The following is a 144,179-nucleotide window of genomic DNA, read 5'->3' as shown; positions in this document are numbered from 1 at the left end:
CAGCACCGCAGGGTTAAATCCCAAGAAGCTTTATTCACAAGTTATCCAGGCATAACAGGCGCTACATTTCGATTCACAATGAATCTTTATCAAGCATAAAACATGGGATTGCCAACACATATATATATACAAAAGTGCATAGTGACATCATTTTCCCTCATGACATAATTTGGTAGTTACATTCAATATTATTTATAAAAACATGTTTAGAAAAAAATACAAAATCCTCTGATAGATAAATACAGATATAAAGCTTATTTGTATAACAGTATTTTGTAAACGGTGATTGTAGTAAACATAACACCCGCTTTATGTGTTCCATATTAGTAAAACACGCCCAGGTCCTCCTACACTCTGAATCTATCTCACATGCGCATGCGTAGTTGTTGTGGTAATCATAGTAACCTGGTTAGTCACATGATCTTTGCGGACTCCACGATTTCCTACTCTGTTCCGATCATGCGATGTTTTTCGTCCCGGAGAGTATATAGCAGCGGTATGTCAAAAGTATTCAGTAAGTAAGACAAACAGCATTACTGGCATAGACATATTTATGTTGGTCAGAAAAACCATAGTTAGTGCAAAAGATTATGCAGCGCATGGGTATTGTTTAAAAAAACACACAGGGATCTCAGGCAAAAATACAACCAAGAATATCTAGATGGATGCCCTACATCAAGAAAGAAAAACATCTGTTAAAGAATAAATTATATTCAGAGGTACATACAACCATCTGGAGCATGCAAAGATGGACAAACCGTGTCAAAAGAATGACGGTGTCACATCCAGCACGACTCCCCATTTGTATGGGCTAGTAGGACAGAAGTTTTACGGCATACCTCGTAGCCAATGCCAGTATATCCAGAGTTCCCATACAAACCGGTAATATACCAACATATATGTCCAAGTGTCACCAGTGTTTATAGTGACCGGAGAGAAGAATAATGTCCAATGGTGCATTGATTAATGATAACTCATGTGTACTCATGCATACACCCCCAAGCTACAGAAAAAAGTCCTTCAATAAAGGTGGACATCTAAGTAGATATAATATAGTCATATCTGCCAATCTGAGTCATCCCGGTGATAGGAAGGAAGATATTCATCTGCAAGGAGAACAAGGGAATGTTCATGTTAAGTAAGGTGATGAATTTAGGCATAAATGAAACAATCTGTGAAAAAAGGATAGAGTGTGATTATACAAAAGAAAAACCAAGCACCGTATATTCCGGCGTAGAAGACAACTTTTGAAGACAGAAAAATCTTCTGTCTAGTCTGGGGTCGTCTTATACGCCGGTAATCGCGCCCGCCCGCCGTGTATTCATGGCGGCGGTCGGGTCACGCTGCATGGAGAGGGCTCACTGGCTGAGCCCTCTCCATAGCCGGTAAGTCTTTGCTGCATATTGCAGCAAAGGCTTACCGGTAACACCCGCGATCGGGTGTTCTCACAGCGATGGCTGCCGGCAAAGCTGCCGGCAGCCTCATAAAGATAGCGGCGCATGGGCGTGGCCATCTTACCTGGGATCGCCGCTCCCCGTGACGTCATCGGGGGCGGAGATCCGTCTCCATGGTAGCCTCGGGTCTTCGTTTTAACCCCTTCATTACAATGTGCTGATAGCACATTGTAATGAATGAGGAGGAAAATCCCCATATACTGCCATACTGTAGTATGGCAGTATATGATAGGATCGATCAGACAACCTAGGGTTAAAGTACCCTAGGGAGTCTGAAAAATAGTAAAAATAATAAAAAAATAAGTTAAAAAAAAAAATTATAATAAAAAACCCTAAAATTTTAAATCACCCCCTTTCCCTAGAACTGACATAAATATAAATAAACAGTAAAAATCATAAGCACATCAGGTATCGTCACGTCCGAAAATGCCCGATCTATCAAAATATGATAACGGTTTTTCAATGCGTTTAACCCCGTAACGGAAAATAGCGCCCAAAGTCGAAAACTATAAAAAAATCTATAAAAAGTGATCAAAAGGTCGTACAGTCCTAAAAATGATATCATTGAAAATATTATCAAATTTCGCAAAAAATGACACCACCCACAGTGCCGTACACCAAAGTATAAAAAAGTTATTAGCGCCAGAATTTGGCAAAATTAAAAAAATAATTTTTGTACAGGAGGTTTTCATTTTTGTATGAAAACATTATAAAACCTATACAAATTTGGTATCCCCTTAATCGTACCGACCCAAAGAATAAAGTAGACATGTCATTTGGGGCGCTCAGTGAAAGACGTAATATCCAAGCCCACAAGAAAATGGCGCAAATGCGTTTGTTCACCATTTTCATTACATTTGGAATTTTTTTCCCGCTTCTGAGTACATGGCATGGAATATTTAATAAAATAAAATTTAAGGTACAGTATGGTAACATTTACAGTAAAATGGACGATGGTAATGTTGTTGTTGTATGCCTTATGTTTATAAGAGACAGTTTTCCTGCTAAATACCTGCATGTCATAAAAATTTAAATTAAAAAAAGGACCATGTTAAAATCAAAAGGGGTAGTCTTATACGGCAAATATATCTTAAACTCTATATTTTAACAGGAAAGTAGGGGGGTCGTCTTATACACCAGGTCGTCTTATACGCCGGAATATACGGTATATTTATCTCTACAGAGGAGAGCACAGTAAACTAAGGTTACTGGGTACATAAACTTAAAGAGGTCATCACAATTCATATTATTACAGACAACAAGAGCAGGTATAGTGGCCAGACACCTAGATGACACCTCCCATTTTGAATTCCCTAACCCATTCGGTTCAAGAGTATTTAGTTTGTAGATCCATTTGAGTTCAAGGAGTTTTAATGCTTTTTCCCTATCACCTCCTCTGCAATGTTTTTGCACCCCATCTATGATGCGGAATTGTAGTTGTGAGACATGATGGTGATTTTTTATCAAGTGGTCTGGAAGGGGTAAATCCATTTTCTGTGTTCTGATCGTGGACTTGTGCTGATTTATACGTAGGAGACACTCTTGTGTAGTCTCTACCATGTACAAATAGCCACATGGACATTGAATTAAATAGATAACAAAAGTGGAGGTACATGTATAATGTTACCTAATGTGGTATTTTGTCCTATGGTGTATTATGGCTGAAGAAAGAATATTCATGAGTACCTTGTCAGCAAGTAATGTGTACTAAAGTCCTAGAGTAGCAGTCCTACAAAGATATTGAGGTAAACTTCAAAGATATTGAGGTAAACCATATTTTAGTTTTATGCTCCCTTCTACATTTTATGTTCTCTATGTTGGCATGTGACCAGCTTTTAGACTTTCCAAGACTGTTTTTATGGATAGTAATTCAATTTAATCCTATAAGACCTGATCTCTAATGGACGGTTATTGTCAGAGGGTAAATCTACAGGCTACAGACAGATAAGGTCTTGATCCATGGGGGGTTATGGAGACATATAGCAGAGCTATGTGTATGTTATGGCTGTTATAGCAGAGCTAAGAATGTCATGTGTAATATGCATCTATCTCATGGAGCTCATCATCTCTCATCTCTGATCTGTCTCATCTCTCTTTCTATGTGTCAGATACTTGTGAATGTTTAGAGGCTAAATTAAAGTGTATATAAACCTATACTCTGATAATCTTACCATGTTATCAGCTTACATGGATCATATTGTATATGCTTAGAGAGTCCCCATCCACACTCTGGAATTTTACACTGATCATCACTGAGCTAAAACAGCTCAAAAATGAGTAAAATTCTAAAGTTAGGGGTTAAAAATGCTTTTATTGTTTAAACCTCACTAGGGGAATGAAATTGGAGAATTTTCTTTAATGTCAAACCTCTCTAAATGTAAAAAAAAGTAAAGGAAAAAAAAAAAAAATCTATATCCATGCCCCGGTTCTGACGTCACTGGCTGGATCGTAATTCCCCAACCTAGAGAAGGAGGAGGCTTGCACGGGGATGTGAATAAATTAAAATTCGGGCAGGGCGAGAGGCTGTTTTGCATATTTAATATTTCATAAATAAAGTTTGCCCAAACTACAGCCAGAACCCACATATTTACTGCAAAGTGCCAGCACTGCAATTTAAGTAGTAATTTATTGCTACCTGTCCTACGAGAACTTTCAATCATATCGGCCTCATGAGGACAACAAAACAGTTCAAAGAAGGACAAATTTGGACGATTGTTGTAGCATCTCGCCATGGTCCTCCTGTACAGGAAGAAACATGGGGCCTAGAGGAGCTGTAAGGACAATCTGAAATGAAGAGGAGTGCAGGGGAACCAGCACAGCAGGACTCCACAAATCCAGTTAAAACTTCATACAAAATATATTCTTCGTTTAAAAAACACGCATATCCAAAAAGAAATACATGGACAACAAAAGATAGAAAATATGAGACAAAAGACAGCAGCGTTAACGCGTTTCGGACTTCTACATATCAGTCCTTAGTCATACCTGTCGGTGCTGTGACTCGCATGGGAATATGTAGTATGTTGAGCCTGACTCGGGCTGCGAGTTTCCGGTGTACAACGGCAACGCCTACTGAAAGTGTTTGTGGTGTTGTAGGAATTGATTATGTCCGGTGGGGACATGTCAAATATATAAAAAGAAACAAATTTATGTTAAGGCACAAGCAATATATACCTATTAGATAGAACGTGACTTTATGTTTAGTAGAAATACATTAAATCTTGTTTGTAATTCAAGCCTTTTGGGTATTGGTTCTCCAAGTTTAAGATCCTGTATGCCTCTCTGGAAAGCAAAGCTTTCTTCCAATCCCCTCCTCTGTTGGGACGTCTGACCTGTTAAATTGCGATAACTGTCATACCATTCATGGACCCACCGTGTTTATCCCTATAGTGTTTGGAAATGCCGGATAAATTCTGGGTGCTGGTGATAGTGGCAGGATTGGCTCCTGTGATATGCTCACTTATACGATCCTTTAGTTTGCGGACTGTACAGCCCACATATTGTAAGTGACACTTTGAACAATGTGCCAAATATACTATGTGCGAAGACTCACAATTCATATAAGATTTGATATGATAAACGATATTTGAATGAGTGGAAGTAAAGGAAGTGCTTTTCAACATGAACTTGCAAATGTTGCAACGGGCACCACCACAGAAGTAGCTGCCCTTAGTTCGTAGCCACGTGTTTTTAGGATTACTATCCGAAAATGTATTGGGAGATAGTATGTCTCCTAGTGTTCTGGCTTTTGTGGAAATAAAAGAAACCCCGTCAGTAAGCAATTTCCTCAGAATTGGATCGTGTTGCAGTACAGGTAAGTGTTTTTTGATGATATGAGTAATGGCATAGAACTGTGTGCTATATTGGGTACTAAAAGTTAGATTGGATTCCTGACTGCAGATGTTGCGAGTTTTTGGCTGTAGGTATGTAGAGCGTGGTTTCTCGTTTACTATGCCTATCGCCCTTTTGCATGACTTTATGCTATAACCTCTATCTTGGAGACGACGTGTGATGGTGATACATTCCTGTTCATAACTATTGTCCAATGTGCATGCTCTTCTAGCTCGTATATACTCGCCAATGGGAAGGTCTTTGACTGTGTGAGGGGCATGACAGCTGGAGGCGTGCAGTACTGTATTTCCAGATGTGCTTTTACAATAGAGTGAAGTGTGCACACTGTTAGTTAAAGGTCTCTATCAAAAAGAAATCGAGAACATGCTCCATGACACAGATGTATATCAAAAAGATTTATTGTATTTCTACTAGACATAAAGTCACGTTCTATCTAATAGGTATATATTGCTTGTGCCTTAACATAAATTTGTTTCTTTTTATATATTTGACATGTCCACACCGGACATAATCAATTCCTACAACACCACAAACACTTTCAGTAGGCGTTGCTGTTGTACACCGGAAACTCGCAGCCCGAGTCAGGCTCAACACACTACATATTCCCATGCGAGTCACAGCACCGACAGGTATGACTAAGGACTGATATGTAGAAGTCCGAAACGCGTTACCGCTGCTGTCTTTTGTCTCATATTTTCTATCTTTTTGTGTCCATGTATTTCTTTTTGGATATGCGTGTTTTTTAAATGAAGAATAAATTTTGTATGAAGTTTTAACTGGATTTGTGGAGTCCTGCTGTGCTGGTTCCCCTGCCCTCCTCTTCGCTTGACTTGCCCTGGATTACCGGACCAGCGCTCAAGGGGTTACCGTGCAACCGGTCCTGAAGGACGATTATACCTAATCTTCACTACTGTCTGTGGGTGAGCTGTTGCTGACCTTTTTCTTTTTTGTTACTGTAAGGACAATCTGCCCCTTTTCACATCTTCTATCTCTTCCTGCAGTCCCAAACAATCAAGAATGTGTTGCTTTAAAATAGCACTGAGAGCAGCATTTCTTGAGTTGCCTGGGAGTGCAGGGTGATTCTTTGAGTCCTGTCTGGCAAACTCTGAGTATATTGATGGCTTGGATGACCACAAAGAAGGCTGTGAGTGCTACCTCTGGCATCTGTGATATAGATTCGCCACCACTGCCCTAGACTGAATGAGCAGTCTAATTACCATATATACTCGAGTATAAGCCAAGTTTTTCAGCACAATTTTTGTGCTGAAAATTCCCTATTCGGCTTATACTCGGGTATAAAAAAAAAACAACAAAAAAACCCCTCTGTACTCACCATTCCGACGGCCTGAGTAGCGGCAGCTCCGCCTGCAATGCCTCTTCTTACTTCATGCCGGCGCCAGGTCCGCGAAGGCTCCCTGCACGCGACCCGACCGGCACACAATTATGCAGTGCCTCTTCTTACTTCATGCAGGTGCCAGGTCCGAGTCGGCTCCCTGCACGCGACTCGACCGGCACACAACTATGATGTCAGCAGCGGCTATAAACTGGGGCTGTGACCAATGCATTTCCCACCCACGGCTTATACTCAAGTCAATAGGTTTTTCCAGTTTTTTGTGTTAAAATTAGGGGTCTCGGCTTATACTCGGGTCGGCTTAAACTCGGGTCGGCTTATACTCAAGTATATACGGTATGACACTCTACCACCAATGGTAGTAGATGTCCTTTAACGTAAGTCTTGCTGATCATGAATGAACAAGGACCTTATAAGAGATTTCTCTATTACAAAATGTAAAGCAATGAAAAGAATGGTTCACAGACTGGTAAGGCAAAACTAGGTGTGGGTTCAATATATATATATATATATATATATATATATATATATATATATATATATATATATATATATATATATATATATCCCTGATGCTTTCTTCTTTTTACACTTCTGATCTTGTCCTACAAATTCTGCTGCAAAGTACTAAGACTGAGGATTATAATATTTGGAACAGGCCATTAAAGGCCTTAGTAGTTTTAGGAATGTGCATATTTCAGAATTGCTATGTGAAATAATTTATTCTTCTACTGTTCCATTCTTCTATTGTGTACTGTGCATATTGTTATACAAGTTAAATATTGTACTCAAAACTAAAGCTGATTGCTAAAGAAAATTCTCTTGGCTTCTATTTTTAAGATGTGAAATAGAGAAGTTAGGATACTCATCACTATAGTATATTCTGTATAGTATTAATACTTGCCTCTAACTTTGTATGGCAGGGGAAGAAGCATTTGTTTGGCAGGTGAAGAAACCAAGAACAACCTGCTGTACTGTATGTAACCAGATTTAGATTTAATAAGACCTAGAAGACTACTGACTTTTCTGCATAAGTGATCAAATGGTACATTGGTGGCATCTCAAGCCTGGGTAAAATTAGAAGCCACTTTTACAATTATCTTAATCTGAAGTTGCACACAATCTCCTATATGTAGAATCTACAGATACTTATATCTGTTCAGGCATCAGATGTCCTGTTGAAGAGAATCCTGGTCACCACCAACAATGGTTCCCTCTTCCCCTGCAATGACTCTCCTTAGGACCTCCACCCAAACCATCTTCAGATGGAACAGACAAGGAATTCTATCCTTACAAGATCACAAAGACCCCAATGTTTCTATTGCTCTATAACACCTGTCTAATAAATACAACACAACAAACTCTGACTACATTTTGCAGACTTCAGCTTTTCTCAAGAAACTTCTTATTACATCCCTTTCTATTAACTCCTTTGTGCTCTCTCCTACCAAACATAGAACATATATTCTACAATATCTGGACACAAATGCAGTTTACAACTGAAGCAAGTTCTTATCTTTATTGAGCTAATTATCCTCCCAGAAAACAATTGTAGCCAACCTACTCATGTCCACTTATATGTGATGTATCTGTGATGTGTATATGCTGTATTTGTATGTGTTGTATGGTGTGTATATACTGTATGTGTGTATGTATGCTGTATTTTTGCATATGGCACTGTACAGTATGTGTGTATATGCTATATATGTGCACGCATGTGTAAAGGGTCACACAGACTACAGAACTAAAAGTCTCTTTGGGAAAAGTCCGGAGGGAGGAGTCTGTGGACCAGTGGACCCTCTGGACCAATGCAGGAGATGGTATGAGGCCTGCGGTGGCAGCCAAGGTACAGGGAAGTGCAGGAAACAGTCCAAGCCTGGGATGACAGCAGCAACACTGGTAACGCTGGCACGGACTGCAGACACCACTGGACTGGATCCCTGGAAGGCACAGCAGGAAGCGTATGGGAACGCTGGAGACAGGAAACATGGAGGCGCCTGGAAATGCTGGAAGACAGGACACACCAGGAGCAAATGGGAACGCTGGAGACACACAGGAACACAGGAAAGCATCTGGAAATGCTAATGGACTTTCTCTTCCACAGGAACGGCTTAGGGAAGCCTGGCATGGAAACCACAGGAGATCCTAGGAGGGAAGATCCGGCAGGGAGAGAAGGGAGATGCCGGATTATAAGGACGAGCCGGATATAGCAGGAGCCAATCAGGAGGACGCTGGCCCTTTAAGGCTTGAGAAGCCCCCGCGTGCGCCCTCTAGTGGTGAGAGCGTGCGACTGCAGGCCTGTGGCCTACACACCAGGAGCTGAAGCACAGACAGGAGCCAGGAGAAGTAAGTGAGGGCAGGGGGACGGGGACCGGCAGGCAGCGGAGCACGGGTGTACCCGCGATCCGTGACATGGATCGTGGGAGCACCCGTGACAGTACCCTCCCTTTAGGGCCCCTCTTCTCTTCTTCTTCAGCCTCTTCTTTCGCCTTCTCCAATTCATCTTGGTGACGGAACACCTAAGGAGAAAAGCAGAAACAGGACAAACTTGCATAGACTCCTCTGCAAACAGTACAACCGGGGGCTAAAGTGGCTCTTGGGAAGCCGGAGCATCACTGGGAAGTTGCGGAGGCAGGAATGGCTCTTGGAAAGCTGAAACAGCTTTAGCAAGCTGCAGATGCTGGAGCGGCTCTTGGAAGCCGGAGGTCGGAGTGGCTTCTATGAAAGCCGGAGACTCTGGAGCGACCTCTCGGAAATCCCGTGTAGACCCTGGAGCGACCTCTGGGAAGGCCGGTGGAGACACTGGAGCGACCTCTGGGAAGGCCGGTGGAGACACTGGAGCGACCTCTGGGAAGGCCGGTGGAGACACTGGAGCGACCTCTGGGAAGGCCGGTGGAGATACTGGAGCGACCTCTGGGAAGGCCGGTGGAGACACTGGAGCGACCTCTGGGAGGAGTCTGTGGACCAGTGGACCCTCTGGACCACCGCAGGAGATGCTATGAGGCCTGCGGTGGCAGCCAAGGTACAGGGAAGTGCAGGAAACAGTCCAAGCCTGGGATGACAGCAGCAACACAGAGGAACACTGGTAACACTGGCACAGGCTGCAGACACTGCTGGACTGGAACCCTGGAAGGCACAGCAGGAAGCGTATGGGAACGCTGGAGACAGGAACCACGGAGGCGTCTGGAAACGCTGGAAAACAGGACACACCAGGAGTGTATGGGAACGCTGGAGACACACAGGAACACAGGAAAGCGTCTGGAAACAGTAATGGGATTTCTCTTCCACAGGAACGGCTTAGGGAAGCCTGGCATGGAAACCATAGGACAGTGATTTTCAACCTTTTTTGAGCCGCGGCACACTTTTTATACTTAGAAAATCCTGGGGCACACCAACAACCAAAATAGCACAAAATGACACTAAAACAGTCATATTATACATATAGTTAATAATATAGATTCTAAATTTATTTTACTCACTCAGTGTGAAACCTGGGCCTGTTTCGATAAACACAAAAGGGATATCCTGGCAGGAATGGTGGAAAGACACACACAAAGCACTTCCCCAACAGTTCTCAGTTTCTCCCTGTTTTTAGTATAAGGTGCTGATTATTATGTGGCTCATATACTGCAAAATAAAGGAGTACAATGAGAAGTACTATGGCCATGAGGCCAGAGTACAAGTGCCAGCTCATATACTCAGCATATGAGCTGGTACTTGTAGTACTCCAGCCTCATGACTATAGTATTTCTCATTTTACATTTCTCATTGTTATATGAAGTATACTGCTGGAGTACTACAAGTACCAGCTCATATGCGCCGGCCTCGGATGACGTCATTTTGTCGTGCGAGGTTCAAAGCTTGCGCATGTGTTATTGTACACGTTTTCTACATTGTAAGAAGCCGTGACTGCACATTGCTGCACATTGCCAGGAAACAAAACACCGGGGGCACCATAGTTTAGGGAACTTTCCCCGTGGCACACCCGACCATGTGTTGCGGCACACTAGTGTGCCACGGCACACTGGTTGAAAATCACTGCCATAGGAGATCCTAGGAGGGAAGATCCGTCAGGGAGTGAAGGAAGAACCGGATTATAAGGGCGAGTCGGATTAGCAGGAGCCAATCAGGAGGATGCTGGCCCTTTAAGGCTTAGTGGTGAGAGCGTGCAACTGCAGGCAAGAATGCCTGTGGCCTACACACCGGGAGCTGAAGCACAGACAGGAGCCAGGAGAGGTAAGTGAGGGCAGGGGGACGGGGACCGGCAGGCAGCGGAGCACCGGTGTACCTGCGGTCCGCGACATGGATCGCGGGAGAACCCGTGACAGCATGAGTGGATAAATGTGTGATTGCAACTTGCATGAATAGTACCAATATGTTTATTTTTTAAGTGGGGCCCTGCCTCTTCTAGTTATACCTCTGCTTTAATTGATTACATAAAATCTAATATCATGAGTTAAACAGTTTACACCCTGACACATTTTAATTGGTAAAAAGGGTAATTATGGTTCCATATGAATAACTTTAATTAAAGTGCACCTGTCACCAGGAATGTTATTTGGTTGAACTTGATGGACATGGTGTGGAGGAGAGGAAGAATGCAAGAGGAGACACAGAGACACATAACTTGCAGCTGCCCCCCACCGCTGAGTCTCACAACATTCTACTGGCAGGGAGCCAGGCAATGTAAATTAACCCCTTAATGCTCTGCGCCGTAGTTCTACGGCGCAGAGGTATAAGGAGTGTATGAAGAGGGCTCATGGGCTGAGTCCTCTTCATACAAAGGTGGGGTTTTTTGCATTTTGAAGAAAACCCCCACCGCTAGCGCGGGCGCCACCATCTTTTTTACAGTCGCCCCGCCCCCGAACGTCATTGGGGGGTGGTGATCGGTTGCCATGGTAGCCTTGGGTCTTCTTTTGACACAAGGCTACATGGCTTCTGCAGATTTGTTACAATGAGCCAGTGGCTCATTGTAATGAATGACCTGCAAAAATGCCATATATTGCAATACAGAAGTATTGCAGTATATGTTAGGAGCGATCTGACCATCTAGGGTTAATGTACCCTAGATGGTCTAAGAAATAGTGGGGAAAAAAAATAAAAAAAAAGTTTAAAAAATAAAAAAAATTAATAAAATATTAAAAATTCTAATCACCCCCCTTTCCCTAGAACTGATATAAAACATAATAAACAGTAAAAATCACAAACATATTAGGTATCGCCGCATCCCAAAATGCTGGATCTATCAAAATATAAAAACGGTTACGGCCGGCGGTGACATCTGAGGCGGAAATGGCGCCCAAATGTCCGAAATGCGACTTTTACACCTTTTTATATCACATAAAAAATTACATTAAAAATGATCAAAATGTCGCACAGACCTCAAAATGGTAGCAATGAAAACGTCGCCTCATTTCGCAAAAAATGGACACCTCACACAGCTCCGTGTACCAAAGTATGAAAAAGTTATTAGCGTCAGAAGATGGCAAATTTTTTTTTTCTTTTTTGTACACATTCGTTTAATTTTTGAAAATGTATTTAAACACAATAAAACCTATATAAATTTGATATCACTGCGATCGCACCAAACCAAAGAATAAAGCTGAGGTGTTTTTTTGAGTGCACAGTCAAAGTCGGAAAAACTGAGCTCACAAGAACGTGATGCACGTGCGTTTTTTTTTCAATTTTTCCACATTTGGAATTTTTTTTCAGCTTCGCAGTACACGGCATGTTAAAATAAATAACATTACGGGAAAGTAAAATTTGTTACGCACAAAATAAGCCCTCACACAGGTCTGTACACATAAAATTGAAAAAGTTATGGATTTTTGAAGTTGGAGAGCGAGAAATGAGCCGAAAAACCCTGCGTCCTTAAGGGGTTAAACTTATATAAACTATAAACTGTCAGAATGCTGACAAAGGCATTTTTAAAAACAGCATGACATAGGATATTGAAACCTGTCACCAGCTAAAAATGACATTCCTGGTGACAGGTTCGCTTTACGGGAAAAAAAAAACATCTGCAGCAGTGTACTGCCATTGAAGCTAGTGTACTAGGACCTAGGTAACTTCGATATCTGATGAATCCTACACTACACTGCACAATTTGAAAGAGTTGAAAGAGGACTGCTTCTTGTATTAAGTGCAGTCTGCTAATGACACAAATACACTTAAACACAGCACATTCTGTTCTTTGACAGCAAATAAGCAAGGACTATTTAATCCGAAAATGAGATATGTGAGACGTGTTCCACGGTGATAAAGTACCTGTTGTATAATTTAATTGTATTTTATCAACCGTACCAGAGATTTCACAATATTTGATTCTATGTATAATCCTTTTGTTCTGGAATTCAATAAAGATGACATAAGCTGGGGTTAAAGGGAATGATTCAACTGTGCCATTTTTCTAATAGCTTTCTATTTTCTAATTGGCAATTGTGTAGAGGTCGTGGTTACAGATCACATCCTCTCATTCCTTGCTCCATCACCAATGGGGTTATAACATATATGACCCATCAAAAGCTTTAAAGCATCTCAATTTTCCAGTTTTATTGATATTTACACATTTTAATCCCTCAAATATACTTTGAAATAATGGATCAGCTCAAGCACTTCCTGCAAATAATTGATATTGTTTGTATTATAAAAAATGCCTAGATTTTTGTGAAGAAGAAGGAGATACCTTCCACCGAGGACAGCTTGTATTTGCAAAGTAGAAAAACATAGAACACGGACTCTGCAATTTAGATATATATGGATGCAGTAAACACAGTAACAGCAATTTAGTTATATACAGATGTAGTGGACACAGATTCTGACATTTAGGTATATACTCTTGCATTAAGAGTGCGGCTATTTCTCTAATTAATGATGATGATGCAGTAAGGTATCTCACTGTCATGCTTAAGGCATGGAGCACAATAGAGTAACTTTGCATTTAATGTACTGCTGGCAGGGTGAATGGTTGCTTTATTATCTGAACTTCTCAGCATCTACATCACGTCTTTCTATGGTGAAGAAGCTCTTTATTAACCACACACTGGAAACTCTCTTCCATGCATTTCAGGCATTTAACATAGTGGGGCAAATTTACTTACCCGGCCCATTCGCGATCCAGCGGCGCGTTCTCTGCTCTGGATTCGGGTCCGGCCGGGATTCATGAAGGTAGTTCCTCCGCCGTCCACCAGGTGGCGCTGCTGCGCTGAAAATCATCTCCACGCGCCGGAATGCACCACCTCGGACCAGGTGAAGGTAAGCGGTCACCAAGCGACACTTTTTCGGGTTTTAAATGCGGCGGTTTTTCCGAATACGTCGGGTTTTCGTTCGGCCACGCCCCCCGATTTCCGTCGCGCGCATGCCGGCGCCGATGCGCCACAATCCGATCGCGTGCGACACAATCCCGGGGCAATTCAGGTACAATCGGCGCAAATCGGAAATATTCGGGTAACACGTCGGGAAAACGCGATTCGGGCCCTTAGTAAATGACCCCCAGTGTGTTATTTTTAATAAATAGCATTTGTATCGTGCACATTTTCTTGTGATTAAGTCCTAAAGAGAGGCCTACTGATACATACGGTACTCTGAAATCTGTGTTTTGCATTATTGTTCTTTTGGCGTAAAACAAATTTAATCACACAATGATGTGGTATGAAAAGGCTTTAATGACTAGGGCATTTTATCAAATTTGCATAGGTAAAGAATTGACCCCATAACGATGCACATCATAATAGTACGGCGCACAACGGGTGCGGGTGCATGGAGAGGGCTCCATACTCCTATAAAAAAAAGACTGACAGCTTGTAAAAAGATGTGACACTCCTGGTGCAGGCTCCTCTATGTGCTTCCTGGTGCGGGCGCCCCCTGCAGCCTGTGTATGTATAAGATACTCCTATACACATGACTGACAGCCTGTATAATGATGTGACACTCCTGGTGCTGACTCCTCTATGTACTTCCTGGTGTTGGTGGCCACGTCCACTGCAGCCTGTGTGTGTATGAGATGCTCATATACACATGACTGACAGCCTGTATAATGATGTTTCAGGCCTGTTGATGGCTCCTCTATGTACTTTCTGCTGCTGGCGGCCACTTCCCCTGCAGCCTTTATGCACAAGATTCTCCTATACACATAACTGATAGCCTGTATAATGATGTAACACCCCTGGTGCTGGAACCCCATGCAGCTAGTGTGTATGAGCTACTCCTATACACATTGCTTAAAGCCTGTATAATGATGTGACTCTCCTGTTGTTGGCTTATCTATGTGCTTTCTGTTGCTGGAAACCCTGCAGCCTGTGTGTGTATGAGATATTCCTTAACACATCACTGACAACCTGTTTAATGATGTGACACCCCTGGTGCTGGCTCCTCTATGTGCTTCCTATTGCTAGTGGCCACCTCCCTGCAGCCTGTGTGGGTATAAGATACTCTTATACACATGACTGACAGGCTTTATAATGATGTGACACTCCTGGTGCTGGCTCCTCTATGTGCTTCCTGGTTCTGGTGCCCATGCCCCCTGCAGCCTGTGTGTGTATGGGATACTCCATACACATGACTGACGGCCTGTATAATGATGTGACACTCCTGGTGCTGGCTCCTCTATGTATTTCCTGGTGTTGGCGCCCCCTGCAGCATGTGTGTATAAGATACTCCTATACAGATGACTGACAGCCTGTATAATGATGTGACACTCCTGGTGCTGGCTCCGCTATGTGCTTCTTTGTGCTGGCGGGCATGCCCCCAGCAGCCTGTGTATATGAGATACTCCGATACACATGACTAACAGCCTGTATAATGTTGTGACACTCCTGGTGCTGGCTCCTCTATGTGCTTTCTGGTGCTGGCGCCCCCTGAAGCTTGTGTGTGTATGAGATACTCCTATACACATGACTGCATTCTGTATAATATAATCCTGTAATGAACACCAGAAAAGATGGATGCATACTGGACCAATGTACAAATATAGTTTTTATTAAGTAATAATCAAAACAAGACAAGACATGAATACAATAAAAACACTAAAAAGGTACAGCAAATATATGTACCTAACTCTCACGGGTCAAGGAGCGACCCAAACCCCCACTGGTTCAAACTGCCCACCAATATGATATACTGAAATGCCAGAAACTTGCAAAGTAGGGCAGACAAGTGCACAATAATCTGTACTAGAAAAGTATGTATGTAGGTGTGAAAAAACCTGCCCTATTGATACAATACCCTGCTAAATCAACCTCATGGGAACTAATGCACAGGGTAATGGAGGTGGACAGAGAGCCAGGAGGGTGGAGAACCCCACTTGTTTCGTCACTGCAGGGTGATTTCCTCAGGGGTAAGTGACTGTGTGGTGCACAGTCCTGTCTATAAAAAGGTGAGGTCCCCCCCACCCCAATTGGTGCCCAACCAATTACAATTCTGAAATCAGCCAGGTCTACAATTAAATAACTAGAGCAACTACAACAAGCACGTAACTACAACAAGCATGTAACCCTCAAATGGCTATATCTTCTAAATCGTTCACCAAGGACATCTACCACCAGGATTGTGAACCAAGCACACTGACCTACTGGTGTGGATCCCCCTCTGGCAGGATCTGGCACACCCCCTCTGGCACACCCCCTCTGGCAGGATCTGTTTGGCTTCTTTTGACCTGTTTTTTTCAAAAGAAGCCTTGTAAAAGTATGCAAATGAGCATGAGGGGCTCAATGCTCTTTAGGTAATAATGGAGCTTAGAGCCCCTTAGGCTCATTTGAATAATTTTTTTGAATTTTTTTTTTCTTAAAAACAAGGATATAGCTTAAAAAAGAGTGAATCCTGCCAGATAAAGCACACATCACTATGTCAGTGTGCTTGGTTTACAATCCTTCATCCTGGTGGTAGATGTCCTTTAAACAGGAGAATCTCCCCTTTAATATAATATCAGGATTGTGTTTCTATGTTATATAGAACCGGAGATGTAAATGTCAAACCAAAATACAGGAGTAGCTGCATCTATATTTTAACCTGGGAAAGGGCTAGGTACATACTTTCAACATATTTTGGTAAAGATTTATTCAGTTTTACAAATTATTAAAAATCTTCAATGGGAATAATGACAAAAAGTAAGTTGTAGTCATTTATGTAATTCTATTTAAAAAAACATGTAATTAATAAATCTTATCATGTCCCTAATGAAAAAATGAAGTAAAAATTGTTATGATATTAAAAACTGTTCAAATAATGTCATCATTTAGATGAGCAGAAAAGAACTGCAAAAATGACCTGTACATTCAGGCACCAATGGCCCTCGGTCACATTGAGTCTCATATGACTAGAAATGACTCGTGTTTTCTTAGTTATAAGTACGGTTGTCATTTGAGGAACAGAAAAAACAAACAAAAACAAGTGCAGTTACAATAAAAGAACACAAACATGCTGTATCAGTAAATAAGTAAATTCAATAGAAATATACTCAAATAATAACACTGAAATATTGACAGAACCTTTATGATTTACTATTTGTAAACAATATGAAGCATAAAGCATAAAGTAACTAAAGAAGGGCCTGTAATACCTTGGATGGTATGACACCTCTTATATATACATATATACACGTGGACATGTGTTGCACCTAGAAAGTACATTGGTTCTATGAAAATCTAATTTATTGCATGTCTAAAATAAGTCTGTTTCAAAAATTATCTAGTTCTTAAAAAGATTTGTATACATTTGCTAGTTGAATAATCGTTTATTGCTTGAATGGACAACGAAGCCAGATGTGTATTGACTGAATTGTTTCTGTGTATTATTCCATTCTACACATTCCAACTTATTATTCCATTCCAACTACAGTGTTCATCAAAGGAAATGTACAACAGTTACAGGTTCGACTGTCTTAAAGGTGAATCCCCATTGTGGCCCCTTGAGGTAGATGAGCCCTCATCCCCTAGATACACCATATAATACGCTCCATTTAATTCATACAGATATTTGGCACACAGCATTTCTACCAGCCTATGAATTAATTTGATGAAATTGATAGATTATTTAAAACACCCTCCAGTTTAGTCTTCTATACTGCAGAAGAGAGGTACCAGAACTATAGCACAGGTGCCTCTGTTGGCTCTTCTCTCTTCTCAGTGCTCTATACGAGAGCTGGAGAAGAAAGAAGCAGTAATTATCACAGGTTCCCTGCAGCTGCCTGCAAAAGGGGGCTCCACATTCAGTTGCCCGATTCTTTGGGGAGCTGCCTGAAGTCCATGCTGTAAATACACTTTAGGCGGAGGATCCGGAGGGGCCGAGGTAAAAGGAAGGAAGAGGAAAACGATTCAGCCAGAAGCGAAAGCAAGTCTCCTGGCGATAAGGGCCCGAGAGGCGACAGATGATGATTCCTCTGGTAACCTTACTGGACAGTCCCTGGCCATCCCCACTCCACCTTTACCCCTCCTTCCCCCCTCCCCTTCTCATTTCCGACCAGCCCCTGACTTTCCTCCCCTGTCTGCCCCTCCCCGAGTCACCCCACTAACCCCATGCCCGGACACTAACCGCATCCATACCAATTTGGAAGATGTAAAAACTAACCTTACCCGCACTAGTACGGACAAGAATATGACTGTCATCAATCTCACAGATGAGGCACTATCTGATGCTTGCATGTCCCTGCTTTCTAAAGGATTAAACTATGCATTAGTAGAAAGGTTTGAGGTAGATATGTATAAGGCTGTACGCAAACTCAGCCTTAGGAAGTTCTTCCAAGGCGATCGCGGGACACATATCCAGCAGGAACTAGGTGAGGTCCCGGTTACTGTGGGACCTTTAGGCTTTATTCCTCTCACCGCTTCTGGACCGGTTAGCGAGGCAGAGATCAATCTCCTGCTAGACATTGGGGAGGTTACCATAGACGTGGAACCACAGGTCACAACCACCTTGGAGGTGGCGCCATTCAGAGGAGGTGTACCCTCCACTTTTTGTACCCCACCCTTGCCGGCAGGCTCACCTATTGAGGTCTTTAAGGATCGTGTCCTGGAGGAGGTGCATGCGCTGATATATCCCGCAGCACCCAAAAACCTCACAGAAGAAGAGCTCCGGGCACTCCATGATCTCAGTGCACGTACCGACCTTGTGGTGAAGCCTACCAACAAGGGGGGAAATGTGGTACTAATGACCAGGACAGCCTACGAAAAAGAGGCCCTGTTAGATAAGGAGACGTATGTAAGATTACGCCCACCTGCGGTCATGTGTATTTTAGCGATGACACGGAGGGGCGTGGCCATCGGCTTGAGAAAGCGGCCCCATTGCCGGAACCTGTCTGTTTACCCCCCTGCATGCTTCCCCACCAATAAAGGACACTTTTCATGCTTTTGGAACCGGTGAGTGCCGTCATCTCTTTTTATGTTTATGTATGGACACTTTGGGTAGAAGTTTCTGTTACATATGTGCACATAGTTCTTTTTCATGTGATTCACACACAATTTTATTTGCTTGTCAAACTCAGATAACCTGATGGTAGATGTTTCTACTCACCTCCCCGTCCCATCCCGAATGGCAGTAAGCTTCCTTTGTCATATTTTAGAAAGCCTGAGTTTCATAGAAAAATAGAGCTTTATAACATATGCAATGAGTCTGAGGTGCTCAACTGATCACTTCATGGCTCCGCCGATAATTGGTTTATGCACGACCCCCCCCCCCACTGGCTGATTGACATGCCAACACTATGCAAAAGAGAGCCGATGATGTCCCTCTGCTATTCTCCCACTATGCAGAATATAGCAGAATATGTACATATCCATTTCAGTATGATTAACAAATAGAGGTGAGTGGATCTGAACTTTATGTTCGTTAAGATGCGCCCCGCGTGACCGGATTGGTGGATGTGCAGCCAAATTGATGCCTCTAGCTACTAGCTATTGTTGTGATTGGTCAGAGGGACACCCCTGGCTAAGCGCAGCCATCGCAGGTAGCTAGGGGCGTCAGTTTGCCAGATAGGCTACATGGCCACCATAGCAATATGTTCAGGTCATTCTGGATGCATCAGAACCCCAAGGCCGAAATTAAAGTTCGGATCTGCTCATCTCTATTCACAAATAATTTAAGTCTCAGAAAATAACTAGACTTGATGTATTTATAAATCTGCATCAAATGTAATTTATTCCATTCACAACAAGGAAATACTTGGGATAAAGGATGGTAAACACCCTACAGTAGATCTGGTGCATTGTGTACCAGAACATTGGGGGGAACATGCAAAATGCCAGTCTTAATAAATTCCCCACAGTGTCTTCATACATTGGTGGAGCTGTATTAATCCATTGTGCCAGATTTATCCCTGCGATAATTAATTCTGCAGTAAAAGACTGAGTTCTACTTTAGACCTACTTTTAACTGATCAAAACTGTGTCTACTTCTTCTTAAAAAATTTTTGCCGTATAGACCATTTTCTGCCTGGCCATCCTCCCTAAGTCAGACAAGTTGGAAAAGTGTCAAAAAACTATTTAGCAGCCTTGATAAATGTGGCGGAAGGCATTTTATTTTTTTTATCACAAATTTGCCAGAAGCCTAATGCAATTGGAATAATAATTCCCCCCCCCCCCCCATTGTGTAACAAAGGGAAGTGTGCATTTTTTTTCTTTGATTTTTGTGCAAATGTGACATTTTAGAGGAAAAAAGAACATGTTTTACTTATACAAAACAATATACTGACAATTTCTTAATCTGTGGGCCAGCATGGAGAGCACCTGTCCGGCACCTCATCACTGCCTATATCTTGTGTCTGTTCAAGCGCAGGGTATTGCCAGGTCAGACCTGGCATAGAAGTTTCCCAATGCAGGCGGCAGCATAGTGCAGCATTCTGGTGCACTACTTACTAGTGTTTATCGCAAGGCTTGCGTCTCCTGATCTTGTGAGTGCCGAGTATAATAAATGTGCCCCAGAGTAAAAAAAGCCAAGTCAAATATAAAATACAAATGTTCCAGGGAGTCTTTATAAATGTAATAATCAGTAATCCAGACAGGTAACTTATCAAATAGGCCCCAAAATGTTTGGTCGACAGAGAATAAAATATTAAGATTAAATTAATGGCAGGACGTCACAAGATGTGACAAGAAAAATAGAAGAATAATGGGAGCAAAGAAAATATGATGTGTGTGATGTGTACACACAAAAATGCATGACAAAATACAAACAATATATGTATACATATATAGATGTGGCAAAGGGTAATGAGCATGTAAACCAGCATACTGAAAGATATTGGAATGTACATGAGTGTGAGAAAATATGAAACATGAGAAAGAGACAAAGAGACTTGAAAAAAGTGATTTGTTTTCAGTTTTGTTTTGAGAGACGGTAATTCTGGGGTAGTTTTGATATGTGACAAAGATGCCTTTAGAAAACAGTGATACCAAACCACGTAATACAACTTTTGTCCATATTACTATGCTTACTTTTTTCTCCATCTAATACCCTTTCTTATCATTCTCTCACATTCATGTGCCATAAATGAAAAGATCTTTTTAGAACCTGAGTTTCATGCTCATTATCATCACTGATGTGAAAACATATTTGCTTCCTTCCTGATTTCTTAATTTTTGGATGTTTGTCATATAACATAACACAAGTAAACACAAAATGCTGTTATTTTAGAATGACAGTCCATCTGCCCTCAAGCAGAAGATTGTACAGCAGGATAACGATCTAAAACAGAAGTACCCAACACCCGGAACACCCGGACCCAGTGAAAAGGCCAAAGACAAGGGGACATTATAGTTGTTTGTGGAGTGATATAGAAAAAGGGTATTATAATGTTCCCTTTCCTGTAGCTTCTTTCTTATCCAGACATTAAAAGGGGGATACAGAAAACAAAACGGCTACAGAAAAAGGGGCACTATAAAGGGGAATACAGGAAATGGAGCAGCTGCAGGAAAGGGGACATGTTAGACGAGGGGCTGCAAGAACTGGGATATTATATTGTTTGGGTTAGATATGGAGTATTTTCTGGGCACACCATTTTTTTTTTATCAGGTACCATGGTAAGGGGGTAACACGGCTTGGTTCCTTTGAAAACATTTTGGGTGAGGCCAGTTCCTGGATACAAAAACATTGCGGATTACTGATTTAAAAGACAACAGCAACTCCACTTTGAGTGGTTTAAGAAAAACAAAATCAAGATTTTGGAGTGGCCTATTCAAAGTCCTGACCTTAAAGGAAACCTACCACCACGGATCTACCTATCAAGGTAAATCCGCTGGCAGGTTCCTCCGATGTATAGATGTAGAACCCTTTTTAGGGCTAATTCTTGCATGGCCGATAACTTTAATAAACTTTAATTCGTCCAATATTCAAATTATCTAACGAGGCTACCGGGGTGTGAAGTAGCCGGAGCTGAGGCTACACGGTGCGTCTACTCCACTCCCCAGTAGCCTCTTGTGTCCCGCCTACCCCAAAATCTTCAGCACTCGTCTGCGAACTTGGGTTCTGCGCATGCGCAGAAGCTCTGAATTCAGAGCCGAGACTGAGCAGCCTGCATGGTAGGTAGGTTTCAAACTCGAGACTGTGCAGCCGGTCTGGTGGTAGGTTTCCTTCAATTCAATTTAGATGCTGCGGCATGACCTTAAAAAGTGGTTTATGCTTGGAAACCCTGCAAGGTTATTTACAACAATTCTGCGTGATGAGTGGCCAGAATTCCTCCAGAGCATTGTAAAATCAAATTGCAAACACTTGATTGCAGTTGTTGCTGCTAAGGGTGCCCAACCAGTTATTGGGTTTAGGGGACAATAATTATTTAACACGCATGTATGTAGATTTTGATAACTTTTTTCCTTAAAAAGAAATGTTTTTTCAAAATCATGCATGAATAAACCAGGGACACTTACTCATTGATCCAGGCACTGTGACTGTGATTATCTTCTTACATGTGTTATCTATGGCCTCCTTCTTCTAAAATAAACTTTTAAAACTATGTTTATAAATTATAGCTAGAAGTGTCAGGTGGCTTTTTACCAGAGCCCCTCTGTGCTGCAGATTCACAGACTATTACACTGCCCTCTGCTTTCTCAGCACTTGTTCATGTGCACCTTTGTACCTCTTGGCCTTATCATTGCCTTGTTGTTCTTTATTCTTGCCTGGTGAGGACAAGTTTTGTTCTATTATACTGGTTTGATTAACAATGTTAATTACACTTTCTGTAACTCATACACTTCTTTGGTGATATGGGGCATTTATAAGTGACAAACATCCAAAAGATTAAGAAATCATTAGAGGGAGAATACTTTTTCACTCCATTGTATATACAATATATAGATGTGTATATACTGTTAACTACATTTTGACATGCATTTTTATGTGTTTCATCTTGTTTTTCTTGTTGTTTCATGTTTTACTCTTTGGCTTGGTATATCTTACCATTATTTTATTATTTTTTTTCTACATATATGCTGATCTATTGACCGGAAAAATGGGGTCCTATTTGATTTGTGATTTAGTTAACTATCTATTATTAATTTACTTCCTAGAGATTGTCTCTTAAATAAAGACTCTTGCCTTAAATGGAGTGCAGTGAGATCTTCTAAACAAATTGTAGTAAAATGCTCACTATTCACCTTCCAAATTGGCCTCATTGGTTTTCATTCTAATACTTCAGGGGTTCTGAAAAAATGTATATTTAATAATTGTAGCTCCATGCAAAAAATTTTTCTGGCCCAGTGACAAAAGGATTTTCAATTTTTTTTTCTGCTGTCATGGGAACAAGGATTATCAATAAGACATCTTTACAGACAACTTATAGCTGATCATTGCAGCTTGGGACTAAAGGAAAGCATCCAAGGAGCTTTACCAGAGGTCACAGGTGGGGAGAGTGGTCTGTCTGTAACTAGCGTTCGTCTGTAAGTCGGGTGCCCTTAAGAATTTGCCACTTACCCATTACACTAGTTTAGTCCTCTAAATCTTCCATGCATAGGGATGCAAAACATATGTACAGTTTCTGACATATGGCTTTTCTAAGATATACATACACAAGATTTTCCTTTTTTATTAAGTGTTACATAAGTACAGTCCTGTTGATAGTGTGGTGCAGGATGAAAATCAGTGTCAGAGAACCGAGTACCAAAAGTTTATTAAAGCTTACCAAAAAAGCTTATTGATCAAAGCTTATAAAATGGTGAGTTTCCCATTAGCTCATGTGGGCTAAGCAGAAAGAGGATTACATAACTTCACAATATGACTGTATTATATTAAGATTAATATCACTGATCATGTGAAATAGCTTTAAGACATTGTGTCCTTGCAGCACTAAATTTGTCTTTTTAAAAAAAAATTTCACTGGATGCTTGTGTCTTACTACAAAAAAAATGATGAAGCAAGTCATTTTTACCAATGTCATAACCTAATGTACAGCCCTGTTCTTAGAGAGCACATGTTCTACCCAAAATAAACTTGCTTTAGGGGTCAGCTCACTAAAGAATGGTGTTTACTTATATGAGAAAATGATTTCTTTTGGCTTGGCCTAAAAAACAGTAGTTGTAACATGTCAGTATCTGTCTTATGCTTTTCATGTGATGCAAAGTAAAGTTCACTTTGTAAGTTCGAGTCTGAAGTTCTGTTATTGACAAATACACATTCTATCCACAGAAAGAACAAAAAAAAATCACAAATAATAAGTACTGTATATACTTGAGTATAAGCCGAGTTTTTCAGCATAAAAGATGTGCTGAAAAACCCTAACTTATACTCGAGTCAAGAAAAAAAACAAAAAGTGTCCCCCCGGCAGGTCCCTCCGGACGTTCTAATGTGTGCGCCGACCATATACAGGACCTGCAAACTATATACTGGGGGGAAGGGGCTGCAGACTATATACTATATGGGCTGGCAGGCTATATACTACAGGGGCTGGAAGGCTATATACTGCAGGGGGCTGGCAGGCTATATATTACAGGGGCTGGCAGGCTATGTACTACAGTGGATGGCTATATACTACATGGGGCTGGCTGACTATATACTACACGACCTGGCTGGCTATATACTACAGGGACTGGCTATATACTACAGGGTCTCGCAGGCTACATGCTACAAGGGGCTGGCAAGCTATATACTACAAGGGCTGGAAGGCTATTTACTACAGGGGCTGTCTGGCTATATACTACAGGGACTGGCTGGCCATATACTATAGCTGGCTGGCTGTATACTACAGGGGTATGGCTTGCTGTATACTCCTGGGGGCTGTCTGGCTGTATACTTCTGGGGGCTGGATGGCTGTATACTATAGGCGGATGGCTGGCTATATACTGGTGGGCTGTGACCAATGCATTTCCCACCCTTGGGAAAGAAAAGGACCAAGATAATGTACATTTACGCACATTTACTAAGCTCACAACTAAATACAATGGGTAAGATTTACTTAAAGGGGGATATTTATCAGGACCTCTGCGCACCGCCAGTGGCGCAGAGGCCCTGAAATAATTGCAAATGCTAGCTAATTTGTGTTGCATGGTGCCTAGTGTAGGTGCGCCACAAAACAGTTGTGTGCGACACATTTGTTGTGTTGTGGACACTTCTTAAATACCTGTGTAAGCAGTTTGCTCTAGAAAGAACGTGCAAAGTCCGTCATAAAACTGGCGCAAAGCTCTTTGTAAATGTGCACCATAGTCTTACTCTGCATAAGTGGCTAATGTAAAATGATAATTCTGGCGTAGTTTAAGAGTTTGAGAGTATACTCTCATACTTTGCACCTCCTATTAGTTGGCCAGAAAAATGTAATAACAGTGACAAGTTTACATCATTTTGCCTTTGCCTGTTTCTTTGTAAGCTAAACCCATTTTTGTCATGCGAGTCACCAACTGTGTTGAAACATATTAAGGCCCCTTCCACACTTGCGTTGCAGATCACGTCAGAGTTTGCTCAGGGTGCGATCAGTGTTTGGTCAGTGAAAAACTGACATTTTGCATCAGAGTTCAATCAGTTTTCAGTCAGAGTTTGTTCAGTGTCTCAGTTTTTCACACACGTTTTCAATGCATTTTCAATGCAATTTCACGCATAGATAATGCGCTTGAAAAGGTACTTGCATTGCACTTGCATGTGTCTCAGAGTGCAATGCGTTTTTGATGCTTCTCCATAGACTTGTATGGTGCGTTTTTTCAAAAACGCAAGTGTGAAAGGGACCTTAGACAGAATTCTTAAACAGATAAAAAAAAAACCCAAATAAACGGCCCGATATACAGCTGGTCGAAAATTAAACACACTCTATTTTTGCATCTATTTTATTGTCTCTTGTTCCATATGACTGTTTTGTAAAGCGCTACAAAATATAATAGCGCTATATGAATAATTATAAATGATTATTATTATTATTATTAAATTTGATGGAAAATATGTTTAAGCCACAATCCTTTCTGCTACACATATTGTCCCACCCCTTTTCCTTCTAAACTGTTAATTGAGCCCAAAGCCCTTCAGATGAATTTACATAATTTCTAAAGCCTTTTTTTTTGTAAAAGCAAGAGCATAAGAAGCTATAATATAAGTGAACCCATAGCATGGAACACAACTGCATGTAATTGTTCTTGGTTTGCAATCCTGCACCCTGGTAGTAGGTTTCCTTTAAGGTGCACTGGAGTGTAAGAAATCTTAAATGAACACAGAACAGACTATTGGTGTAGTACTCATACAGAAGCCTGGTACTGCAGTGTCTCATAGAAGGGGATATAACCACTCTCTTACTGCTCCCAAACTATCATCTGCTTGCTACAGATTGGTATCGATTGAGTGTCCTGCCTGTCTATTTTATGCGGTTGCACATTCTTTATAGCGAACCTTTTATAGACCGAGGGGCACATTTACTTACGTGTCCCATTGACGCAGCCGATCCGGAATGTCCGACAAGGATTCGGAGCTGCTGCAATTCACTAAGATTGTGCATCCAATTTCCTGCATGTGTCGCTTCCCGCGCTGAGGTCCGCCGAAGTTCATCTTCTTCTTCCCGGTGTATGTGAGTGCTGATCTTGCGACACAATTTTATTTTTAATTTCAGTCCGACGGCCACGCCCCCCCGATTTGTGTCGCATGAAAGCTGGCACAATCCGATTGCATGCGCCGAAAATCCGGGGCAATTCAGCACAAAACTGAAAAATTCGGGAAACCCGATGGAAATGTGTTTGACGGAGCCTTAGTAAACGTGCCCCTGAGTGCCCAAACTATAAGCAAACGCTACTTATTTATCGCAAAGTGCCAATATGGTAATTTAAACAGTAACTTCTTTCCCCTTCTCTGTCATAGCTTTCAATCAGTATCCTGAGAACTCCAATACAGTATAAAGAAGGAGTGACAAAATCAGATTCCCTGAATAGGAAAAATTTTCTGGCCTAGAGCAGGAGCTACAATAATAATGCAAATCTGACGACCCCTTCCCATTCCTTCTGTAGTCTCAGATAGCACTAAGCACAGCAATTCATGGGCTATCTGGGAATCCATGAAGATAACTTGTGTCCTCTTTGGTGATGGTCTGGGTGCCCACAGAGAGGGCTCTGGCACCTGTGCTATAGGTTCGCCAACACTGGTTTATACTATATTCATGACCTGATCGGGTTCACTTTGGTAAAACAACCATTTGTATGTGTGTACTTCTCAGTAGCTCAAACTTTTGGTCCTGTTTGCCTTGTTTATTATATTGAATATGATAAAGTTCGGCTATATCATACATTGAGATTTGTGTACATGTTCTTATCCTTTAGTTCAGATTGTTTAGGGGTTTATGGAGCAGTACAGTATAGCAACCTCACAGAGTCCAACAGAGTGCTGGAATGTCCAGCTACAATCTTGGAATAAAAACATTTTTCACAGTTCTGTGGCTATAAACAGACAGAAACTTATGGTTACATCACTCTTCGGGGTTGATACTTAACACTGTCTGCAGCTTTATATGGTTATAACCGATGACCTGTTCCCTTTAAAGATACACTTCAAGGGTACATAATTACTGTTGTGGTGCTGTCAACTGCAAGTCATGTAGAAATATATGAAAGTGCTGAGTTTCACAAGTTATTACACATTAACAAAAATGTACAGTGAGGGTCAATACCATCTTATAGTAATTTATGGGTGGATCAATATTTGTGTAGTTTGTATTGGCAATTGTTTTTACAGCACTTACATTATTCTGCAGTTGTCTAAACGGAATATATTAGGTCATATTGTTTCCTGACTTCAAAAGCATTTTCATCTATCTATCTATCTCTCGTGAAAGAGCACATTATTTGCAGTGATGTATCTAAACGGTGATACACAGTCTATTCTTAGATGTACTGATTTGCTTTAATACAACATAAACCTTCTATGTAGCAACAAGGTCCAATAAGGGTCCTTAGGCTAATGAAGGGGCTGATCTCAGAGGATAAAAAGTATGTGAGTGACTAGTCTGCAGGGCAGTGGGGATTAAGTCTTGCCACATATTCTCCCTGAGCTGCACACTGTGGCCCTGGCACATGCAGGGATGGCAGAAAATCAGACTGTTCTTAACCAAGGAGAGGAGAATGAAATGGTGAGTGCTCATGGGGGAAACACAAGCAGAAAACTGCACAAATGGTTAGTTAATGTAGTAACTCACTGTATATGTTGTGTGAAATGATTTTGCTGTTATGTACCAGGAGAAGCAAACACTTAACAGCTTGTATGGCTATTGTTTACCTTTCTACTCATCTGAATTTAATACACCTTATGATTGATCTTGGCTGCTCTACATATTGATCCAAATAGTAACAAAAAGTTATCTATTACGTTTAACATATTTTAACCATACATTCATCTACAGGAGGTTATTACCTTTAAAGGGGTTCTTTTGTTGTACAAAATCAAAGTCTAGAATTTCAATACCACGCACTTTACAAAGTGTAAGTATTAATGGGCTCGATACATATACAAAGTAAAAAATGTAATATTTTAATGTTCGCATTTTCTCTCTCCTTCCCTTACTACTCTAGTGATAGGATTGCCATGGAAGCATCAAAATTCTCTGTTTGCAGGATAGCATACTCAGACAGATGTAAACTGCATACATATGTAAGCTTGAGAATTTCTGTACTGTATGCCAAAATCATTTTTTCTCAGGTTTTTCAGTATATGCTTTCATGAATTTCAAAAGTGACAGAAAATAATGCATGTTGATAATGTAACAAAGTAATACATCCAGCATACAGGTAAAGTTAAAAGTATACTTATACAATGAAGAGGATTTTAGAATATTAGTTTTTTTTATGTAAAGCCATTCTTTTAATGCTATTAATTAACTATAAAGTAAAGAGAAAACTCTTTCAAGTGCTTTCAACGTACCTGTCCTGCCTGTCCCCTAATTTCTAAGGACACTCTGGATCCCATACAAGATGGAAAACATTACATTGTAGCCATGTACTATACTACTACTGTACTATATTAGGCTGCCTTCACACAAACATATGATTTCTCCAGTCCTATATTTCCGTGCAGTATGAGACCGTATATACGTGATGTTATTCATTTGTGTGTAGCACGTATGTAACCTGTATTTATACCTCCCCATAGACTTCTGAGGGCATACGGTACCGAAATACGGGAGACAATAGGACATGCTCTATATTTTTATATGACTACCGTATATTCCGGCGTATAAGACGACCTGGTGTATAAGACGACCCCCCTACTTTCCTGTTTAAAATATAGAGTTTAAGATATATTCGCCGTATAAGACTACCCCTTTTCCAACGCATACAGTAGTATACAGCATAGCCCCCAGTAGTATACAGCACAGCCCCCAGTAGTATACAGCACAGCCCCCAGTAGTATACAGCACTGCCCCCAGTAGTATACAGCACTGCCCCCAGTAGTATACAGCACAGCCCCCAGTAGTATACAGCACAGCCCCCAGTAGTATACAGCACTGCCCCCAGTAGTATACAGCACTGCCCCAGTAGTATACAGCCCAGCCCAGCATTAAAAAAAAAAAAAAAAACTTATATACTCACCCCGATGTCCGCGCCGTCTTCTTTCTTCTGCCGGGCGCCGCCATTGATCTTCCCCGGCAGGTGCTTAGTATGACGCGCCGCTGCTGACGTCATACTAGGCGCCGACCCGGGGAAAGACATGGCGGCGCCCAGCAGAAGAAAGAAGACGGCGCGGAAGACTGAAGACAGCACAGCGCGGACATCGGGGCCAACGGAGGGTGAGTATTTTCCCCCCGATGCCTTTTTGAGGCTGCCGGCAGCTTTTTGAGGCTGCCGGCAGCCATCGCTGTGCAAACACCCGCGATCGGTGCTAGCACCGATCGCGGGTGTTACCGGTAAGCCTTTGCTGCAATATGCAGCAAAGACTTACCTGCTATGGAGAGGGCTCAGCCCGTGAGCCCTCTCCATGCACCGGTACCTGCCGTATAAGACGATTACCGGCGTATAAGACGACCCCAGAGAAGACAGAAGATTTTTCTGTCTTCAAAAGTCGTCTTATACGCCGGTATATACGGTAGTACATGGTACGGCAAGGAGTTAACAGTGGCAATATAAATGGCTGGACTTATTCTCCATTGAAATGAATGCGGACATATGTAACTTGGAAAAAAATGGTACAGTACAGGTAGCATATGGCCATTTTCATACTGTTGTGTGAATGCAGCCTTATACTATAAAAGGTAGTTTGTCAAATGCTGATGTGTTTGAAATATACGTACTGTTGTGTATGATTTTTCTATAATTTCCAAAATATAGTTGGACCTCTTTTAGATGGGTTAATTCCACTAAATACTAATAACAAAAGCGTTGTGAGGATATAACCTTTATTTAAGAAATTAAAATATTTTTCACGGAGAACGCTAATACAACAAGTCAGTGAGATTTAACATTTTTCAGGTATTGGGAATTAGCAATTAGAAATATATATTTGTGATATGCCCTGTAATGGCTATTTCTTTTGTCACGGTGAGACATTTTTCTTATCCCCTCATTATGATAACTTCTCAAATAAAGGGAAAGGAAGGGGCTGGGGTTGAGGGGTGGGGGTGGGGTTGAGGGAGTCAGTATAACAGTCAGTGGAGCATTCCCTGATTCGCACTATCTATATAGGTATCATAGTCCCTTACATAGTAGTTGAGAGATACTGTTATCTATTGTTTTTCCTCAGGCTAATCGGCTTGCAGTGTATCTCTTTACACCTATCTCATTGGAGGCTTGAATAGCCACTTGCTGACTACCCCCGTTTTTCCCCTCATGTATTACACCCCATACACAGACAACAGGTCACTGACTAACTTAGCCCCATTGATATTCTGCTGACTGACTAATATTGCCCCCCCCCCCCCCCGGCATGATTTGCCACCGCCACCTCCTTTAAAGCCTCTGTTGTGACGTCACAATATGGTTGTGTCTTTCCTCCAATAGAGTTCGCCAAACAGGTCACTGCCCTGAATCTTGTTTGATACTGATGCGTCCAATCTTTGTGTGCACCATGTGTGTGCGCCACATTCTTACCTTGCTCTATCTACGGCACACACGCTGACACTAAGAGTTATTGCTGATATGTCGCTCTGTCTATAGCAATATAGATTTTTGTCTCAAAATAACAGAAGACCTAATAGAAATGTGAAATAGCAATAACAGACATTGTTGAATTTGGTTCTGACCTATTCGATAGAACTCCTATGGTCATGGATGGGATGTGACAAGATCTCCTGCTGACAGTTGTTAACCCTTTTAACCCCTTCGTGTCTATGCCATTTTAGACCTTTAGGACCAGGCCTGATTTTTAAAATTTGCCCTGTGTCATTATAGGAGGTTATAACTTTTTGACACTTTAACATATCCAGGGGATTTTGAGATTGTTTTACCGTCACACATTGTACTTCAAAGTAATATTCAAATTTTGATGATATCTTTTGTGTTAAGTTATGAAAAAAACTTAAATTTGGCAAAAATTTCTAAAAATTCTTCATTTTCATAGTTCAAAATGTTCTGCTTTTCAGGCAGATAGTCATAGCACCCAAGTAACTTTATAACTAACATTTCCCGAATGTCTGCTTTATATCGGCATAGGGTTTTATGCATCTTCTCTCTTTTCTAGGTTGTTAGGAGGTTCAGAATTTTGGGAGCAATTTTTCTCATTTTTATGAAAAACGCCAAAACCCTTATTTAGAGGCACCTCCTCAGCTTTAACTGACTCTGAGAGACCTAAACAGCAGTAAACCCCCATAAATCATGCCATTTTAGAAACTACACCCCTCAATGTGTAAAAAAACAACTTTAAGAAGTATGTTACCCCTTTAGATGCTTCACAGTGGTTAAAACAAAATGGAGGTGTAATTTGCAAGCTGTCATTTTTTTTAGACAATATATTAATTTTGGCCAAAAATTAAACCGTCACAATGTATTAAATTACAAAAAACTCCACAAAGTTTGATACCCAACGTCTCCCGAGTCAGAGGATGCCCCATATGTGGTGGTGACTGCTGTATGGGCGCACGGCCGGGCATAGAACGGAAGGAGGCGCCATTCAGAGCAGATCTGCAACGTCACATCTTACAGGCTATAAAATGTTTATTTTTTTGTAATTTGGACATATGGGGGATTATTTTTTTGTGGATGAGATCCACTTTTCAGGTACATCATTTACAGGGGGGCTCAATAGCCAATAATCAGATTTTATTAACTCTTTCTTGGTGATGGTTAAAAAAATCATTAATTCTTGTTTATGGTTTTTAGCATTTTTTTCCTCGGACATTCACCGTACCATAAAAATAATGTGTTATCTTTATTCTATGGGTCATCACGATTACGGCGATACCCCATTTACATGGCTTTTTTATGGTGAACTTGTTTTGCAGAATATAGAACTCATTTTGTGAGACATTTACTTGTTTTTGTATCGCCATGTAACAATGGGCAGAACATTTATATTTTTTTGTTTACAGCGCTGGTTTAGAGCTTATTTTTTGCGGGACAAGCTGTACTTATTCTTGGTATCATGTTGGGGTACATTTTACTTTTTGATCACTTTTTATGCACTTTTTATGCGGTCAGATGTGAAAATTTAATAATTTTTGTGAGGTTTTTTTGTGTTTTTTTTTACGGCGTTCACCGTACGGGTTCAGTGACCATTTTATTTTATTTGACGGGTTGTTACGGACATTGTGATACCCAATATGTTGTGGTTTTTTTGGTGATTTTCTATTTTTTTATGTTTTATATGATTACTGCATGGGACGGGACTTAAGGGGACTTTTATTCTTTTTAAATAATTTTTTTTTAGTTGCACCTTTTTTTAAAACTTTTTTTTTACTGTTTTATTTTGTCCCAGGGTGGGACATGAACAAGTGATCATTTGATCACTTGTTCATTGTAATATGCTGCAATACTAATGTATTGCAGCATATGACATAGTCAGCCTATGCATTCTGATTGGGCTGACAGCTGCACTGTTAGATCGTGCACAGTGCACGATCCTAGCAGGCAGCTGCCATAGGCAGCCCAGGGGACCTGATCGTGCCTCTAGGTTGCCATGGCAACGATCGGCACCTCCGTGCCCTGCACGGAGGGTGCCGATCGTCGCGCCAATACACCATAGATGCCGCGGTCACTATGACCGCGGCGTCTATAGGGTTAAACAGTCGGGATCGCGATATCCCAGCGGGATCCCAGCTACCGCGTACCGCTGGGATCCCGCGGCGATCGCAAGGGCTCAGCTTCTGAGCTCGGGCGATCGCCATGACGTGATTCTACGTCAAGGTGCGGGAACTACCCGCATCCTATGACGTAGAATCACGTCAGGGTGCGGGAAGGGGTTAATACTTCTTTGTAAAAAGCTATGTAAGGTGTCATTTTTTTCTTGGAAACTACCAAATACACACACATATATAAATTCCCTTTCCCTTCCCCATCCCCCCAGGTTTTTTTAACCCCATGGAATCTGATTGTTTCTTGTCTACTGCAATACTTTTGTGTTATAGAAGATTTTGAATATATTGCCCCCCTATTACATACAAAGTAGAAATTTGCCACCATTGTGATTCAATAGGAGGGAGGCTGCTCTTATTTTTCTCTGATATCAAAACAGTTAACTCAAATAGAAGGGGATAAACAAAGTATAACCGAAAAGACACACACCATAAATAAACACAAGATGTGGAGTACAAATATTTTATTGAACAATTGAAACAAATACTACAGTAATTAAAAATACTTCGATACTTAAAAAGATTAAAACAAACAAATGACACAATGTTATGAGAAAGCCATTACTTATGGCAATACGAGTAAGGACACATCAGCACCCAGGGCCACCAATGTATGTTTGCTATGTTAGCCCTTTCTGCTGTTTAGTATGTATTTTCACATTTACATCTCTCTTTAACAGGATTAACTTTGGCTTTGCATGCATGTTATAGTTCTATTTATTGAACATGTGTATGCTATGCATGCTATTATTCAACCTGTGCTAATGTTTAGTATAGACTTTCTTATAGTTACATTGAATGGACTTTGATATAGTTATAAGAGGATAATGTAGGAGTATTTGCATGCATTGATCTCTATTTCAATTGATCATAACATTTACCTTGCTATCATATATACGTATGACCATTTATTTGGCTTTTTGGCCTAGGTGAGATACAAACCCCAATATTTCCAGTGGGTAGGGTGGTTGATGGGCTGTGGCCTTAGAGGCTTGCCTCATTTTGTCATTTGCTTGTTTTAAGATTTGCTTATATTTGTATTTTTCAATGAAGCATTTGTAGTATACATCTTGTGTTGATTCCTGGTGTGTGCCATATAAGTTATACTTTTCTTTCCAATCTCCTTTTTTGTAACTTTAGTGTTATACATAGAGGAGTGAAAACATTCAAAATGGGTGAGTATATAAGTTTATTATTTTTTTTTAATTCTGGGCAGGCTGTATACTACTGGGGGCAAGCTGTATACTACTGGGGACTGGCTGTATACTACTGGGGGCAAGCTGTATACTACTGTGGGCAAGCTGTATACTACTGGGGACTGGCTGTATACTACTGGGGACTGGCTGTATACTACTGGGGGCAAGCTGTATACTACTGTGGACTGGCTGTATACTACTGGGGGCAAGCTGTATACTACTGGGGGCAAGCTGTATACTACTGGGGGCAGGCTGTATACTACTGGGGGCAAGCTGTATATTACTGGGGGCAAGCTGTATACTACTGGGGGCAAGCTGTATGCTACTGGGGGCAAGCTGTATACTACTGGAGGCAAGCTGTATACTACTGGGGGAAAGCTGGGCTGGCTGTATACTACTGGGGGCAGGCTATATACTACTGGGGGCAAGCTGGGCTGGCTGTATACTGCAGGGGGCAAGCTGTATACTACAGGGGGCAGGCTGTATATTATAGGGGGCTGGCTGGCTATATACTGGGGGGGGGGGGGTCTGTGACCAATGCATTTCCCACCCTCGGCTTATACTCAAGTCAATAGGTTTTCCCAGTTTTTGGTGGTAAAATTAGGGGTCTTGGCTTATACTCGGGTCGGCTTATACTCGGGTATATACGGTAGATGAATAGACACATGAATAGATGAAAGGGAAAATCCTTAATACTGTACATTAGTGTGTGTAAGACTCAAAAGGATAATTATTTCAAATATTGAGCAGGGCAGGGATTTGCTTCTGAGATAAATATGTAGATTTCATAAGGCACCATAAATGACAGTAGGTACATGATTAGGAAACAAGTTGGGAGTGAAAGACAATTTAGAGTTATTATAATATGCTTTTAGACGATGTCCTGAAATGTAAAGAGGCAGAGGAGAGCTCTGTGGGGACTTACCAGGGATGCAGAGATCTGTGGATATTTTGCAGAGGACACTCTGATTACAAAGTGTAGCATGTCTCCACATGTCATTTATGGACAAAGCTGCCGATAAAGAGGAAGTATTAGATGGAACGCAATTGAGGGATAATTGTACAAAAATGATATGGCAGAGACGGTTGAAGTAGAGTAAATGGGAAGTTATATATTTCATTAGAATTCAACTAAAGTAAATATATATGAGTGACAGAAACATAACCAAATAAAGTTATTCATTAAATAACTAAATGGATACATAAATATGAATTAAATTTGTGATTTCGATGAATTGGAAATATGATGCATCCTTATAGCTTAATTTAATGTTTTCTCTAGACAATTTATGAATTAATTGATATAGAATCCATTAAATTAAGTAGGATGATAGGGATAGTATGTTTGTGGAAAATATGTGTAATGATAATGAGGAAAAAGAGTATAATTGAAATAATGATAATTAATTAATTGTCTATAGTACCTCGTTCAAACTACTGGGATTGAAAGAAATCCCACTTATTAAACCTGACAGGGCACACCTGCAATGTGAAAACCTTTTCTGGTGACTAACTCTAGATGCTCATCAAGAGAACGCCAGGAGTGTACAAAGCAGTAACATCAATATATTTTCAGTTGTATTCCACTTTTTGTCAAGTATATAATTCCACATGTGTTAATTAATAGTTTTTAAACTGTATGTTTTATAATTGTAGATCCAGACAATTTTTTTGCCCCAGTTACAATTGGAGTTTTAACATTTTTTGCTGTGATTGGACTGAGGGTTATCTCAATAAAGCTTTATAACAGACACCTTACAGCTGATCATTGTAGCCACACAGCATGTGTGCAAATGTGATGTATATATACTGTATGTGTATATGATGTGTATATATTGTATGTGTGTATAAATGAGTACATACTTTGTGTGAAGGGGCATAACTAGAGCCGTAGCAGCTGTTAGAGTAATGCTCAACAGGTAGATTAAATTAAGACAACAATTAAGACGACAATAAAGACACAGGCATCATTTGTTGCATCTTAAGGAAGATCTTAAAAGACCATATGGTGGGAGTTTCCAAGATGGACACAAAATGGAGTTATGAGTTTTAATGGGTGGTAAAACGTATAAAATGATACGTGGCATAATTACGTCTGATAGCTTATTGGCAATATCTTGTGGTTTGGACATCTGGAATTGTTCAGTTCTCAAGTTAGACCTAAAAATGAGAAATCTGGTGCCTCAATAACATAATGGAATGTCCTTGACCTTCTACATATATTCTGAGGCTAGGATAATTGTACAACTGACTGGGGTAAGATGATAACATACCTCTTAGCTTAGCTGTGTTCGTGCATATGCATCCTAATCATGTATATATATGAGTATATAATATACAATATTAAAAATCTCTAGTCAGAACTAATATAAAATATTAGTTCTGACTAGAGATGAGCGAACACACTCGTCCGAGCTTGATGATCGTTCGAGCATTAGCGTACTCTAAACTGCTCGTTGCTCGGACGAGTATTTCGCCAGCTCGAGAAAATGGCATCTCCCGCCGTTGTGATTTTTGGCGGCCAGAAACAGAGCCAATCACAAGCCAGGAGACTCTGCACTCCACCCAGCATGACGTGGTACCCTTACACGTCGATAGCAGTGGTTGGCTGGCCTGATCAGGTGACCCTGGAATAGACTAGCCCCTGCCTGCGCTGCTCGGATCATTCTCTGTCTGGATGCCGTTAGGGAGAGAGCTGCTGCTGGTCAGGGAAAGCGTTAGGATGTTCTATTAGAATAGTGTTAGGCAGGAGTGATTCTACAAGAACCCAACAACCCTTCTTAGGGCTACAATAACGTTATATATTTTTTTTTTATTTGCTTGTGGCTGGGCTTGCTGGCACTAGTAGTGCAGCTAGTACCATATTGTGAGGAATTTGCAGGGAGACTTGCGACCGTTGTGTTTAGCTCTTAGTGACACATATATCCACCTCAAACACCGAAGTGGGACAATTTATTAGGGGTTTGATTTGAATTAGGCACAGTCTGCTGATTTTTTTTTTTTTACGTTTATTTACTTTTATAACTCAAAGTCATCAGGCACAGCACAAAATCCAGTTGTGTGCTGTCAGTGTAGGTTAGAAACTAGCCATAGCAATAGGATAGCATTGTTTTGTTTAAAAAAAAAAAAAAACACACAAAAACAAAACAAAAAAAAAATTTACAGTTTACACTTTAATTTTGAAAATGTTTAACCTGAGGGCTAGGGGTAGAGGACGAGGGCATGGACGTGGGCGTCCAACTACTGCAGGGGTCAGAGGCCGTGGTCCTGGGCGGGGTGAGACACCATCTGCTGATGAGGGAGCAGGGGAATGCCACAGAACTACACTCCCTAGGTTCATCATGTCTCAAGTTACTGGAACTCATGGTAGAGCACTGTTGAGGCCAGAACAGTGCGAAGAGGTGATGTTGTGGATTGCGGACAATGCTTTTAGCCATTTGTCCACCAGTCAGTCTTCCACGCAGTCCACCCATGTCACCGAAATCAGCACTCCTCCAGCTCCTCCACCTCAGCCTCCTTCCCCCCAGTCTGCCCCCTCCCAGGAAAATTTGGCATTTGAACCGGCATACTCTGAGGAACTGTTTTCTGGACCCTTCCCAGAGTCGCAAACCACTTGTCCGGCTGCTGCTGAGCTATTTTCCGATGCCCAGGTTTTCCACCGGTCGCAGTCTGTGGGTGATGATGACATTGTTGACGTAGTGGAAGAAGTGTGTAAAGAGGTGTCGGACGATGAGGAGACACGGTTGTCATACAGTGGTGAAGTAGTTGTCAGGGCAGGAAGTGCGAGGGGGGAGCAGACTGAGGGATCGGAGGATGATGAGGTGACAGACCCAAGCAGGGTTGATAGGCCGGGTGAACACAGTGCTTCTGAGACGGAGGAGAGTCCTATTCCAGAACAGGTTGGAAGAGGCAGTGGTGGGGCCAGACGGAGAGGAAGGGCCAGAGCTGGTGCATCAGCGCCAAATGTTTCACGTAGTCAAGCTCCCGTGGCGAGGGCTAGATTTTCAAAAGTCTGGAGGTTCTGTCACAAGAGACGGGGGAAGAAGATTCCCTTGTTGATAGCCAAAGCACCCTCAGGTCTGTTTCTCAGCGCATATCGGAGGAGGTGGAGGAGGATGAGGAGGAAGAGGAGGAGAATGTTGGCGAGACAGAAGAGGGGAGCATTGTTCAGTCCTTCACTGTTCAGCGTGTATGGGCAGAAGAAGAGGAGTTGGAGGAGGAGGAAATGGAGAGTCAGGCCAGTGAGGGGAGTGAATTATTGCGCGTTGGTACTCTGGCGCATATGGCAGATTTCATGCTAGGCTGCCTATTCAGTGACCCTCGCGTTCAAAGAATTTATTCCAGCACCAATTACTGGGTATTCACTCCCCTGGACCCACGGTACAAGCAAAATCTTTCCACTCTCATCCCTGGAGAGGAAAGGAGTGTGAGAATGCATGAATACCAGCAGGCCCTGGTGCACAAGCTGAAACAGTATTTCCCTTCTGACAGCGCTTGCGGCAGAGGGTGTACTTCTGCGCGACAAGTAGCGAGGAAGAGTAGGCGAGCAGGCAGCTTGTCCAGCACTGGCAGGGGTACGCTTTACAAGGCCTTTGCCAGTTTTATGTCACCCCAGCAAGACACTGTCACCTGTCCCCAGTCTCGGCAGAGTAGGGCTGATCTTTACAGAAAGATGGTGAGGGAGTACGTAGCTGACCATACCATCGTCCTAAATGATCACACAGCTCCCTACAACTACTGGGTTTCAAAGCTGGACATGTGGCACGAACTGACGCTGTACGCCTTGGAGGTTCTAGCCTGCCCTGCCGCTAGCGTGTTGTCTGAGCGGGTTTTCAGTGCAGCTGGTGGCATCATCACCGATAAGCGTACACGCCTGTCGACTGACAGCGCTGACAGGCTGACGCTTATCAAGATGAATAAAGCCTGGATTTCTCAGGATTTCCATTCTCCACCAGGTGAAGGAAGCTCAACCTGAATAATTTATGCACTCCTCCTCATTTTCCTCCTTCTCCTCCTCTTTGTACACTAAAGCAGAGGAAACTGGCTATTTTTTGCCAGGGCCAACTGGCTCTAGCTATAGTACTCTATGTATTTAATTTTTCTGGAGGGCCACCTACCCGGTCCTCTGTTTTAAACAATTTTTGGGAGTGCCACATACAGGCACTCAATCTATGTAATTTTTCTGGAGGACCACCTACCTGCTCCTCTGGTTTGAAAACTTTTTTGGACTGCCACATACAGGCACTATCCAAATTAAATTGTCTCCATAGCAGCCTCCACACGTAGTCTTTTAAGCTGCCTCCACACGTTGTCTCCATTGCTACCTCCACACGTCATCACCATAGCTGCCTCCAAAAGTCGTCCATATAGCTGCCTCCATACATCATCCCCTTAGCAAACGAGCTGTGTCATGCAGAATTTTGGGTTGTTTGCATGGCTTCCACATCAAACTTGTTAACTTTGTCTCCACCCTGCTGTGTTATCCACAAAATATACTGGCAAACTGTTATCATTTACCGATATTATTTCAGCGCTTCTTGCGCATCTGTTTACATTCCCCTCACCCGCCATAACCCAAACTTATGAGAACACTACTACACTTGATCTTATACAAAAGGTTCTTAGAAGTGCTGTTTGGGGAGGAGCCGAGAGACAGGGGCTTGGATAGGCGAAAGCTCGCCTGGCAGCGGATCGCCAGCTCCATCCCAAGATCCAACTAACATAGTTTTAACTGCAGCACCTTTAATCTACTACTAGTTCACTGCCTCCATACATCGTCCCCTTATCAAACGAACTGTGTCAGGCAAAATTTTGGGTTGTTTTCATGGCTTCCACATCAAACTTGTTAACTTTGTCGCCACCCTGCTGTGTAATCCACAAAATATACTGGCAAACTTTTATCATTTACCAATATTATTTCAGCGCTTCTTGCGCATCTGTTTACATTCCCCTCACCCACCATAACCCAAACTTATAAGAACACTACTACACTTGATCTTATACAAAAGGTTCTTAGAAGTGCTGTTTGGGGAGTAGCCTAGAGACAGGGGCTTGGATTGGTGAAAGCTCGCCTGGCAGCGGAGCACCAGCTCCATCCCAAGATCCAACTAACATAGTTTTAACTGCAGCACCTTTAATCTACTACTAGTTCACTGCCTCCATACATCGTCCCCTTATCAAACGAGCTGTGTCAGGCAGAATTTTGGGATGTTTTCATGGCTTCCACATCAAACTTGTTAACTTTGTTGCCACCCTGCTGTGTAATCCACAAAATATACTGGCAAACTTTTATCATTTACTGATATTATTTCAGCGCTTCTTGCGCATGTGTTTACATTCCCCTCACCCGCCATAACCTAAACTTATAAGAACGCTACTACACTTGATCTTTTACAAAAGGTTCTTAGAAGTGCTGTTTGGGGAGTAGCCTAGAGACAGGGGCTTGGATTGGTGAAAGCTCGCCTGGCAGCGGAGCGCCAGCTCCATCCCAAGATCCAACTAACATAGTTTTAACTGCAGCACCTTTAATCTACTACTAGTTCACTGCCTCCATACATCGTCCCCTTATCAAACGAGCTGTGTCAGGCAGAATTTTGGGTTGTTTTCATGGCTTCCACATCAAACTTGTTAACTTTGTCGCCACCCTGCTGTGTAATCCACAAAATATACTGGCAAACTTTTATCATTTACCAATATTATTTCAGCGCTTCTTGCGCATCTGTTTACATTCCCCTCACCCACCATAACCCAAACTTATAAGAACACTACTACACTTGATCTTATACAAAAGGTTCTTAGAAGTGCTGTTTGGGGAGTAGCCTAGAGACAGGGGCTTGGATTGGTGAAAGCTCGCCTGGCAGCCGAGCACCAGCTCCATCCCAAGATCCAACTAACATAGTTTTAACTGCAGCACCTTTAATCTACTACTAGTTCACTGCCTCCATACATCGTCCCCTTATCAAACGAGCTGTGTCAGGCAGAATTTTGGGTTGTTTTCATGGCTTCCACATCAAACTTGTTAACTTTGTCGCCACCCTGCTGTGTAATCCACAAAATATACTGGCAAACTTTTATCATTTACCAATATTATTTCAGCGCTTCTTGCGCATCTGTTTACATTCCCCTCACCCACCATAACCCAAACTTATAAGAACACTACTACACTTGATCTTATACAAAAGGTTCTTAGAAGTGCTGTTTGGGGAGTAGCCTAGAGACAGGGGCTTGGATTGGTGAAAGCTCGCCTGGCAGCGGAGCACCAGCTCCATCCCAAGATCCAACTAACATAGTTTTAACTGCAGCACCTTTAATCTACTACTAGTTCGCTGCCTCCATACATCGTCCCCTTATCAAACGAGCTGTGTCAGGCAGAATTTTGGGTTGTTTTCATGGCTTCCACATCAAACTTGTTAACTTTGTCGCCACCCTGCTGTGTAATCCACAAAATATACTGGCAAACTTTTATCATTTACCAATATTATTTCAGCGCTTCTTGCGCATCTGTTTACATTCCCCTCACCCACCATAACCCAAACTTATAAGAACACTACTACACTTGATCTTATACAAAAGGTTCTTAGAAGTGCTGTTTGGGGAGTAGCCTAGAGACAGGGGCTTGGATTGGTGAAAGCTCGCCTGGCAGCGGAGCACCAGCTCCATCCCAAGATCCAACTAACATAGTTTTAACTGCAGCACCTTTAATCTACTACTAGTTCACTGCCTCCATACATCGTCCCCTTATCAAACGAGCTGTGTCAGGCAGAATTTTGGGTTGTTTTCATGGCTTCCACATCAAACTTGTTAACTTTGTCGCCACCCTGCTGTGTAATCCTCAAAATATACTGGCAAACTTTTATCATTTACCGATATTATTTCAGCGCTTCTTGCACATCTGTTTACATTCCCCTCACCCGCCATAACCTAAACTTATAAGAACGCTACTACACTTGATCTTATACAAAAGGTTCTTAGAAGTGCTGTTTGGGGAGTAGCCTAGAGACAGGGGCTTGGATTGGTGAAAGCTCGCCTGGCAGCGGAGCGCCAGCTCCATCCCAAGATCCAACTAACATAGTTTTAACTGCAGCACCTTTAATCTACTACTAGTTCACTGCCTCCATACATGGTCCCCTTATCAAACGAGCTGTGTCAGGCAGAATTTTGGGTTGTTTTCATGGCTTCCACATCAAACTTGTTAACTTTGTCGCCACCCTGCTGTGTAATCCACAAAATATACTGGCAAACTTTTATCATTTACTGATATTATTTCAGCGCTTCTTGCGCAGCTGTTTACATTCCCCTCACCCGCCATAACCTAAACTTATAAGAACGCTACTACACTTGATCTTATACAAAAGGTTCTTAGAAGTGCTGTTTGGGGAGTAGCCTAGAGACAGGGGCTTGGATAGGCGAAAGCTCGCCTGGCAGCGGAGCGCCAGCTCCATCCCAAGATCCAACGAACATAGTTTTAACTGCAGCACCTTTAATCAACTACTACTTTACTGCCTCCATACATCGTCCCCTTATCAAACGAGCTGTGTCAGGCAGAATTTTTGGGTGTTTCACCAGATACATAATGGAACTCGGCCCATCTGTCACCGCCATGCTGGAGACCTGAAGTTGCAATCATAGCAGCGCAATATGGATGCCCCATACTGTCGCTCTTAATCATGGAACCATTTCCGACAAAACATTTAAAAATAGAACCGCTATCCTATTCCATTATTCCTAGTTGAAATATTCAAACGACCCCGTCTGCTTTGAAAATTATAATTTTTTCAAAGTAAACGCTTCTGGCCCCCAGGCCCATTTTGGGTGGGGAGGAGCCGAGAGACAGGGGCGTTGACAGGCGAAAGCTCGCCTGGCAGCGGACCGCCAGCTCCATCCCAAGATGAGGCAGCCTCAGAGGCATCCATGCATACTGCCCCTGCTGTTTCCTGTCCATTTTGCCTCCACAGCGTCCACCAATTTCTCCATGCGCAACTTTCAACTCTCTATACCCCAGACGCTGGAGCACGAGAGGATATGCAGCACATCATCCCCTTATCAAACGAGCTGTGTCAGGCAGAATTTTCAGGTGTTTCACCAGATACATAGTGGAACTCGGCCCATCTGTCGCCGCCATGTTGGAGACCTGAAGTTGCAATCATAGCAGCGCAATATGAATGCCCCATACTGTCGCTCTTAATTATGGAACCATTTCCGAAAAAACAATTAAAAATAGAACCACTATGCTATTCCATTATTCCTAGGTGAAATATTCAAACGACCGGGCCTTCTTTGAAAATTATAATTTTTTCAAAGTAAACGCTTCTGGCCCCCAGGCCCATTTTGGGTGGGGAGGAGCCGAGAGACAGGGGCTTGGACAGGCAAAAGCTCGCCTGGCAGCGGACCGCCAGCTCCATCCCAAGATTAGGCAGCCTCAGAGGCATCCATGCATGCTGCCCCTGCTGTTTCCTGTCCATTTTGCCTCCACGATCCTCCACAGCGTCCACCAATGTCTCCATGCGCAACTTTCAACTCTCTATACCCCAGACGCTGGAGCACAAGAGGATATGCAGCACATCATCCCCTTATCAAACGAGCTGTGTCAGGCAGAATTTTCAGGTGTTTCACCAGATACATAGTGGAACTCGGCCCATCTGTCGCCGCCATGCTGGAGACCTGAAGTTGCAATCATAGCAGCGCAATATGGATGCCCCATACTGTCGCTCTAAATCATGGAAGTCGTCTCCTGGCTGCCTCCACATGTCATCCCCTTATCAAAAGAGCTGTGTCAGGCTCATTTTTCGGGTGTTTGACCAGATACGTTATGGAACTTGGTCACTATGTCGCCACCATGCTGTGTTATCAACTAAATATACCGTCCACCTTTTGTTGACATAGGAAATCATTTCAGCGCTTCTTGCTCACCTCCTTTGGTTCCTCTCTGCCACCCATTGGTTTGAAGCCTGATTCCATTTAGGGTATGTCGCCATGACACTCTCTAGCCTGCCGCTGCTGCCGCTGCCTCTGCATGCCGTCCCCTATAGTGTCAGGGTCAATTATTGCATGTTTTAGATGCTATCTAGCCTCATTCGGTCACTCTGTCATGGCCATGCTGTTGCCCATCATTTTGGCATAATGGTACGATTAAGCAGCCTCAGAGGCATCCATGCATGCTGCCCCTGCTGTTTCCTGTCCATTTCCATGGTGTTTCCATCCTTTTCTGAGGTTCCCAGGTGTTTGGCCAAGCTTCCCTGTGCAGAGCCTTGGTCCCCTTGAAAAATGCTCGAGTCTCCCATTGACTTCAAGGGGGCTCGTTATTTGAGACGAGCACTCGACCATCGGGAAAAGTTCGTCTCGAATAATGAGCACCCGAGCATTTTAGTGCTCGCTCATCTCTAGTTCTGACCATTACGCTCACACAGCTATTGCAGCTGCTATGGAGCCCACAGTGTCATGGGGCAATGGCATCCTACTTGACACATTAAAGAGTGGAGGATGTACACCATAACATATCTATAATAGTGCACATCATCCACAGTATACATCATGCAGCATGAGTCAGCAGCTTGGAAAAGAAATGTAAGGAGAGAGTAAGGGGTCAGGAGAACAACAGGACTGGGAATCTCCCATCCTTGCGTCTACGTCCATACAGGGATGGTACTGTACTTTGCTGCAATAGGTCCAGGGTGCAGCTACATCTTGTTGTAGTCCCGATACTGGTGACAGCTGACTGAGGAGAGTCAGTGGATGCTGGTGTAAAGCAGGCAGAGGACAGGCGAAGGTGAGCAGCAGAATCCAAGCTATCATCCAGAAAAATACAAAGGACATAACATAGAATAGATACATTTGCAGGCAACTAGTTACTTAGACCTATAATACTCAAACATCTTACTGTGGGGAAGAAACATTGTATCACGAGCTGCTGACTGGGATTGACAGTAGACAATGTAACTTTAGATACACTGGATGGACAGATGACCATAATGTGAATGGTCTTAAATGTAGTGGTAGTTTAAATGTAGGAATGTTCCAATTTTTAGCAAAAAAAAGTCTGTAAAATAAAGGTTATACACGTTTCCAATTTCTCTTCTTTATCAATTCTTCACAGTTTTCTAGATCTCTGCTTGCTGTCCTATAGAAAACTAATATGTTTATTTCCAGTGGAAGTGAATCTGCCACCTGGTCATATAAGTACATGAGTCATTACTATCATACAGCTCTGATTACTCTCTGTGATATAATGAGCCGTGCACCCCTGTGTCCTGCACAGCTTTCTGTCCACCTGTAGTAAACATAGACCCTTCCTACAGAAGGAAAGAGGGGTTATCCAGCACTCAGCCAAATCCATACAATAATTCAGTGAAGTTAAAATCACAAATTTATTCCATACTTTTAAAAAACATTTGCCATGACAAAGAAAAGAAAAACTGACACGTTTCAGATCTAAGTGATCCTTAATCGTAGTGATGCAAAAACATGTGAGCTACTAGCATTATATGGAAAATACACCAATAATAGCCAGATCCTTGTCCTGATATAGCAGAGGTAGGTATTTTTGACGATGTTAATTACATCTTAATATTGTCTGGTATATCTTTCAATATACCAAAAGGGATTTTTTTTCCCCCCATTGAATATGAAACATCAGACCACGGTACTGACCAATCAGAAGAAGAAACAACAAGGACTGCATACAACCCCAGACATCAAATAAATGGATCTACAAAAAACAGAGAGACGAGTACTAATGCAAAAAATGCAGGGCAGGAAGAAAACACTACCACCACAAGATTCTTAATCGAATCGCCGCAAGAAGTAACAGATCCAAACTTGGACCCCAGTGTAATCAACCTCTCAGCGTGCTATTTGACAAAAGCAGAAATTTCTATATTATCAAAGGGTCTCAATTTCATCCCTTTACAGGACATGGACTTGTACGACACTATATGTGATGTGAATAAATTCAAGAGACTACTCACGGTCAAAAAACATTTTTTTATATAAATGAATCGGATGCTACGGATGAGAATTTCTATCCAAACACATGTCCGACCTCCTTCTTAAATAACCGGGGCCAAAGAGAGTTCAAGAACAATATGAACTTCACCTAGTGGATCTAATGACAGAAACAAATCAAACATGCATTACGAATACTTCAGAATTAATCAAAACGAAGAATCCCTACTTGTACCCGATTCAAACCAGAGTACCAGTAATGGACCATTTCCAAAAATGTAGTAGAGGAGGAATTAACAAAACTGCAAACAGAAACTAAAATTAGAAAGAAAAAATACAATCTTACAAAAGAAGAATCTAGAGCTAACCATAATTTACAACAGAATCCTTCTATTATAATAAGAAATTCAGACAAGGGAGGATCAATTGTCATCTTGGATAAAGCACTTTACAAAAGAGAAATTAATACTATGTTACAGTATACAACTACTTACAAAAAATGTACATACCACCCAGGAAAAATGATACAGGAAAAACTATCCAATTTAATAAAGGAAGGTATCACATTAAATCTTTTTTCTGGCGAATTTCTATTACCCAAATACCCACAAGATCCTTAACTTTATGCCCTCCCAAAAACACACAAAACAGCTTTCCCTCCTGCTTTAAGACCCATTATTTCGGGAGTTAACTCCCTGTTGGAAAGAATGTTACAATGGTTGGATACAATGCTTCAGCCTTTTGCCCAGAGGGCACCAGGGTATATAAAAGACAGCTTTGAGGTGCTCAAATTGTTAGAAAATGCCACTTGGTCAGAGAATCACATTTGGGTTACATGTGATGTTGTAGCCCTTTAAACAAGTACAGCAATTTTTCAAACACACTGATTCAATATATCCTTGACATATTGTGATTTCTCCTTTCTAATAATGTTTTCATGTTTGCCAATGACTACTTTTTACAATAACAAGGTTGCCCTATGGGCTCAAAATTCTCTCCGTCTTTGGCAAACATTTACATGTCCTGGTATGAAGAACTCACTTCTTCACTGAGAATAACCCATTTTCCATCTATATTGAAAGTTATAGCCATTATATCGACGACTGCCTACTTATATGGACAGGTCCAGATAAATACATGCCAGATTTTGTACAGTACTTAAATAACAATGAGTTTAATCTTAAATTCACCTATAATTTTTCCACTACAGAAATCCTGTTTTTGGACATTTTATTAACAAGAAAATTAATTCACACAGCCAAAATAGAAACCAACCTTTATAGGAAACCTACGGCAGGAAACACTTTACTTCACTCTATATCACATCATCCCCCACATGTAACACAAAACTTGCCCCAAGGGGAATTCATGAGAGCAAAAAGAATTTGTTCTACAGACAATATGTACATGGACACGTCCAAAGTAATGTGTACACGCCTCAAAGAAAGAGGGTACAACAAATATCAAGTAACAAGAACAATGGAAAAACTAAACTAAAAGAACTAGAAAAGACACTTTATATAAAAAATGCAACCAACAAAAATTGAGACAATTACCAACTAACCAAACAGTGTTTGGCTATTATACTACAGAATGGTTGCATATTCATTTCAAGAAACGCCCACTCAATAGACTCTACTGTCTCAATAAATGACTTTTCTGCACTGGACAAAAAAACAACTTGGTTACATACAAACAGGTAGTCACAAATGTGGTGGCTCAAGATGCAATCTACGCAAGTTTATAGAAGTCACATCTAATTTCATGGATGCCAACAATCATATTTACAATATAAAAAAAACTTTTGAATTGTGAGTCTGATCACATTGTATACTTTATCAGATGTACAGACTGTCAAGTCACTTACGTAGGTTGCACCATCCAAAAATGAAAAATCAGAATATCGGAGCATCTTACTGATATACGCAGCTCTTCTTTAAATTTTGCAACAAACAGGTCCGGTGCTTCGAAGCATTTCAAAGAAGTACGCTCTGGAGACACTAAAACTCTCAAAGTAATGCCTATAGAAAGAGTTGATAGACCGAAAAGGGGCGGAGATTGGATGAAGAAACTACGGGCCAGAGAAGCTTTCTGGATCCTGATACTAAACACACGGATACCAGCAGGACTCAACTATCGTGGAGATCTTATGTATATTTATTAAATTGTATCCCTATTTTTACCTTTAGATGTAATTCCTCTTCACCTTGTGTTTCATCAGATGCATTCACCTGTGAACAAAATTGTGACGCATTTCTGGGGTGTATTGGTGTATTTTCCATATAATGCTAGTATCTCGCTTATTTTTGCATCACTACGATTAAGGATCGCTTAAATCTAAAACGAGTCAGTTTTTCTTTATTTGTCATGGTAAATGTTTTTTAACCCCTTCCCGACGCGCGCCGTACTAGTACGGCGCGCGCCGGGTCCCGGTACATGGAGAGGGCTCGCGGGCCGAGCCCTCACCATAGCCGGTAAGTCTTTGCTGCATATTGCTAGCACCGATCGCGGGAGCTTTCACCGCGATCACCTCCGGCAATGCTGCCGGAGGCTTCAAAAAGATTGCGCCGCATGGGCGCCGCCATCTTGGCGCGGATCTTCGCTCCCCGATGACGTCACGGGGAGCGGTGATCCGTTGCCATGACAGCATCGGGCCTCACGAAGGCCCGAAGCTGTCTCGTTTTAACCTATTCATTACAATGTGCTATCAGCACATTGTAATGAATGAGGAGTAAAATCCCCATATACTGCCATATTGCAGTATGGCAGTATATGGTAGGATCGATCAGACAACCTAGGGTTAAAGTACCCTAGGGAGTCTGAAAAATAGTTAAAGTAAAAGTAAAAAAAAGTTAAAAAAAAAAAAATTATATTAAAAAAACCTAAAAATTCAAATCACCCCCCTTTCCCTAGAACTGATATTAATATTAATAAACAGTAAAAATCATAAACACATTAGGTATCACCGCGTCCGAAAATGTCCGATCTATCAAAATATAATAACGGTTTTTCACTGCGTTTAACCCCGTAACGGAAAATAGCGTCCAAAGTCAAAAATGACATTTTTTTGCCATTTTGGAAAATATAAAAAAATTTATAAAAAGTGATCAAAAGGTAGCACAGTCCTAACAATGATAGCAATGAAAACGCCATCAAAAGTCGCAAAAAATGACACCACCCACAGCTTCGTACACCAAAGTATGAAAAAGTTATTAGCGCCAGAAGATGACAAAATCAAAAAAAAAATTTTTGTAAAGGAGGTTTTAATTTTTTTAAATGTATGAAAACATTATAAAACCTGTACAAATGTGGTATTCCTTGTGATCGTAGCAACCCAAAGAATAAAGTAGACCTGTCATTTGGGGCACACAGTGAAAGCTGTAAAATCCAAGCCCACAAGAAAACGTCGCAAATGTGTTTTTTCACCATTTTCACTGCATTTGGAATTTTTTTCCCGCTTCCCAGTACGCGCCATGGAACATTAAATACCGTCACTACGAAGTGCAATTTGTTACGCAGAAAATAAGCCATAACAGAGCTCTTTATGTGGAAAAATAAAAAAGTTATAGATTTTTGAAGGTGGGGTGTGAAAAATGGAAGTGAAAAAACTAAAAAAGGCCAAGTCGTTAAGGGGTTAAAAGTATGGAATAAATTTGTGATTTTAACTTCACTGAATTATCCTATGGATCTGGCTGAGTACTGAACAACCCCTCTTTCCTTATGATACCAAATACGGACTCCGACTCAGATACTCTGTGCAACGGTCTGTTGGGACATCAGAGAGGTGAGCTGAAAAGAAACTTTTGTTTTTTCTTGTAACGCTTCCTACGGAATTACAGCAAGCAGAGATCTGGAAAAGGAATTGATACAGAAAGTACATTTAAAACTTGTATAACTTATCATTTATTGGCTGAAATGGGAACACCCCATTAACAATCTGGTCATTAAATAAGCAATGTTCATTGTGGAGTCTTGAGGTAGGAATAGAACTAAGCATGTTGAAACTTGTATTCCGTATTATGCTGCTACTTTGGGCCACAATTAACTTCATAGTGTTGAGCAGCTTATATTTAATTACTTATTCTTTATACATCAAACAGAATTTCTTTTTGCCCTTTTACATGACTAAAATTCCTTTAGCCTAATACCATTCTGCACAGACATTCCTATGCTACTGTAGTTTATAAATATATTTAATTATGTGCTTGCAATTTGATTTAAATATTCAGAATTTCTCTTACATCATACTTCGGAATACATGCAATATACTTTTAAGTGGCACCATTTAATATTCCATGCAATGTACTAGGAAGATGGAAAAAATTTAAATGATTTGGAATTGAAAAAGAAAAATACCAAATTTTGTTATGTTTAAGTATATTTTCAAAAAATGTAATCTTTTGTGCATAACAAACTTTATAAATTTGTAAAATAAAAACACGTTAACAATTAACATTTTTTTTGGCATTGACTGAGCTGTGCAATGGATTCTTTTTGTAACGACTTTACTTTTTATTCTACTTTTTGGAAGGCAGACATCAAATCATGGATTTTAGCAGGACACTTTGCTAGAATTGTGGTTTCTGATCTGAAGCTGCAGTCGGGGATGGATGAAAGGGGTTGGCCACTTTACCTTATGTGTAGCTTCCCTGCCACTTGAAGAAAAAAGGGCACTCTCTTTGCAAAATATACCAATATGCTTTCCAGGAAAGCATTGCTTTTTGGCTACCTAATAAGGCACGCTTTTTCAGAAAGCCTAATGATTTGATGTGGTGCTCTCTATAGTTAGGCATCTGGAATATATAAATATATATGTTTGACTGTTACACCAAAACATGTCATCAGACATGAAAAAGTTATGCTTGATTTTCTACGTTGGTGCATCAGGAGAAGATTGTGGATATGTGCCCTGAAGCTGCTGGCTCCTTTTCACGCCAGGTTCCCCCTCCTGGCCATCCTGAGCATGCTCAGTTACTTACCTTATACACTGAAATACATGTGTATTGAGGTGTAAAGGCTTGAGCAAGCATTCAGATGAATGCTTGTACAAGGCTAGGCCTGGAAAAATGTAAAAAAAAATTTTAAAAAGCAAAAATCATTTTATAATAATTAAATAAATAAAATAAAAGTTTCCTAATCACCACAGTTACAAATAAAAACCAAATAAAGTATTTAAAATACAAAAAACTTACATATTTGCTATCACTGTGTCTGCATTAATCTGTACAATAAATTTAAATATTGAACCCACACTGTGAAAGACGTAAAAAAACACAAAAAACTTCCCGTAATAAGTGTTTAAAAAAGCAATCACAAAGTTACACACCATTAAATGAAAGGACTGAAAAGAGCAACCAGGTTTGTCAACAGGAAAATACGGAAGTTATGAAAAGTTGTTGATACTAAAAGAAAATGCAATTTTCTCCAATATTGGTTTCACTCATTAAAATTGTATAAATGAGGTACCAGTGTAGTGAACCAGAGACTAAAGATAAAATATTATTTTTATGTTATGGTGAGCAGGCAAAAAAGTGCTTAAAAATCCAAAATAAAAATTGATGATATTGTTTGTGTCCCCCTTGAAATAGTTAATAAAATCTCATAAATAAGCTAAAGGCCCCCAACATGAATTATCTATACATTATATCTCACCCTGTAAATAATAAGCCCTCATATGTTCGCATTACAAAAAAAAAATGTATAGCATGTACAATGTGATGTTGCAAATCTACTTCCATTCCATGCCAGGCTGTGTGCTCACACATCAGTTTACTACAACATATCATATGGGGTATCGGTACACTTGGGCAACAAATGTTGCAGAGCATTTTATCATTTATAGAAATGCATTTAACACATACCCACATTAAAGGCTTCAGTCACTGAATTGAATTGGTTCAACTATTCAAAAATAAAAATGAAAAATATAACTCTCACAGCAACCTGAATTGCAGCTAAACAATCTTCATCCAATTTCCAAGGGAAACATAGACATTCTAATTAAGAATAGACTCCTATTCAGACAACAGGATCACCATGTGTCTTCTCCTCCTTCTCCTGTACACATATAACTCCTCCGATTGTGGTGCCACTACAGGAGATAATGTATACACATAGTTTAGCCAGTATGTATTTAGTGATTCTGTCTAAAGGTCAAATACTCACATTTACAACAAATGAAAACAGCTTTAAAAACCACATCGATGTGTGTTTGCCGGTCATCCATGCCCGACCCTGGGTTTAGTCTGGCTTATCAATTAAATTTGGCAACTAACATGAAGTACAATGTGTCACAAGAAAACCGCCTCAAAATCACCTGGATATGTGAAAGTGTTCCGAGGTTATAACCAAATATTTTAACACTTGTCGGATTCTTAAAGTAGAGTCTGGTCATTAAGCTGAAAGCTTAATTTTAAAGACGGGGATGTAGGAAAAAGGTGAAGGTCAGTAGTATGCTCGGGAAAGTCACTAGTCCATTGTGTGAAAATTTTGAGGCCATTAAAAGTAGTAAGGGAGAAGGGGGATTAAAGGGAGGGAGCCTGTAGGATGTATATATTGGATTCATCATAATGGGTAAAGAACAACACTTCCCAAATATGGGAGTTATTAGATGCCACTGCCTGTCGTAGAGGAGAAAAATTCAAGTTTTCTCCACTAGCTGTGGAAATTAATGATGAGAAGGCTTCCGGAATAGTTTGACCCTGGACTTTTCCTGGGTTTAACCCAAACTAGATCACATTTCAACGTGGATGAAATTATTGTGCATGAACTATAAACATCATAGACAGGAAAATACTTAGGAAACATTTTTTAATGTATTTAAGGGTTGCCATGAGGGGTACGGTTGAGGTTCAAGATAAAGTTTAAGCAAATCTGGTTTTATATCAGGCCATTTAATTCTTTTATTATTTTTATTTTCAGGAGATATTTGGATACAAATCAGAGAGATGGAGGAAAGTTTTATGTTTCCTGGGTTACATATTTTCTTTAGGACTCCTTAAGTTGTTCTGTTATTGGAAACCAGAGCTGGATGTTTGGTGTCACTGTGTTCCATGTAATTTAGCAGATGCTGATACAGTCTTGCTACGATCCACTGTAAGTACAGTATATATATATTCAGTTATCAAATGAATATGAGTATTAAGATCTTCTTGATATGTTGTTTTACAAAAACGCCAGATTTTTGTTTTTGGTGCAAATTATTGCACTAGGCTTCCATTTGCTAGCCCAACAGACTTCCAACCTAGAACAATGTCGATATGTTACCTTATGCCTCTACATTTCTTTATGGTTCTTTTACCATTGTCCAGGGAGAACTTAAAGATTACATAAAGAAGTCGGTGATCAAGGTCAATCTTGATAGAACAGCAAAACCGGGGAATCCAGTTATAAGCGATGAAAGTTCTATTTTATTTAAATCCATAATGGAACCAGAAGGCAAGGTAAATGTGTCTATTTTGCATAGAAATGTTCATTTCATAAAAACAATTGTGATAGTTGTTTAACCTGGAGTCTGTGATACTCTAGATTCTTCTGTAGTCCCGGTTATATAAAGAAACCAGCACTACATTATAGTCATGGAGTAAAAGAATTACAGACCCACAGAATAAACTAAGTATTACTGGTATGTTGTTGCTAGGACATCTGTATAAAGTAGAAAGCCAGCATGGTTCAGCCTCCTCTAGACATTTCTTATTAGTTCCATAAGTATTCATCAGAGGTGTCTGTGCCTTTGTACCTCAGAAAAATAGAATCGGTTTACTTGATGTCACCAAACTATTACATGTGGTGAGAGAAGCATTTTTTTCACGTTTCATTGGAGATCCACTTTTCCTCTTGCTGCAAAGGATTTTTCCAATTACTGCTGCAGCGGTAACATTTCAACACATGAGTGACCAAGTAAAATAAATAAATATTGGGAAATGGTCTATTCAGCAAACAAATAGAGGGAAAATCAAGATAGAGAAGAAGTGTGAGCTCTGAGATTCCCACAACCTTGGTCCCTGTCTATTTGCTGGCCCTAAGCCAGAGGTGGACTGGTAAATTAAAGTTGCCCCGGAAAATAAATTAAAAGTGGCCCCATGTTGTCCATACTAGCAATAGGGGGAGCCATAATAAATAGGTAGGATCAGCAAACTTTCAGTTTTAAATACAGTGGTGGTAGATGAGCCAATGCCATACCTTCAACCTTTTAAAATCGTGCTACAGGATGCAAACGAATGAAGCGCACTGTGAATGTGTTCATGGGGACACCCCTCTCTATTTGACTAGCCGTTCCTATTGTAGTGTAATGTCCTATTTTAGATACATGTGCACACTCTTTGCTGCTAATACCTCATGTCTGCAACCTGATCAGCACATAATGTGTGCATGTCACATATGAGGTCCTTAAATACTCTGATGAGGGTGTTGGAAAAATACAAAAATAGTAAAGGGAGCATGTTCTAATGACTGGAACAAATGCACAAATACTAAGCAAAAACTTTCAGTGTTAGAAGGAGCAGAACCCACACAGCATCAGCGGATGAAAACTCACATAAATAGGTGAGTAGGTGTATGGGGGTGTATGATTAATACATGAGAAAAACATAATAAAGGAACTTCATCAAGTAAAGCCTGCATTTACTCATTGGCCCACATTTACTAAAACCAGTGTAAACTGTACTATATGCAGTTTGCCTGTGTAGTGTGTAAAGGACTCCAGTTTCAGGATTTCTGGCGCCCTTGCTTCATAAATCTGGCGCAGCCTGCACTACTCTGATAGAGTGCAGCAACTTTTTTTGGTGCCCTTGTAACATAGGGCTTCTGACACAAATCTCTTGGACTTTGCATGATAAATATGGCGTACAGTCTGACTGAGCAATGGAACGTCCCCTTCAGTGCAGAAATTTGTGTTGAAGAATAGTGAAGCCGCGCCATAACAAGGTTGTGTGCGACACAAATGTGTATCAGGCACTTCTTAAATATCTGTGCAAGCAGTTTGCACCTAAAACAATGTGCAAACTCCTCCAGAAAACTAGGGCATGATCCTTAGTAAATGTGCCCCATTGGGCGAGATTTATAAAAAGTGATGTAAACTGCCTTTGTGGTCAATTATCTGGAACGATCTGTTATGTTATGGAAAGAGTGGACACAGTTGCAACTTTGCAGGCGTTGTAATAAATGTGTCGCAAAACCAGACTAAGCACCACCACTCACCTTTAGGTGCACAGATTTCTAAAGTGTCAGACAAAATACAACCATAACACAAAAGTGGTGGAAAAACTTCATAAATACATGTGACCACACACATGTCTAAAAACATTCTTTTTAGTGCAAAGATAGACAAAGAAAATGTTGCAAACAAAATGATATAACTGGGCCATTGTGTTTACATTGCTTTTACTCCATTTTAACAATGTGTTTATGTAGATGTGATAGTAGTATAGTTCTGGAGTTCTGAGAAAAGTACAAAGGCAGAGACTGGTAGCAGGTTTGTGTAGCCAGAATGCTGACAAAACAACATTGGATTGCAAATCACACACACTATATCTGATTACATTGTAATGTAATTGAATTTCAAAGAGTAAATCCAGCCCTTGCTCAATCCACTCCTCTGCTCTTAGTCCATAGTGATTTGCTTAACTCTCTCATTAGTCTAATCACGGACAATTGAAGAGGACCACAGAAGATCAAGATTTGCTGCTTGAAACTCAGTGGGGCAGATTTATTTACCCGGCCCATTCGCGATCCAGCGGCGCCTTCTCTGCGGTGTATTCGGGTCCAGCCGGGATTCACTAAGGCAGCTCCTCCGCCGTCCACCAGGTGGCGCTGCTGTGCTGAAGAGCATCGAAACGCACTAGAATACACCGAGGCCGGCTGAGTGAAGGTAAGTGCAAGCTCCGGGACACATTTTCCGCTTTTAAATGCAGCAGTTTTTCCGAATACGTCGGGTTTTCGTTAGGCCACGCCCCCCAATTTCCGTCACGTGCAATCCGGCGCCGATGCGCCACAATCCGATTGGGTGCGCCAAAATCCCGGGGCAATACAGGGAAAATCGTCGCAAATCGGAAATATTCGGGTAACACGTCGGGAAAATGCGAATCGGGCCCTTAGTAAATGACCCCCAGTGACTTGGTCAAAAGAAAGGGCATGAATTGGGAGTTGTACCAAATGTTTACATGGGGACTCTCGACTCAGATGACGATAATAGACACAAACATGACTTGTGGATCCGTGCTGGCAAATTTTTTAGAGACTTTTTAAACTTGACTTTCGTGTGATCTGAGAAATGGATTTTTATAATAAAAATTAGTTTAAGGGATAATGCACATGTATGCAGTTTGTGGAAACGGCCATGTATGTCAGCCCAACCCCACGGACTGCATGCCTTGCACAGGATGGAAGCCCAAGCATTATATAAAAAATGATGCAAGGATCAGCAGACGAGAAGTCCTTGAATACCTTGCAAGACTTCCACCCTGTATAAGGTATACAGTCTGCTGGGCTGGACCTACAAACTGGCCCATATTCACAGACTGCACACGTACGTGTGCATGAGCCCTAAATATTGCTGCAGGAACTTATAAATAGAATAGTTTGAATGTACCATATTTTTCAGACTATAAGGCACACCAAGAATCCTTTGATTTTCTCAGCAATCAAAGGTGCACCTTATGGTCCAGTGCCCTTATATATGAATCATAGTTACAGACAACAGCTGCCCAGAACTTATAATCAGGTGCGCCTTATAATCCGTTGCGCCTTATATATGACCCTAGACGTTTTATCAGGCATTTTTTGATGGTGTGCCTTATAATCCGGTGCGCCTTATAGTCCAAAAAATACAGTAAATACCTGATGACATGTTTTCTTTAGTTACACAAATGGAAATAGCCAATACTTTCATTTGTGTAATTTCAATCATTTCAATGATAATTTAGTTTATTTGTTATACTATAAAGCAGATATTTCATACATAAGGAAAGGAATTGGCCATCCATAGCTAAATCTGCCAAATTTAAAGCATTTCAGGTAACTAGGAACCTTAAGTCATAGATAATGTAACTGTGAGATGTCTAAATGGCTTCACTGTCCTCATATAGAAAAGAGATTTCCTTGCTGCAAAACATTTTAATAGAGTTATGTGTTACTGTTACAGATGATCTATAAATATACAGTAGGCTGTTTATGGATTTTACTCTTTTATCAGGTGAGATATATACAAGTGCAAAAAATACGTTATGTCTGGATCCCCTCTGAGAGCAAGTTCATCAAAACTGGGTGAGTAGATCAGAGCTACAAAAGATTCTAAAAATATATTATGTAATCTAAAATCCATGGTGCTCTTTTTTTCATTAGTGTTTTGGAGGAAAGCCTTTCTTGCTCAGATATACACTCAAAATATGGCCTTGGTTTAACCAAAGAAGAGCAAAAAGTCAGGTATGTGCACCTTATCAATTCCACATCTCTATCCAGCCTGTTATATCTATCAGCCCTATTTTTACAATGCTCTCCTGCTTCTCCTTCATTAGGCGGATACTTCCTAGTTGTGAGATCAGCTAAGGGAACTGAGGCAAGAGCAGCTTACCCCACTTCCTATAATGCTAAGTGCTTTCACATGCAATAGCACAAGCCACCCAGACAGGACACTGAATCTTAGGCTGAAGCCTCTCCTCAGTTTTACTGCTGTACAACACAGATGTAACATTAGGCTGACAGATAAATTCAATATCAAATTTATTTGCTCACATCTATATTAACATGCATTACAGTTACAGTGACCTTAAGTTATGCTGTGATCAATACATTCACTGTATATACACCTAAGCATTTCTACACAGATATACATATAATCTAATAAAGCCTTATGACGACCATGATATATGATGGATGTATCAGCCAGGCTGTTCAGCAGATGCCATGACTCTCCCCTCTTCCCAGGACAGCAGGGGAAGATATACTGAGTGTGGTAACATGAGAGCAGACTGCAGACAGGACAGAGATGACATGCATCTCAGTTCTTGGCTTCATCTTCTTATTCGGCAGAGGCACGGGAACAAGCACATTGCAAAGCCCCAACCCTTAGCCCTCTGCTGACCCTCATCCTGTTACCTCCTGTTGCACAATATGGATTTTTTTTAGCAACCAGATTGCACTGCAGAAAGGAGATGGGCTGAGGCAGGCAAAAAGAAGAGCATTAGCAAACAGCTGCAATATCATTATTTATGGTATATTGACAAAATTCCACATTTACATCTTTAGAAAAAAACTTTATAAATGAAACAGTTACACTGTAAGGCATTTTCTAATTATATGTAGTAAATTCCCTGATATTTACACAATGATGTTATATTAGTTCCTATGTGTTAAAAATATTTTGTTGGGTGGAATGGAAACTTAACAGGAAACATTTAGCAAATAGATTTTACCCTCAGATCATGCTGACGGAAAGCAGTAGGTAGCAGAAAGTACTTAAAGGGGACCTACCACCACGAATCTACCTATAAAGGTAGATCGGGTGGTAGGTGGATCAATAGGACGCGAGGATAGCCCTTTTAAGGGCTAATCCTCACGTCCCCGCACTGTTTTGTGAACTTATATTAAAGGTTTATGCTAATTTTGTTATGCGGCTACTGGGGCGTGGAGTAGCCGCAGCTGTGGCTACACGGCGCGGCTACTCCACGCCCCAGTAGCCACTTTACCCCTCCTACCCACAATCTTCGGCGCGCAGCTGCATGGAGCCCTCGTCCGGCGATCCTGCCGTCTGCGCAGGCGCAGAACAGCAGGCCCGCCCCTGTTTCAGAGCAGTGACCACACGGGCGTGGTCCTGCTGTTCTGCGCACAGCTCCATGCAGCTGCGCGCCGAAAATTGTGGGTAGGAGGGGTAAAGTGGCTACTGGGGCGTGGAGTAGCCGCGCCGTGTAGCCACAGCTGCGGCTACTCCACGCCCCAGTAGCCGCATAACAAAATTAGCATAAACCTTTAATATAAGTTCACAAAACAGTGCGGGGACGTGAGGATTAGCCCTTAAAAGGGCTATCCTCACGTCCTATTGATCCACCTACCACCCGATCTACCTTTATAGGTAGATTCGTGGTGGTAGGTCCCCTTTAAGGTCCAGTAGAACAAAGCAGACTTTAGATGAAAAAAGTTTTCCATCCATGGAATATAGGAAAATTGAAAGCAAAATATATTTAAAACTGCTTATCATTTGATTTTTCATTGGTTAATATTGACATTACATGAAAACAGAATACCATGTATCCAAGTGTTTTTTTAACTCATATTTTATTTGGGCAGACAACAGATCTGTGGACTGAACACAATTACAGTAAAAATCATTCCTGTATGGAAACTGCTGTCAAAAGAGGTAGGATAGTAGATGTATTAAATATACAATATCTACAATCTATTTATTGCATGTTACACTAAAAGAATGTCAGCATATAAAATGTAGCAGCAAGGATGTGAGGAATCTTCTACAAAATATAAATAAAAATTATAAAAATATTTAGACCCATTTTGTACCAGTATAAATGCTATAAATCATATATTTTTATCATTTTATTTAGAATAAAAAATAACATAATGAACAATATTAATCTAATTTGTTTGTTTCTGTTGAGATGGCAAAGCAATATAGTAAAAAGTTTTCCAAGTCTAAGTGTTACATTTACAGGGCAGTTTACTATAGAAAAATGCCTGAGCAGTGCCATTTAGAGGACTAAATGCCTCTAAATGCCTGTCACTGGCGATAATCACTGTTAACACTTTAAATGCCAGTGCTGCCAGTGGCACTTAAATGGCAATGACCCAGTCTTCTTATAACTATGTAACACCCGGGTGTTAACCATTTAAGTGCTGTCTGAGAGCAACCATCCTTGTTTTTGCTACCGGTACTTGAAAGGTTAAGACCTATGAATGAAGTGTTTACTGGCATTAATTTTTTTTAATAACATCCAATTGAAGAAATGTTTACATGTGGCAAATAAATTCAATTAAATTTAAATGCCCAGATGGGAAAACCCCTTTAAATAATGTGCTGCAGATTGCACCAGTTTTCATATATCTGGGCCACTGATTTCTATAAGCGTCAATTTTCCACAAATGAGATAAGAAAAAAGTGCATGCTCCATTATTTTCCCAGTGGACTGCAGTTTATTATTATTATGAGCCAAAAGCTAAAAAATTCTTTGTGCTATGTTAACCAGTCGTTAAACAGATAAAAGTTGAGAGTCCTTAGATGTTTATACCTTTTACTGGGCAACTAAAGAGAATGATAGCAATTAAAATATTTCGAGACTACTCAGGATTTCCAGAACTTGCATCATGTTACACTTTGCATTTCTTCAGAACTTTAATCTGCTGGAAAAAAAAAAAAATCCTAATTCTTAACAAGAGCCAATTGTTAGAATTCTTTCAATTCCAGAGTATTTAAAAGCTGTAATTCTATCAGGCATGGACCAATCTAAATTTATCCTTGTACTGCATATTTTATCTTTATCAAGACAGCAACATCACTTTATTTTTATACATATGATATATTCAGGTGTCTATAATATGCTTGTAAATATTAAAATAAAGCAATAGGCATAACATCAATTAAAATGAAAGTAAAAACTCATTGGTAGAGGAAAGGTTAATAAAAACTCTCCGTCTCGTTCAATGCTAAATGGGAAAAATATTGCTGAAACGTGACAATATTTTACTTAATGTTTTAAAACAAAAAAAAAAAACTTCCAGGATAACAACTATAGTTATAAGACCACGGTCTGAAAACTAAAGGGCAATTTACTGACATTTAAGTCATTTAAGACATTTAAGTTCTGAATATGTCACAATTTCTAGAGCAAGCCATTGACTTTGTTAAGTTTTGCCTGGTAAAGCCCTGCCCAACACTTGAAATGGGCAGAAAAGAGAGGTACAAGATAGGCCAGGTCTTCTTAGTCTGCCAGAATTATTATAACCTTCACTTGAAACTCGTCTGACATAGTTTAATCTACCATCAAAATCAAGTATGATAAACCAGGAGCATACATAGATCCAGACACTGTGACTGTGGTAATCTTCTAACATTTCTTATTCATGGCCTCCTTCCTTTTTAAATCAAATTTTAATATTGTGCTGAAAGGCTACTTGGGGTGTTACCAAAGCTCCTCCATGTTGCAGATTAACAGGCTGTCTCAGTGCACAAGGATGAACCAGAATTATTAAGAGACATAAACCTCTTGATTATTCTGGTGAGTCTGGTTTAAGCCCAACATTAAAGTGGGTTATCCGGGTGTTAAAAAATACTGAGGGCTGGGGTGGGCTAGTTAAACATAATAAACATGTACTTACCTCGTCTGGCGCTACCGATGTCCCGTGCCGAGGTCCGTCTCCTCTCTGCACCGGTTTGTATACAGGTGCGCACAGGGAGCTTCCGGCCAGCCGGAAGCTCCCATCCGACACCATCTCCCACGCTTACAACCCTGAGAGATAGGGACGGATGGGAGGAGCCGGCCACATCGCGGACCGGAAGTTCCCTGTGTGCGGCTTCTGTGCCCTGTAAACAAACAGGGGCACGGATCAAACGGACCGTGTCGCGGGACATCGGCCGCGCCGGAGGAGGAAAGTGCAAGTTTATTATGTTTAACTAACCCACCACAGCCTGGCCCTCAGTCTTCTGGCAGACTTTGCACGTTCTTTCATGTGCAAACTGCTTGCACATGTATTTAAGGAGTGTCCGAGACACATTTGTCATACACGCAACATTTTGTGGTGCACACAGCATTATACCTGAGGTGACACAAAATTGTGCACTGAAATGGGTGTTTCTGATGCTACGTTGGACCGTGCGCCACATTTAACATGCAAAGTCCAACAGAATTATGTAGCACCCCCCCATGTTAAAGGTGCACCAAGAAAAAAATGATGCATTCTGTTGAAGCAGAGCAGAGAGCGCCAGATTCATGAAGAATATGCGCCATAATTCATGAATGTGGCGCACCCTGCACACTACACAGTGACACATAAGGGGAGATTTATCATAAGTCTCTTAGATTAGAACCATTCTAGTTGCCCATGGCAACCAATCAGGACTCAGCTTTCATTTTCCTACAGCTGCTTATAAAATTAAAGCTGAGCTCTGATTGGTTTCCATGGGCAACTAGAACAGCTTAACCTCAGATACTTGATGATAAATCTCCCCCATAGTGTCGTTTGCAGTGCTTTTAGTAAATGTGGGCCTATGTGTTTGCCAGGGAGTTACTCTTAGAAATGTAGAAATGTCCCTTTTAAAAAATGCAACTCAAAATATTGTCAAAAAAGCAATTAGTGATTGGCCACTGTACCGGCAGCAAAATTGCTTTCTTTCTGCTGAGCTTTTGGGGTTATTAATTGTTTCAGGAGAATAGGAGAACAGTCTGTTGGACCAGTAACATGTGAAATTATAGATAAGGATATATTTTTTTTTTATTTTTGCTGCTATTATTCTTCTTTCTACTTCCCAGGTTTTTAACCCATTTTATGTATTCCAAGTTTACTCATTAAGTATATGGATTGCTACATCATACATTGAATATAGCTTGGCAATTTTATTTATGACCATTATGTCTATTTCTGCGACAGTCTATAATTTAAGAAAGGTATGTACACATATATTTTGTTTAAAAAAATCTATTTTTTAATTTTTTGCACTTAATAAAATTTATACATATTTATTTTCCTCTTTAGCAATCAGTTAAATTGCACAGAATGTCAACATCGTATAACAGCATTTTGGTTTCGGTTCTTCATAAGAATGGAGGTAAATAGTGAGATGACGGATTTAGTCTGTTATTATTACATATGTAGCAGTGTGTATGTTGGTTGTGTTTAGACATGAGCAAATTTCTAAAAGAAATTGATTTGAAAAAATTCTGCGAATCAGTAGAATCAAATGAATCGAATCAATCTGGAATCTGGAGTTTGTAACGCCGTGACCAACCTCCTGGAGCCCTTTTGTCTTGGTTGGTGCAAAATCTATGTCAAGACTGGGAGCCTCTTAAAAAGTAGCTGTCTTTTTGGAGCCCTGACTTAACCTAGATGATCAGGTCCTTTCTGTGCTGAACCAGAGTTGCATTTCCCAGGGAGTATCCACCATATGGCACCTTTCCTTGGAGAGTGGGACCCTGAGAATGGACTCTCTGCTAAGACAGAATGAGCAGCAAGTGCATTTCAGAACACGTTCAAGATAGTCAGAAAGGCCTGCCATGACCTCCTGGTCACACCACTAAGCCCCAAACTTTCTCTCACTAATGCTCATCGGTCCATGCTCAGGGACCGTGAGGAAAATGGGATGATCCTGGGACTCTGTGATAAATCATCATGGAACTCTTTCTGGCATGGCCTGGTGCCTTGGACCCTGAAAGTCTAAAAATCTAGTAGCCCTCCTTAAGCTTTTACACAGCCTTGAGAGACTAGGTCATCCCACTCTCAGACTCCCTAGAGGAGTGCAGCTTTCTTTTTCCTGAATAAATGAACAAAATTACTTTCCCATACTATATTTTAGTATTATGTTTAATTAACTCCGGCTTACATTAAGTACAGTTTATACAGGGACAAGGCCTAATTCTCTTAGAGCTTGCAAAAGTAAATTTCCACTTAAAACGTGCTGTATATTATGTTACCATTTAAATGGTTTATTAGTAATAAGCATGTTTCATAAATGTAATATACAAAACTGAGTGTATGTGTGTATGTATTTCCGATAAAGAAATCTGCACCGTCGTATTTATAATCACCAAATTATGCACAGCCGCTCCCCGTGACTCTGGGAATGTCATAGACTAGGTTTTGAGTCGAAATCCCTACCCTCACACTTTCCAAAATACACTTATTAACCAGCATATACAAGTGCCTTTGTCTGCTACTGCTGCTGTGGCAGTTAAAAGCTGAGCTGTGATTGGTTGCTGTTTTGCCACTGACCATTAATATGACCTCTGAGCTTTGATTGGTTATTATAGGCAATGGGTATAAGACAGCTCATGTGTGAGGAAAGATAGATGGAGAGAGACAGACAGACAGAGACAGTCAAGCAGACAGAGAGACAGTCAGACAGACAAAGAGAGAGAGACAGACAGTGACAGTAAGAAAAGTAACAAATAAAGACATCAAGACCGAGAGAGTCAGACGCAGAGACATTCAAAAAACAGAGACTGTCAGAGATAGTAAGAAAGAAAGACTTTGAAAGAGAATAAAAGAAAGACTCAAATATGTATAGAAAGATATACATTTATACATACACTCACCGGCCACTTTATTAGGTACACCATGCTAGTAACGGGTTGGGCCCCCTTTTGCCTTCAGAACCGCCTCAATTCTTCGTGGCATAGATTCAATAAGGTGCTGGAAGCATTCCTCAGAGATTTTGGTCCATATTGACATGATGGCATCACACAGTTGCCGCAGATTTGTCGGCTGCACATCCATGATGCGAATCTCCCGTTCCACCACATCCCAAAGATGCTCTATTGGATTGAGATCTGGTGACTGTGGAGGCCATTTGAGTACAGTGAACTCATTGTCATGTTCAAGAAACCAGTCTGAGATGATTCCAGCTTTATGACATGGCGCATTATCCTGCTGAAAGTAGCCATCAGATGTTGGGTACATTGTGGTCATAAAGGGATGGACATGGTCAGCAACAATACTCAGGTAGGCTGTGGCGTTGCAACAATGCTCAATTGGTACCAAGGGGCCCAAAGAGTGTCAAGAAAATATTCCCCACACCATGACACCACCACCACCAGCCTGAACCGTTGATACAAGGCAGGATGGATCCATGCTTTCATGTTGTTGACGCCAAATTCTGACCCTACCATCCGAATGTCGCAGCAGAAATCGAGACTCATCAGACCAAGCAACGTTTTTCCAATCTTCTACTGTCCAATTTCGATGAGCTTGTGCAAATTGTAGCCTCAGTTTCCTGTTCTTAGCTGAAAGGAGTGGCACCCGGTGTGGTCTTCTGCTGCTGTAGCCCATCTGCCTCAAAGTTCGACGTACTGTGCATTCAGAGATGCTCTTCTGCCTACCTTGGTTGTAACGGGTGGCGATTTGAGTCACTGTTGCCTTTCTATCAGCTCGAACAATCAGCTCGTCTGCCCATTCTCCTCTGACCTCTGGCATCAACAAGGCATTTCCGCCCACAGAACTTCCGCTCACTGGATGTTTTTTCTTTTTCGGACCATTCTCTGTAAACCCTAGAGATGGTTGTGCGTGAAAATCCCAGTAGATCAGCAGTTTCTGAAATACTCAGACCAGCCCTTCTGGCACCAACAACCATGCCACGTTCAAAGGCACTCAAATCACCTTTCTTCCCCATACTGATGCTCGGTTTGAACTGCAGGAGATTGTCTTGACCATGTCTACATGCCTAAATGCACTGAGTTGTCGCCATGTGATTGGCTGATCTGTGCTTTGGTCTGATGAAAGAAAGAAAGACTTTGAAAGAGAGTGAGAGAAAGACTCAAATATGTATAGAAAGATATACATTTATGCATACACTCACCGGCCACTTTATTAGGTACACCATGCTAGTAACGGGTTGGACCCCCTTTTGCCTCAATTCTTCGTGGCATAGATTCAACAAGGTGCTGGAAGCATTCCTCAGAGATTTTGGTCCATATTGACATGATGGCATCACACAGTTGCCACAGATTTGTCGGCTGCACATCCATGATGCGAATCTCCCGTTCCACCACATCCCAAAGATGCTCTATTGGATTGAGATCTGGTGACTGTGGAGGCCATTTGAGTACAGTGAACTCATTGTCATGTTCAAGAAACCAGTCTGATATGATTCCAGCATTATGACATGGCGCATTACTGTCCAATTTCGATGAGCTTGTGCAAATTGTAGCCTCAGTTTCCTGTTCTTAGCTGAAAGGAGTGGCACCCGGTGTGGTCTTCTGCTGCTGTAGCCCATCTGCCTCAAAGTTCGACGTACTGTGCGTTCAGAGATGCTCTTCTGTCTACCTTGGTTGTAACGGGTGGCGATTTGAGTCACTGTTGCCTTTCTATCAGCTCGAACCAGTCTGCCCATTCTCCTCTGACCTCTGGCATCAACAAGGCATTTTTGCCCACAGAACTTCCGCTCACTGGATGTTTTTTCTTTTTCGGACCATTCTCTGTAAACCCTAGAGATGGTTGTGCGTGAAAATCCCAGTAGATCAGCAGTTTCTGAAATACTCAGACCAGCCCTTCTGGCACCAACAACCATGCCACGTTCAAAGGCACTCAAATCACCTTTCTTCCCCATACTGATGCTCGGTTTCAACTGCAGGAGATTGTCTTCACCATGTCTACATGCCTAAATGCACTGAGTTGCCGCCATGTGATTGGCTGATTATAAATTAAGTGTTAACGAGCAGTTGGACAGGTGAACCTAATAAAGTGTCCGGTGAGTGTATATATATATATATAGGGAGCAACACCTAGGGCAATGCCGGTAGCAACACCTAGTAATAAATAAATGTCATATTTAAAATAATGTATAATTGAGCTACGATAACAGTGTCTGCATTGGATCAATCCTTAAAACTATCCCCTACACTTTTTCTTGCTACTCTAGAGAGTAATCAGCTATTGTTTTTGGGAAAACTCTTACTGACAAATAAAATGACTTATTATTGCAGACAAAAAAATTTTGAATGTATTTGAATTTGAATAACTGGCAATAACTGTCACTCATTTAAATATATGCCCGAAGCATCACTGATTCTCCAGTTTTGCAGCAATCTGATTTTTCAGATTTTTGATGATTGGTGTAAAAACGCAAATAAAGAAATAGTTAACAGTAAATTGGGTAAAATGAATAGCAATGGCATCTCAACTTTGAAATGAATCCTTACATGCATTAGAAAAGTTCTGTTAGTAATATTGTTATGTGGAATATACATAAAATATTCGCATTAGAGTGCGATGCAATGTTTTATCTTACCTAAAATAATTAGACATTTATTTCTCTTTTTAAAGAACTTGAAGAAGTTCAGTCTCAGTCCCTGGTTCCTGGTGATGTCATTGTTCTGGGTGGAAACAAGCTTTACTTACCATGTGATGCTATTTTAATCAGTGGAGGTTGCACTGTGAATGAGGCAATGTTAACCGGTAATGTGGATATCATTATTTTATATTTTCATAATGATTTTATTTATTGAAATTGTTGTTAGGCATTATTATTTAAAGAGACCGTCTCACCTCTCTCATAATGTAAACTTCTGAATAAATTTTTCCATTGTTATTTTGTCTATAAATTAAATTAAGGAGTAAATTGGCAACTGTGTTTTTCCTGAACTTAGGTCAGGTTCGGGTCAGAGTTTGTCTCTTTTAATGACATTTCGGGGAGTGAGGATCCTGTCCAGTATAGGACTAAGCGATGTCAGCGGCATTTAGCAGGTTAACAGTTACTGGTGGGGCTTCAGGTACAACTGAATTTTCAAACAGAACTCAGCTGAACTGAACTTTCTCCTCTCCGCCTATCACTGCTTGGTACATGCAATTTGTAATTTAGTCAAAAAGAAAATCACTTTCAAAGATACATTGGGAAATTATCAAGAATTTTGTAATATTATACCTTTTGCTAGAATCCATAAATGTTGACCCAATTAATCTGCTAATATATTAAAAAGAAAAAGGAAAATGTTTGAATAAACATAAGTATTTAGACCGTCTCATTTCTTTTGATCATCTTTGAGATGTTTCCTTCGTGATTGGGTCCACTTGCTGTAAATTCAGCTAATTGGACAGGATTTAGAAAGATACACATAGGTTTACAAAATGTCTCAGATGACAATGGATATCAGAGCAAAGTGATGAGGAGAAAAGAACTGCCTGTATAGCATCCTCTGTTAGGATGGGGAAACTTTTAGAGCGAACAAACAAAACAGCACTTTACTAATCTGGGCTAAATAGTAAAGTGTCATAAAGAAGTCTCAGCCCACTAAAACACAACAATTATGAGACAACTTTCCATAGCTATGTGCAGAAGGGCTAGAAAAACCCATATACAGATTGTTTGCATTAAATATATCTTTATTTGTGAATTTCAAGGTGAAAGTATACCAGTGACAAAGACATCACTTCCAAATGTCAATAACTCTATTCCATGGATGGCACAAAGTGGGGAAGACTACAAAAAACATGTCCTGTACTGTGGCACTGAGGTCATCCAGACTAAAAGAAGTAGTAATGAGCTTGTAAAAGCCGTAGTTCTGCAAACTGGTGGGTATATTGTACAGTATGTATATTGTTTAAAATATGTTTAAAGGGATTGTTCATTTTAACTAATCCTGTGTTGTTGGAATAGTATACTGAACATATATTAATCATAGCATCTGGCATCAGTCTTAGTTCACAAAATTTCCAATGTGCTTTCCACAAACTAAGACTGCATTGAAAAAAAACAAATGGGGGACGTATATACAGCTGAAAATCTTCGCCCGGATATATATCCCCCTGAGTCATCTATGGTGCCCGTCTCATCGTTCTGGGGTCGCAAAAAGGATAGAACATTTCCTATGTTTGGCCGTAAGAACGGCAGTGTGTCTCTATTTTCTATGGAGAGGGGAAGGGTGAGCAGCACTTACATCTCCTCCTCTCCAGTGCACCCAGCGTGTGCCCGCACGTTTGTGTGAATGCAGCCTAAGCATTTACATAAAATGTAATAAAATAAAAAAGACACTCGTTCCAGGAGAGACATTATCGTAATACAAGCTAGGGACAATTTGGGAAGCATTTCAATACGATGTAACGGAATTCAAATTTTCAACAAAAGATTTCATTGTTAACTGAAACTAAGGAAACATGACGACAGTGGCATAAGGATTTATACAGTTGACAGAGGGAAAATATGTAAAACCTTTAAAAAAGTTGAATATTTAAATAGTTTTATGTTTTTGTTTTATTAGGATTCAATACTGCAAAGGGGGATTTAGTAAGAGCCATTCTATATAACAAACCGATGAATGTTAAACTACATAGAGAGGCTATTAGGTTTCTCACCATACTTGTGGGATTTGCTCTATTTGGAGTTATCTATACTGCAGTTGTGCACAAAAAGAATGGGGTATGTATATTGTTGAGCCTGAACACTAAATATTTTTATCTTATATACGAGTGTATGTGTGTGTATGTATGCATGTCAGCTAAAGGAATTTGCACATCATTTTTACAATCACCAAATTTTGCACAGCTGCTCTTTGTGACTCCATGAACGTCATAGACTTAGTTTGAATCAAAATTTTCAACCCACACTTTTTAAAATACTCTTTTTAACCACCATATACAAGAGATATTGGCTGCTGCTGCTGCTTCGGCAGTACGAAGCTGGGCCGTGATTGGATGCTATTTCACCTCAGGTCATTAATATGAGCTCTGTGCTTTGATTGGTTACTAAAGGCAATGAGTGTAAGACAGTTTATGTGTGAGGTAATATGGATAGAGATCGAGCAGACAGATAGACAGACAGTCAGACAGAGAGAACCTAGCAGACAGTCAGAGACAGAGACAATTAGAGACAGTCAGTTACAGAGAGAGACAGTCAGAGAGACAGATAGATGCATACAAAATATGTTTTTGTTAATCCAGAATATTTTGTTATAGTTGAGAGCAGTTATTTACTATCCTGGGCAACAATGGGAAATACAGCTAGTTTACATTATAATAGTATATAGTACTTAATATGATACATAGGGTTCTTTTCTGCCATAACTCTACAGATATCACTATTTGTCTTCCAGAGACATGCAATGTATTGCTTACTTCCTTTTTGCCCTAATTTAGGAATTATTTAAGATTATATATAGGCTACTAGATGAACCTTCATTTATGTATGGTATCAATGCAAGCTAAAGAATACAGAATGCATAGTTCTGAAAGAACAAATTTTGTAAACGTAGAAGACATTTTATTTTTTTTATTTCTACAAATAAGTACAGATGTATGTAACAGTATAGACAGAAGGATGTATGAGACCCTGCATCAACCAGAGCAGGACTACTCCCCCATCATAACAGGTCCCATTCACTGCTTCAGCACAGCAAAGGGTCAGTTCCCACTATATGCAACGTTTGGTGTGGATTGACATAGTACACAGCCAATGTCACTTCTAGTGGTCAACAGTGGGATATATAAAATACTGTTATTTAACTTTTTATATTTTCGCGTAAAGCTTTAAAAATGCCCTCAAAATTCAGTAAATAATTACACAGCAATTCACATTAATTTAAAGACTGAGTTTGGTGATACGTTCTATATTTTCTAATTATTTTCCTTCTTTCTCAGGCTAGTGTTCACGACATTGTGCTTATGTCATTTCTGATGCTGACAGCCGCAGTAAACGCAGCTCTTCCGGCATCAATTACGCTTTGCCTTCTGTATGGTCAAACAAGACTAAAGAAAAAGAACATTTTCTGTATCAGTCCTCAAAGGATCAATGTAGCTGGGCAGCTCAATCTTATATGTTTTGATAAAGTAGGTTTCATTATGGTCTGTAACTTGTATTTTTTGCGTAAAGAACATCTACTAGCAGGATGTAAACCAAGCCCACTGACATACTGGTGTGTGCCCCCTATGCAGGATCCTCTCTTCTTTAAGCTTTATATGCCCTTGTTTTAAGAAGCAAAGACTTTAGAATGTTAATGAGTCTAAGGGGCTCCAGGTTCCATTAATATCTATGGAGTCCCTCATGCTCATTTGCATAGTTCTAAAATCCTCTCTTTGGTGGTAGATGTCCTTTATTATTTTGATGATAATCTATAATTTTTCTATGCATTAATTCTTTATTTCTTAAATTTAAAAAAATGGAAATAATCATCATGAGGGAAGGGGGAAAATGATCTTAATCAAAAAGTGATCTAAATTAGATATTAGTACTGTAAGATATAACACCTTTAAGGTCAGAAGTTTGTGACTGCAGTTCTACTGCTTACAAGGTCCTTCATAGTCCCTGTTCCCAAAGGAATTCCAGAATATTACTGTCAATGTGGCCATGATAGGCCTTTAACAGGCTCCCAGCTGTCATTACACTGATCAGCACATCATGTAAAGCGCTGATCGACATTTAGAGATAGCAGCACCTAGGAGCAGAGGGGCAACCCCTAAGTTCACCCTGGACACCTAATAGGGTCACTGCTGCGATCGATGCCAGCTAGGACTATAGCAGTTGCCACCCACTGAATATGGAGAGGGCTTGGTCCAGGTGCCGTAGTTTTGCCCAGAGGCAAATACCTGACAAATATATCAAGAGGTCTAAGCCTCTACATGCAAATGTCGCCACAAAGGGGCTTGGATAAAGTAATATGATTAATTATTCTGGTAATTGCTCTCAAACTTCAGAAAACTGGAAAGTTTATTAAGTGACCCATGCAGTATAGACTCCAATAAAACCACATAAACATGTATCAATTTATTTCTTTATAGACTGGCACTTTGACAGAAGATGTCTTGGACTTGTATGGAGTTCTCCCTTGTGAGAAGAACTGGTAAGTCTCAATCATTAAAAAGTTGTATGTGACCTCTGAAAGATCTTCTCCATTGGTGGTGAAGCTAAATTATTCTTTTCAATGTACCACCACTGGAGATTTTATTTGTTAGGGACTGTGCAATGTTTTTGTACCATGAACGTTATACAAAATGAGAATGTCTTAATAAAAGAAAATATTGGAAAATAAATTATATTTAATTGAAAGTAGTCTCCAAGACTATTAACTGGGTTTTCATTTGTTAATAGGACTCTCTTCTCCACCTACCCCTCATCTCACCTCTTGTGTCTGCTCATTTTAGCCCACACATGTATCATCGTACAGATATGAATGCAGTCAACAAATTGATTCCCTGCTTCTTCTGTTCCAATATTCCCCAGTCTTCTCCTGACCCCAAATCCTGGTCCCTCTTAAGACACAATAGGGCTGAATTATCAAGCTTAAAGTAAGAATGTTCTTAGTTGCCCATGGCAACCAATTACAGCTCCCCTTTAAAATATTCATGAGCACTGGTAAAATGAAAGCTGAGCTGTAATTGGTTGCCATGGGCAACTAAGAACATTCTTACTTTTAGACAACTTCATAAATCTGCCCCAGTGGGGTCATTTATCTTTTATATTTATCTTCTCATTTTTTTCCTCTTATTTCTATAACTTTTTTAGGTGTTTAGGTGTCTGATATATCTTTAAATTCCAGATGTGGATGTATGAAAAAGTCAACATTTTTGCCAAAATGGTGGTTTAAAAGTCAGAAATAGACTCCAGTCCTGGCCAGGCACAGGAAAAACTTTAGAAGAAGTTGCAGAAGAGTTTGAGACTTTTGTGCGACATTTTAATTAAGGTTGCAAAAATCTGATAAACTCAGCTTTCTAATTTATCAACCTCTAATAAGGTTGATAAATCAAACAAGTCCAAAACCTGGAAAATAAGTAACTATTAAATGGGTATTCCCATTTCAGCAAATTAATGTTTTATTTTATGATAAAAAGTTATACAATTTTCCAATATACCTTCTGTATCAATTCCTCACTGTTTTCTAGATCTCTGCTTGCTGTCATTCTATGGGAAGCATCTATGTTTACTTCCCGTGGACAGAAATCTGGCCATGGTCCCACAGGTGCATGGCTTTTTATGACTCACAGCTCTGATTATGCTCTATGATACTAACGAGCTGTGTACCTCTGTAACCATGGTCAGATTTCTGTCCACTGGAAGTAAACATAGAAGCTTTTTATAGAATGACAGCAATCGGAGATCTAGAAAACAGTGAGGAATTGATACAAAAAGTATATAGGAAAATTGTATAACTTTTTGTCATAAAAACAATAACATTATTTTGCTGTAATGGAAACACACATTTAGCCAATCACTAGTAACAATGGTGACCCACCTCAGCAAGTGATTGGCTGAGCAGAATTTTCTGTTTGTTTAAAAGGACAATGAAAGAGAGATATGTGAGAGACATTGAAAGCACTGGAACTGGTGAAGTTGGTGATTGTGAGGTCAATATTTTACTTAATATAAATTTTTAGTTATTCTGTGGATTTTCAAGTGCCACACCTGACCATGGTTTGCGCTGGTACTGCCGGCCGACTGAATCGAAGTTGCAATACAATGGACTACCCATGTTCGGGAGATGAGCTGTTTTTGGAAGAACCTTGGATAACATCTTTATGGATTCCCCTGAAAATTACTGAATTCAATATGTATTTAATTTATAAGATAAATGTAGTCAGGTATGTCACATGTAACAATAAATATTGTTAGTTTTCAGGATATGATACTTTTCACTTCCTCTACAAACCTACCCTGGAGCCCATTACTTCAAGCAATGACAAGCTGTCATTCAATCATTAAATTGGATGGAAAACTACAGGGAGATCCATTGGACTTAAAGATGTTTAATGGAACAGGCTGGGTAAGTCACAACATCCAAAATCTATTTAACCTCTTCCTGGTCTGGATCAGAGCCGAACCGGCATCGGGATTCACAGGGTGCCGGCTGTAATTAATTACCGACACCCCAGTGTAATACCCGTGATCGTAGTGGGCTCTGATTGAGGGTGTTTAACTTGTTAAATGCTGTGGTCAGCACAACCGTGGCATTTAGCCTGCCTCCTGGGGGTCTTTCTGCCATGATCGCATAGGCTGTGCATAGGCTGACACTGCTAATACCCTGCAATACATTAGTATTGCAGAGTATTATCATGAACAAGCAATCAGATGATTGCTTGTTCATGTCTCATGGTGGAACTAGTGAAAAAGTAAAAAAAAATGTTATTTAATAAAAGAAACAGTAATAAATCAATAAAAATGCCTATAAGCCCCATAACATATAAAGAGACACATAACCCAAAAAAAGTTTAAATCATAACACAAACCCCACATATATAGTGTCACCGCATCCGTAACAACCCATAGACTAAAAGTTATTGAACCCGCACGAACGTCGTAAAAAAAAACTGCAAAAAAACTGCCAAAAAGTATGATTTTTACCTATTAAATCCCACAAAAAATGCAATAAAAAGTGATCAAAAAACATATGATACCTTTGCAAAGTACAACATGTCATCCATCAGTTCCGTAGCTAAAAAATTAAAAATGTTATGCCATTTGGAAGACGGTGATGTAAAAATTACAGATTTGTCCCCACATTAGGGTTTTATTTGGCAGATTTAGTAAGTGGTAAGAAAAAATATTCAAGTCTGGTATCCCCATAATCGTAGCGACCCATAGAATAAATATAACATGATTATTAGGCTATACGGTGAACAAGAAAAAGTAAAAAATCCAGTACAGAATTGATGCCTTTCTACTCCGGCCCTCAAAAAAAGTTCCTACATTTTCAACAATATGTGATACCAACCCCAAAATGGTAACACTGGAAAAAGCATCACATCCCGCAAAAAAAAAAAATGCCATCACATGGCCCCAATAACGAAGAAGCAAATATTGTATAGTCTGCAAAAGGGGCCAATGAGGAAAATCCTGGTAGCTGCAGGACGCTGGTTCCCTTCTGCACCCTGCTGTGCACCCATAAAACAAGTAACGGCCACATGTGGGGGGTCTCTGTACTCAGTAAAAATTTTGTAACAAATTGTAAGGTGGGTTTTTTCTTTTTATCTTTTGGAAATGGGTAAATTTTAGGGCTAAATGGACCTATAACCGACAAAATTTGACCATTCTAAATTTTACCTCCATTTTGATTCAATTACTATGAAGATCTCAGGGGGTTAACAATCTTCCTAAAATCTCAGAATTGTTTGGATAAGTAACAGTGTTCAAAAGTTATAACCATATAAAGCGAGGCAAGTCAGAATCCAAAAAATGGGGTGGAGCCTTAAGCTATAAACTGGCTGTGTCCTTAAGGGGTTAACATTTTAAGTTTTTCTACAGCTTAAACCTATCTATATACTTATATCTACTTAACACCTAAAACTTTACTTGCCAAGCAAGACATCTCTTTACATTTTCAAAGCCTAAACATCTGAAACAAAATGATGTCAATTGAAGGAAAACTTCATTTTGATTGATACTTTGGAAGGAAAACATTTTCCTGCTGATTTCTTTCTTGGTGGGCTCTAGCATTGTGGATTTGTTCTGGCTCCTGTTCATTGGGTTTCTGTATTGTAGTAAAAATTTGTAAAAGTACAAATAAATAAATAAGAAAAAAAAAACAATAATCAAAAAGTAAGCAACTTTTACAAATAGTTTGACAGCTCATAAGTTGAACTATGTAACAGAAATGTTGCAGGCTAAAATATCCTACAAATAAGTTAGGCAGAAAATGTGCTGGCATGTGAACATAGGGTATTTCCTAATCATTACTTTCTCCAAAATTTGTTTTATTTTCGCACAAAGGGATTTTTTTTCACCAGTAAACCACCAGTAATCTCAGGTATCATTTGAAATATAATTTTAAGCATTTTTCTTTTGTGTTTGAAGTTGCCCATTCACATACGAAAAAATCACCTTTTTCATGTCTCATTTTCCTTGAAATGCCAAAAATTTCCTCCTTATGCCATCTCCATGCCAAGTGGCTTTTGGGGGTGTGAAAGTTGCTGTCCTCAGCCATAGAGTTGGCCAATCTGTGGCTTTCTTGCCCCGCATCTGTTGTCTATCTATACCTGTGTCAAGAACAAGAGTAGGTCCTAAATCAATTCTATGCCAAAAGGACCTGGCATAGAACTGGCTGACTGCACCCTGACAGCTGGATATATCAGGAGGCTGGTGCCTATAAGTATATCAGGTATGCTTGGAGGGGCAGGGTTTACATCAAGCACTGGTGCCCCATGAGCCAGCATGAAATACATTTTTCCCTTAGAGTTTTTTTTTCCTGCAGTCATTCCATAAAATCATACTGGTTTCCTGAGCTTTCTTGAAGAATTGTTCATGTTCTGTTACAGGTAAATCTAGTAGTATCTCCCATACCAGCTCACGGTATGTTATGGCATCTAGCATCACATGTGACCATAAAGTGTACCCTACATATGTCATATAAAGCCCTCACACCACAACTGGCCACACTGTGCACCACTATATATTACATATATCTCTCACACCACAACTGACCCCACTGTGCATCCCAATAAATAAGATATACCTCTCACACCACAACTGGTGCTCCTCACACTATGCTCCTCATATATATCATATATACACCTCACACCACAACTGACAACAGACAACACAGTGCCCATATATACTTCTCACACCACAACTGACCACACTGTGCATCCCAATAAATAAGATATACCGTATATACTCGAGTATAAGCCGACCCGAGTATAAGCCGAGACCCCTAATTTTACCACCAAAAACTGGAAAAACCTATTGACTCGAGTATAAACCGAGAGTGGGAAATGCATTGGTCACAGACCCCCCCAGTATATAGCCAGCCAGCCACCTATAGTGTACAGCCTGCCCAGCTTGCCCCCAGTAGTATACAGCCTGCCCCCAGTAGTATACAGCCTCCCCCCAGTAGTATACAGCCTCCTCCCAGTAGTATACACCCTCCCCCCAGTAGTATACAGCCTGCCCAGCTTGCCCCCAGTAGTATACAGCCTGCCCAGTTTGCCCCCAGTAGTATACAGCCTGCCCAGCTTGCCCCCAGTAGTATACAGCCTGCCCAGCTTGCCCCCAGTAGTATACAGCCTTCCCAGCTTGCCCCCAGTAGTATACAGCCTGCCCCAGTAGTATACAGCCTGCCCAGAATTTAAAAAAAAACCAAAAACTTATATACTCACCGTCCGGTGGCCTCGATGCGCAGCGCTGCTCCCCCGATGTCCGCGCGGCTCGTCTTCTGGCTTCCTGGTTCCTCTTCTTGCTTCAGCGCCCGTCTTCTGTCTTCTCTAACATCGTGGTGAGCGCCGCCATTGTTCTTTCCCGGGCGGCAGGCACATAGTATGACGCGCCGCTGCTGACGTCATACTAGGCGCCGCCCGGGAGAAGAACAATGGCGGCGCCCAGCACGACGTTACAGAAGACAGAAGACGGGCGCTGAAGCAAGAAGAGGAGCCGGGAAGACAGAAGACGAGCCGCGCGGACATCAGGGGAGCAGCGCTGCGCATCAGGGCCACCGGAGGGTGAGTATATAAGTTTATTATTTTTTAAGTCCAGTATTGACTTGTGTATAAGCCGAGGGAACGTTTTTCAGCACATTTTTTGTGCTGAAAAACTCGGCTTATACACAAGTATATATGGTACCTCTCACACCACAACTGGCCACACTATGCTCCTCATATATATCATATATACACCTCACACCCCAACAGACAACTGACAACACTGTGCCCATATATACCCCTCACACCACAACTGACCACACTGTGCCCTTATATATATCCTACATACCTCTCACAACTGGCCATACTGTGCACCTCTCATATATAGGATATAACCCTCACACCACAACTGGCCATACTGTGCACCCTACAGGTATTATATATACAACTCACAACACAACTGACCACACTGTGCCCTTATATATAACATATATACCTCTCACACCACAACTGGCCACGCTGTGCATTCATATGTATCATTTATATCCCTCACAACACAACTGGCCATACTGGCCCCCACATATATAAGATATACCCTTTACACCACAATTGGTCACACCGTGCACCCCCATATATTGTACAAACCCCTCACATTACAACTGACTACACTGTACCCCACATATGTCATATATACCCCTCACAGCACAACTGGCCACACTGTGCATCTCACATACATCACATATACCCCTTACATATAAGATATACCCCTCACACCACAACTGACGGCTGACCACTATAAAATATTGAATCTATCTACAGATAACCCTTTTATTAATTATAATTTATATCTAGTCCCCAATGTGCTAAGAAAAAGCAAATATCCCCACACTAATTATGTTAATTACAGTTACCACTGAATTATATTCTTTATTATATGATAGAAATGTATTCTGAATAATTATTAACCCCTTGTTAATAACCCCTTGTAATCACTGACGCTTGTTTTCAGCTTAATGACCAGGCTCAATTTTTCAAATCTGACGTGTCATGATAATTGGTTATAACTTCGGAAAGATTTAGCGTATCCAGGTCATTTTGAGATTGTTTTCTCGAGACAGATTGTACTTCATGATAGTTGTAAAATTTAAGTGATACGTTTTCAGAAAAATTCTTCATTTTCAAAGTTTGTAAAGTTCTGCTTTCCAGCCAGATAGTTAAACTACCCAGAAAGCTACATAACTCACATTTCCGGAATGTCTGCTTTATGTTGGAATGATATTCTATGCATTCTTTCATTTTTATAGGATGTTTTAAGGCTTAGAACTTTAGGTGCGATTTATAAAATTTTCATGAAAATCGCCAAAATTCACATTTTGAGGGACATCTCAGCTTTCAAGTGACTTTGAAAGGCCTAAGTAATAGTAAAACCCCATAAATTATGCCACTATAGAAACAGCTTCTATTAAGTCTATTAACCTCATAGGTTAAAACAAAATGGAAGTGTGATTTAGAAACTATTGATTTTTTTTAAAAATGCATTCATTTAGGCCAAAAATGACACTTTCATAATGAATAAAATGATGAAATGCTCTCCAAAGTTTTATGCCCAATTTCTCCTGAGTGTACTCATACCCCATATGTGGTGGTAACCTGCTGTATGGGCTCACGGCTGGGCATAGAATGAAACCAGCGCCATTCAGAGCAGATTTGTTTTGTCACATTGTACAGGCTATAAAATTTTAATTTTTTTGGTAATGCGAACATTTGAGGCCTATTATTTGCAGAGCAAGATGCAATGTAAAGTCCATTAATTTTGGGGGTATAAAGCTTATTCGTGAGATTTTATTAACTATTTAAAGGTGGATACAAACAAAATCATCAATTTGGATTTTGGACTTTTATTCCACTTCGCCATAACATAAAAATAATATTTTATCTGTTCTCTGGTTCACTACGATTATGTGATTCCTCATTTATATAGTTTTTCTTATCTTTACTCAATTTTACTGAGCAAAACCAATATTGCAGAAAATCTCTTTTTTTTCAGGGGCATAATTTCTCTATTTTTCTGTTGACATATCTGGTTGAGGGCTTATATTTTGCAAAAGAGTTTTTATTTCTTATAAGGGCATGTACATTTTTTGATCACTTTTTAGAACATCTTTTGTGAGGGTATTTGATTAAAAATTGTATATTGTATATTTCATGTTTTTTTTTTTACATTGTTCACTGAGCGGTTTCAGTATTGTTTTAGATTTATTGTACAGATTAATACAGATGTGGTGATACCAAATATGTAATTTTTTTGTGACTTTTATTTTATTGAATTATTATACAATGATTTTTACTTTTTTTTTAACATTTTTAAATTTTCCAGACTTGGGCTTGAACAAGCATTCATCCTATCGCTTGTTCAAGCCCTTACACTGCAATACACAATGTAAGTAACTATTTTCTATAAAATTGCCCAGAAACATTAAAACAATTAAATTACTTTCATACTTGCCATCTTTGTACCTACAGACTCTGGCCTTGTAATGATGCAGTGATGGTGGCATCACTACACAACTGGCACACCTGTGTCTTGCACAAGCAGAAAACACGGTCCTCTATTATAATCAATTTCTTTGTGGTTTGAAAACACCTGCACTACATTAGTACAGGCAGTCCCCGGGTTACATACAAGATAGGGTCTGGAGGTTTGTTCTTAAGTTGAATTTGTATGTAAGTCGAAACTGTATATTTTATAATGGAAGTTTTAGACATTTTTTTTTCTTTTGCCCCAGTGACAATTGGAGTTTCAAAATTTTTGGTGTAATTGGACCAAGAATTATCAATAAAGCTTCATTACAGACATCTTACAGCTGATCATTGCAGTCTGGGACTATAGAAAAGCATCCAGAGAGCTTCACCAGAGGTCACATGGGGCAGAGGGGTCCGTCTGTAACTATGGGTTGTCTGTAAGTCGGGTGTCCTTAAGTAGGGGACCGCCTGTAATTCTGAAAGAGTACTCTATCTGTAAATTTCCAAACCAATAAGCGGGTCCAGTCCTCCTGAGCTATATTATATGATTTACATATATGGTAATCTCAAATGTTACCACATAGTCATAGTCATTTTCAATGTGGCCAACCAGAAGCAATCATCAATGGTGACCTCGTCATCTTCAATTGATCACTTTTTCAGACTGCTTCATTGACCAATTTCATCAGCTCTAGCTTTTTGCTGTTGCTCAGTTCACCACCAATCACTTTTAAAGCTACTATGAAGCAGTTTGTCCCCTTCTCAGACCTTGCCATGGAGACTGACAAATGCATGTTACTGACTGTTAGTCTGCAGCAGCATCTAATTTCTGACCAAGATTTGGTACCATGATGGCAATGAGATCAGCTTGTGACCCTATGGCAATATCCCTCCTCTGTTATTAAGACTGTCACCAAAGGTGCTGAAGACCAGCAAAACCAAGCTCTGAGCAAAAGAACTTAGCTCCAAACTAGAGATTTATTCCAATACAGCAAGTAGGTCACACATCAGGCATGTCACACATTCAACGCTGACTCCTTGTTACACACAGAAACTCACAACAAGAAAAAAGGTGCTGGTAATTTATAACCCCAGTAGAGAAGTCCCCTTTCCAGAATACTGTGGATCATGGAGACTTCTGCAGGAGAACATTCCACAACCAGAGGTCACTGATTACACACGTTATAATGTATGTATGTATACAAATGTTTTTAAGCAAATACACATTTAATGCACGTTACACACAACATTCCCCAATAAGTGAAACACATAGAGAAACTGTCACTCACAAAGCTTGAAAATTAGATTAGAATATTGTATTATTAGATACTACAAATTTAACTTTATTCACATATACTTTTTGTGTAAAACATAGTTTGTAACTGGAGGTAAACTTTAACCCTTAAGTGAAATTATTTGTCAATCATCTGACAGATAAAATACAGTTTGTAAAATAGTTTGAGTATCTGACATGTATTGTGGTGAGGAACCTTTCTTTTCCAGATATTATAACGTATAACTGTGCTTGTGTCTTGACATCCCTGAAACCACATACAGATTTGTTATATACAATGATTTTAGACTTGAATACTATTTAAATAATAGTACATTTGACATTTTGAATAGGAACTTGAAGATTACAATTTGGAAATTAAAGAAGATGGGCCATTAAATAACTGCACAATGGTAAAACCTGGACCGGGTGCTGCAAAGGCAAGTCAATTGTATTTGTCTATTGTCACTTCTCATGATTGTTTTGACACCCCATTTGTTTTGAATAAAATGATAAAACAAGTTCCATGCTGTACATTCATCTCTGCTTCTCATCCTCTCATAAATGTGTATCAAGTAGGCGCCAGTGGAAGGAATCCTTGTCCTGCATCAGTTCCCATTCTCTTCCAGTTTACAGCGAATGTCTGTAGTCACCCAGGTGATTGGAGAGAGCAACTTAAAAGTGTTCATGAAGGGGGCACCAGAAATGATTGTTCGCTTTTGTAAACCAGAAACAGGTAACCATAGAAATAGTAAAGCAGAGCTAGAATCTGTAAACCTCAAACTACATATATTGTTGATCTTTCTTTAAAACAAGTATAATATCTGTATTTTACTGGCGCTGTTTCTATCTTAAGATTAAGTGTTTGGTGTTGCAGGTTTTAAGTCCTACCTTGGTGCCAAAGAAATTAAATCAACTAATATAGTTACTGTATAACCGCGCTTCGTAAAGTTAAAACAAATTATGTTAAACTTCCATTTTCTTTGCATTGGTTCTCCTGATTTTGAAATCACCATACACACAGGGTTCCATTTAATCCAGTACACTTTTCCAGTAAGTTCCAAATGCTGGTCTGGGTCTTTTACAACTTCTCCGGACTAACCCCAGTCCATTGCTGGATGTGGATAACAAGCGCTGTGATCCGTTATTTTTAATATTTGAAGATTCACTGAGGACTGGTTATGTTCCACAGGAATGGCGCATAGCAAATGTGGTACCAATATACAAAAAAGGATCAAGTAGCGATCCTGGAAACTACAGACCCGTAAGTCTAACTGCTGTGGTGGGGAAAATATTTGAGGGGTTTATTAGAGATGCTATCCTGTAGTATCTCACTGTGCACAACCTTATAACCCAGTGTCGGCATGGGTCTATGAAAGATCGGTCCTGTCAGACTAATCTGATTGGTTTCTACGAGGAGGTAAGTTCAAGACTGGATCTGGGGTACGCTGTGGATGTTGTATATATGGACTTTTCAAAGGCATTTGACACCGTGCCACATAAAAGGTTGGTATATAAAATGAGACTGCTGGGAATAGGAGAAAATCTGTGTATCTGGGTAAGTAATTGGCTTAGTGATAGAAAACAGAGGGTGGTCATTAATGGCACATTCTCAGATTGGGTTGATGTTACCAGTGGAGTGCCACAGGGGTCAGTATTGGGGCCACTTCTTTTTAATATTTTTATTAATGACCTTGTAGTGGGTTTACACAGTCAAGTTTCAATATTTGCAGATGATACTAAGCTGTGTAAAGTAATAAATACTGAGGTCGATAGTTTAGCATTACAGAGGGATTTGTGGAAGCTTGAGGGATGGGCAGAGAAATGGTTGATGAGGTTTAATGTAGACAAATGTAAAGTTATGCACTTGGGCCATGGAAACAAAAAGTATAATTATGTTCTAAACGGTCAATTACTTAGTAAAACTGAAGCTGAAAAGGACTTGGGCGTATTGGTGGATGGTAAACTTAATTTTAGTGACCAGAGCCAGGCGGCTGCTGCTAAAGCAAATAAAATAATGGGATGTATCAAGAGAGGAATAGATTCTCATGATAAAGACATAGTTCTGCCCTTATACAAATCCCTGGTCAGACCACACATGGAATATTGTGTACAGTTTTGGGCACCAGTGTATAAAAAGGATATAGTAGAGCTGGAACGGGTGCAGAGGACAGCAACCAGGATTATTAGGGGAATGGGGGGACTAGAATACAATGACAAATTACAAAATTTGGGATTATTCAGTTTAGAAAAAAGACGACTGAGGGGAGACCTCATTACAATGTACAAATACCTGAACGGACAGTACAAGGATCTCTCCAAAGATCTTTTTATACCTAGGCCTGTGACCAGGACAAGGGGGCATCCTCTACACCTACAGGAGAGGCGATTCTACCATCACCATAGACAAAGGTTCTTTACTGTAAGAGCAGTGAGACTATGGAACTCTCTGCCGCAGGAGGTTGTTATGGCGGACTCTATGTACATGTTCAAGAGAGGCCTGGATGACTTTCTGGAGAGAAAAAATATCACGGGTTATGGGGATAAACATTTATTTAATTCTTGAAGGTTAAACTTGATGGACTTGAGTCTCCTTCCAGCCTTATATACTATGATACTATGAACTGGTGACGTCAAACTTGCTGAGGGTCGTGATGTGGGACAAAGAAAATTCCAATGTGTTTCAACATGGATCCCGGGGCAAGTCCGGAAGAAGATGGAAAACACCAAGACCAGTGTTTGGAACTTACCAGAAAAGTTATACTCAATGTATTAAACACAACCCCAAAACATTCTGTTAGGTTGTTTAGATTATGAGCCCCATGGGGACAGGGACCAAATTGTCATGCTTTGTGCAGTGCTGCGTAATCTGTCTGCGCTATATACTGTAAATAAAGAATTATTATTATTATAACCCAGCCCAAAAAGTGAAGATTCTGATTTAAAAATCAAGGAAACCAATGTGAATAGAATGGAAGTTTAACTCCAGGTACTTTTTAATTTAACATATTTTTTTTAAAAGATTTACGGAGCACGGTTATACAACAACTATATTATTTTGTTGATCTGTAATGTTGTAGTTTTTTAAAATGATTTGAAAGGACTTTTGTTTAAAAAGCGAATAGACTGTATAAAGTCTTTTCATGCAGTTATGCAAGTTAAGCTATATTTAAATTATTACATTGTTTATCAATTTTAAATGTAAACATTGGGGGTCATTTATTAAGGGCCCGATTCGCGTTTTCCCGACGTGTTACCCGAATATTTCCGTTTTGCGCCGCTTGTACTTAAATTGCCCCGGGATTTTGGCGCACGCGATCGGATTGTGGCGCATCGGCGCTGGCATGCGCGCGACGGAAATCGGGGGGCGTGGCCGAACGAAAACCCGACGTATTCGGAAAAACCGCCGCATTTAAAAACCGAAAATGTGTCGCATAAGGACCGCTTACCTTCACCTGGTCCAGCTCGGTGCATTCCGGCGCGATGAGTTTACTTTCAGCGCAGCAGCGCCACCTGGTGGACGGCGGAAGAACTACCTTATTAAATCCCGGCCGGACCCGAATCCAGAGCGGAGAAGCCGCCGCTGGAACGCGAATGGACCGGGTAAGTAAATTTGCCCCATTGTTTTCCAGTGGCATGTTTTACTAGGGCTGGCATTGATATAAATTTGTAATTTCTTAATAGTTCCAAACAGCTTCTCTAGGAAACTGGATTACTACACAGTACAAGGCTTCCGAGTTATTGGACTAGCATATAGGACTCTACAAAAAGAAGGTCTACCAAAGTCTACTGATATAGATAGGTAATAACTGTTAAATATTTCTATTAATAATTTACAAAAATAAATTCAATCCATTTAATGAGCCTCATTAAAGACTGCAAGTTTCAATTTACATAGCAATAAAATGGTGCAGAACTTTGAATAGATGTAAAGTGGTAAATTACCTAATATCCTGCCCCCCACATATTAACATGGACATTACATAAAACATGAGGTAAAGTGGACAACCCCTTTTACAACATGTCTTTTGTTAGGTTTTTCATCACATTGTCCTGTATTTTGCAACAGAGAACAGTTCTGCATAAAGGATACTATGTGAACCTAGAGGCTCAATTTTTGCAGTTCCACAATTTTGCATATGATATCTCATATCATAAAATAATAAAATAATTTTACTCTCATTATAATGGAACTGAACAATACATATTTTAATACTGCTCAACTTTAAGATACTGCTCCAGTAACCAGTATCCTAGATGCACCAATAACCAGAGTGCAACACCCCAGAAATTATACATACTACAGTACAGAAATATATACCACCCCAGAAACCAAATTCTTCATTCAAAGCAGCAAATAATAATGGAGAATACAGAGATGATAATAATACTGAATACCCTATAGTTGACTAATAATGGCGAAAACACTGGAGACCCACATATCAGACAAATTACTGGACACCCAACCTAGCAGACAAATATTGAGATCCCTATAGCAGACAAATACTAGAGATCCCCATAGCAGACAAATATTACAGACAAATACTGGAGACCTCAAGGACATGCAAATACTTTAGACCCCAGAGCAGACAAATACTGGAGATCCCTTTAGCAGACAAATACTGGAGATCAGCATAGCCGACAAATACTGGAGACCCCCATAGCAGACAAATAGTGGAGATCTCCATAGCAAACAAATACTGAAGATCTCCATAGGAGACAAATACTGGAGACCCCAACGGCATGCAAATACTTGAGACCCCAATGGCAGACAAATACTGGACATCCCTATAGCAGACAAATACTGAAGAGCCCCAGAAGGCAAAACAATCCTGTCCTTTCTTGGCTCCCCTTCTCTGCCTGCATCACACTCCAGCTTCTTTTCTCATCCATGTGCCGATCTGCTTTGTGTTTTGCTCTGGTTGTATGTACCGGCATCAGGACCCAGAGCAGAACTGTGCCATCGCAGGAGAGGACCAGAAAGCAGTGGAGTACAGCTGAATAAGTAAAACATACATGTGAAATGCTTCATATATATCATGCACAGTATATTGCACAATTCTTAATATCACAGAAAGGGACTGCATATTCACACAACAGCTGACAAGCATTAAGCACTCATGGGTCCTTGTTTGCTCCTGGGGCCACAATTCTCTGGGTCAGTTATGGAGACCCTGTTTTATGACCCATGTTTGCTGCACTTTATGTACATGCTCATTAGTGAAGCTCCTCCACTACAGATCAGATGAATAAGGCATTTCAGCACTTTTAGAATCACCAAAATATAACTGTGGAATCCAAGCCAGTTACCATTTTGGTGGTGTCGGAGTTGGAGTCGGAAGGTTGTCTTACCAAATCCACAGCCCTAGACCAAGTACTGTTACTAGAGTTCAGATATGATGTTTCCCCCTATAATCATAGACAGAAAAGAGAAGAAAAAAAATCTACAGTCAGAAAGTGAAAACTGGTTGCTATATTTTGTGACACTTTCCTATTATTAAAGACATGTTCAGAGAGCACATCTTCAATTTTTTCATTGAAAGGGAAGTAGTGGAGAGTGACCTTACATTTCTTGGATTACTGATCCTGGAGAATCGCCTTAAACCAGAAACCAATTCAGTACTTCAGGAACTCACAGACGCCAATATTAGGACGGTGATGGTCACAGGTATTGCTTTATTTCTTTGGATTTAAGTCACAGACAGTATATGATGTAAATGGCCGTTTGAAATGATAACTAATTCACTGGACAAACGGACAACACAAATAAAACTTAACTTTTAATTAGACGTCTAGGTAAAACCTAAGGGGAACCCCCTCAAGATGAGCCTTCATAATGTAACTTATGTAATGGCTTAAAATGTAAGTGAAAACACAAAACTTAGAGACTAGTTCCTAATTTTACCACTAGGTGTCCTGCCTGTGTTGGATTTGACACCCATAAGGTAAGAGACATAAATTTTTAGAGATTTAGACAGAAACGGGAATGAAGTTATAGATTCCTGTGTATCTATATTCACAAGATTAGGACCGTCTCTTTGAGTCACTTCAACACCTAATCAGTGCACTCATATCTCGTCTGAGAAAACCCAGAGATGACGATTAGAGTCAAATATGCAGAAGCATTGATGGTATGCTCCTGCAAACAAAAAGGAGTGCACAGGAAAAAAATGGTGTGTGTGCCGCCTCAAGTCACTGTATGTAACCGTTTAGTTTTCATGCATATTTCGGCGGATACACTCCTTATCACATCTACATCTGTTTAATCCGGACCAGCAGATGTGATAGGTTGGAAGACGCACCGGCTGTAAATTCCATGCATCCCCCCTCAAAGCACACTTGTAATATTATGGACACATCCGATTATTGTGCCTCACATTCATACAAGTACCATGCAAACGTTGATATTTATGCACAATGCCTATCTAGAGATAGCCTGCATTCCTTGGTAATCATGCACACTTAAACAGATGTAGATGTGATAAGGAATGTGTCCGCCGAAATATGCATGAAAACTAAACGGTTACATACAGTGACTTGAGGCGGCACACACACCATTTTTTTCCTGTGCACTCCTTTTTGTTTGCAGGAGCATACCATCAATGCTTCTGCATATTTGACTCTAATCGTCATCTCTGGGTTTTCTCAGACGAGATATGAGTGCACTGATTAGGTGTTGAAGTGACTCAAAGAGACGGTCCTAATCTTGTGAATATAGATACACGGGAATCTATAACTTCATTCCCGTTTCTGTCTAAATCTCAAAAAATTTATATCTCTTACCTTATGGGTGTCAAATGCAACACATGCATGACACCTAGTGGTAAAATTAGGAACTAGTTTCTAAGTTTTGTGTTTTCACTTACATTTTAAGCCATTACATAAGTTACATTATGAAGGCTCATCTTGAGGGGGTTCCCCTTAGGTTTTACCTAGACGTCTAATTAAAAGTTAAGTTTTATTTGTGTTGTCCGTTTGTCCAGTGAATTTCTTTGGATTTAAGTTAATGTTACAATAACTGTTCTACTACTGGATATTCTTATGTGCATTATCATTGTGAAGCCTTTATTTTCTTCTTGGTGATCATGGCTGGTTTGTGGCTTAATTACCAAGCAATTCTTTTTTAGCTTCTTCATTGCTGCAGATCAGAATCTAAAGTTTTTATTGTCATTGTAGCTGTATTAGAACTTTTTTTTGACACTTTTAGCTGTCATTTTTAGTGGCAACAAGTGTTTACATATCACATATTACCTTTTAGTAGGTCTCTGAAAAAAATTAAAGAAACAACAGTTGGGACAATTTGGCTTTTTATATTTTCCAATATTTCATATTTGGCAAAAAAAATTCTCTAGGTTAAAATGTTTAAAAGAATGTCATTTTTTCTTTTTAATTTGGTGACTTCCAATACCCATATGTTAGGATCAGTGGATCCTCTGGACCACCGCGGGAGATGCAACTAGCCAACACCCGGAACCGGAGCCTAGCGGCACCTGGTATTCACCAGAGCCCGCCGCAAAGTGGGTTGGACTTGCTGCGGCAGGATACCACTAGGTCGTTCCCAGGTGTGACTAGCCCACGGTGGCAGCCGAGGTCGAGGTACCTTAGCGGATGACAATCTCGTAGACAGGGCCAGGCACAGGGTCAGGGCAGGCGGCAGAGATGCAACGTCAGGTCCAAGTCCGGGGTCAGCAACAGGAGGTCCAGGCAGGTGGGAACGGGAACACAGGCACACGGAACACAGCAACACGGAGGAACTCGGGTAACACAGGACACGGGAGCGGGAACACACAGGAACGCAGGAATACACAGGAACGCAGGAATACACAGGTACGCAGGAATAATCGCTAGTAAGCTTTCTCTAAGGCTATGAGGCACAAAGATCCGGCAAGGAACACAGGAAGAGGCAGATTCTTAAAGGTGAGGTGTTCAGCCAGTGCACCAATTAGCGGTGCGCTGGCCCTTTAAATTTTCGGCCGGAGCCGCGCGCGCGCCCTAGGAGGCGGGGATGCGCGCGCACGGCAGCTCGAGGAAGTGCAGGAGCCGGGAGAGGTAAGAGACGCCGGGCAGCAGTGGGGGCACATGAAGGAGCACGGATGCGCCCGCGATCCGTGACAGGGATCGCGGGAGCACCCGTGACAGTACCCCCCCCTTCGGCCTCCCTCTCTTCTTGGGCCTGAGAAAACGTTGGAGCAGGCTCTTGTCCAGGATGTTATCCTCTGGCTCCCAGGATCTCTCCTCAGGACCAAATCCTTTCCAGTCTACCAGAAACAACCGTCTACCTCTCACAGTCTTAGTATCCAGAATCTCTTTCACCTCGAAGACATCGGTGGAATCAGCTTGTGGTACCGGAGGAGGAGTAATTTGTCGGTTGAAGCGGTTGAAGATGACTGGCTTAAGGAGAGAAACGTGGAAAGAATTAGGAATGCGCATGCTGGGAGGCAGGCGCAACTTGTAAGCCACCGGGTTGATGCGGCCGAGAATTTCAAATGGACCCAAGAACCGAGGTCCCAATTTATAGCTTGGGATCTTCAGCCGAACATACTTGGCGGACAGCCAAACCTTGTCACCAGGAGCTAAAACAGGGAATGGTCGGCGTCTTTTGTCTGCTTGACGCTTGGTCTGGGCTGTAGCTCGGAGCAATGAGGTGTGGACTTGCTCCCAGATGGCTTTCAGATCACGTACCAGGTCCTCCACAGCAGGAACATCTGCAGACGTAGGTAACGGAAGAGGAGGCCGAGGATGCAGTCCATAGTTAATAAAAAAGGGAGCAAAACTGGCAGAAGTGGAGTCCAGGGAATTGTAAGAGAACTCCGCCCATTGTAGAAGAGATGCCCAGTCGTCCTGACGGGCAGAGACAAAATGGCGGAGATAGCAACCTAAAGTCTGATTCACCCTCTCCACTTGGCCGTTGGTCTGTGGGTGATAGGCGGAAGAGAAGTCCAAGTTCACCTGCAACTGGTTGAACAAAGATCTCCAAAATTTGGACACAAACTGAACTCCTGGATCCGAGACGATGTGCTGAGGGAGACCATGAAGCCGGAAAATATGCTGGAAGAAGAGGCTGGCGAGACGTGGAGCAGAAGGCAAACCTGGTAGAGGGACAAAGTGAGACATCTTCGAAAAGCGGTCAGTCACCACCCAGATAACGGTGTTGCCAGAAGATGGCGGTAGATCTGTAACAAAGTCCATAGCCACATGAGACCATGGGCTGGTAGGCACGGGTAACGGCAACAGAAGACCAGCAGGTTTAAGTCGTGAAGGCTTGTTGCGGGCACAAGAGGCACAGGAACCTACAAAATCCCGAACGTCCTTGACCAAATCAGGCCACCAGTAGAATCGGGAAATTAAGGCCACAGAGCGCTGCACCCCAGGGTGCCCGGCCACACGAGAAGAATGTCCCCAGGTCAGAATCCTCTTTCGGAGACCAGGTCGCACATAAGTCTTGCCGGGAGGCAGCTGCCGGAGGTCCACCGGCGCGGCAAGCACAAGTCTCTCTGGAGGAACAATATGCCTTGGAGCAGAGTCCTCCCCCATAACATCAGAAGCACGGGACAAGGCGTCAGCCTTGATGTTTTTCTCTGCAGGGCGAAAATGGATTCGGAAGTCAAAGCGAGAGAAGAAGAGGGACCACCGGGCTTGACGTGGATTCAAACGCTGAGCCGTCTGAAGGTACTGAAGGTTTTTGTGGTCCGTGAAAATGCTGACTGGAAATCGGGCTCCCTCCAGCAGATGACGCCACTCTTCCAAAGCCAGCTTGATGGCTAGAAGCTCCCGATCTCCAATGGAATAATTTCTCTCCGCGGAGGAGAAGGTTTTGGAGAAGAAACCACAAGTCAGCGTTCGTCCCCTGGGACCCTTCTGGGTAAGGACTGCCCCAGCACCCACGGAGGAGGCATCAACCTCCACCAGGAATGGCTTTTCAGTATCCGGTCGGGTAAGGACTGAAGCGGAGGAAAAAGCAGTTTTTAATTTCGTGAAGGCTTCTTCTGCTGCTGGTGGCCAGACACGGGGATTAGCACCCTTTTTCGTAAGCGCCACCATCGGCGCGACCAAAGATGAGAAGTGTGGGATAAATTGCCTATAATAGTTAGCAAAGCCCAGAAATCTTTGTATAGCTCGCAGTCCCACTGGGCGTGGCCACTGAAGAACCGCAGGTAACTTGGCAGGATCCATCTGCAAACCCCTATCAGAAATTATGTAGCCGAGGAATGGAAGGCTTCTCTGAAGAAAGTGGCACTTCTCCAGCTTGGCATAGAGGTGGTTTGTCCTGAGGCGGCTGAGAACCTCCCGTACATGAGACTGGTGGGACTCCAGATTGGCAGAATACACAAGGATGTCGTTCAGGTACACCACGACACAACTGTACAATAAGTCCCGGAAAATATCATTTACAAACTCCTGGAAAACGGCTGGCGCATTACAAAGTCCGAAGGGCATAACTAAATATTCAAAATGCCCATCACGGGTGTTAAAGGCGGTCTTCCACTCGTCACCCTTCCTGATGCGGATGAGGTTGTAGGCCCCACGAAGATCCAATTTGGAAAAAATTCTTGCACCCCGCAGACGATCAAATAGCTCCGTGATAAGCGGCAGAGGATAGCGGTTCTTAACGGTGACCTTGTTAAGACCGCGATAGTCTATACAGGGGCGGAGAGAGCCATCCTTTTTTGTGACAAAAAAGAAACCAGCGCCAGCTGGCGAGGAGGATTTGCGGATGAAACCTCTTTGCAGATTTTCCTTAACATATTCCGACATAGCGGCAGTCTCAGGAACCGAGAGCGGATACACCCAACCCCGTGGTGGAGAAGATCCAGGCAGCAGATCAATGGGGCAATCATAGGGACGATGTGGAGGAAGGATCTCGGCTTGTTTTTTAGAAAACACGTCTGCAAAGTCCCGGTACGGAGCTGGAAGTCCCTCCAGAGGCTTGGGAGACAAGGTAGCAGTCCTGACAGAAAGCGGTTGTGGAACCGTCATGCAGCGTGAGGGGCAATCCGGACCCCAACGGAGAATTTCCCCAGAAGACCAGTCCAGAACAGGGGCATGGTGCTGCAACCAGGGGAGACCCAGCAGGAGAGTGGAAGTGCACTGTGGCAGCACAAAAAAGGAGAGTCTCTCTTTATGCAATGCACCAACTTGAAGGAGCAGGGGTTCAGTGCGAAACCAGATAGGCACGGAGAGAATCTGGCCACTGACTGAGGCAATGGACAAGGGCTTCTCAAGACGAACCACCGGGAAGTGATGCAGGGCGACCAGTGCAGCATCTACAAAGTTCGCTGTGGAGCCTGAATCCAGAAAAGCAGAAACCTGGACCGGAGTACCGGTCCCAATGCTGAGGAGTACAGGGAGAATCAAGCGTGGAGAAGCTTTATTCACACCTAGGGACGCTTCTCCTGAGAAGCCTAGGTGCTGGCGTTTCCCGGGCGTTGGGGACGTACGGGGCAAGTCCCGACGAAGTGCTGTGGGCTGTCACAATACATGCACAAGTTCTCCTGACGTCGCCTGGAACGCTCTTGTAGAGAAAGCCGGACTCGGTCCACCTGCATAGGTTCATCAGCAGAAGATTCAGCCGGGGGCAGAAGCGGCTTTTGGAATACAGGTGCCAGGCGAGGAAGACGTCTAACACGGCCTTGGGGGAACTCGGAGCGTAGGCGTCAGGGCAGGCGGCAGAGATGCAACGTCAGGTCCAAGTCCGGGGTCAGCAACAGGAGGTCCAGGCAGGTGGGAACGGGAACACAGGCACACGGAACACAGCAACACGGAGGAACTCGGGTAACACAGGACACGGGAGCGGGAACACACAGGAACGCAGGAATACACAGGAACGCAGGAATACACAGGAACACAGGAATAATCGCTAGTAAGCTTTCTCTAAGGCTATGAGGCACAAAGATCCGGCAAGGAACACAGGAAGAGGCAGATTCTTAAAGGTGAGGTGTTCAGCCGGTGCACCAATTAGCGGTGCGCTGGCCCTTTAAATTTTCGGCCGGAGCCGCGCGCGCCCTAGGAGGCGGGGACGCGCGCGCATGGCAGCTCGAGGAAGTGCAGGAGCCGGGAGAGGTAAGAGACGCCGGGCAGCAGTGGGGGCACATGAAGGAGCACGGATGCGCCCGCGATCCGTGACAGGGATCGCGGGAGCACCCGTGACACCATATAATTTTTGCTTTTCCATTCAAGACTTCTGTGACGGCTTGTTTTTTGTGCACCAAATCATTTTTTTAATGTGATTTACTTTACATAGTGGAGAAAAATGGACAAACCAAAGCATTTTTCCACAGTTTTTTGTGGAAACAGTTTTGATACATTTGGCCACTGTATAAAAAAGGCTTCAAGCCTTTTTCACTGACGCCCCAAATGACATGTCTACTTGATTCTTAGGGTTGGTACGATCAAGAGGATACCAAATTTATATAGATTTTATAATGTTTTTATACGTTTATAAAAACTAAAACCTCCTGTACAAAAAAAAATCTTCATTTTGCCATGTTCTGGCACTAATAACTTATTCATACTTCAGTGTACGGAGCTGTCTGTAGTGTAATTTTTTGCGACTTTTGATGACATTTTCAATGCTACCATTTTTTAGGACTGTACTGTTTTTTGATCACTTTTTATTAATTTATTTATATATTTCAAAGTGAAATTTTCGAATTTGCACGCTACTTTCCATTATATGTTTAAACGCCTGGAATAACTGTAATTATATTTTGATAGATTAAACATTTTTGGATGCATCAATACCATGTTTATTTATATTTATACCAGTTCTAGGAAAAGAGTTCTGGGGGTATTTGAATTTTTTTTTTAAATTACATTCTTTGTATTTTTTGCATGACCCAAGGCTGTCATAGCAAAGGATTGACACTCCCTGATGACGTCACAGTGTCAGCCAACATGGCAGCGCCTATGCACAGCTTGCTGTTAAATGCCGTTGGCAGCTTTTCTGGTGGCGATCAACGGGTTAACACCCGCGATCAGTGCTAGCACCGATCGCAAATTTTACTGGTTGGTGTTTGCTGCAATATGCAGTAAACACTAACCGGCTATGTGAGCCTGTGAGCCCTCTCCAATCACCGGCAGCCAATATGTGACATTCAACTAGGTCAAGCATTGGTAAGGGTTTAAAATTGATGGAGAACGATTCCGCCAAAATGAAAATTTCTAGCTTTGTAATAAAAGATACAAGAATTGTTGGTATCCTGCTTTAAAAAAAGTGAAATAAAAAGCAATGAAAAAATCAACATCAAGAGTCATAACATCAAAACGTAGCCATTCCATTGGTATATCAGGGGTTAAATACTCAAGGGATTAAATATAATCTTATTCTTCCTAATTCCTGAGCAGGTAGTATCTAAACTAGTTAATATGCTTCTTTAAAAATGAATTAGTCATTTGCTACAGGAAAGGTTCTCCTTAGTGCTCCTTGACAAACTACTACTGCATCGAGCCCTGCGACTAAGCGCATTGCAGAAATAGTATGTCATTGAGCTGATGTTGATTTATTTAATCGTTGGAGCTAAATTGGCATTGGTTAATTTGCTTCTTCATGTCCCATTGTGAGACAATTTAAAACGTACAAAAAAAATTTAATTAAAAAATAAACTTTAACATTTTTAAAATATAAAATAATAATAATTTAATAAAAATGCCCCTAAAGTCCTGTTACATATAATAGTGACATATAATATAATAAAAGTGAAAAATGAAATATAATATAATAAAAATGAAAGTTACCTACAAACTGGTGTTGCAAAATGGCAATGCAAATATAATTTTTTTGCCCACATTAGGTTTTCGCAAAATGTAAGGAAAAATATAGAAATTTGGTATGGCCTTAATAATACTGACCCATAGAATAAAGATTACATATAACATAGAGTATATGGTGAACACATAAAAAAGTCAAAAATCTAATACAGAAATGATTTTCTGATGCAGCAGTAACGCATCTCATCTTGCAAAAAATAAGCCCTCACATGGCCACATTAGCAGAAAAATAAATACTGTATATACTCGTAAATAAGCCGAGTTTTTCAGCACAAAAAATGTCCTGAAAAACCTCACCTCTGCTTATACACAAGCGTATTAAAACAATAAACTTACATACTCACCTTCCTATGCTCCCCAAAGTTTTTCTTGCTTCTTCTCTTCAATCGTTGCCGAGTGTGCAGAGTTGGGATCACACACTGTGACACAGTGCGTCATAGTGTGTGCCACATGTTAAAGGTGAAAAGAGATTCATGAAGAACACATGCCCACAATTAATGAATTTGGCACACCTCGCACACTCCACAGGAAAACTACACTTAGTGCAGTTTGCACTATTTTTTGATAAATGTGGGCCAAAGTGTTCAAAAGTTCTAACCATCTAAAACTACACATGCCAGATTACAAGAAATGGTTCTGAGCCTTAACCTACAAAATGATTGCATCCTTAAGGGGTTAAGTTGCATTTGTATGAAAGTCAGAACTGTTATGCAAAGTGTTTTTTCATCACAATGACAATAAGATTTTAGGCTGCCATAGAAACATGAATTAAGTCTTTATAACTCTGTTAACCATTGCAGCCTGGGACTAAAGTTCAGTAAATTATCAGCATCCAGAAGCTTCACTAGATCTCACAGTGCACAGAGAGTAACTATGGGTCATCTGTAAGTTGGATTTCTTAAAGGGCATCTACCACCAGAATGAATGACTGCATGCAAATGAGCCTGAGGGGCTCCAGGCTCCATAGGTGTTAATGGAGCCTGGAGCCCCTCAGGCATACAGTCTTTCATCCTGGCATTAAATGCACTATAAGTATACTGTCTGTATATCTAAAGTACAAATGCAAAGCTTTTAATTGTCCCTTGTGTGGTTCCATGGAGATTAAAGTAAATAATTTTATCAGGCCACAATATTAATAAATCCTGTAAAAAGAAGATAAAGGCCGCAAAAATAGAGACTGAGAGAAATATTGCCAGGGAGAGCAAAAATAATCCCAAATTATTTTTCAAGTATATAAATGATAAGAAACTAAAAACAGAGAGTTTGGGTCCCCTTAGAAATAACATGGGGGTCATGGTGGAAGGAGATGAGGAAAGGGCCAATCTACTGAATGTCGCCTTCTCAACTGTCTTTACCCAGGAAAATCCCCTGGTGGAAGACACAATGAGGAATAATGTTAATTCTTTTTATAATGTCAACAGTTTAACCCAGGAAGAGGTACGGCGCCGCCTCGCAACCACTAAGATAGATAAATCACCGGGGCCAGATGGCATACACCCTCGGGTTCTGCATGAATTATGTACGGTGATAGACAGACCGTTATTTTTAATATTTGAAGATTCACTGAGGACTGGTTATGTTCCACAGGAATGGCGCATAGCAAATGTGGTACCAATATACAAAAAAGGATCAAATAGCGATCCTGGAAACTACAGACCCGTGAGTCTAACTGCTGTGGTGGGGAAATATTTGAGGGGTTTATTAGAGATGCTATCCTGGAGTATCTCACTGTGCTCAACCTTATAACCCAGCGTCAGCATGGGTTTATGAGAGATCGGTCCTGTCAGACTAATCTGATTGGCTTCTACGAGGAGGTAAGTTCAAGACTGGATCTGGGGGACGCTGTGGATGTTGTATATCTGGACTTTTCAAAGGCATTTGACACCGTGCCACATAAAAGGGTGGTATATAAAATGAGACTGCTGGGAATAGGAGAAAATCTGTGTATTTGGGTAAGTAATTGGCTTAGTGATAGAAAACAGAGGGTGGTCATTAATGGCACATTCTCAGATTGGGTTGATGTTACCAGTGGAGTGCCACAGGGGTCAGTATTGGGGCCACTTCTTTTTAATATTTTTATTAATGACCTTGTAGTGGGTTTACACTAGTTTCAATATTTGCAGATGATACTAAGCTGTGTAAAGTAATAAATACTGAGGTCGATAGTTTAGCATTACAGAGGGATTTGTGGAAGCTTGAGGGATGGGCAGAGAAATGGTTGATGAGGTTTAATGTAGATAAATGTAAAGCTATGCACTTGGGCCATGGAAACAAAAAGTATAATTATGTTCTAAACGATCAATTACTTAGTAAAACTGAAGCTGAAAAGGACTTGGGGGTATTTGTGGATGGTAAACTTAATTTTAGTGACCAGAGCCAGGCGGCTGCTGCTAAAGCAAATAAAATAATGGGATGTATCAAGAGAGGAATAGATTCTCATGATAAAGACATAGTTTTGCCCTTATACAAATCCCTGGTCAGACCACACATGGAATATTGTGTACAGTTTTGGGCACCAGTGTATAAAAAGGATATAGTAGAGCTGGAACGGGTGCAGAGGAGAGCAACCAGGATTATTAGGGGAATGGGGGAACTAGAATACACTGACAGATTAAAAAATTTGGGATTATTCAGTTTAGAAAAAAGACGACTGAGGGGAGACCTCATTACAATGTACAAATACCTGAACGGACAGTACAAGGATCTCTCCAAAGATCTTTTTATACCTCGGCCTGTGACCAGGACAAGGGGGCATCCTCTACGCCTAGAGGAGAGGTGATTTTACCATCACCATAGACAAAGGTTCTTTACTGTAAGAGCAGTGAGACTGTGGAACTCTCTGCCGCAGGAGGTTGTTATGGCGGACTCTATGTACATGTTCAAGAGAGGCCTGGATGGCTTTCTGGAGAGAAAAAATATCACGGGTTATGGGGATAAAACATTTATTTAATTCGTAAAGGTTGGACTTGATGGACTTGCGTCTCCTTCCAGCCTTATATACTATGATATACTATGATTAAGACTGAAAAGAAAGAGGGAAAAATTGCAAGACCTTTTTGAAACCTTTATTAATGTGCTGTTGTATATTGTATAAATCACTGTCTACAAACATTCCTTTGATCAGACTGTCTATCTGTCTATTAAAGACGTTTTGGAACAGTTTCTTTATTGGTGTGCTGTTGTATCCCTTACAAATTACAAGGTGTACAAAAGATACATAAACATCCCCTTTATTAGACTGTGCATCATGTCTGATTCATTTTCTAGGTGATAACCTTCAGACTGCTGTAACAGTTGGAAAGAAATCAGGAATGATACCTTCTACCAGTAACATTATTATGCTGGAGGCCTGTGAACCTGAGAAAAATGTACCTGCTTCAATTTCTTGGAAAACTTTGACTGACAATGAGGCAAATGGAAACTATATAATGGCCAAAGTATGAAATAAACTTGTATCCTTTAATTTTCAGTGTTAGATAGGCTGGGGTCTAATGCATTGCCCCTTTTCATGCATTATAGCACAAACTACACACTGATAAACTTTGTCTAATTTCCAGTAAGATGGTCTCAAATAGGGATGAGTGGACCTGAACCAAAATGTTTGTGTCCATGCCGAATATTGCATGATCAGTCCCCTGTTCGAAGACTTCAGCAAGAAGTTCTGACTGGGGTTCGGTGTTCAGAACAACCCATGTGTTTAAAGGGAACCTGTCACCAGGAGACCCCTTTTTAGTACCACCCCAACCACCCCCCTCCCCATAGAGCATTGCACATACACTGCTAAACATTTTTGTATGAAAAATTGGTTTTACAGAACACAAGATAACTTATATATTACCTCAGAATGACATGTGCTGTGTGACTAGTCAAGTCGAACCCTGGGCAGGGCTGAAGAGGAGTAGTTTTCCCCCACCCTCAGGAAACCGCTCCTGTCAGGTTCGCTAGGGAGAATGCTGGAACTTCTGGTGGTGGCAGCAGCGTTCTCCGAACCCCGGCGCGTGTCCGCGCAAACTCCACCTCTCGTCCTGGGCAGCGGCTGCTAAGATCTCGCGCTGTCTAGGAGTGGCTGGGACTTTGAACCTCTGCTTGGTGCCTGTTGTTCTGCACCGTGAGGGGTTAATTCCCAGATGCTGTCCAGCTCCTATCAGGTTCTGGAGGTGGAGTTCTGGCTGCATAAATTGCAGCTTCACTAGTCACCTGTGCCAGTGTTTGAAATCTCTTTCTCCACTCGCTTGCTGCACTAGGTTGTATTGCTCTGTATCTGTATTGTTGTTACCTCGGCTTGTTTTTGACATTGACTATTTGCTTACTGACTTTGCTATTGACGTACCCTCCCGTTGTGACTCCGGCTAGTTTACGATTCTTTTGTGTTTTATGTTCGTCAGTCTGTTTGTATTTCCCTTCCCGCACTTAAACCAGAGTATTCCGAGTCTTCAAGTAGTCGCCCCACGGTTTAGCGTGGGGGGGCTATAGGAAGGGACAGAGGCTGGGGCAAGCTCAGGGCACACTATCCCCTGTCTTTTGTGTACCCAATCCTAACAGCTCCTCTGTGTGTGATTTTCAAAAGACTAATCCAGCCCCTCCCCCACCTTTCTCAGTCATTTTTATAAATGGAGGGCTGGTGTTAGATGCGTTAATGTGGGGATCCACAGGTATGCATCAACGTGGCCAATAGGAGGGGGAGACAAAAAGCGCAAAGGATTCAAGTGTATTGTTTGATAAGGAAAATATATAATAGAATGTCTCTCACCTGGTTCAGTGAAAGATAGAGCGTAAAATAGATGGAGGGACTGCTGCCGACGGGACTCAGGTCCGGGCAAACCAGAGTTGACGGACTTGGCTGTGTGCTGAAGAACCACGAGGAGTCGTCCCGTTCTGGAGGCGCTGTCACACTCAGCGAATAGACTGGGATGGTGTATCCATAAAACCAGTTTTAATAAAAAGTAAAAGGTAAAACACTACGTGGATAATTACATGTAATTATCCACCTGACGAAGGCTCCAGCCCGGGGCCCGAAACGCGTAGTGTTTTACCTTTTACTTTTTATTAAAACTGGTTTTATGGATACACCATCCCAGTCTATTATCTGAGTGTGACAGCGCCTCCAGAACGGGACGACTCCTCGTGGTTCTTCAACACTCAGTCATTTTTATGTCTCCGGGCTCGCCTCCCCTGCAGTAGTCACCTATACATGTCCCACCCGCTGTCCGGAACTCTTGCTGACCACGTCAGGCATTCTGGCACCTGCGTGGTCCGAATCTCTCGTACCAAGTGCACTGACATGCGCAGATGAATACTAAGTAACTAAGTAGTTTGTATAGCTCCCGGGGTCCACTGACCTCCATGCACATGGTACGAGAGATGCTTACCCCATGTCAGAATGACTGACACGGTCAGCCAGGGTTAAGGACAGCGGACGGGACATGGATAGGTGGGTGAGGGGTGGGATTAGTCTTTTGAAAATCACACACAGAGGGGCGGTTTTGCAAGGGTGTGGGGAAACTACTCCTCTTCAGCCACATCCAGGGGGCAACTTGACTAGACACACAGGAAATTCAAAGATAATAAATAACCTATCTTTTGTTCTGAAAAACCAATTTTTCATACAAAAAATGTTTAGCAGTGTATGTGCAATGCTCTATGGGGACGGAGAGAATGTTAAAATGGGGTCTCCTGGTGACAGGTTCCCTGCAGCATCTTAAGCAGCGTCCTAAGAATGAGCTGATCATCTGGTTGTTTAAAGAGGACCTGCCACCCATAAAAAATGTATAAGCAGCTGGTTAATAAAGTAAGCAGCTCCTAGATCTACCCCATTTTTAGCACCATATTCATGAGGGGCAGCCGAGGCGCTGATTCTTCCCCGGACCGCCCCTCCCACTCCATAGGAGGCTGGTGACTGCCAGGCTTCATGCGGCAGTCAGTGCCTCCTAGTCCCCCCCCCCTCGATGTAAGGTTAGTCTGGCGTTCTGAAGGTATGGCGCTGCAGTGTCTGCTAGCTTTATCGGAGGGTTCCTATAAAGCCAGCAGTTTATCACTGCCAAAAATGGGGTAACTTCAGTAAGCAGCTCCTTGTGCAGTTTTTTGGGGTGACAGGTCCTCTTTAAACAAGGAAAAGCCTCTTGCTATGTTATCTAAGAATGAGGCTCAAACAAACCAAGAAGTTATGTAGCCTGGAGATTTTTTTAATGTAAATACTATGTGAAACAAAATTGTCAAAAAAAGTCATCATTGCTTATTTATAATCCACTCTTTCACTTTTTTCTCCCAGAAGACACATATTGATACAGATAAAGCATGGATGAATAACCCTACAACCTTGGGAAACTATCACTTTGCAATGAATGGAAAGTCTTATCAAGTCTTAACTCAACATTTTCCCTATTTGCTGCCAAAAGTAAGTGTAGAATAATAGTCTAGTCTGAACCTAGGCATTCTAAGATATATCACATTTTTTTTGTTTATATACATAACTTAATAATGTACATCCGGCTAAAAAATTATTCCAAAACTTACTGCTTCTGGAAAGGGCTAATATGTATTTATATACTCCATAAAAAAAATAATGCGCAACTATCAATTCAAAAATCTTCTGACAATATGAATTTCATTACCCAGGTGTTAGGTAATTTAAACATTTCCACAAGGAAAAACTGTGGAATGTTTGTATTTGTTTGGTTTTTTTTAAAGAAGGTGTCCAATATTCTAAATAATTGGGTAATACTGTATATGACATATAAAAAGAGCCATTAGATTTTTTATAATAGAGCATGTCACTTATCACTGTATAACTTGATTTTACCTCTTTACTATTCTTTCAATCCTTGAATCCTATATCATGTAAAAGTGTCTTATGTATACCATTATATTCTAATAAAGTTGATTACAGAGAACTTGTCAGCAGTTTAGACCATACAAAGATGTAGATAGTGTTTGGTAGAACTTTAGATAGCGTTAGGTAGAAATATGTGTACCCATACATGTATGTAATAAGCAACAGCTACAATATTGGAGTTTGAATGGATTTCTCACATATACAAAGGTATGATTACATTACTCTTTCGAGCTGAAAAATATATGGTCCCTTAATATATAACGTATGGCACATAGGAAAAACTTTGCATCAGTGCTACCTTTAAGACAGCTTTGTATACCTCAATGGATTACCAGTGATATGATGCGAGATAATTGTCAAATTAGCATGTCTGTTCAAAAAGAATAGACTCTCATCTGTGCCTTTCAAGGTTGACATGGAAAACATATTTGCATATTTTCTTTGTAAAGTTTCTTGTAGTCACGTGTATTATTTGCTTGAGTAAAGTATTGAAAAGTTTTCTATTTTGTCTTTTATTTTGTCTTTAATTCCAGTATAACCGGATGATTTGATATTATAAAGAACGGGGTAGGACACCATATTAGTGAAAACTAGGTCATGTCATAAGGTTAAGTTAGTAATATTCATATAAATATAAGCCTTACTTGTAATATGTTTTTTTTTAAAGATACTATTAAATGGAACCATTTTTGCAAGGATGACTCCAAAGCAAAAGTCGAGTCTAATTGAAGAGCTTCAAAAGTTAGAGTAAGTTGAAAATAAAAGTATTCTTTCTGTTACTTTTATGTTTCTAAGTACAAAAATATAAATATTATGCAACCATCACATTCAACTTATTTTCTTTTTCTAGCTATTTTGTTGGCATGTGTGGAGATGGAGCCAATGACTGTGGGGTAAGGAAATTTAGTAGAAAAATTATTTATTCCGACAAATTAGCATTATCAGCAAAAAGGTAAGTGATAACATTATTACATACAGTATGGAATGCTACTATATTGTTAAGATTTACATTAAAATGCAATTATCTAATAGCTAAGTTTATTGGATAACAAGGGTTCTTTAATTTTATCTGAGAGTTTATATTTTTCAGTTTAAATGGCGGTTCAGCTTCATACTGATATGAACTATATATGGACACCACAGCACAAATAATTACATACCATATATACTCAAGTATAAGCCGACCCCAGCATAAGCCAACGTACCTAATTTTAACGCAAAAAAACTGGGAAAACCTATTGTGTATAAGCCTAGGGTGGGAAATGCATTGGTCACAGCCTCCAGCCAGTATAAAACTGACTAGCCCATATACCCCAGTATATATCCAGCCAGCACCAGCAGTATATAGCCAGCCCCCCCCCAATATATAGCCTTCCAGCCCCTACCCTCCCTAGTATATGGCCTACCAACCCCTACAGTATATAGCCAACCAGCCCCCCAAGTATATAGCCTGCCATTCCCCCAAGTATGTAGCCTGCCAGCCCATGCCCTGAGTACGCCAAGCTTTTAATTAAAGAAAATGAACACTGCACTCACCTTTCCAATGCCCCCCGCAGGTTCTCTTCTTGCTTCGGATGCTCCGGGGCCTATTTGGATCCTTCAGGTCCTCTTTTGGTCCTTTCGCTCCTCTTTGACTCCTCTTCGGTTCGTTCAGCTCTTCTTCATGTCTCCTCGTGATGCCGGTGGCTCACAAACAATGACGACGGCAAAAGGCTGACTTCATTGTGTGTACCAGCCTTGTACAAGGAGCTTGGTTTTTTCAGCACAATTTTGGTGCCGAAAAATTTGGCTTATACTGGAATATATACAGTAGTTTAAAAGCAGGGTTGAGTGGATCTGAATGTCAATATTCAGGTATGTACTGAGCTTTACCAAAGAACTTCATTAGAAGTCTGGGTCTGGATCCGCCTCAACTCCCTTCGATGGTAACTGGATAATAACTTTTTAATGCCACTGGCAAGTCTCCAACAACATTTATACTGCTCTGACATATACCTCACCCCTCCCCAATTACATCATGGGTTGATATGATCCTCCCCAAAATGATGGTGCTTAGCATGCCAACAGAGGCAAACTTGAATGGACTCCCTCATCCCTTCTTATGAAACTTCTACAAAATGGAATAATAGAATTGTAAATGTATTTGCTCAAACTTTTGGAACGTTTTTAGTGAAGTATAGTAAATCTCAGTGTTACCAAAACCAGCAATAGTGGAGAATCAACATAGAGAGAATCCTGCAATACCTAGAAAAACCTGAAAAAATCCTTTAGTAACATAAATCACATATTTACATGAACAAAGTAGGAAACAAATGTAATGTGCATTATGCCTGGGTGATAACTTGCTAAGACTGTAAATAAGATAATTAGAAATTTTTATTTTTGACTCAGTACTGTAAGTTACAATGGTTTAAATAAGCAAGCACATGTGACTTATAATTCTTCTTATACTCACAAAGATAACTGTAACCATTTTGTCTATTTTAAACTAAATTACACAATTATTTCTTTGTTTTTCAAAATTGAATGGGTTTGTGCAAAAGGCGCTTAAAATGGCTCATGCTGGAATTTCACTCTCTGAATTAGAAGCATCTGTGGCATCTCCATTTACTTCCAAAATACCAAACATTGAATGTGTTCCATTGCTCATCAAGTAAGTTTTACAAAGAAGACAAAGTATTGTTATTGCACTACTCTATGGATTAATTTATTATTTGAATGAAATACCTTGTTACATTCTCCCTAAAAATCTAGGTTAACATGGTAAACAATATGTTTTTTGTAAAAAAAAAAAAAAAAGGACAAGCAATGTACTACAGCTTATTGTGGAAATAGAAGTTTTAGAAATAAGCTTTTTCTTGTTTTTATCACCTTCTTTAGGATGAAGTATTAAAGGGGTGTCCTCTTTCAGCAAATAATTGATATTGTTTGTGTAAGGAAGTTATACAATTTTCCAATATATTTTCTGTATCAATTCCATACAAGAAAAATTCTTTATTCTTTAGCCTATACACACTGGCTTGCTTTTTGTTTTGGTTTCTGTATCAATTCCTCACAGTTTTCTAGATCTCTGCTTGCTGTCCTTCATAGAGAGCTTTTATGTTTACATCTAGTGGATAGAAATCTGTCCATGGTCATGTGACCATCACACAACCATCACACGACTCTGATTACACACTGTGATAATAACCAGCCCTGCACCTGTGTGACCTCACGTGACCAGTGACAGACTTCTTTCCACTGGAAGTAAACATAGAAGAAGCAAGCTGAGATATGGGAAACTGTGAGGAATTAATTCAGTAATTATATTGGAAAATGATATAACTTTTCCTTACAGAAACCATAAACATTATTTGCTGAAAGTGGACATCACCTTTAATTCTTTATTTCTGAAATATGGATCAATATATTGATTTAATCAATCAATTTATCAATAATCAATCAATTAATCAATTTAATCAATGAGATATTTTTAATATTGTTAGTGCAATGTATTATAGAAACTGTAATTTAATTTCCCCAATATATTGATGCTAGTTGACTTTAAAGGAAACCTACCATTTAGAATGGTCGGTGTAAGCAGTAAATACCGAGCACCAGCTCAGGGTGAGCTGGTGCCGGTACTTACTTTCGTTAGTGTTATAAACCGCAGTATCGCAGTTTTAACACTTTTTAAACTCTAGAGCAGAAGAGGCTTCGGCGCTGCACGCGACCGTCAGCGCCGAAGCCTCTTCTGCTCTAGAGTTTAAAAAGTGTTAAAACTGCGATACTGCGGTTTATAACACTAACGAAAGTAAGTACCGGCACCAGCTCACCCTGAGCTGGTGCTCGGTATTTACTGCTTACACCGACCATTCTAAGTGGTAGGTTTCCTTTAAATATGTTTTATATTACAGTCATTTTATTGTTTTACTTTAAAGCACAAATTAATGGCTTCAATATACTTATTAAGTAGTCAAGGTAAAGTTTGATTAGATGGTCTAAAAAATGTGCCAGATCCCTTAATATGTATTATGCTGAATTATATATTTGTCCAAAACAAACTACCATTTGTAGGAGTATACGGGCCATATTTATCATGGCTTGTACTCATGAAAATGCAGTGATTTAGATTCCCGACGCAAAGTACGTTCAGACACAGGCTATGGTGCCATTCTAGGCCTGGTCAGAACTTGCCTAGGAAGTGCATGACTTTGCTGCTGGCCACAGGGATTCATCCAGAGGCCACAGCCTCCTTATAGATTTGGGACATGTCGGGTGGCGTAGGCCATACATAAATGTGGCCATAAATGCTTTATCGTACAGCCAAAGCATACTTCAGCAAACATTTTATTCAATTTGTTCAATTTAGCTTGCAAGCTCTTTTCTGAAATGAAGTACTTTTTTTTCTATAAGAGTGAAAATTTAATACAAAGGATGGCCATTTAAAGGAAATCTACCATCAAAATCAAGCATTATAAACCAGTGACATTGACTCATAGATTCTAGTACTGTGACTGGTAATCTTCTTCTATTTGTGATACATAGCCTCCTTCCTTCTAAAATCAACTGCAACATCCCCCACCGGGGCCTAGCCTTTTTCTCTTGGGGCCTGGAGACAGCCGGTTCCCGGGATACTGGAGTGGCTGGCGGTTGCGGCCAAGGCATGCTAGTGTCACGGTGCTTGGTATGGGGACCGGAGGGCGGTCCTACAGCCTGGCAGGTCTCTAGCAGGTGGTGTTGGCAAGAAATGATGAGGGAGAGTCTGTTATAGTGGTTCTCCCTGGGGCAACCCTTTGGGGTCTGGAGTATGAGTCCCGGTGTAGTGGATAGGGTGCCCGTGATGGTGACAGCCGTAGTAGCAGGGATCAGACGGAGGCAGACGTTGTCTAAAAGCAACTTACAGTTCTTTATTGGAACCAACAGGAACAGTGGATAACGAATCTTGACAAAATAGGAAAAAGCTGGGGATGCACTTAGAGAGGGAACCACAGGGATTGATCACCAGCTGGATGAAAGGGCAGGTTGGGAGATTACTGTGTCCTAGTAGGATGCTTCAGCTTGTCCTGGGTTACTTCAGATATCACCCTTGAAGGTAGGATGATATCCCTTTTCTCTCACTAACTCCTCAGAGCTCTACTGTCTCACTGTTTGGTCTGACTGACTAGTCTTTCTGACTGACTCTTGTCAGACTTTCTCTGACTGACTCCTGTCAGACTGCGCTCTCTGTCTCTCCTCACTACACTGACTGAACTGACTGTTGGCACTCTCCAACCGTCACTTCTCCTCAGCTCCTGGTCAGGTGGTGGTTACTCCTCCAATTACATCCCAGCTTACAATACAATATGATAACAGCTGTGATTGGCTGATGGAATGACATCACATTAACCAATTAACTCCTGCCTTACCAGGCAGGATCTACCGCTGCAGTGTTCCCCGTGTTGTGTAGTGACCTGCTGTGGGGTTGATCAGACTACATATTGGGACATATTCGCAACAACCCCTCTGCCTTGCATCGGCAGGGGTGTTGCACAACACTTAAATTATGCTAATGAGTCTGAGGGGCTTTCTTAGTCTCTCTGTCATCTGGCTTTGCAGACCTTTACAATGTCTCACCCTCTCTCCTTTTCTTTCAGCACTGAGAATACAGCAGAAAGTGTTCACTACACAAGTTCTGAGAAAGCAGGGGGAAGGGTGAGACTCATCAACATAACTTTTATAGTTTATTTTTAAAGAAAGGAGGTCATGAATAATAAATATAAAAGGTCACCCCAGTCACATTGCCTGGATCTATGAGTAAATGTCCCTGGTTCATCATGCTTGATTTTGATGTTAGATTTTCTTTGAACGGTATAAGACACTTTATAGAAAGTTTTTGGTGCAAGCTTCTGCTAGAATTAGATTTTCTTAATTCAAGTTCTTTAGCTTATTACAAACCACACAAACAGAACCAAGAAGATGGCACTCAGCGATTGCTCTCTCCCTTTCATGTGACTAAACTCTTCAGTGCTTCTTTCTTTCCCTTGTTTTATTTAGACAAATTGGTGAGTGCCATCCTATATATTTAATTTGCATGATGTTTTTTAAACGGTTTTTAAATCCTCACATTACCTTGGAATTCAGGAAAGCTGAATGCATCTTGCTAGCTGTTTAAAGGGACAGTGCCCCTTATATAATTTTTCTTATATGTTAACAAATATTCGCCAATAATTTTTAAAATAAAACAAATGTGTTTTTCTGCAGGGAGGGTCGGAATACTCTTGTTACATCATTCTCCATCTTCAAATTCTTGACCATGTTTCAGTTCATTGGGATCATTTGCATATTGTTTCTTTTTTGGGTATGACAGTTTCTTTTTTTTATCTTTGTTCAACATGGATGCCATAGAACCAAGGTACTAAAATATGATTGTTGTTTAGAAGAGGTAAAATTCAACATGGAAGCCACTTACACATATCAGATTTGAATAATTGAAGAACAGAGAGCGATTTTTAAAATAATTACTTTTTTATTTGCAGCTTTCCTTCAAAACAATGTAAGACACCCTTCATATTTTTTTTCAGTTTTATATTTCTTGACAACTTGTGGTCTTAACAAATAACTACAAAAAACAAACCAACTGACAGGGATCCCTTCTATTTTAAGGCTTGTTTTCTGACAATATAAGATTTGTTGATGGCCATGGCTTTGTTGACAGTCTTCACTACCAAGACTGAATTTTAGCCTTTAAATATTATGATACTAACGCCTCGTTTTTATATTTTGATAGATTAAACTATTTGGTGATAACTAACATGTTTAGGATTTTTTTTCTCTCAACCCAAAAGTTGGTAGTTATGTTTAAGGGTGAATATCTCTGGTTTTGTGCATCCATACACAGTCCATATATATTAAAGGGGAGATTCTCCTGTTTAATATGACACAATAATTGTGTTTCTAGGTGGCAAAGTTCTGGATATATGGCTGTTTGAAGTTGTCCACTGTCATAACTTTTATAATCGTCCATTCTGCGTGGGGCAAATAGGAGGTGCAAATAGGATGTATATAGTCGTACGGCAGTCGTGAAAGGGTCAATAAATACATGGTCTGGAGGTCAAGGGGTTAAGCTAGTATAGTTAGCACAGAAAAGCCAAGATGAATGTATAGAAAATGATGGTAGTATAACATTCAAAGCTATAGTGGATGTGAGATATGGAGCACCTTTTTGTCAGGCAACCCCAGGATTTTTTCTTTTGTGCCTGTTTCAAAAGATTTACAGTGTTAGTGTTAGTAACTAAACTTGTTTTCCGACACTAAGAACTTTTTCCCACACTCACTTTAGGCGCAGCTCATGGCTGTTTCTAGCACCAGGCGGATAGTACGACTGCCCTGAGCGTTGAGAGAAGTGGGGCACCAACAGAGCTGTCTCTGTACTGCCTGCAGTAGTTCTTTGAATCAGGAGAAAGGGCAGGGGGTGGAGCTTAGCACGAAAATGACTCTAAGTGTGTCCCCCCTCTGCATTTGGCACCTAGGGTCCCCAAAAACAGCAGAGAAGTGGAGGAATGCATAGTGATGCATACAGATCCCTACCTTTTGTGGATAGCAGCTATAAATTATGGGGTTAAACCCTTAGATTCAGTTCCTTATATTCAGATTACTGTTATTTCAGTGGCAAGTGAGCAGTGTGAGGGTTGTATTTCTGACTTGTGGCTGCAGTTCAGAAAAGTCAATAAGGGGGCACTGAGCAGGGTGGTACTGAGGAAGCAAACCTCCTAAAGAGAAAGGTTATGAGTACCCAGCCTTCTACTGAGAATCTTTTCTGTCATCTGGAGGAAGATCAACCTAACCTTCCTCTAGTGGGAAGTCTGAGGAGGATGCACTGCAAAACTATGACCCTTACACTGCCTCCTGACAGAGGTGATTTCTCTATCCATCATCAGTTTACAAATATATATATATATATATATATTCTTGGCAATGTACTGGAAATCTTAAAAAAATTCCAAGTGCAGGGAAATTGACAAAAAACATATTTGTAGTGTTTTCTTGTGGGATCCCTTTGGTGTACAAACCTATGCAAGGTGTCATTTTTTGCGGATGTGGATGAGTAATTTATATTAATTTGGGACCTACATGACTCTTTGATTATTTTTATTCAAAAATTCATGCATGGTAAAATGACAGAAACATTTGGACATTTGGGTCTTTTTTATATGTGGATAGAATGGGCATTTTGGGATGTGGTGATACCTAACATGTTTATGATTTTTACTATTTATTTATTTTTATGTGTTCTAGGGAAAGTAGCGTTATTTAAACTTTTAAAAAAATGTTATTTTTTTTTTGGTTTTTTTTGCTATTATTGCAGACCCTCTAGGGTACTTTAACCCTATATATAACCGATTGTGTCTCCATAGGGAGATCGGGCCAAATTATACACGACTAGATTGAATAACAAAAAATGATAAATTTTATTAATTTTAGTTAAAAGCATAGACAAAACATGTTAAAAGGGTTAATCACAGCGGTGGATGGGATACACAGAAAAGAAACTATATCCGGGAGGTCACGACATAATATTGCACATATACGTAGATGAACAGGTCATGCTTATTGCCTGAAAAAGGATGTCTTATTAAAGTATATATGAAGTAACGTGCTTACCCATGTGGATAATCAAAGTTAACGTGACCCGGGTAGTTCCTGCCCCTAAGGTCACGTTAACTTTGATTATCCACATGGGTAAGCACGTTACTTCATATATACTTTAATAAGACATCCTTTTTCAGGCAATAAGCATGACCTGTTCATCTACGTATATGTGCAATATTATGTCGTGACCTCCCGGATATAGTTTCTTTTCTGTGTATCCCATCCACCGCTGTGATTAACCCTTTTAACATGTTTTGTCTATGCTTTTAACTAAAATTAATAAAATGTATCATTTTTTGTTATTCAATCTAGTCGTGTATAATTTGGCCCGATCTCCCTATGGAGACACAATCGGTTATATGTAATTAGATTTTGAGCCGAATTGGTGCATACATTATTAGGGGTACTTACAATTTATCCGTGCTTTTGGATGCCACTTGGCCACTTAAATATAAAGGGACGTTTCATTACCCCAAACAATAGACTCCACCATAAGTCCAGGTACTTTAACCCTGCAGAGTCTGATTGCTCATACTATATACTGCAATAAAACTATATTACAGTATATAGCAATTTTACTGATCATCTACAGGCTATTGGATATCATTACACATGGGAAGCCTACAAGTCTCTATGAGACTCCAGGATGCCATGAAAACCGATTGCCACCCTCCAATGATGTCACAGGGAGAAGCGGCCATCCAAGATGGCGGCAACCTTCAGCAGCTTGTTAGGTACCAGCACCAACTGTTTCAGTAACAGTACTAGTACATCCTGGTGCACGGAGTGGTTAAAAAAGTATATAATGTTATTATTTATATGTTTAATATTGTGCCCCTCTATCTCCCAGTTCCATTGTTTATAACAGCAGAAATGGTGTTGAAGCTCACATCATTTTCACCATAATAATTAACAAAAACGTGATAGAAGGAGTACATGTATCCCTATGCGAAACATAAGGTGATCTAAGACTTTATTGTCACCTTCCATGTATATTTTATCTTATGCACTCCTAAAATGGAAGAGAATAACCAAAAATGATGCCCTTCCAGGAATTAAAGTAAAAAATATCGCTGAAGACGATGTTTTTTTTTCTTTTATAAATAACGTAACCATGATAAAACATAGCTCAGTATGTGTAACACTATGAGAAAAGGAGGTTGAATGGAGCGTTATGCAGCAATATTGAAGGATCACTCCATTCAAAACTAATACACTGGTGCAGGGCGTGAACCTTGTTAGCATCTAGAATCATGCTCCTCCCTTCAGGCCCTACACAGGGTATAATTCAATGAATAAGTTGTGACTGGAGTGCTCCTTCAATTTGAAATCTGTGACAAATGTATTTGTATGATAATGATCTGCATTAGTTGAGGTGTCTACTGTGTTTTTCTGCAGCAGTTGAGGTTTGTATTGTGTTTTTCTGTAGCATTTGCGGTGTCCACTGACAGTATAGTACCCCTGTTTCTATAGCCCCAAATATCTATAATGTTCCCTGGTCTTTCGCTTTTTCATTATGAGGAAAAAAACTATACATACTGTATATATAAGTATAAGCCGAGATGCTTAATTATACCAGAAGAAAAGCAGCAGCTACTCATTAATAAAATGTCCACAGAAGAGCCCTCATTTAACTTAATGTCCACAGCGGAGCCCCCTTTAATCTAATGTCCACAGCAGAGCCCCTTTTAATGAAATGGAGACCCCCTGGAATGTAATGTCCACAGTAGAGACCCCCTTTAATGAACTATTCACTGCAGAACCCCCCTTTAATGTAATGTCCACACCAGAATCCCCCTTAAATGAAATGACCACTGCAGAGCAACCCTTTAAAGACATGTCCCCTGCAGAGTCCCCTTTAAATGAAACGTACCCTGCAGAGTCCCCCTTTAATGAAATGTACCCTGCAGAGTCCCCCCTTTAATGCAATATCCCCTGCAGAGTCCCCCTGTAATGTAATGTCCCCTTCAGAGCCCCCTTCTTCTCCACGTGATTCTGTCTTCTTCCTAGCCCCGGAGTGCACAACTATGACGTCACCCAGCAGCGACATCACATGACGTCATGATTAGTGCACTAAGGCAAGAAAGAAGACAGAACCACGGGGAGAAGAAGCTTAAGGTGAGAACATTGTGGGTTTTTTTAACATGCAAATTCACTGGTTGTGGCCTGAGACTGGATGTTCCTGGGTTGCGGCGAGACAGTATTTTAGGGAGGGAGGCGGGGGCAGTGCTGCCCCAAGATGCCTCCCCCTCCATAAAGCAGCAGTGCTGGTGCCCGAGGCAACTTTCACAAAGTTGCCTCATGGGTGATGCGCCCCTGACTGCAGCAGCTGAGTGGCAAAAATTGATGTTCTGTAACAGCTGAGGGGTGCAGCTGTTATCATAACGTAATAAAGGGGGAAAGAATATTGAGCTTTTTGTCTAAATATCCTAAAAACTGCCTTTTCCTACACTTTTAGTTTTTCAAGACTCTTTTTGGAGCATTTCTGGTGCATAATCAAACCAATAAAAACCAAGTCTACCAACCAAGTCATGTATTAATTAAAATCCTGTGGTGTCGAGAGGCACTTGGGTGGCATAAACCTCAGCGCCTATGGCTATTTTGCATATTTTAAAAAACTGTTTTCTTGAATAATGCCGAGTTCCATTACATAGTGAGAACAGTTCCTGTGCCTTCTCAAGATGACGAGTCAAACTGATGGTAGATGTCCTTTATTCTCACTTGGTCCCCTGATGACAGTGCTTTATTATAAAAGAGACACATCTGGATAAATATAGGCTGCTCTTTTTGCATCTCGGATGAGAACGGGGGCATTAACCTTGTTAGAACAGGAGTTATATAGAGTCAGTTCTCTGTAGTGTGGAAGCTCTACACATGTTAGTTAGACTGCTTCTCATAGAGGAATTCCTACACTTTATACTTCCACCAACATGTATATACATATATATATATATATATATATATATATATATATATATATATACTTCTTTTGATGCATACTTGTATTTTTAAGGATTGTATGGAATATGGAATTTATGTGTGTTTGTCTTTGGTGAAGTGGCCTACATTTTTAAAGCTCAATAGTAAAAGTTATGTTTTAATGACTTAGTTATCTTGCTCCACGCAGTTAATGGTAGTGCTATACTTTGACACAAACTTGTATGTATGTTTCCTTAGAAACAAACACTTCTTGGAAACTACCAATACCTCATGCAAGATTTGGCCATCAACGTCACTGTAACTCTGACGAGTAAGAATATTTTTATCTATTACTGTGCTGTACTTATTGTATATGTGTGGATGCTATTTTGAAATAAAATTTGTAGCACATTTTTCTATTTTTCATGAGTTTACAAAATATTTGTTTCTTGTTCCTCCAGTGAGTTTAAACTTCCCAGCCTCAAAGTTGGCTCCTCATAGACCATCTGGACAACTTCTGTCTCCTCCTTTATTACTTTCCATTTTTATGCATCTCGCTTTTACTGTGATTGTCCAGAGCACGGCTTTCTTTCTGCTTCAAGAGCAGCCATGGTTCAATGAAACGGACGTCTTCAGGTATATTTGTTCTCTTGCATCACTAGTAATGTCACCAATTCTGCAATGTATGATAATTTGTTTAAAGAGGACCTTTCACCACCGCATATATCATAAAGTGAACATAGAATCATGTAGGGATTTGCATAATGATTCAGGGGCACTTTAAATTTTACTCCTAGCCTCCTTCATTCTTGAGATGTCAGCCTCAGTGTCTGACTATTCAATTTCCTGTATCGTCAGAGAAGAGGAGCTGCAGCATGGGTGGGGGGTAAGAGTATGCTAATATTCTCTGACGCCATCCAATCATTGAACAGTGTTAATTTTGCTGCAATGCCGGATGCTCGCAGCTGCTTGTCGCTCGGCACATGGAACACTGCGTGATCTCATGTGCTCTACTCGTCTGACACTGCTTGCTGATTGGATGGTGTCAGGGAAAATTTGCATACTCACACAACCCCACCTGTGCTGTAGCTCCTCCTCTTTTAACTATTTTGCAGATTGAATAGTCAGACACCAGGGCTCATATCTCAGGAACTGGGGGCCGAGAAGAAAAAATTCTAAGTGCCCCTGAATCAGAATGCAAGTCCATACATGATAGCATGTTCACGTTACGATATTTGGGGTGGTGGAAGGTCCTCTTTAAATTGTAAGTTTTATTGTAACATTTTATTGTAAGCAAATGAGATACATGACTTCTGAAAAGTCTATCCCAGGTTTGAAAAAAATTTGACTTGACAAACTTACACTGCTCCAAATTGATGATAAATTATCTTACTGTTAGTATGTCTACTCTAACTTCAGCTCCTACTTTTTGTTAAATTTACCCCATATAATGTTATTGCAACTTTATACCTTTTTAAAAAATCCACACCCTTTTTCTGCTGAAGTGTAAGAAAACATTTAAGAGGGTAGATAAATTTTTAGATTAATTGTTTGCCAGAATTCTAATACATTTAGTAGCTTAGTGTTCAAACAGTCCAAGTTATTGCAGAAGTAGAAATAATTGTTAAAGAAAACTGTACAGCACATCATTATGTGTATACTTTACAATCTTTTTCATATGTATAGAGATATAAATTATATTTGCAAATTTAAAAGTTTGTAATTTTTGCAGAACCTGTTTAATCTGAAAGATTAAAAAGTCCATCTTGTGTAGAGATTTTAACTATAACTGTGGCAGTTTTTTAACACAGTTCATAATTAAATTGGAAGGCCTCGACGTGCCCCCCCCCCCGACTTGTTCCCTAACCAACCTGCTTCAAAAACTTTTAAGTAAACTTAAGCAAACGTTTAATATATGTGAAGCCTGGAAGTGCCTGGTGAGGGGACTATATATAATGAATCCATGGGAGGCTCTATATAATAGAACCATGATGCGATTGGGGAAATTTAAACTATGAGGGGGCTGTATATAAAATAACCCTGACAGGGCTGTTTAGGAATGATAAACTAGGGAATATCTTAGTTAGTTTATGAAATTTTAATGCCACCACATAAGTTCACTGCAAAGGGGCCCACTAGGGTTCTATTGCCAAGGGGCCTACTGAAACCTGGAGCCAGCCCTGATGTGAAGGCTTGTTAAGAAACGCTGCTCCTATTTTGTTATTTCATGGGAAATGCAATTATTTATTAACCCCTTAATGACATGTCATAGTTCCATTAAGGATATTTGAAAAGGGCTCATACCAGAAAAAACAGTGATTGCTAGAGTTGACCTGTTGAATGTGACCAGCAAAGTCAGTGGAAGTATTTAAATCTCTGTAATCATGCATCAGCATGAAAATACTGCTATATTGTAGTATATGGTAGGAATGATCAGACCCCTTAGTGTTAAATTACCCTAAGTTGTCTAAACATACAGAAAGAAAGTTAAAAAAAAGTTTAAAATGTTATTAAACCAAAAAGTTTAAATTACCTGTCTTTCACTAGGACTAATATAAAAATAAACAAACAAAAATCATAAACAGGTTAAGTATTTCTGCATCTCATATATCAAAGGCTATTCCTTAGAGTTAACCTAAAATAGTGGTCAAATGTCCAAATCACCACTTTTACGCAAATGGTAGAAATGAAAACCTCAGCTTGTCATGCATAAAATAACCTCTACACAGTATGTATAGATGAATAGTGTCAGAATGTGGAAAAATGAAGAATTAAAAAAAAAATCTATTAAAACCAAAAATAACTCATAGAAATTGCTATGCCCATGATCGTACCAACCCAGAGAATAAATGGAAGATGTCATTTAAAGTGCACAGTGAAAGACGAAAAAACAGCGTGCAGAAGAAACTGAGACAAATGCATTTTCGCCGCATTTGGAATTTTTCCCCACTTTCCAATACCAGGCATGGAACATTTTAAGGAAATACAATATTTTAAAGGAATATTACCAGGAAATATAAGGTTTTTACATGGAAAACAAGCCCCTATGAAGCTTTATACATGGAAAAATAAACAGTAATGAATATTTAAATTATGGGATTAAAAATAGAAACACAAAAATGAAAAAATCAATGGGAAAGGGGTTAATGTAGAATTCAGGGTAGCTAAGGGGTCCTCTGTGATAAAGATGGATATTCAACGTTTATAGCTGGCATATGCATAATAGCTCTATTTGAGCACTGTTGCTTTGGGATCAAGCAGTTGTTACCATTGCACTTAATTTACAAGCTAAAACTCTCCATTATTAGGCCATATATATGAATATTTATCATATTCTCGTATCTTTATTCTGTCTTAATGTACTTTCTCTTATAGGTTTGCATGTCTGGTATATATTGTTTATAGTACAAAGTAAACTCATGTACTAATGAAAATGCTGTTTCCTTCCCCACAGTGCATGTCTGCCATTGAACTACAGCTCAGCAAATGTTACAGTGAGAGAACATAGATACGCAGAGAACTTTTTCACAACAACAATGTTTCCTATAACTGGATTCCATCTAATTATCGTAGAAGTTGTGTTTGCCAAAGGGAGGCCATTCCGGCAGCCACTCTACACCAACTGTAAGTAGAAACTAATATTTCATGTGCCCAAAAAGTGGCACAACCACAATGACAGTCCCTCTCAAAGCCACTGTGCAGACACAAAACTAGACAGGTAAACAAATAACACACAAGAATCACAACAAGATAGCAGGTACAGTACAGTCGAGGGTTCAATTGATGAGATCAAAAACCAGAATAAACAATAGAATGGCAATAGCACCTTAGCAGCTCCTGAACACACCTCCAGCAGCAGACTGAATCAGCTGCCCATCACATTCTTAACCTCTGCAGGACAGGGCCTGATCTGAAGAGAGTAGGGTGTGACTCAATCAATTCAAACACAACAAAGGCCTAGGCTAAGTTAACATACAGGAAACACAAAACAGGAATTAATGCTATCCAATCTTCCATCTGAGGGATGCCTTGGTACAGACGTTACAATATATATTGTAACTCGGCTTATACTCGAGTCAACTAAAAAAAGTCAAAACTCACCCGTATTTCCTCTTCTGTCTCCGATGCTCCGGTGCCACCTCAGGTCCTTTGGATCCTCTTCGGATCCTCTTCGGGAAGTTCCGCTCCTCTTCGGAGCAGAACAAACAATGACTGCGATGCCGGCGGCTCACAAACAATGACTTCGGCAAGCGGCTGACGTCATTCCGGCCAAGTACGGAGACCCAAAGAGGAACCGAAGATGACCGGAAGAATCCGATGAGGACCCGAGGCGGCACTGGAGCATCAGAGACAAAAGAGGACCTATGGGGGACGTCGGAAAGGTGAGTACAATGTTTTTTTTTTTCTACCACAGGGGCTGGGCAGGCTGTATACTATAGGGCCTGGACAGGCTGTATACTGCAGGGGCTGGACAGGCTGTATACTACAGGGGCTGGGCAGGCTGTATGCTACAGGGGCTTGGCAGGCTGTATGCTGCAGGGGCTGGGCAGGCTCTATGCTACAGGGGCTGGGCAGGATATATGCTACAGGGGCTGGCAGACTATATACTGGGAGGCTGTGACCAATGCATTTCCCACCCTAGGCTTAAACTCGAGTCAATAGGTTTTCACAGTTTTTTTTTTTGTGTTGAAATTAGGTGCCTCGGCTTATACTTGGGTCGGCTTATACTCGAGTAATTATATATATATATATATATATATATATATATATATATATATATATATATATATATACTGTGTTCTTCTATATGCTAATAGGCGGATGTCGTCTGTCTACAGAAATGTATAAACATTTTGGAAACCCAGATGACAGAATACCCAATTAGCAGCAAGATTACTGAACATTTGATAGCGGCAATGCTATCTCTTCAGACAATTAAGACTTCAAGCAGAGACTTATTAAGTTTAAAGAGTTTAATACATAAAAGGCAGTGCAAACACAAAACATACAATTGTCATATACAAAATGGCTACAAGGTATATTCACATAATACATGCAAAAACAGTTGTAAAAATAAAAGATAATAAAACGAATAGTTACAATGATGCAACCATCTTCAAATAATTTATCATCCCATACCAAATTTGGGGTGGCTAGGCTTAAAATAAAGAGTGTTACGTCATCTGACCCTTTCCCCGAACAGCTATGGTCCTGAAAATTAGAAAGCATATGACATAATTTCCCACTGACCCTATCTCATTGCAGGGACCTCATAACTACAAATTATGTCCAATTTTAATTTTAGATATGATCCCCCATTATCTCCTTGTTTTAATTTATGTGGAAAAACCCTTACACACAGCATCACCCTTTCATTCTTCAAGGTGTTCATACTATTTATGAAGTGTGAACTTATTTGATCCCCTTATACTACTTTTGTTTGATGTGGGTTGTGTGACTGGATCTCTCCTGTTGGGCAGGCTTCCTGGCCAAGTATCAGAAATATCTGAGAATTGAACTGTTCTAGTGGCATATAGCAAACAATAAGAGCTATGCTTTCATTTTCCCACAAAATTAAAGGTGTTTATAAAATTAAATCTGTTCTAGTTGCCATACAGAAATAGATGTTTCTGATTAATTTTCCCCTTTGTCTCTCTTCACATTCTAAATGTAATTACTAGAGGGAAGAGGACTTGAAACAATAAGTTATGGCTGTTTTTATATTTTTATCAGACTTTTCATTTATGGTGACATCTATAAGACAATGCTTGTAAAATATACTTTATTTATTAATTATTTAAAATATATGTTATTCATATGATATTATTTATTTTCAGATCTGTTGTCCATTCTGATCATTATTCAAATTGCAGCTTATTTGTTTGTAATTTTTGCTGATATTGAAACTTTTTATACTACTATGGAGGTAATGTATTGTTCAACATAAATTTATCATTTCAACATTATTTTTTGTTACTAGTATCTATATAATTTGTTTATGACATATGTTTGTATTTTACCTTGGAAATAGGCATGGTGACACCCTCAATGTATTATTTACAAGTATATACTGTATAGATGCTTGCAGTCAAAGGTCAAATGTGTCAGCCTTTACTTAGATTTCGTTCTTTGAAAAGCAAATTATTTTTTCACACACACATTTAGAAATGTTAGAGGAAAACTTAAAAGACAGTTAAAATTAGAATTTTTCACTTAAGCAGCTATATTGGACATGATATAAAAAGAAACATATCTTGGTTTTTACCTCCCATCGAACCAAAATTCAGCAATGACTTCATTTTAACCCCTTCCCGACATTTGACGTAATAGTACTGCATCACGGGAGGTGCGTTCCCGCAAAATGCAGTACTATTCCGTCATGCTTCTGGCCCCGGCTCCTGAATGGGCCAGAAGCAGCGGGTGTCAGCTATATATTATAGCCGACACCTGCCTCTAACATCCGCGATCTGAGATTTCTCCGATCATGGGTGTTAACCCCTAACACGCCGCGGTCGCGCTGACCGCAGCTTGTTAGGGGGAATTTAAAGTGAAACAGACCCCCCCGCGGCGCTTACCGGGGGGGGTCCGCTGTTCCGATCGCAGCCCCGGGACTGCCGGTGCCCCGGGCTGCGCGATCTCCTTCCTGTAGCCGGGTCCGTGCCTTCTGACAGGACCCGGCTGTAACACAGAGTATTACATTACACAGTGTAATACATCTGTATTACACTGTGTAATGTGAAGAATAGCTTGAACAAGCGATCCGTGGATCGCTTCTTCAAGCTTACCTGTAAAAGTAAATAAAAAAAGTTAAAAACATTAAATAAAAACATTTTTGAATAAAAATAATTAATTAAATAAAGTTAAAGTCCCCTAAACACAAATATTCCCTATACACATGCAATAAAGGGAGAAAAACACAAAATCGCCAAAAACCCCACATATTTGGTATCGTCGCGTCCGTAACAATCCGTACAATAACTCAGAAACATTATTGGACCCGCTCGGTGAACGCTGTAAAAACAAAACTCGAAAAACCTGCCAAAAATGAAAATTTTTCTTAAAATCTCTGCACAAAAATGTTCTAAAAAGTGATCAAAAAAAGGTTATGTGCGCCAAAATGGTACCACTGAAAAGAACAACTCAACACGTAAAAAATAAGCCCTAAACTAGCTCTGTCAACCAAAAAATATTAAAGTTACCTCTCCAAAAAGATGGCGATGCAAAAACAAATAAGATTTCCTCTATATTAGTTTTTATCCAGTAAAATTGTAAAAATAAATGAAAAACTATATAAATGAGGTATCACTGTAATGGTAGTGATCTGTAGAATAAAGATAATATAGTATTTTTAGTGTACAGTGTACGACCCCCAAAATATACAAAAAGAAAGGAAACCAAAATTGACAATTTTCTTTTCACCCATACATTCAAGAGTTAATAAAACCTCATCAATAAGCTAATGACCCACTAAAATGAAGTATTTGTAAAGTGCATCTCATGTCACAAAAATAAGCCCTTATATCTCCAAATTGCCCAAAAAATAAAGATTGTATAGCCAATAAAAAGTGACAATGCATAATCTGCTCTGAATGGCGCAGCTTCTCTTTGATGCCATGGCGTGTGCCCACACAGCAGTCACCACCACATATGGGGGATTGTTATACGCGGCAGGGATAGGGTTTCAAATTTTGTGGAGCGTTTTGGTATTTTATCCACTGCAAATTTGTACATTTTTTGAAAAACACATTAATTTAGCCAAAAAAAATTCCCTTTCAAAATTGCATCCGATTTTGTTTTAACCCTGTAAAACAATTAAAGGGTTAACAAACTTCATAAAAGTTGTTTTACGTACGTTGAGGGGTATAGTTTCTATAATGGGGTAATTTATGGGGTTTTACTTTTATTTAGGTCTCTCAAAGTGACTTGAAACCTGAGCAGGTCCCTCAATAGCAGAATTTAGCGTTTTTTATGAAAATGTGAAAAATCGCACCTAACGTTCAAAGCCCCATAACATCCTACAAAAATAAGACTATGCATAAAAAACCATGTCCACATAAAAAAGATATTCGGTGAATGTTAGTTATTAAGTATTTTTGCGGTTATGACTATGTATGGAAAAAGTAAAACATTTTGAAGTTTGAAAATCAAGAATTTTTCCAAATTTTCACCAAATATCTGATTTTCTCATAAATAAATGCAAAACATACCACCAAAATTTTTCAACTAACATGAAGTACAATGTGTCACGAGAAAACTATTTTAAAATCACTTGGATATGTTAAAGCATTCCGAAGTTATAACCACTTATAGTGACACAGGGCAGATTTGAAAAAATGGGCCGTGTCAGGAAGGTGAAAAGTGGCTTCAGCGTTAAGGGGTTAAAGGCCACAGGCTGTAGAAAGTGTGTGCTGTCTACGCAATGTCACTGCTGAGCCTCTGTATATAAACAAAAAACAGCAATGATGGGAGGCACAACATTGGATCGGAGGTAAAGATTTAGGTGAGAAAAGAAGTGTGTGTTTTATATATATATATATATATATATATATATATATATATATATATATATATACATATATATATATATATATATATATATATATAAATATACACACAATCATATATATATATATATATATATATATATATATATATATATATATATATATATGTGGTGTATATGTGTATGTCCCTTAAAGGAATCTGCACCATTGCTTTTACAATCACCAAATTTTGCTTAGTTGCTCTCTGTGACTCAGGAAACGTCTTATGCAAGATTTTAAATGGAAATTTTCACTTTGCGCTTTCCAAAATACATGTATTAACCACCAGATACAGGAACCATTTTCTGCTGCTGTGGCAGTTAGAAGCTGAGCCATGATTGGTTAAAATTTTGCCACAGGTAATTAATATGAGTTCTGAGCTTTGATTGGTTACTAAAAGCAATGAGCATAAGACAGCTTATGTGTCAGGTAAGATGGATATTCATAAAGACAGGCAGGGAGGGACAGGGAGTGCGAGTCAGTGAGAGAGAGAGAGACAGGGAAGGAAAATGAGAGAGAGGGAGAGTGAGTGACAGAGAGACAGGCAGTGAGAGTAAGTGAGTGACAGAGAGACAGACAGGAAGTGAGTTACAGAGAGGCAGGCAGGGATACAGAGTGAAAGGCAGGGAGAGTGAGTGAGTGACAAAGAGGCAGGCAGAGAGATTGAGTGAATGACAGAGAGAGACAGGCAGGAGCGTGAATGACAGAGAGACAGACAGGAAGCATGAGTAAGTGACAAAGAGACAAGCAGGAAAATAGAGAGACAGAGACAGGCAGGGGCAGTGAGAAAAAGCCAGGGACAGTGAGTGACTGAGAGACAGGCAGGGAGAGTGAGTGATTAATTGATAAAGAAACAGGCAGGAAGAGTGAGTGACAGAGAGACAGGCAGGGAGAATGAGTGAGATACAGAGAGACATACAGGAAGTGTGACTGAGTAACAGAGAAAGGCAGGAAGAATGAGAGACAGTTGGGAGAGGGAGTAAGTGACAGACAGAGAGACAGGCAGGAAGAGTGAGTAAGAGAAAATGAGACATGCTGGGAGAGTGAGAGACAGAGACAGGCACGGAGAGTGAGTGACAGGGAGACAGGCAGGGAGAGTGACTGAGATACAGAAAGACATGCAGGGAGTGTGAGTAAATGACAGAGAGACAGCGAGACGAGCAGGGAGAGTTATTGAGAGACAGGGAGAGAGAGGCAAGCAGGGAGAGTGAGTGAAAAAGATACAGGCAGGGAGAGAGAAACAGAGAGAAAGGTAGTGAGATTTATTGAGAGACAGGTAAAGAGACTGAGTGACAGGCAGAGGGAGTAAGTGAGAGACAGATAAGCAGGGAGAGTGAATGAATGACAAAGAGACGGGAAGGGAGAGTGAGTGAGTAATAAAGAGACAGGTAGAGAGAGTGAGTGACAGAGAGACAGGCAGGGAGATGGAGAGAGAGACAGGCAGTGAGAATGAGGGAAAGGCAGGGACAGTGCATGAGTGACAGAGACAGGCAGGGAGATGAAGAGAGAGACAGGCAGGGTGAATGAGGGAAAGGCAGGGACAGTGCATGAGTGACAGAGACAGGCATGGGGAGTGAGTGAGAGACAAAGTGGCAGACAGGAAGTGTGAGTGAGACAGAGACACACAGGGACAGTGAGTTAGAGACAAAGATACAGTCAGATAGAGTGAGAGACAGAGACAGGTAAGGAGAGTGAGTGAGAGACAAAGATACAGGCAGAGAGATTGAGTGAGAGACAGAGAGACACACAGAGAGAGAGTGAGTGAGAGACAAAGAGACGCGCAAAGAGAGTGAGAGAGTGAGAGGCAGAGTGAGTAACAGAAAGATAGGCAGGGAGAGTGAGAAACTGAGAGACAGGTAGAGAATGAGAGACAGGCAGGGAGAGTAAGAGACAGGCAGGGAGAGTGAGAGACAGGCAGACCAGCAGGGAGAGTGAGAGAGAAAGAGACAGGCAGAGAGAGTGAGTGAGAGACAGACAGAAAGAGTTAAATACATAGATACATCTAAAAACATTTTTTTGTTAACCGATTCTATTTTTCTACCTAAGAGAAGTTATTTACTATCCCGGGCAATGGTAGTATCTACAGCTAGTATATTTATATAATTATATGTATATCAATTTGAGTTTTAATCATATTGATTTCATTGTAGTTTAACGTTTTTAATTCGTTTTTATCATATTTGCTATCTTTCTGTTATTTATGTCTTTGTCTTTTGATTTATCCTTTAGCTGGTGTGTACCCCATATTACTGGAAAGTTTACATCTTTATCATGGTTGTTGTTCTCTTTATTGTGTCATATATTGCAGAGGTAAGTTTTTATAGAGAAACTTCTAGAAGTTAGAGTAGTTCTAAATTAACAGGAACAGCAAATATCAATGTTCATGGTATAGCAGTTTCCTTTTTATATATGTTTTAGTTAGATCTCAATGTGTGGATCCGTACATCTAAGAATGAACTTGGAGCCTTGATAATGCTGTGTGGTCTAGCCTTTAGCACTAGTGCCTGCACATGTTTTTGTTCCAGACTGCTTTCCACCAAAATATGCTTTTTGGCACAATTGTGTTTTGACCAATAAAAAAATGAAGAGACCACGGCTCTCACCCTCTGCAGTCTCCTTATCTTCTACCAGGCACAGCACCTGTGGACAAGTGATTCATTTCCAAAAGTCATCTTCAGCATAAGTACCAATGTGCCCATTGCTTTTTTTAAAACTGTTTATTGCATAGCTGTACATTGCAATACAGTATAATCAATCTAATGACCATGTCACATATATGTTCATCATAACTTGTATCATCCGGATCATAATACAACAGGTTATGAAATGGTATATATATGCTAGACAGAGTAATTTTACAGACATGGAAGTTTCAATTAAAGTACAGAACATAAATCTATATAAACAAAGAAACACTAATAGAAAAACAATTAAACGAACATGCCCTCTTAATGACTTCTTAGGTGGTTTGGTCCAGGAGAGTGCAGTGTTTATTCGCCTAGTACACGTTTAAGTTAAGCATCAGGTACTCAACAGTGTCACTGATTGGGTTTCACAATTTATCTGATATTATGTCGCAATTCGTTTGTGGTATAAGATGTCAGAGAGAAATCACACCATGTCCCCCATACTTTGTTAAATTTCTCCGTGTGTCCCCTATTTTTGTAAACTATTTTGTAAGGTACAATTTGGCTGACCAGTTTCTTCCATTGTAAGCAGATGGGCGGTAAATCCCCCTAATAGATTTTCTGGCCATAAGTAAGGTTTCTCTAATTAATATTTGCTCATAATGAGACCAATTTTCTTAACCGGTTAAGGTCCGAGCCCTTTCCCATTTTTTCATTTCCATTTTTCACTCCCCACCTTCAAAAATCTATAACTTTTTTATTTTTACACATAAAGAGCTATATGACAGCTTGTTTTCTGCGTAACAAATTGCAATTCATAGTGATCGCATTGAATATTCCCTGCCATGTACTGGGAAGCAGGAAAAAAATTCCAAATGCAGTGAAAATGGTGAAAAAACTGCATTTGCGCCGTATTCTTGTCAGCTTAGATTTAACGGCTTTCACTTCACGCCATAAATGACAGGTCTGCTTTATTCTTTGGGTCAATACGATTACAGGGATACCAAATTTGTATAGTTTTTATAATGTTTTCATACATTTACAAAAATTAAAACCTCATGTACAATTTTTTTTTTTTTTATTTTGCCGTCTTCTTGCGCTAATAACTTTTTCATACTCCGTTGGACGGAGTTGTGGGTTGTGTCATTTTTTGCGACTTTGATATTATTTTTAGGACTCTATGACCTTTTGATCACTTTTTATCGAATTTAAAATTTTTTTTTAAATGGCAAAAAAGTGCCACTTTTGACTTTGGACACGATTTTCTGTTACGGGGTTAAAAGCAGTGAAAAACCGTTATTATATTTTGATAGATCGGGCATTTTCGGACGCGACAATACCTAATGTGTTTAATATTTTTACTGTTTATTTATATTTATATCAGTTCTAGGGAAAAGGTGGTAATTTGAATTTTTAGGGTTTTTTTATTATAATTTTTTTTAAACTTTTTTTTATTTTTATTTTTAATATTTTTCAGACACCCTAGGGTACTTTAACCCTAGGTTGTCTGATCAATCCTACCATATACTGCCATACTTCAGCACATTGCAACGAAAGGGTTAAAGTAGCCTCGGGTCTTCGGAAGACCCGAGGCTACCATGGCGACGGATCGTCGCTCCCCGATGATGTCACGGGGAACTACGATCCTTGGAAAGATGGTGGCGCTCATGCTTCATGTTTGAAGCCGCCGGCAACTTTGCCGGCCGCGATCAGCAAGAAAACACCCGCGGTTGTTACCGATAAGCCTTTGCTGCAATATGCAGCAGAGAATTACCAGCTATGGAGAGGGCTCAGCCCGTGAGCCCTCTCCATGCATCGGAACCCGACCACCGCCGTGAATACACGGCAGGCGGTCGCGAACCAGTTAATCTAGGATACCAAAAAGGCATATCAAAGGAGTGGTGGGCAATGGTTTGGAAAGCAATTTAGAGAGGTTTTGGGTAACATCTGACCAAAACGAAGAGGTATAATGACATGTCCAGATCATGTGCCAGAAATTTACTGGCGAGGTAGAGCATCATAAGCATTGCGGGGACGCCAACCTCCCCATTTTATATAGTCGGAGAGGCATCAAATAGCTTTGGTGGATGATATTTAGTTGAGTTAATTTGTTTTTTACAGATGGGGAGACGTAGAGGTGTGATTCCAAAATTTCTGACACTACCTCCTCATTCACTTCAGGAACAAGTTCAGTTCAAGAGGCGACAGCCTTTAGAGTTGTACCTTGCACTTGCATTAATAAGGAAGGAGTATATTGTGGATATTATTCCTCCTGGTCCTTGGGATTTCACTACCCCTATCAGTGGATATGATAATGCAGCTGGTCTGGGTTCTGGGAACTGGGTTTGGATAGCGTGTCTCAATTAAAGAAATTTGTATAAATTAGTGAACTGTAACTGAAATTGGGATTCTAATTGGTTATATGATGCGTGTGTAGACCTAAGGTATGCCACATGTCAGCATCAGGTAATTGTTTTAATTGTAGTATACCATCGTTGTACCACAGTGGAGTTTCCATGGGAATCTCGTTAAATGGGCACAGGGCTCTTGCCACTTTCCAAACCGACCTAGCCACTTTATGAACAGGAAGTAATTCTTTCATTTGCCCCTCTTTATCATTCAATATAGACCAGATACATTTGACTAAGTATTCAGCCAGTGTACGCTCAGGGCATGGAGGTGTGTTCCGGGGGTTAACCAACCAAGAAGTTGTATTTGTCAACTACTTCTAGGTCGCGAATTTGTCAGCTCTTTTATTGTTTTAATACATGAGACATGATTTCCCCCAATTTATTTGCAAACCTGAGAAACGTCCATATGTATCTATCAGTTCTTTGGCCCTGGGTAGAGATGACTCAGGGTGCGACATGAACAGGAGAAGATCTTCTGCATATAAGCTAAGACGATCCTGTCCCATCCCATGCGGCACCCCAACATACAGTGCATCAGTTTGCAACCTTATCGCAAGGTTTTCTTAAGCTAATGCGAAAAGAAGGGGTGATAAAGGGCAACCCTGACAAGTTCCCCGGGCTAAGGTGAATGAGGCTGACAAGTTATTATTGATAGCTATACGGGTTTGAGGAGAGCAATACAAAAGGGAAACTCATTTACTAAACACTATGCCAATCCCAAATCTCCTCAAAACAGCTTGGAGGTAATTCCACTCTACAGAATCAAAGGCCTATATGATCCACATTCCGTAGATTCTTTGTGGCATCATAAGATGAGTCTGGCAAGGCGCCTTTATCAAACGCGGTCTGTAACATGGCAAGTAGTAATTCCTCCTGGTATTTTATCCACATTTTCAGTGGCAGGCTATCGGGACCTGACGCCTTTCCCGTAGCCATTGCTGAGAGGGCTTCCTGTAATTCCTCCAGGGTAATCTTGGCATCTACTGCTGCTCTTGGGAAAGGGTGGGGAAAACTATATCACCTAAGTAACTGTCAATCTCGGCCTCAGAGCATGTCATTTTTGATTCATACAAATCGGTATAAAACTTTGCGAAAGCCTCTAGAATATCTTTATTAGAGGAGAGCATTTCGCCTGACGGGGCTTTAATTTGTAGATCACACGGGGAGGTTAAATTCTGGTGGATGTGCTAGAAGACTACTGGACTGATTCTTTAGTTCATAGTATTTTTGTTTATTGAAAAAAGAATGCCTTTTATCTTTCTCATATAAACACTGCAAGTATAATCTACCTGTATGTTACCAGGATTGCTTGTTTGCGTCTGTGGGCTGCGTTATACATAAGGCACAAATCCCTTAACCTATTTTCTTCCTGTCTGGCTTCTGCTTTACATTAGTTATCGCTGATTGTAAACACCCTCTAATATATACTTTAAGGGATTCCCAAAAGGATTTGTAACCTTGTAACACTCGAAACGCATAGACGATACCTATGTCTAGGAACTACCGATGGTGATGTATTGAATAAAGAGATGTGAAGTTGGAATAATTTGGCTTGACCGTGACTTCTTTGGGGGTTTGAGAATACCCATTATAACATACGGGGTACAGTTTATATGGCCATGTACAAAAATGTATCACCCCTCAGGGTCCTTTTCTACTATGCCAGGTTCCCATCTGACTGACCTGTGTACCAATAGAGACACACCACGGGAATGTGTGGTATGAGTAGAATGGGCTGATCACTGTATCCATGGTTTATTAAGTCATCTTGTTGTGGTAGGAGTCAAATGTGTCTCCTGGAGACATGTAATAGAGGAGGTATGGCGTCTGATTAGATCAAAAACTATGTCATGCTTCCGCGCCTCTCCAAGACCTCCATGACAGAACGGAAAAAGCCATTACATCACATAAGACTGAGCATGTCAACAAGAACAAAACATTAACAAAGAAACCTAAGCGCAAAGGATTATCAAATCCCTAAAATCCATGTGGGAAAAGCTGAACCTGTCCACCGGTACAGGCCAGGTTAACCTGGCTAATCTCAGGGACAAATTGCAGCCGACTATTACTCAAAATGTCACTAACCGAATTAGCACTAAAACGGGGTAGCTTGCGTTAGTAGGTGTTTGATATGTGAAACTTTGCTCCACCTATCAACCCAGCTCTCCCCCATGAAGAAAACTAAAGTATATAACATTGCTTTCCACAACCATAACATATACACCAGGTGTCTGTTCATATGCATATAACTCCCGAAGGAGAGATCTACTTATATTCCAATATGATAATCTGGTATTACGCCATAAGATCTCTATCTATTCTGTACTGACACTAGGATGCCTGGGAGGAGTCCCAGAATACCAGTAGCATGCGTGCAAAATAGAAGTATCTGGCAGACACCCTGGCACAGTAAACAACAAGAAAATTTTTAACACCCGAAGTCCAGTTAGGCATACTCATCCTCCTCCGTCATTAAATGATAAGAAAGTCAACCCGATGGAGTAGTGCAGCTTGGCATAGTCATTTTGCTAGCGATCCGGTCTGCGAAGTGTGTTTAGCCAGTCGTCCACATCCGATGGCGTGGCAAAAAATGACACTTTATCAGCATGAACAACTCTGAGCCGGGCCGGGAAAGCAATGGAGTATGGTATTTGCAGTTCTCAGAGACGCTTCTTTACTCGCAGAAACGAGGCTCTGGATTGTTGCAGAGCAGCTGAGAAATCAGGAAACAAAGTAACAGTGGTATTCTGGTACGAAATGGTGCCAGTGTGTCTAGCAGCTTTAAAATGGCATCTTGGTCTTTACTACACAAAACTCGTGCCAACATAGGGTGTGGAGGGGCCCCTGGTATCGGTGGTTTCACTGCTACCCTATGGGCTCACTCTATGTTGAAGATGTAGACGGTTCAGCGTTTGTCAGTACTATGTATGCACGATTCCATGAATCTTATGGGGTCTGCACCCTCTCCAGTAGGCCCAATATACATACATTGTTGCGCTGAAGGTGATTTACTAGGTTGTCTAGATTTTGCATGTCGTGCCTTATAAGACTCACGTCCACTCAAATTTCTTTGATCTTGGTGGTAAGTGAGGTAGTAGACTGTTGTATCACTGTTAGAAGCTGCACCAACATCTCCTTTAGTGTTAGCTCCGACTCTGCGTCTGCAGTAGCTGCTGCAACATCTCCAGCCTCGCAGTCAGCTCACGAGGTGCCCGCACCATCTTGGGACTGACCGCGTCTAGTGTATTCTTTAAGCTTCTCCACCGCACTGGAGCCTCTAGATTTGCACATCTTTGATCTTCTGGGCTTCTGATAAGGTATGATTGCGGCAAGATATCTGCAGGATAATAGGGAAAAGCTGGCTAGTCAGCAGAGCTCCTTCTAGTTGCAGACGCTCATGCAGGAAGCCAGGCCACGCCCCCTTTGTGCCCATTGCTTTTAATGATGTTTTACAGGAATTTGTAGCTAATGTACTACAATGTGCAGTCAAGCACAGGTCACCATGTACTGCATAAAATATTCATGAGTTTTAGGCAAGTTATTGGTGTATGCTGAATATGAGGTGCCAGATTTCTGTAACTCAAAATCTGTCCCATAATCTGAATGAGATGTCCTTTAGTGTATGGGTTCAGAAGTTACAAATTTTACATAGGTTATTAGTGTATTTTCATTGCAGAATGTTTTATATTCTAATGTAACATTTACTTTTTATCACAGCACAGGTCAAACAAACTATTTAAAATGAAATATTAAGTGCAATACAGTTTAGACCCTAAGTGGATAGAAAATGTTTTTTTCTCAATTATTATAATTTCAAGGTCAATTAGCTCTTCTTTTATTTAGAAATATCACATTTGTAATTATGTGAACATTATGAGTGAATGTGATTCATTCTTTGTTTTTATATTCTTTCATCTCCAGATGTGGTTTATTGAAAACAGAAAACTTTGGCTCTGGATAAAGACTATGTTTAACTACAAATCAAAGAGTCAGTACAGAAGGTTGCAAAGAAAACTTCAGAAAGATCCAGAATGGCCTCCAGAGGACAGAACAGACTATGCCATCCAGTGTGTCTCTGTAGAGGACCCCCAAAATTGCACTGCACCAAATAATGAGAAAGAATCTGAAGAAACACTTGTCACTGTAATGTGAATAAAGCAAGCCTAAAAAAATTAAACTTGTTTTGCTGGTGAAATGTGGGAGGGTGCTAAAAATCAACAAAACCTATTTTTGGAAACTATCAGTTTAGTTATGAATTGCTTTATAAGACCCATAAATCACCACATTTTAGAAACAGAACCCCTCAAAATATTCAAAACAACCTTTGGGAAATCCATTAACCCTTTGAGCATTTTGCAAAGTTGAAAAATAAATGGAAGGGAAATTACAAAAAAAAAAATTTTTGTCTCCTGAGTATGTTGATACCTATTGTATGAGTGTACAATTCTGTATGGGAACAGGGTGGGACTTGGAAGTGAAAGAACTATTGGTACTAAAACCATTTTGGAAACGACACACCAGAGTTTAGCAAGTCGTAATATGTGCATACTCCCTTACAGGTGATGATCAAACTAGGGTGCAAAAAGGAAAAAGATGAAAAGTTATTTTTGCTCCTAGTTTTTCTAATCCACAAGATTAAACAACCCCCCCAAATGTTTACATGTATTTAACATGTGGTTATAAAATGTTGTATGGGCACACAGTAGGGTTCAGAAGCAAAAATTGGCCAACCAGTGACCACAATTTTGGAAACTACACAATCCTTATGAACGCAGTATATTGCTTGACACGTCCATCCTCTTCAATGAGTATTGCGCATTTCCTAATCCTCCTTCATTGCCATCTCTCTTTAACCCGTTCACGACCCGTGACGTAATAGCACGTCACGGGTCGGCCGCGGGTGCATGGAGAGGGCTCACGCATATTGCAGCAAAGGCTTACCGGTAACACCCGCGATCGGTGCCAGCATGGGCGCCGTCATCTTTTCGAGGATCGGCGCTCCCCGTGACGTCATCGGGGAGCGGTGATCCATCGCCATGGTAGCCTCGGGTCTCACGAAGACCCGAGGATACTTCGGGTTAACCCATGCATTACAATGTGCTATCAGCACATTGTAATGTATGAGTAGTAAAATACACATATAGTATGGCAGTATATGATAGGATCGTTCAGACACCCTAGGGTTAAAGTACCCTAGGGAGTCTGAAAAATACTAAAAATAAAAATAAAAAAAAGTTTAAAAAAAAATTATAATAAAAAACCCTAAAAACTCAAATCACCCCCCTTTCCCTAGAACTGATATAAATATAAATAAACAATAAAAATCATAAACACATTAGGTATCGCCGCGTCCGAAAATGCCCGATCTATCAAAATATGATAACGGTTTTTCACTGCGTTCAATCCCGTAATGGAAAATCACGCCCAAAGTAAAAAATGGCACTTTTTTGTCATTTAAAAAAATAAAAAAATTCTATAAAAAGTGATCACAAGGTCGTACAGTCCTAAAATTGATAACATTGAAAAACGTCATCAAAATCCACAATAAACGACACCACACACAGCTCCGTACACCAAAGTATGAAAAAGTTATTAGCGCCAGAAGATGGCAAAATCCCCCCAAAAATTTTTGTACAGGAGGTTTAATTTTTTTAAATGTATGAAAACATTATAAAACCTATACAAATTTGGTATCCCCGTAATCGCAGTGACCCAAAGAATAAAGACATGTCATTTGGGGTGCACAGTATAATCCGTAAGATCCAAGCCCACAAGAAGACGGCACAAATGCGTTTTTTACCAATTGCACTGCATTTGGAATTTTTTTCCCGCTTCCTAGAACACGGCATGGAATATTCAATACCATCTATATGAAGTGCAATTTGTTACGCAGAAAATAAGCCATCACAAAGCTCTGTACATGGAAAAATAAAAAAGTTATGGATTTTTGATCATGGGGAGTGAAAAATGAAAATGAAAAAACAAAAAAGGTCCTGAAAGGGTTAAGACAATTTCACTAGAAGAAATACGCGTATGGATAATGTAGTATATTCTTTGTAGTTTAACATTTTATTTAAAATATACTCACAAAGTATATGTAAAAATGGCCATATCTAGACATAAGCAGGACGCCAGTCACACATGTATACCGTCTATTAATATAATACACCAATAGTCGCCCGTCTTGCGACTAAAAAACCCTTTTTCTACTAGGGCTAAAGTGAATGGTTGAAATGTAACCTTTATTATATATTCCTCATGAAGAAAAGCTACAGTGAAAGGTTAAAAACACAGACAGATAGTAACTGAAATTGTAGTGTTCAGGGGTTAGGAGATGCTATCCTCTGTGCAACACAATACTTTGATCTAGGAGGATTTGATCACTTTCCCCCTTTAGTCACCCCCAAACCCCTGATGACGCCGGCATAGGTGAAACACGTCGGGTGGGCTTTGCTGCGTTGTATGTTAATTTTAAAAGAGCAGCAGACAGCAATCTTATTGGAGCAGATGTACTTACGCGGTCCTGTCGCAATCCAGCGCTGCGTTCTCTGTGGATTCTCCGGCGATTCACTAAGGTAGTGCGCCCGATGTCCACTAGATGTTGCTGCTGCGCTGAAGTCCGTCGGAGTTCACCGGAGTTCACCAAGCTATTCTGGGTGCAGGTAAGTGCGTGTCAAGCGACACTTTTTTAAAAAAAATACGGTGGTTTTTCCGAATCCGTCGGGTTTTCTTACGGCCACGCCCCCCGATTTCCGACGCGTGCATGCCGGCGCCGATATGCCACAATCCAATTCATGGAAAATCGGCGCAAAACGGTAATATTCGGGTAACCCGATGGAAAAACGTGATTCAGGCCCTTAGTAAATGACCCCCATTGAGTCACAAATCTTTAGAAGCTATTAGACAGGATGCCTTCTAGAGATAGACTTAGATGAGATAAGATGTCTAATCTATAACACAGGGAATAGTAGGGACAACTAATGAGGAATATATAATAAAGGTTACGTTTTAACCATTCACTTTAGGCCTGGTGGATAAAGGGTTTTTTGGTCGAAAGCTGGGCGACTATTGGTGTATTATATTAAGAGAAAGGTATAACACTCTGATCTGCACACTATTCAAGACTAGGATGAATGCACAATAATATATGTAGGGAAACCTACTCATAATTTGTTACTCTGGAGTTGTATGACATATCCTGAAGCACTCTTTAATGCAGAGGCCAGGTTTTTCAGGGCAGATATCACACTGGTAAATAGTGTCCTTTCTTATCCCCACTTTGTAATAGATTTTGCATTTTGGAGTCCGTCCTCTACTTTCTGTGAGGGAAACTTCACCAGGAAAATGTTACCCTGGGTACTGTGGTTTGTTGCTTCTTGACTTGCAAAAATGAGGGCCTTGATCACCACCTCCTGAAAATGAAGGAAAGATTTGCTGTGACCTGCATATTGAAATTGCACCATAGCCATCGGTAGAATGTGCATGGTCAGCTTTTTATACCATATCTTTATTTTCTGTATGGCGCTTTTTGGTTTCAGCTCCTGCTCTGGCCCAACCTATGAATTTGTAGGCCAGGATGCTGTCAGTTTGCAGACAAGGGTGGAGGTACCACGTACAGGGGTGCGGAGTATTGTAATACATCTGCCATTTTGCCCCATTATCTTCCCTGACTATACTTAACTTTCGCTGCTGATCATTTATTTTACCTGCAATCAGCTGGTCTGAATTGACCAGCCAATGGCAGCAACTGTGGTGGTGACCATGACCCACCATATCACCCTACATTTAACTATTGTGCAAAAACACGACTGTGTGCTCTACAATGATATGACAGGTTGGTCTACACAGACTGACCTGGCGGTTCCATGTGGAAGGTGGCATCATAAAAAACCCCATTAGGAGGCACTAGGAGAGGAAAGGTGCTCCACTCTCATCCCTGCCATTGGCCAGAGCGGCCACAAATTACATAATTGCTAAAAAACCATCCAGTCTGCAGTGACCAGCTGATTGCAGCAATCGTAGGGCAAGGCAGGATCCCCGGGGCAATGAGGGTATCAGTTTTGTATCAGTCCAGTATCTTTGTTCTTGGCATCCATTTCAGAATCTCTATTGTCCTCTTGGTGTGCATCATAAATTATTTGTTGCAGCCGTTCAGAGTAAGAAATATTTACTGTTGTGACTAATGAGTTGTCTCTGTCCTTAGTAGATTCCTGTATCTTTTTGCCTTTTCTATAAAACATAATCATAAGAGGTATAAAAATCCAGAGCAGAATATATATAATGCAGAAGTCAGTATAAGCTTACAGAACAATATAACATACTTGTATAGAGGAGGAGCCGTTTCTTTAGGATTAGTTAGTTTGAATACTCACACAGTGGAGCATATTTATCAAAAGTGTGATGTAGTATAAGACTGTCTGCTGCTGCATATGCAAAAGTTTTGCACACTCCCCTTTACAGCATTGTATAGAATCATTGAAATGAGAGAAAGATACAGGAAGAAAGTGCCATGCCCTATTATGAAATTATTTCAGGAACTGAATCACAAATCAAGTGGACGTATGCAAATATTGTATGGGGAACAATGGCAGAAAATCCTCAGCTTGCTAGTACTGAACTGGAAGGGTGTTTTTTATTTTTTAGAGGACTTTTTAAAAATCTGATCTGGTAATGCTTGTAAATCTGTTCCATACTAAGTAATTAATGGAACCCTAGAAATCATGAAAAAAGGATATATGTTTTGTAGTGTTTTAGTTTCCTAGGGGTACCTAGATTCGTGAATGTGGGTGCATGATCCTCATTAATCTAACACACCTTGGCCTTTCCGGGAAGTGTGCACCAACTATTTTTTGGTGCACCTTTAAAATAGGGCGGGCAACACAATTCTGCATGGTCGTAAAAATACATTTTTGTCAACTACTTTTCCCTGATGATGTGTATATAACTAAACACATATCAATGCAACCATTCTGCAATGTACATACCTAGTTTTTCATCATCACAGTAAAATCCAGTGTAGGTGCTAGGACATTGGTGGATTTTCCTGCTCCTGGTACCTCTACAAAGGTACTACCATTCTCACAAGGGTTCTCTAGACAAGGGGTTTCTCTGAGATCGAAAGAACAATTAATAAATACAATAAATTAATTAATCATCCTACCACATAATGACATTCACTATATTTTACAATATTATCAAGCTGCTTACGTATGTAACATCCTCGGATCGGACTGACTGATCCTCCTCTGGCTTACATTGCATGTCATCACAAATCACACATGAAGTATCAATACAAGTGCAGTTCTGGGAGCAGTCATCTGTGATAAAGGATTCCCCATCCTGGAAAGAAAGCAAATCATGTCATATTATATATTTTATGTTTTGAGGAGTTTGATGTTGTTTTATTGACATTTTTGCACAAAATCATCATAACCTCGGAGTAAGACAAAAGTTTGTCTTATTTGCAAACATAAAATAACTATTTACAAATAAAACAACAAATGTTATAACAACAAATGTTATAATTTATTATATTGACAAAATAACAAGCAATAACAATTTATAACTGTTGATATTCTTGTGCAATGAAAACATTTTTCCCTAGGGTGTTCTGTGTCAATACTTCATGGTTTTCCAGATCTCTGCTTGCTGTCGTTCTCTAGGAAGCTTCATTGTTTACTTTGTGTGGATAGAAATCTTCCCTTGGACATGTGATGTCACACAGGTGCACGGCTTATATCACAGAGAATAATCAGAGCCAGGGCCGGCTCCAGGTTTCAGTGGGCCCTTGGGCGACAGAGCCTCAGTGGGCCCCTTTGCAGTCAACTCGCGTAACGGCATGGATTCATTATATACAGCCCAGCCCCATCCTGACCCCCAATACATTATATGCAGCCCCATCCTGACCCCCAATACATTATATGCAGCCCCCTCCTCACCCCCAATACAATATATGCAGCCCCCAATACATTATATGCAGCCCCATCCTGACCCCCAATACATTATATGCAGCCCCCTCCTCACCCCAATACATTATATGCAGCCCCCTCACCCCCAATACATTATATGCAGCCCCCGATACATTATATACAGCCCCCTCCTCGTCCCCAATACAATATATGCAGCCCTCTCCTCACCCCCAATACATTATATGCAGCCCCCAATACATTATATGCAGCCCCCTCCTGACCCCCAATACATTATATGCAGCCCTCTCCTCACCCCCAATACATTATATGCAGCCCCCGATACATTATATGCAGCCCCCTCCTCACCCCCAATACATTAGTTGCAGCCTCCAATACATTATATACAGCCCCCTCCTCGTCACCAATACAATATATGTAGCCCCCTCCTAACCCCCAATACATTTTATGCAGCCCCCTCCTCACCCCCAATACATTATATGCAGCCCCCAATACATTATATGCAGCCCCCTCCTTACCCCCAAAACATTATATGCAGCCCCTTCCTCACCCCCAATACATTATATGCAGCCCCCAATACATTATATGCAGCCCCCTCCTCACCCCCAAAACATTATATGCAGCCCCCTCATCGGATTTCACATTATATACAGCCCCCTTCCCCACATGGATTACATACAGCGCCCTCCTCATGTCCGATTCATTACTAACAGCCCCTATCAAAAGAATAATACTTACCTCAGTCTTCCTTCTCCTTCCTGCAGCCTCACAGCGTTTCAGCCCACGGTCACAGGTTCCACTAGTGTCACGTTCATAACGTGACGCTAGCGCACACTGGGCAGGCCTTGGCCTGTGCGCTAGTGTCGCGCTATGAACGCGACGCCACGCAGAGCCTGTGACCGCGGCCATGCAGAGACGCAGTGTCCTGCAGCACACAGAGCGTCGCTTTACGGCGCCAGCACCCAGCACGACCAGGCTGCTTGGGACAGGGGTTTGGCCACGAGCAATAACAATTTATAACTGTTGATATTCTAGTGCAATGAAAACATTTTTCCCTAGGGTGTTCTGTGTCAATACTTCATGGTTTTCCAGATCTCTGCTTGCTGTCGTTCTCTAGGAAGCTTCATTGTTTACTTTGTGTGGATAGAAATCTTCCCTTGGACATGTGATGTCACACAGGTGCACGGCTTATATCACAGAGAATAATCAGAGCCAGGGCCGGCTCCAGGTTTCAGTGGGCCCTTGGGCGACAGAGCCTCAGTGGGCCCCTTTGCAGTCAACTCGCGTAACGGCATGAATTCATTATATACAGCCCAGCCCCATCCTGAGCCCCAATACATTATTTGCAGCCCCATCCTGACCCCCAATACATTATATGCAGCCCCCTCCTCCCCCCAATACAATATATGCAGCCCCCAATACATTATACGCAGCCCCATCCTGACCCCCAATACATTATATGCAGCCCCCTCCTCACCTCCAATACATTATATGCAGCCCCCTCCTCACCCCCAATACATTATATGCAGCCCCCTATACATTATATACAGCCCCCTCCTCGTCCCCAATACAATATATGCAGCCCTCTCCTCACCCCCAATACATTATATGCAGCCCCCAATACATTATATGCAGCCCCCTCCTGACCCCCAATACATTATATGCAGCCCTCTCCTCACCCCCAATACATTATATGCAGCCCCCGATACATTATATGCAGCCCCCTCCTCACCCCCAATACATTAGTTGCAGCCTCCAATACATTATATACAGCCCCCTCCTCGTCACCAATACAATATATGTAGCCCCCTCCTCACCCCCAATACATTTTATGCAGCCCCCTCCTCACCCCCAATACATTATATGCAGCCCCCAATACATTATATGCAGCCCCCTCCTTACCCCCAAAACATTATATGCAGCCCCTTCCTTCCTAGCGCACACTGGGCAGGCCTTGGCCTGTGCGCTAGTGTTGCGTTATGAACGCGACGCCAGCAGAGCCTGTGACCGCGGCCATGCAGAGACGCAGTGTCCTGCAGCACACAGAGTGTCGCTTTACGGCGCCAGCACCCAGCACGACCAGGCTGCTTGGGACAGGGGTTTGGCCACGAGTGGGCCCTTCCAGCAGCTGGGGGCCCCGGCACTTGCCCGGGTTTGCCGGGTGTTGGCGCCGGCCCTGATCAGAGCCATATGATATAACGAGCTGTGCACCTGAGTGACATCACATGACCAGGGTCCATTTTTTTATCCATAGGAAGTAAACAATTAAGCTTACTATAAAATGACAGCAAGCAGGGATCTAGAAACTTGTAAGGAATTGATACAGAAAAGTATATTGGAAAATCATTTACCTTTCAATTTCACAAATAATATAAAAGTTTGAAATATGAAAAATGGACAACCCCTTTGAGATAGGACTGAGAGTTGCCTCTAAGCATATTGAATATTTGGGGAGGAACATTTTATAATGCAAATTGAATGTATAAGGCGGTGTATGCATGTATGTAACCAAATCTTCAAAAATGGCCCAGCATCTTAGCCGAATGTTTTGTTAGGTGAGATAATCCTTATACCTTTGGTGCCAAACCAAATTTAGGGAATCGTTATCGTTGTTCCCCAGGGTACAGAGAAGGGGCTGTTTATCCAGCTCTGCCATGTATCTAAATATAAGTTGTGCTTGTTAGTTTGAAGTGATATTATTTTTTCAAATGTGTTTGTAGTGTTTATGGTGTCAAGAACTTCCTTGAAGGGAGGGGCGGCCAACTCCTTCCAGTGCTTGGCAATGACTAGTTTAGTTGCCATCAAGACAGCACACCACCTCTAATTAGTCGATTAGACTCCTGACACAGGTTGTTCTTGGTTATGTTTTTATTTGTTACATGTTATATAATGATTTAAATTTACTTGATTTGATGATCTACTATAACACCAAAACAGTGGAAACTTAACTTAATAGGTGAACTGACCATCAGCGTTCAACTTCCAACAGATCTACCACGGCAACATGTATACCATTTAGATTACTAACTGCTTGTAAAGGAAAATAAGTGTTCACCTGTCACACCAGATGTTTAAACATGGCATGTTTATGATTGTCAATGTTGTTTCTCTGAACTGTAATGCTTTCTTTTTCTTTAAATAAAATTTATTTAAAAAAATAAATAAATAAAAATGGCCCAGCATCCAAAGTTAAAATCCACTTTTCTTTATTGTATAAATGTTAAAAAGTCCAGGTATTTGCACGGTTGGACCATTTTGAAGCTTTGGTTCCATGAATTGGATCAGTTGCTGGCGGACTGGGCACCTGTGCATCAAAATAGAAGGAGACAGAGCGGCTGATTTTTTTTACCTAGGTGTGTTAGCAAGTATCCTTCATTTTCTTGTAGTACTTATTAAGGATGGTGCATCCACATTCCTGATATGTTACACAGTCATAACCACTAAGATTGTAGCCTGGGTGGGGGGCAGGGCGGCAGCGCATGAAGTAAAAAGCACACTTCTCTGCTCCGTACGACCAGATACTAACAAAGGCAAAAAAGCAGCGATACAAATGCTAAAGTTAAACCCCTTAACAATGCTAAAGCACCTCTCCATCTCCCGGTGCAATGGGGAAAGCAAGGAAAATAACGGGACAGGTGAATTTTACCCCTCCATGAAGTCCCAACATGGCGCCGATTGCGGGAGAAGGCCAGCCCCTGGCTTCTAGCCGGGATCGTCTCCAAACTCCTTTCCGTTTGGATCACAAGGGAATCCTACTGCACAATGTCTTCCAGGCTCTCGAGACAAGCTTCTCTGACAGGCCTGTATGCAGCCCGGATGCGGTAGCCATCTTAGGCATGGTTACACAGCAGGTTACACAAATGCAGCAAACAACCCCAGGCAAAAATGCTGACTCCCAGGTCAGAGAAACTGCTAAAATCCCTGCTTGGGCACTTACGCTGCTCACTGCAGCAAAACATATACACTGCCTTTAAATCTTTCCAAGTGGAATTTACTTCTCTTTGCGAATGTACAGCGCATGTACAATCCAAAATGCCTGAAGTCACAAAGGCACACAATGAACTGTTGGACCTCAGTAATACCTTAGAAGGGGAATCCCTGAGACCAGCAAGCAGGATTCCCTGGCCAAATTTTGATTTCTTTGTTGCAGTACATCAAGAAACTTCCAAAGCCGATTTAATTAATGATAGGGTACATAGACAACCCAAGGCTAAGTTTTTTCTTGGATCGGTACCATAGGATGTTATAGCAAGACTCCATTTCTTTCACTTTAAAGAAAAGCTTACTAAGACAAGGTATTGACTTACCAGAGATGTTTTGGGACATAACATTATTCAAAGATCTATCAGCCGCAACACTGGCAAGGAGAAGGGAATTTCAGGAGGCGGCAAAAACTCTGAAAGTAAAAGGCATCCCCTATCAATGGGGTTTTCCTGTTAAAATGATTATCACTAAGAACAACAGGAAAGTAGTGGCCTCATCCTCAGCAAAGCTGGCTCTATTGCTTCAGTAATTGGGTATACTACTTGAAGGTGGCCTCCCCAATGAAACCCATCTGCATGCCCCAGAACAATTAGAAGAGGAGTGGGTGACAGTCCAAACAATTATCCTATGTGAACTGTTGCTTTTTGCTTTTGCCATCAATCTACGGGTCCATACTCTAAACGGGTAATATACTTCTGACGTATAGAGTCTGGGTAGGAATGCCAGATGCGCAGGTATTTGGTGTGCATGGACTATGACTGGTCCTTTTAGGTATTACAGTATGGTGCACTAAGACAGGTAATTAAACGTAAAACTTTATGATGCAAATAGTACCAAGACTGGTACAGTAACATAATACTGTATGATGCAAATAACACTGGTACTATAATTGAACACTGTATGGTACTCTAAAGACTAGTCAACTGTATGATGCTCTAAAGACTAGTCCTTTAAAGTATTACTATATAATTCTGTAAATGAAACAAAAGAATAATCCTGTAAGGTATTAATGTTTGATGCTGAAAATGCAAATACTGCTATGACTGGTCATTTAAAGTTGTATGATACTGTATATGTAAATATTAAATATATAATTTTTCAAGATTTACACTGTCCCTTATCATAGCTGCATATCATATCTTGTTCCTACCCAACTGCCCTGATAAGGGCAATCTTTCATTTTTACAGTCTTTGCCTGTCTGGCTGACCCTATCTCAACAGTAGTCTCTACCTAGTTCTGTTTCCTCTCTCTAATAGTGCTGGGATATGTGACCCAGCCTCTAATAAAGCAGAACCATCTATCAGAATCACCTGTGCAACCTAGCAAATCATAAGCATGCTAAATGTGGCTGTATTTGCTAAGGGCCTGAAAGATGAAAGCAGTCAATCAACCAGATGCATTTTCCTTGGCAATACCAGGAAACCTGAATGGTGGGCTGAAGTTTGGCTTCAGGATCATGGGTGGCAAACCTATCATGATCAGAAGGGTTTTCGAACTTTGCAGTTGGGGTCTGTACAACACTACTTCTCACTAAATTTCTTTCCAGTTGTACTGTAGCCTTGTGTATGTCTAGTGTAGTATAGTGTAGCCTTGTGCATTTATCCCTGGTAGCCTTTAACAGCTTGTTGATATTGGCCATGGTGGAGGTTGGAGTGTGATTGAGTGTGTGGACAGGTGTCTTTTATACAGAGAAAATAGTTAAAACAGCTGCTCAAACAGGCCACATAGGAACTGGGTGCAGGAGGAGATTCTTAACCCTTTATTGCCAATTACATATCTGGCACGCCCTCAGAAGGTAGAACCTTAGTGACCAAGGAGATATGTAATACACCCGGGCTTCTAAGAGCCATAAATTTTGATTGTTGATATCTAGAATCATAATTCTGGTGTCATATGAAACAGGGGAATTATGTTTCTAAGTGCCAGAGAACCAGAAATATTCACTGTAAAAAGTAAAATTTGTGTTTGTGACTTTAAAATACAAATCCCACTCCTGACGGTCACCATAAAACTTAATTTCTTTAGTTTGGAAACACAATACTGTTATCATATTAAAGAAGAGACTCTTCTTTTTCAGAGATCATTATAACTGTGATTCTAGGTACCAACTGATTTATAGTTATAGCCCTTTAAAGTGGGCTCCTCTCCAGTCTCTTAGCTTGCAGGCAGTAGGGAGTTGGAAGGGGTGTAGAGGGGTAAAATAAATATTATTGGTACATGTATGTTAACCTTATGTTATTTACTCTTTACTACACAGAACAATCAGAGAGCAAACTTACTTCTCATATATTTAGTGTTCTTGAATTTTCTGTAATGGAGCAAGACGATTTAATCTTCTGTTAATAATCTGTCAGCATATTAACACCACCATCCAGAACTTTTCCAAAATGTTGCCGACTTTTTTTAAATTTATACTTTGGCTATTCCAATCCAAGCATGACCACGGCATGTAAGGGTCTTCCCCCTATGGATTGGATCCTACCTGCCGCTTAACGGGGGATCCGATCCTGCCGAGCACATAAAAAAACCAAACTTACATACTCAGCTTCAGGCGGTCCTGGTGCCCGACACAGCTCCCAGATGTGTCAGAGACATGTGTCTCTGCTGGCCGGCATGGACGTGCCTCTGCCGTCTAATACAGCATAGAGAAGAAAGAAGAGGAGCCACCAGGAGCCACGCCAAGGACCAGGAACCGCGCCGAAGGGTGAGTACCGTATGTTAAGCCGAGTTTTTCAGCACAAAAAATGTGCTGAAAAACATCCCCTCAGCTTATACACAAATCTATATATTTATAAAAATAACCCACTTCGATGTCGGCGCGGCTCCCCGATGTCCCCAATGTCGGCACGTCCCATCTTCTTTCTCCCCCCTGGCTCTTCTTTTTTCTCCTGTCATGGACGTGGCCATGTTTTCTTCCAGCAGGCGCATTTATGACGTCAGCAGCGGCCGCATTATAGATGCGCCTGCTGGGAGAAAACATGACCGCGTCCATGACAGAAGAAAGAAGAAGAGCAGCAGGGAAGAAAGAAGACGGGATGCGCCAACATCAGGGACATCGGAGGGTGAGTATAAAAGTTCTTTTTTTTTAAGTGCTGGGGGGGCAGGCTGTATACTACTAGGGGCTAGCAGGCTATATAATATATGGGGCTGGCAGGCTGTATACTACATGGGGCCTGGCAGGCTGTATACTGCTGGGGGCTGGCTGTATACTACTGGCGGCAGGCTGGCTGTATACTACTAGGGGCTGTCAGGCTGTATACTACTGGGGGCTGGTAGGCTGTATACTGCTGGGGGCTGGCAGACTGTATACTGCTGGGGGCAGGCTGTATACTA

At 40.7% G+C, this 144,179-nt stretch overlaps 1 protein-coding gene across 2 annotated transcripts; it reads left to right on the top strand.

Annotated features, from left to right (window-relative positions):
* The first annotated feature begins 28,055 nt into the window (after window positions 1-28,055).
* On the top strand, window positions 28,056-131,112 carry LOC140122120 (probable cation-transporting ATPase 13A5). 2 transcript variants are annotated; one of them, XM_072142608.1, is made up of 30 exons: window positions 28,056-28,162; window positions 53,368-53,541; window positions 53,757-53,888; window positions 57,638-57,708; window positions 57,787-57,867; window positions 59,728-59,797; window positions 62,919-63,053; window positions 63,142-63,214; window positions 67,423-67,554; window positions 68,497-68,667; window positions 69,354-69,511; window positions 70,729-70,917; window positions 71,866-71,927; window positions 73,694-73,844; window positions 81,580-81,666; window positions 81,806-81,962; window positions 84,911-85,028; window positions 86,770-86,894; window positions 98,261-98,430; window positions 101,262-101,387; window positions 102,493-102,572; window positions 102,676-102,718; window positions 104,369-104,478; window positions 108,048-108,144; window positions 113,613-113,685; window positions 113,816-113,990; window positions 116,809-116,978; window positions 119,192-119,280; window positions 124,127-124,207; window positions 130,857-131,112. In XM_072142608.1, the coding sequence occupies exons 1-30, from the start codon at window positions 28,115-28,117 to the stop codon at window positions 131,085-131,087; spliced, it is 3,579 nt and encodes a 1,192-aa protein (XP_071998709.1). In that variant the 5' UTR covers window positions 28,056-28,114; the 3' UTR covers window positions 131,088-131,112. The 2 variants fall into 2 exon arrangements, with proteins under 2 accessions (XP_071998709.1, XP_071998710.1); XM_072142609.1 differs by lacking the exon at window positions 28,056-28,162 and adding an exon at window positions 28,189-28,206.
* The last annotated feature ends 13,067 nt before the right edge of the window (window positions 131,113-144,179 follow it).

The sequence above is a fragment of the Engystomops pustulosus genome, chromosome 3, assembly GCF_040894005.1.
Source record: "Engystomops pustulosus chromosome 3, aEngPut4.maternal, whole genome shotgun sequence".
Classification (NCBI taxonomy): Eukaryota; Metazoa; Chordata; class Amphibia; order Anura; family Leptodactylidae; genus Engystomops; species Engystomops pustulosus.
Note: the sequence above shows the minus strand (reverse complement) of the source record. Positions and strands in the feature narration are given on the sequence as shown.

Coding starts and splice junctions, on each gene's coding strand:
- LOC140122120 (XM_072142608.1), top strand. CDS start 28,115: ATGGCAGAAAATCAGACTGTTCTTAACCAAGGAGAGGAGAATGAAATG. Junction 63,215..67,422: donor GGTTCTTCATAAGAATGGAG/GTAAATAGTGAG, acceptor CTCTTTTTAAAG/AACTTGAAGAAGTTCAGTCT. Junction 85,029..86,769: donor AAGTCTACTGATATAGATAG/GTAATAACTGTT, acceptor TTTCATTGAAAG/GGAAGTAGTGGAGAGTGACC.